Source organism: Mercenaria mercenaria, chromosome 5 (assembly GCF_021730395.1).
Source record: "Mercenaria mercenaria strain notata chromosome 5, MADL_Memer_1, whole genome shotgun sequence".
Taxonomy (NCBI): domain Eukaryota; kingdom Metazoa; phylum Mollusca; class Bivalvia; order Venerida; family Veneridae; genus Mercenaria; species Mercenaria mercenaria.
In genome coordinates this window covers 92,352,066-92,496,244 of record NC_069365.1, presented here as the reverse complement: position 1 = coordinate 92,496,244, position 144,179 = coordinate 92,352,066, and the positions used below count along the sequence as shown (strand labels likewise).

The following is a 144,179-nucleotide window of genomic DNA, read 5'->3' as shown; positions in this document are numbered from 1 at the left end:
CAATACTAAACTAGAAAGCATCCATCTTAGCTTAACTTTGTATGTATAATATCATTATACGTTATACATAAAGAGATGTAAATCCAAATTTTCGTTTTATTTTGTTCAAGACTTCGTAATAGCTTCTTAGTTTGAGACAGTCATAGACACAGATGATATTATGTTTGTTTTGTTTCTTTTTTAGAGTAAAGCTAAAATACTGATATCCGACCGCAAATGTCTGGTACGTATATCTAACTGTTGGTAATGGCTAGTTTTGATAAATGTATAACAACAGAAACGTTTTTGTTCCGTGATGGCATGTTTTTATCCTCATATCTAGGGTTTTAGAAAGATGAAGGATAATTTACCTATTGTCTACCATCCATCCTTTGTCCACCGGTTATCGTTCTCAAACGACATTTCTTCTACACCAATGGCCAGAATACAGATACAGCAAGAATAGCCTCGTTTCAAGAAGGCAGGCCCTGACAGCGTATCCACAGATGTAAAGACAGACGACATCTACACAAAACATACAGACGAGGTCAACAAATCCAAAGAAAAACCAAAAACAAAATACGGATACAGTGGGCACTTGCCTTGGATTGGTCAATGGCAAAATACCACTGGGAGTTTACAATAGCTAACTGCGCCCAATCCCGCACTCGTAATCCTCACCATGTTCCAAACCTACAGTGTTTATGAAAGTTATTCGCGTCAATTGATACTTTTAGCTTTAGAAACCATGATGTTTCCCATCCAACAACTACCAAACGTGCTAAGAAAGATAAGAGAGTTCTGCCTTATTTTAAAAGAATGGACGTACTTTCACATTAACTTTATACATTTACCGATCATTTTGTATTTACCATGTATAAATTATGTCGAGCTGTTGTATCCAGAGAATTTATCTTCATATACATGTTAGAGAATACAGTTAGGAAATCGTTTGTAATATATTCTCCAGTTTCATTTTTGTTAAATATGGATACGCTTCAAGTTAATTTTTGTTGTTTGCGTAAGTGTACAGCTTAATTAGGACCTGATTTATGTGATATAAAAGTAAATTTTTAAAATGTCGGAAATAAATGTTGGAGTGATATCGAATAACTTTGTTTATTTCAGCCAGTTATGCGAGAAATATTGCAGGACCGGCTGAGATTAGAATTGATAGTATGTATCATTTTGTTCATACCTTCCTTTTCTGTCAGCATTCTATATTTAGTTTGTTGTAATGAATAGTGCAGTTTTCCTCTGATTTTATATGCAGTATAATAAGTATTAGTCTGATTCTATTTATAAATGCCCGTGAAATCAAACATGTTCTTAGATGTTTATCACGAACCACCATATTTAATAAATATTTCTTGTGTCTTTTTTCAGCTTAGGCCACCAGTGACTAAGGTATGTTACAATTTGTCGTTCTACTAACTTGCCAAGTCTTTTTCAAAACTATGTCACTGTTACGCAGTTTAAACACATTGAATCTAATTATTATGCGAAGGTGATTCAATAAATTCAATCACTAAATGGGTTTCCACATGGAGGTTTCATTTATTTGATAACGGATTTTTACACAACATACATGTAAATTATCGAATAAATGCAATGACAATATTTTTGAATCATGCACACTGATATAAAATTAGCTATAATTCAATGCTGTATTAAAACCTTATCAGGACTTACTTCAAAGCCCGGATTTCTGTGCGTATCCATGGTAGTTCTGTAGGGACGTTAAGAACATGTTTTCATTGGGTTATAAAAATTCAAGGGATTCAACGTCGGAAACCACCCAGACGGATTTGTTTTTGGCTGTAGCTACAGAGAAAAACATTGTTGCCTTTAGGGGTATGGTCAAATAAGATGGTCGATAAAACTATTTCCCAAATGCATTTCAGAAGGGACAATCCTTTATATTCTGTTTGATCGTTTAAAATTGAAGAAAGTTTGTGCTAGGTTGGTCCCCCCGCCCCCTATGTTAACACCAGACCGAATGTCCAAGCGTTTAGACACCGACAGAATAAAAACTCTGAAAAATGAAAACAATCGTAGTCGTAAGAAAATTTCTAAGTGCTCACTTGGATCGAAGCTTGAGTTTGTTATTTTGAGCACCAGAGACAAATAACTAACAATAACTAAGTAAAATTCAGGCATGGCCAATCATTGCATAAGGAATGAACAAGTACCAAGAAGGTTTTGTTTGCTATTTATTTTTTATTTTAGTGGGTCCGTTGCAAAAATTCCTTGCAAAGGGGAAACCCCATCACAAGCATGCTCTAAAAACGAAGTAAATACAGCTTTCAAAAATCTATCCAAATACACGACCAAGTAAAGGTTTTAAAGGCAAAATGTCCCTGCATGACAATGCATCAATCCGCAAAAGTCAGACTGTGCAGAAGTATTTTTCAGGTTCAGCTCCCACCTTTTTTTCTAATTTTCTTGCTAAAGAAAGTGCTAGCACATAAACACTATGTAACCAGAAGAGCTTTTTGTTCTGAAACCTTTCAGGTCTCAACAGTAAATCAAGCGGAGACTTTAGAATTTATGTCATGGATAGTAAAACTTCAAAATAGCGTTTCTATGTACGGAGAATACCTTGAAGGGACGACAAGAAAATTGTCTTCATCTCACGAAGACCTGTGGCAGAAATTGTCGATTTACCCGCGTATCAACTTTTTTTTAAATGTATTGTTCAATATAACAGAAATTTGATGACTGCATATTTTATAGTTGTAGTAAAAGCTTTCAATACAATTTAATAAACAAAACGTTTGTGGACAAAGATGCCTACGGACTTATGTCTCGTTTGTGTTTCACGGAGTGTACTGATTGATATATTGCCAATCACGGTCACCTTCTTTTGCCCTTTTTAATGGTCATGCTTTCCAATTTCTGACCATCCAGAAAGTCAGATCCTTTATACATTATAATGGATTATAACTTGTACCCAGTCATCAAAATATAGACTGTTAATCTGTTTCCACCTGGTCTTGAACTGACCGCCATGTAATTATCTTTCATAGATCGAAATGAAAATATTTTAATTAAAGTATTATCTATGTATTTACTTATGTATTATTTCAGGAAAGGGCGGCTAGAAGCAGTTCTGTAAGTATATCACTTTGATAATTTGAGTTTTATACCAAGCTGGTACCGTTTAAGTATTTTTCTGTGGGAACATTATTTCTGCTATGTTTGCGAATTGCCACTGTAGAACAGACATTAATTCCGCAGCACACAATTCAATGTTCACAACACAAAACATCCAAATAAGTACAAACAATAGTATATTTTAACGGTATCGAAAATGCAGAGACGAATATATGGTTACATTTTAAACATATGTAACAATTTACTGCCGTTTACTGGAAGTCTAAAAGGTAAGGGATGTTTTGTTCTCCTTTTTTATTAGCTCAGCTGTCACATAGTGACAAGGTGAGCTTTTGTGATCGCCCTTCGTCCGTCGTCCGTCGCCAGTCCGTGCATGCGTGCGTCCGTCCGTCCGTTAACAATTTCTTGTCTGCAGGATAGTGGTTTCATTTTATGATTTTATTTTAACCAAACTTGCACACAACTTGTATCACTATAAGATCTCGGTTCCTTTCTTGAACCGGCCAGATCCCATAATGGGTTGCAGAGTTATGGCCACTGAAAGGGCCAAAATTAGCTATTTTGACATTGTCTGCACAATAGCAGCTTCATTTATTAATTGATTTTAAACAAACTTGCACACAATTTGTATAACAATTAGATCTCAGTTCTTTTCTTGAACTGGCTAGATTCCATTATGGGTTCCAGAGTGATGGCCCCTGAAAGGGCCAGAATTAGCTATTTTGACCTTGCACAATAGTGGTTTTATTTATGATTTGAATTTAATCAAACTTGCACAAAACTTGTGTCACTATAAGATCTCGGTTCCTTTATTGAACAGGATCCCATTATGGGTTGCAGAGTTATGGCCCCTGAAAGGGTCAAAATTTGCTATTTTGACCTTGTCTGCACAATAGCAACTTCATTTATGAGTTGATTTTAATTAAACTTGCACATAACTTGTATCCCTACAAGATAGTGGTTCCTTTTTTGGACCAGCCAGATCTCATCATGGGTCCTGTAGTTATCGCCCCTGATAGGGGTTGGGGCTTGTTTTCCCTATATAGCTATATAGAAAACTTTGAAATTCTTCTTCTCTAAAGCTACTGGTCCGTTTTCAAAATAATTTTACACAAATGATCCTTCTACCAAATTCCTTGAGATAATTTTGATTCCTCAAAAAACATTGCGGCCCACAGGAGACGCTCATTATCCCTACATGGCCATATAGAAAACTTTAAAATTAATTTTTCTTGTATGAAACTACTGGCCTGATTTGAGAATAATTTTATTCAAAGTTACTTTAAGAAAATTTCAACTATATTTTCTCATAATTCTTTTGATTGATCTTTATTATAATCTGTGACCTTGAAGACGCCCTTAAGTGCAATGAAAACAGGAGAGCAATATAGGGCCATCATGGCCCTCTTGTTAAGTTACAAGTCAAAAAGACATTTATTTCATTTCAAAATCTAAATAGCGGTATCCATTTAACTGTAACACAATGTATGGCGATTCTACAAACATGTACCATTATTGTTAATAAAATGGTTTGCTGTTACTAAAGTGTTACAACACATGAGTGAATTGATATTTAAACCGCATTCGTAGAACTCTAACCGTCATAAATCATATAAACTGAAATGCTAGTACACAGAACGTTTTCATCACTTACCGAATTCCTGGACATGACAGGATCATTTAATTGTACTATTACGTTAGAATTCCGCTTAAGCATGAGGAGTGTAGCACACTTTATTTTTCCTTTCACGGACAGACGCGATCATACCGAGTCTGCTATCTTATATATTTTATTTCTCTTGTTTGTGTTTTATGCATTCAGGGAGGGGACCTTCTCATAGATTTTACTCTAACAAGTTCAGCAGTCTGTAAGTCTGTAAAATGTACATGTATCCCTTGTATCCCTGTAGTTGGCTTAAGTGTTGTCATATATTCTTGTCCTCTGTGATCATGGAATCCATCCATTTGTACTACATAAGTATAATATAATTCAGCTTAAGCTGGTACTAGATGCTTTGAGTCTGTTGCACATTTCATTACTAGTACCTCTCGTGAACAGACCCTGTCAAACAGTGTCTGTTATAATTTTGCCCGACTGCTTTCTATGCTTTCATGGAAGTGTGGCTTTCCCTAAAGCTGTCAAAAAATCAACCTTGTTTGCTTCACTATCTCTAACACCCTCACCCATTTCTTGTACTTCAAAGCACTTTATTTTTGTCAATAAGTAAGAATATATAAACTATACAAACTATAAGTAAGCACTGATTTTCTGTTGCCATCATTTTTGTTATGCGTGTATAACTTCAAGTATATGAAACAGCAAGTGATAACTGATAACGGATTATAAAGATAGTACTAACATAAAACTTAATGGTTGTCGAATATTGATATTCAATGCAAATATTTTCATGATATTTTCGCTACGATTCTCTTTTGAGGTCATTTTCTCAATGTGAGAATAATTTCATACAAGTATACGCAACAGCGAATAATAACTGACAACAGATTGTAAAACTGAGTACTAACTAGAACGTCAGTTCCGAATTCCAGGACATGACAGGATCATTTAATTGTACTACTATATTCAGTGCAAATATGTTCATACTTCCACTACAATTTTCCATTGACGTCGTTTTCTTAATGCGTGTATAATTTTATATAAGGATATGGAACAACAAATGATAACTGATAACGAATTATATAAGTATTCTGACTTGATATATGTGTTAAGCACGTTTCCTAGAATTTGTCTGTAACGGAAAATTTTATTTTTATTTTTTTCCACATATCTACTTCAATACATACCCTATCAATTTCAATGATCACCAGTATAATGACACCGTGTCCGTTTTTAAGGTATAGACATAATAAATGCAAATTCAATTTGAAATTGATGTTCAAATATGAGAACGAACAACTGACGCAGACAGCAAATTGAATTTCTTAATTTTTGTCTTCTGTACATATAGTATTACATAACCGATACAAATAATTATGTTAATTTCAACATTTACATGATTTTCAAAAAAATTATTTTCGAGAAATTCGTCGTTTTATATACTAAAATGTAACAAAAATGTACATTTTTTAATCATAACCTTTCAGCGGACACAATTTCTTTTCATTTTTACTGTATAAATAGCTTACATCAAAACAGAACGAAAACATAAAAATCACGAGCAACCATGCTTTTGTGAGTTATTTAGTTAAAGCACTTGCATTTAGACATTTTTTTAAACAAAAATAACTCGTTTCTGGACATCAATTTTATCCCTTTGCTTATTTCTGATAGCCTTTATTGTTAGATAGACACATTATTAACAATATAGTTATAGAATATCACTTTAACATGCATGCATCTTACATAAACCGTATACTGCATTTTCATTACTTTCCTGTCTTTTTACCTGCAAACGGGTTTTTCATTACATTCGCCCTTCCATTAGATGAAAAAGTCCGATTAAAGCAATCGTCCTACTCGAATTGCGCAAAAATAGGAAAAGTAGGATATATTTACTTCGGATTTCTTTCGATTTAACCACGGAATCACATTTCCGACCGAATTACTAGCAATATTCTTAATAACTCGAAAATCACCTATGTTAGCCATAGCGCTTATAGTGCTTCACTAATATAACACACTAAAGTGTATCATTACATCAAGTGAACTTACAAAATTTTGAAATTGTTCTTTTACGAAACTTTTTGTAAAGTTATAAAATCAATGTTTATAGCCCTTATATACAGGACGTACACATTTAGTATACATGGGTATTGAAAGCTTTTGTACTAGATTTTCAGCATACAGGCACAACGAATATGTTATTTGAAAATAAATACGTTTAACTTGTTTATATTTTGTCTTACACTGTCGAGGACAATCTAAATTAATCTTAACAGTTTTCAATTTCAGGACCAGTCGCTTATAGATAAGGTTCGGGTAAGTACAATGCTTCTTATTCATTTATTTTTTCAAGGTAATTGATTTATATCCTGACAGAGTCAGCCTAAGTTCATTTTAAAACAAATTTTCTGCTCCCTGCACTTGCAATACATGTAGTATCAGTAGCATTATCTCCTCCCATCAGACTGCTTGTAGCTTGAATTAGGTCCAGAAAGTCCTGATACTTGTTTTACATAAAAGTAATTATTGTTGAAAAAGTAGTTGAACTTTATCGAGAATTAACACAAGGCAATACATACTGGTGTATATAGGGTAGCCATAAGCATAGTTACCTATTACGTCCAAAGGCCTGGACATTTTCATGATATTCACAGGTATAATTTATTTAATTCGTAATTTTAAAAGCGGGGAGATAAACTTTCCAAATATATAGAACTGTACTACCATTCAAAACTTTTCGAGGTAGCATGCCCCCGCACCCCCTTATTTGTCCCCGAACATCCATTTTTTTGTAGCTCAATTATCCTTTAAGGTATTAGGCCTATAATAGAGTATCTCCTTTTTGAAGAGTATTCAATTTCTACCACAAACCTACTTTGACTGCAATTTTCAGAGGGGGCGTAGGTTCAAGCCCCACTGGGACCAAAATTTTTTTTCCTTATTTTTTCTTTTTTTCTAGTAAGTTTTTACTTCTTTCAAGACTTGTTATTGATTTATTGTACAAAAACGGAAAATATTCATTTGATAAGCGATTTCTTGCTGTTCAAAGTGAATTTACCTCTGAAATAGAAGGGGTAGAGTTAGATATCTTTAAAACTACTGAGTTACGTGCGGTAAAAGTTCTTTATTTTGCCTTCATTCTTTAGATTACATATTGTGGAAGAAATGTAGGTCGATTTTAATTCTGCCCCACAGTTTGTTTTGAATGAAGTGAGCAAAATTCAAAACAGACCGGCAGAATTCGACCTTAATTTTTCAATGTTGGAAATAGAATTCTGTCTCATTAAATCTGTTTACTTGAGGCACCCTAGAAAAAAATGATACTGACACTTTTTTTTTTAGTTTTATAATTGTTTACCAATAGTTTGATGATTCTTTCATAAAAAATAATGGTATAATGAATTCTCTGCAAACGTTTTGGATAAAGGCCGCCACTTTGAAATTTGTCTCTACTTGAGCTTGAGGAAATACCATAATTTACACACAATTTATAAAAAACGGCACGGTAAAAGTTTTTAAAAATTTGCAACAAAGTGCGAAGCACGGTCAAGTGTAAGAATATACCAAGCAAATGCCATTTTTTAAACATTACTATTAGGGGCCGAATACCTTAAGTATTTTAATGACATATTTGAAAATATTTCCCTTTAGGAATATATTATAGTAGTCAAAATAAGGAACTATAATTTGGGTCAAATTGCTTCTTATTTGCAAATTTATTCAAAGAGATTTGCATTTGAGCTATATTATCTACTAGAGAAACTTTTTCAATAAAGAATGTAAACATATTTTTATCGTGCTTATTTGTTTTTGAATAACGTATTTTGAAAAACAAGAGGTTATTTTATGTTTCATTTGAAAAATAATTCTGTCCTTCAGGTACTGAAAAAAATCTGACAGTTATATAAAGCAAAAAAAAAAAAAAAAAAAAAAAAAATGCGCAAAGAAAAATCCCAGCCCCTCTCCCGCTACAAGTTCAGGTTAAATAAATAAATTTTGTGACCTCAGTGTCGTCCTTTTTTTAAACCTTCATAATTAAATCAAACTTTAAACGGTGACAAATCTGGTACTTTAGCTGAAGAAATAGTTCATGAGCCATACATGGTAAGAAGGATATTCATTTATTTCAAAATCGACACAGCTTTGTTTGAAATTCTATATAAAGATTTACCTACCTGAGAACAATTCTGCATTCTGTCACGTAACATTAATGAAAACCGGTTTGTCATAAGATGAACAGTAAACAGTACCTGAAATTTAAAGTTTTATCTGATAAAATTACTTATCAAAAGATACATTACATTTTACTATTTTAGTTTTTGAGGCAAAGAAACGCAAACCTCAATGAGTTTATTTTTGTTTGCATTTCACTGCTGTTGCATTGTATTAATAACACTTTTTAACTCGACAATCCAAAGAATAGGTAAAGCTATTTGACTCATTAGCGCTGGCGTCCCGATTTGTTCAATTTTTTTGGTATGTAAGCCGGTGACTAAGAAACCGAACTTGACTTCAACTTTACACACTTATTCAATGTGATTAAGTGACCTGTACTGCACAGGTTTTATAATTCTGTTTTGCTTTTTTTACAAAATTATGTCCCTTTTCAACTTGTCAAGTTTTTGTATGTAAGCTGGAATCTCAGTTTCCAATAACGGAAATGGATTGAAACTTTACATACTTGTTCACTGTCATGATCTAACATGCTATGCACAGATTCCATAACTATACTTGACAGTTTTACAAACTTATGCTCCTTTTTCGACCTGGCAGTTTTTGGGTTAGTTTTTGTATGTAAGCTGGTATCTCAGTACCCATTTATGGGAATAGATTGAAACTTCACACGCTTGTCTACTGTCATGAGCTGATATGCATTGTATAGGTTCAGTAACTCTGTTTTGCCTTTTCTTACAAAACTATGCCCCTTTTCCGACCTTTATTTCATTCAACTGACAAAGCCGTTGAATAGTCATGCGTTGTTGTCCTCCGACAGCTCTTGTTAATTCTGCTTACCGCTTAGAATCTGAGTTAAAACAATAACGTAACATAATAGCGTTAATGGGGGAAACTGAATAAAATCAAATGAAATAACGAAATGAAATAATTAAATTGTTCGCGCATTGGCGTTGATGCCTGAACTAAAAATGTAGATGAAAGTGCACTTGATTTCTGTTTTTCAGGAAGCTAAGAAAAGACAGCGACAAAAAGTATGTATTTACTTCACACTTTTCTGTTAATCATGTAAAGTCAATTCATTCGGAGAGAAAGAACTTATTCTGTTCTTATCCATGATTTTATATGTTTGTTTACTGTAAGTCTTCATAAAAATAGGTTATTATATACACCTAATAGAAACAGTTTTGTAAAGGACATTATTGATAATTTTTTAAATAATCTTACCGTACCATCAAAATTAAAACTTCTTTTACGTCTATATTTTGTATGATTAAATGATTTGAATTATCAAAACTCGTTACTGTATTTATGTATATAGTAAACAACTTATTACACGGACTACTTCTTACAGTGTTGGATACCGTGTTCCTAGCATTCATAAGAAGTATAATGTTAATGCCAGAGATGGAGAAAAGCATTATGCCGTCCTTAAATTGTCATCGTTAAATTAGAGAAAGTTGTATGTGCACCAGAAAAAAGTAAATTCGTTTAAATTAATTGACATTTACATTATTTCGACCTAATGTGATCGTTTAAGAATGTGTATGAATGTTTTTCTTTCCAGACATCGAACAAAAAGAATGTGGAATCAACTGGAACGAATAGTGACACAGGTATGATAATTATATCCACAACAAAAGCGTAGGCGCTATATCAAGTCACTTTGAATCACCTGTGATCATACTATAACTTTTCCAATGCCTAAAGGGACTGGCCTCCAGATCGTTCGACAAATTTTTTTAGATATCTGGAAATAAAAGCTATATTTCTTAAAGGGAATGCAATGTTGTTCTTATGTTAATTCCTTCTGCTAAAATTTCTTGAACCACTTTAAGAAGTGAAAGAATTTTCAAAATTTGCTTAAAATTAGAAGTGTACTGTATTTACTGTATTTACTTATTTCAATAGAACAGTTTGTAACTTTTCAAGCTATAATGAGATGAAATTAATATATTTGAAAGGTTATTTGTTAAATAAAGAATTCAGCAGTGTGTAAATGACGTCATAAACACACTAAAATGGCTGCCTCTATGATCAGCCATTTTCCTAAATTTTAAACTGCTGTATCTTTTTCAACAATTATCCGATTTCAAAAGTTCTTTCAGCGTTATGAAAGGCTTGAGAGAGGCTTTCATATACAATTAATTTATTTTCAGGGCTTCTTTGCCCTTTAAGAAGGCTTTAAAACTTAATTACTGACAAACTGTATGTTATGGAAACACATGAGAATTTTCTGTTTTTACTACTTTTTACGATGAAAATAGAAAAGCGTTTGTAACACTATACGTCAGGTAAACTGTCTGGATTATAAATATCTATATTTTTGTAGTCATAATTCACAAATTCCTCTATAGCGCTAGTGGTTACGACGACGAGAAATGTCTTTATTGCCGCGACGGTCAGACGCAGTCATCTTTTTTTCTTCATTTGGAATTTTAAAAATATTTTAGAAACAAAAACTCATATTCTAATGTTTATAATATGACCAAACTTTAAATTAAAAGAAAGATTTTTTTGCCAAATCTTGAGGTCAGTGCGTTTAAGAGAATTTAATTAAATTGATACTATGAAAGATTCCAAGATGAAATATAGACATCACAAGAACAATAAATTTATCTTGAATTAAAATGAAATTATCTCTTTACACTTGTTTTCAGAATGGTTCTAACTTATTTTAGCATCGATTTTAGATTTTATTCACAACTTGTGTTAACTTTGCTTGATGACGTCTTTTTTACTGTTGACAAGTACTCAGTAAGGGATTCTGAATTTACAAGTGATATACTTAACTTCAGACAACAAAAACGTATTTTCGCGTATTTTCCAATTTTGGGTTTTTCGTGCTTTAAACAATATTTAATTGTCCAGTCAACATTCGAATGTTATAAAATACTACAGTTTGATTCAGGATAATTACCTACTATGGGTTTTGTATGTCGAAAATCAATAAGTAGAGATTATTACATGAGATTATATTAGTCTATTGTTGCAAATTCAGATTCTTTTTTGGTCGGCCATTCTAAGTATAACATTATATCCTTCTCTAAGATGCGTAGAAAGCTATGGAATTGATCGTAAAAACTCACTGCTATATTTGCAAATTAACATTATAATTGTCAAACAACTTGTAATTTACTGTTGAGTAAGCTGTATGTTTCAATAAATGTCGTTTATTTTCTGTTTTAGTACCGAAAGAGACTGGCGATAATCCTTACAGAAGACTTCGATATATAAAAGCTTTGCAGGATGGAAAGGAAACTGATCGTTGTATTCGAATAAATGTTGTTGGGAATTTTGCACAGGGAAAAACAACCTTGGTTAGGAGACTAGTTGGAGAAAGTATAGATGGGGTTGAAGCTACAAATGGAATAGATGTTGATCGTTATCGATGTGAGCAATCTCAAGATGGAAATCTGATATGCATTAAATCTGACGAAAGCGATGTTTCAAATAAAATCCAACGACTGTATTCGACAGCAAGTTCATCAGATTTAACTGACACGGACAATTCTAATGATTTAGTTACTGATGATGCAATGCCTGTTCTTGAAAAAGAAAGTCAAAAATTGCCAACTTACTTTGAAGTTATAAATGAAGACGAACAGGAGTCGGTTATCTTTGACATATGGGACTTTAGTGGTCAGTATGTATTCTATGCAACACATACGATGTTTCATAGTAGAAAGGCGATATATCTTCTTGTCATGAATCTTTCTCTTGACATGGACTGCAGCCTTTTGGGTACCGAGTTCCCGGCAGAGACTGGTGATAGAAATGTGGAATACATCATCCAATTCTGGCTAAATTCCATTCATTCCTTTGTTGGAATGCAAAACGGTTATGATCCGCTGATTATACTTGTCGGAACACACAAAGACAAACTGCACGGAGACGAAAATGCTAAGCAACTTCTCGCAAAGAAATACTTCGAAGACGTAAGAAAACGCTTCGAAAACACAGATGTCATAAAACATATTCATTCAAAGGACTTTGTCGTTGATAACATGTCGTCCACGGATTGTGGTATCGAGTCTCTTCGGATGGAAATTGTTAAATTAGGGAAGGAAAAAGCCATAAATGTCAAAATACCGGCAAAATGGATACCTTTAGAAGACGCTTTGCAGAAGAGAAGAAATGAAAATATAATTTCACTAGAGGATTTAAAGAAAATTGACGCTGGAAACATTCTACCGCTTGGCGATGAGGAGCAAATCAAATTGCTTTTGCAGTACCACCATGCCAAAGGAACTTTGTTCTTCTTCGATGAATATCCAGTCTCGGACTACGTCGTTATCAATCCACAGTATCTTATCGATGCATTCAAATGTATCATAACATCTCAAAGGTTTTGCCGAAATGATCATCCTGAGGCTCGACCTTTATGGAGCTGCCTTGTGAAAGAAGCAAAACTTGAAAATGATTTTATCGACTTTCAGTGGAAGATGAACAAAGACAAAAACTTCATGGCAAATAGGGAAATATTACTGTTCTTTCTGAAGAAACAACACATTATATCAGAAGTCATGAGATTCGATGAGCAATGTCAGGTGACCGAAAGGTTAGGCTGGTACATCGTTCCAAGTTTACTGAAGAACCAAATAACACAAACGAAGATCAACGACATTCTTCGAGGAAAGAAACAGACAATTGTCCGGATTGCTCTGCTTTTCGATAACTCAGCAGTATTACCAACGATATGTCATCGTTTGTTTGCCGCAGCCCTTGGAAATTGGAGTATTGCTTCGTTCCACGACCAGTTTCTATTGTTTGAGGACTACGCAGTATTCAGGCTTGACATGTATGAAACCGGAATCATAATTTTGAATGTTAAAGAAAGAACCATAGAATTGCAAGTTTTAGGTCTTGGTTGCTCACCATCTATGGGAGATAATTTCAGGCGTTTTGCAGAAAAACTTGTTAATCATGAGTTTAGAAAACTAAACACCAGTGAACATGTGGAACCGTACCGTCTACACTACAGATGCAGTCACACAAGCCATGGAGTTGGTTGCAGTCAGCTCGCTGATCTGTCACTAATAGAAGGAAAACAAAGCGTTCCCTGTCCGGATTTGGAGAACCACAAAATAAGTGTGAATGATGCAAAACAGGAATGGTTCTTAGAGGGCAATATTAGTATTAATGAAATACCACAGGTGGTACCATCCGAGAAACAGCTTAGTAAAATCTCCAATTCTATCGGGGAAAACTGGGAAATTCTTGGCTTAGAATTGGGACTCAAAAAGGTTCAAATAGACCATTTGAATGAAGACAATCAGGATGCTATCATGAAAAAATTTGGCATGCTTTTAGAATGGCGAAAACAGAAGGCTGAAAGAGCGACGATAGATGTTCTGGTAAAGGCAATAAAAAGGGTTCCAACAGTCCGAATCGACTGGGATATCATTCGGAATTTTATTGACGAAATCGGACTGGAAGTTTTGTCAACATGTTTATGAGCCATGATAACAATATGTATTAAAGGTAATTTACAAGTTATTTTTATATGTAAATCATATGATATTAGATGATGTTTACTGTAAATAACAAAAGTTAAATGCTTTTGAATATAAATATTCATTTCTTACACAGAAGTAAAACAATAATCTTTTTAATAAAAGATATCTCATTAATTACTATGAATTTCAGGTTAAAGAGGCACGTGGTATGTACGGACCATCTGTGCAAGAATACTGGTAGATTGTATTCTTAATCGCATTTGCTGTAAGACCTGAGATTATTTTTATGCATCGGCGTAGATATTCAGTTCGAAAAAGGAGTAAACTACATACATTTGTAACATACTAGTAAGCTTAAAGTGGCACACATATAAACATAATCACAAACACATGTGCAAAGGACAACGGGAATAAAAATGATCACTGAAACTTGCTGTTACCTTTAAAAAAAATAGAACTTTTTTTGAAAGAAAATTTGAAAACTATTAAAACTATAATGTGTCCGAAAATTTTGCAAAATTTTTCTTGTGTAATATCGTGTTTCATGATTTTCATGTCGTAGTATGATATCTTTCGAGATTTAAAGTTATCTTTCTTTACAATTTATAACTTCACGTGTACATTTATAGTCTTTATTGTGTCTTTATTGTGTCTCCCACCACATGGGAGACATATTGATTTACTCCAATCTGTGTGAGTGTGTTTGTGTCTGTTTGTTTGACTGTCTGTCTGTCTGTCTGTCTGTCTGTCTGTGAGTGTGTCTTTCTGCATTTTTTCAGCGTTGCTTTCCCGGTTTTCCTTGTTGTTTTTTTATTTTCTATTTACCCATAATATCCACCCCTTTCTCTTCCCATACCCGTGTCTATATGTATAATTAATGTGTACTTGTTGTTGGATTTTGAAGCAATCCGTCTGCTATATCTTTAAACCAATTTTTTTTGTTGGATGCCTTCTTTGCGAGCATGACTCTCTTGTTGTCTTTGGTGTGCTCTTTGCTTCCGGGAAATTTATCCTAACGTCTTATTTTTTATAGGACATTTATAAACATTTATTCTATCATGATCCACAGTATCAAACACCCCGTATATGAATCTACAATTAAATAGTCTTGGCTGTTACATTTTACTCTACGATTGTAACACAGGAAATTCCACCTCTACTTCAGTTAAATGCCGTTTAAAAAATACATCAAATATTCTGAGACAAATAAATACTAACTGATATCCATTTGCATGTAAGAGTGAGAAAAGATTTTGCCTTCAACATCAGTGTCCTTTGTATGGCCGTAAATTTTACAACATCTGCAGTGCTGTTAATGCAGACACTAAAATATCAACTACTATGCCACTAATTAATACTTTGTAATCTATTTTCCAATCATGCATACTCAAGTTTTACTTAGTTAAACTTACATTTACTTAATACCTTTCCCAAAATGTCCTTGAGTGTATTTGTGCACTGGGGTGGTAAACTCTTTTAGAAACTGCATAGACTTTGTAAACTTTGAATGAAGTTTTTATATCTGCTGGAAAAAAATCACAATTATTACTACTGTATACTTTAACTAAAAGTACTAAATGTTATTTAATTTTTACAGCTTACGAATGAAGTATCATACTGTAATGTGCGAAATATTTACGTGATTAGAATCGAAATAATAAATATGTTCCAATAATACTATTATAGTTAATAAAACATAAGCAGTCGATAAGATCAAGCATGCTAAACACTTATGCATCTGAAATCCTGCTAATATTTTATTAACTGATAAAATACAGGAGCATATTTATTATTACTAAAGTATGCATTTCAGTTTTGCTTTGTTCAAGTAATTAGTCAATTAATGTATACGAATAATAAATTTTGATAGTGAGTGATATGCTTTTGAGATACTACTGTTAATTTTTAGCTTACCTGAGCACAAAGTGCCTATGGTGAGCTATTGTGTTCACGTTGTGTCTGTCGGTCTGTCGGTTCTCCTCCAAAACCGCTGAATAGAATTTAATGAAACTTGTTATGGATATTCCTTGGATAGTCCTCTATCAAAGTTGTTCAAACGGTTCCGCCTGGTTGCACATGGGAGCCGCAGAGCTAAAAATAGAAAAATCTTCAAACGATATCTCCTTAACCGATGTTCCGATTTTGAATTAATTTCACAAAAAAAAGCCGCCAGGGGGCGTGGTCACTTTTCCTTATATGTATATAGTGGAAACTTTACAAATCTTCTTGTGTGGAACTATTAGTCCGATTTTAAAATAATTTCATACAAATTGTCCTTGTGTGACCTTCTACAGATATTTTTCAAATTTTTCTGATTCGCCAAAAATCATGGCCACCAGAGGGCGTGGCCACTTTTCATCAACGATTTCTTTAAACAACATCTCCTCCAAAACAACTGAATAGATGTTGATGAAACTTTACACAAATTATCTCCGGGTAGCTCTCTTTCAAACTTGTTCAATGGTTCCAGTTCATTGAACATATGGGTCTTTTTCTTTGAATCAACAATGGCTAGAGTCATGATATTTGGCTGTGATATCAGAGTTGTACTGTCTATCGTAATTGTTCAAATAATTACCCTAGTTTCAAAAATGTGTGTGGCATGTATATAATATAGGCAAACATAGAAGAAACCTAAAACTGTACTTGTACCAGTGCATTTTACAAACACACTTGAAGCCTTGTACACAGGTGAGCTTGTTAAATATGTTTCAGCATTAAAACAATTGCCAAAATCCTATTTTCCTCAGGTTTTGATTTTCTGTAGCTAGGGGTAATGTACATGTATTTTATTCATTTTATCTATGTATAATTGTTACAGTAAGCTTGTCCCGTTACATACATTTTGTTTTTCATGTTTACATATGAATTGAATAAAAATGCTAAAATTGAATATTGCTATATAGTGTAATACTACCAATTAGCAATAATCTAATAATATAATATAACCAGTATTATTTTTTTGTGCGTTGACATCTGCAGCGGCCCAAGGACTAGGCGATGATTTCTTTTTACTTTTGTATTTGTTGCTTTTCAGAACGAGGCTGTTATGCAAACATAATTATTGTACATATCGAATAAAACAGTATGACAGCTAACTCAGACAAGTACAACTTTATCACATGTTTGATGTCGCCGGAGTGAAATAAAGTTAATACATAAATTTGGCAATACGCTAGAGTGATAAAGCTTTGACGTTTACGCCGGGGTGCCACGTACTTCCTACCTTTAATTATTTTTTAATCGAATTGTCGAATTGTCTTGGTGTAAAATAGGTAATACGAAAAGCTAACATAAGAAAAAAAAAATCGCATGTGTGCCTTTCCACATTTAATTTACTGAACTCATTACATAAAATTAATAAATACTTTGAAGAGGCTCGCATTTTATTATTTTATTCAATAATAATTTAATATATTCAATATAGATTGACACTAATAAAATATTTTAATTTGTTTTTGTTTTTGTTGGGTTTTACGTCGCACAGACACAATTATAGGTCATATGGCGACTTTCCCGTTTTGATGGTGGAGGTAGACCCCAAGTGCCCCTCCGTGCATTATTTCATCACGGGCGGGCACCTGGGTAGAACCACTGACCTTCGGTTAACCAGCTGGATAGCTTCCTCACATAAAGAATTCAACGCCCTTGGTGAGGCTCGAACCCACTTCGGTGAGGGGGAAGTGATTCGATGTCAGCTGCCTACGAGACCCTGTATAAGATTTTAAGAACATATAACATTTAAGAACATATATTTAAAACAAGATTGAAAGCAGAAATATATCGTGTTATAATGTTGCAATATTTTCTGAATTCAGTGGATCGTACATTAATATTATGACATGAAAGTCATAGTCTCAAAGTGTATATATGTAAGTGACGCGATACGTATTGCAAGAAATATTTTACTTACGCTTAAATACATCCGGTATAGTCGTGTGGGTATGGGTTAATTGCGTAATCTGGAGACATCCGCAGAAGTACTAGTATTCATTCAGCGTTGCGCATGGAACCTTAAATGATACACTAGCGTGTAATTCCATGAAAAACGGCGTATGGTCCCAAGTTAAAAGAATGGTTTTACCCTAAAAGAAAAAAACAGTAGGCAGAACCAAACAAACTGGAATTTAGAAAGGGAATCTAAGGTTATGGAGCCTGCATATCACAGAAACTTCCAAAATACATTAATTAAAAAGCAGGCACCATATCTAATGGGTTCTCATACAATACCCAAAGCTTTGAAAGCGGGAGTATTGGAACCACCCATGCCAAAATATTCAAGCTGAGAAACTAAACAGTATTAATAACACGACATAAAAGTCGTGTTGAACGATCTGAGGAGATCGTAAAAAGGCACATTTGTTTGTATCATTAACCGGGTCATATTGTTTATACTCCCAGTGGTGTGTTCGCCACTAACCGTTCCAAGGCTTCTTTATTTTATGACTCAAAATAAATGACTCAAAACAAACGTGTAACACTAAATTATTTATTTAATTATAGAGATAGGTTTGATCTATGTTCACATTATACAATACTCTATGTACAAGAATGGAATGTTGAGGTCACTCAGATAAACTGACGAGGTGTCCCGCAGAATTGTTCGAAATTCCGTCGACCGGAAGGACACCGGACGCTTCCAAGATAAATATAAATTAATGTGGCAGTATAACATACCTGCCTGACGGCTTCATAATACATTCAGCTTTATACCTTTAAGCAAAGGAACGTAACGTTGATATCGATGCAAAACTTAGATGCTAGGCATATCATAACAGATGCGAAGCCTATGGTTTCCACAACCAAAGCTAGGTACATATTATCTCGGAACTTGGACAATACTACGGCGTTACGTTAGGGCCAGCGTCTGCCCCCTGTGAACGCGAAGTGCGAAGGTTCAACAGTACGATGGCGAAGTGCAACAGTACAATGGTGATAACACGACAGTACGATGGCGAAGCCTGACAGTGCGATGATGACAGTCCGCTGTACATTCGCGCTTCAGCATCGTACTGCCAAGCTTCACAATCGTACTGTCGCGCTTTACCATCGTACTGTTACCATCTTACTGTCAAGCGTGATGGTACGATGTTGACAGGCCTTCGCACTGTCGCGGTTCGCCATCGTAATGTCGCGCTTCACAATCGTAGTGCTACCGTCGTACCGTCGCGCTTCACCATCGTACTGTCGCGCTTTGCCATCACACTGTCACGCTTCACCATCGTACTGTCGCGCTTCACCATCGAAGTGTCACCATCGTACTTTTGCGATTCACCATCAAAATGTCGCGTTTCACCATCGTACTGTCGCGCTTAACCATCATACTGTCGCGCTTCACCATCGTCGTGTCACCATCGTACTGTCATGCTTCGCCATCATACTGCCGCGCTTCAGCATCATACTGTCGTGCTTCACCATCGTTCTGTCGCGCTTCACCACAGTAAGGTCGCGCTTCACCATTATATTGTCGCGGCTCACCATCTTTTCTCTGTTTATATCAGGACCGATTTCAATTAAACTCTGCATTGTATAGTTTTGTCGACACTGTCCAATGAACATATTATTGGGACGCATTTCAGCATGGGTATTATTTAAATGAATATCACCAGACTTGGCGTTATTTCAATGAATAACACCCGGCAGCTGTTATTCAAACAAATATCACCCGGGTGGTATTCAAATGAAATTCTCCCGGTAGAATGTCAATCAAATGCATATCATCTGGCATGGTGGAAATTGAAAAATATCATAACTTTATATTGCTTGAAATTAACTATTCAAAATAGTCTCCGTTGGTCTATGGCTATTTTACATTATTATACCTCGTGTTAAACACCTAATTACAAGTCCCTATATCTCAAAATGTATTAATTTTTAAGTCTCTCACTCCGATTTGCGTTTTCGAATAATCCACGGGTAATCTGCACAGAGGTGTCCTTTGCGCATCGCACTCAATAGATGGTATTTCAACAAATTACATTAATCCGCGTTGTTAGACGCACTTGTTTGCAGAAAAATGTTTTGGTTGCTTATCTGCACAGGTATTACGGGTTGACAATATAAATTAACACCCTCACTGCCATGTGTTATTTATATATTGTTTACTTGAAGGATAATAAAAAATGAATATAAATCAGTAGCGTTTTGTTTAAACGAATATCACCCGACCGAGTGTTATTTATGAACAAATTATCATTGTATTCAAAATTAACCTCTTTGCTAAAAAATAAATGATAATGTATTTACATGTAATTAATTGTTATGTAAGAAAATGTTAAATCAGCTCTTATATTTCAAGGCCTTGAAACGTTAAAAGCTTAAAATAATAGAAAATACTCTTGTTTAAATTGTGCTTATAAAGCTTGATTGATTGGTCCTCTTTACGAACGGTAGGGTAGTGTAAATATAATGATAACGTCCACTCCCCCATTTGAACTGAATCTAACTCAAAGTAAAAATGTACAAGTATCTTTGTAGGGCTCTCACGTTTCCCATCCGCTAATGTAAAACATAAATCTGAGATACCGCCCGTAAATATTTCCAAAACAAGGGACCACATTTACATATTGTTTCAACCCCTTCAAACTCTCAAGAAACTGGATTATCCCATCCGACTTTAATTTTTGTTTTACACAAAATTCTGACACCCTGGTAAACCCTTCCAAAGTTACACAGCTAAAGAATGCACTAAAAGGCAGAGCTTATCAAAATAAAAATTGCCATCAAAACAAAACCGAACTAACTTGCTATCTGACGGTTAAATTGGTATCACCTTATACGTGCTATGGGCATCACAAGTGCAGAGGTGCAATCACCAAAATGCACTGTGTTTTACAATGTTTTCTTTGTATCCTTTCTAAAATAATTCAACAAAGCATTATATTTAGTTTACCATAATTTATATACAATATTGTATGGGGAAAACCGTACAACCGTAAAAAGTTAAAAAACAAGGAAGATTGTACTACAGGGAAAGCCACGTTCCAAAAACGCAGCCATCCCAAAGGCACACACGATCAACACACACAGACACACACACGGACAAAACAAACACACACACACACACACGGACAAAACAAACAAATACAGGAACACAGTGGGGCACCGCCTTGGAACGGTCAGTGGCAAAACAACCACTGGGGAGTTTAAACCAGTTTATGGTGCACCTAACCTGACTCTTATCCCCATCATGTACCAAAGTCACAAGACAGTGTAAGTAAAAGTTATCCCCGCCAGGTGAAAACCTAAGACTTGTATTAAGGTTTGTGCACTATTTCGTTAGAGGTTTGGATAATCTTTGGTAAAATTTAGTAAAATTACATGTTCATAATTTGTGTTAGCGGTAGCCCTGTTGCAGTATATTTTTTGTAAAGAAAGATTCCTATAATAAAATCTTTGAGCAAGCTCGATCTTGCAAAAGAATAAGCTTTTAGAGACATATCCATCCAGATGGAAGATAATGACAAATTTCAAAATTGAAACCGACTCTTTTATCATGTATTTTTATTTCTAAATAACAATTGTTGGTGTAATTTAAAGCTTCTATGGACAAACTATGCATGAAATCTCGTTCATAACAGTTAAAATAAAATTTGCGATGAGTGAGACCCAGTTAGTCCCCATCTGGTTATAAATATCTTGTCTCTATGACTTATTGCCATTTAAACCTAAACCAAGCTGGACGAAAGCCTATATTTCCAATACCGTCAATGAACAGGGCCTGCAACATTTTTTATGTCGAATTGGGCGACCTGTGGTATTCCACTTTTCCGTTTTGCACAGATGACGTTGAGGAACAACGAATGTGCGGGACCTGATATGGCATGCAAATGAGAGAATGCAAAAGATTCACTTGTATTTGAGTTTATGAGGATAAAAATTTCTATCAGGTTTCGTGAAAAGCGAGGGCAACAAAGTATACGAAGCTTTATCAAATTAATACCATATCATATCTCCACTCACTTGCTTTAAATATTCGTTGATGTAGTCTTCGCCATAGAACGCGCATAAATGAAAACGAAAGCGTGTCAGCAAAATGTGGTCTTTTTGCTAACACGCCTTTATTCGCCTATTAAAACATCCTCTTGAAAACGACAAAAATAGTAGCCATTTACGATCATTTTAACTAAACTGTTGTTTATTAAGTTTCTAAGTTTGAAGGTTAAGGTCTATGAAGGTCAATGTAATTGTATATAGGTCAGTTTTTAGGTCTTTTCACAAAGATTGTTGAGCGCGAGTTTGAACAGAATCGGTTCATTAATGTCTGCTGTAGGCAATTTCGTTCTTACAAATGCATGAAGGACAATATCATCTATATATAGGTCAGTTTGTAGGTCTTGCCACAAGGTTTGTTGTGTATTATTATGGACATTATCAGGGTTGAAGGACTAAACATGTTGTTTCTTGGTTTTAAGTTTGAAGGTGGATGTCTTATAAGGACCTAGGTCATCTATATATAGGTCAGTTTGTATGTTTTACACAATGATAGTGTATGTATTAACATTAACTGGCTTTTTTGAATGATGGATGTAGGACCAAAAATGCTGTTTAAGAATATTTTATCTTTGAATGTGAAGGCCATATGGGGTCAAGGAATTTAATATGTAAGTCAGTTTGCAGGTCTTGCCACAAAGATAGTTGAGTGCAAGTATTAACAAAATCGAGTCATTTATATGGAATAAAGGCAATCTAGTTCGCACGGTCGAACAAACAAGTGGAAGGACGGTTCAGTCAATTGTGCTCGGGTGCATAAAAGGCACACTACTGTCTACGTCATCAAGTCCCGGGTTGTGCAGAAGTTTCTTGACGATTTCAAAAGCAATATGTCATCTAGACCGTAAACTTCTTTATGGACAATGAACGGACGGACGACGACAGACAAAGGGTGGCCAAAGGTTGGCTTAACATTAGACCATGACTCTTTCCTAACTCCCTCCCTGAAGCAGTAACGAACAATTCGTGCAGTATGACATCATCGTTCTTATCTCATAGGATTACAACCAAGGTAAACAGAATAATCAAACACTATCATAATACTATATTTATTCCGATTAAATACACACAGTCATGTACATGTATTAGGTAATGACATATATTGAAACAAAGATGACATTTCTCAAATCAGTTGCTGTCGTAATATATATGAACCGTTTGCATACTTGAGTCTGCTCTAAATTCTAAAAGAATCCTTCTGTTGAAAAAGAAAAACATGCAAAACTTTATAATTAGTTGTTTTACAAGAACTACTGTACATGTTTCTCATTTTATACAGCAATTTGTCTTAAAATATATTATTTACACGCCAATCTATCTAATACAATTAAATGTATTTACATATAGATAGGATGAATAAACTACTATAATTATGCTTTAAAGTCAAGTGACTATCGTGTGAAACATCACAACATGCATTGTACCGGGCATTTCGTCTTTCATAACGTTAATGTATTCAGTATCGGATATATTAAAACTAGTTAAATCGGAGAAAAACATAACTGCTTATATAATACATGATCGTAATACTGTCAATTCCAGTACGAAATACATGCTTAAAGTATACTTGGAGGCCTCCACACACAGGGAACACACCCAGTATCCCGTACTTATATGGGAACTACATAACCAAGAGTTCAATCTATGAAACTTAATATAAAGGGTGTAAGGAAAGTTCTTTCTAATTGGAAAAAGCCAAAGCTAAGATATTATCCGAAAAATTTGCAGAAAGAGCAATGTTCTCAGTGTATCCTGGCGTTTTCATTGTCAAACCTTCGAAGTTGTATTTAGCTATTTCAAAGCACCAAACGAATTGAAATTTCCAGGTGTTGGAAGAACCAATTTCAGGGTTTGGTACATTGACTTGTTGTTTACAAAAACTTTTCCTGGCTTCATTTTGTAATAAACATATCAATTCGATCAGAAATTTTAATACGTTATTCTACATTGAGTATTGTATGCGCGCTTTTCAATGCAGGGATAGAACACTGCAGCCTTATTCAAGATAAGTGCCATAACATTTTTTTTTACCCTTTTCAACTGAAATATCTATTGATTGATATCAGTTTTGATCAAATTTTCATATTTGAACGAAATGAATGATGATTGCACAGCATCTATGTAAAACAGAAAGAAGCAGATTGTGTAAAAGAAAACGGTATTGAATGCTAAAACAGGCTTGTACACACTCAAATATTACATAGCTAGTCATAGTGCGTCTAAAAAGACTGTTACTACATGGTGTTTAATTGTAAATGCAGCTCTACATACACAGATTTGTTATGTTTAGCTAAATTAGATACGTTTGATGAGGTTTTTCTACTTTAGTGAAATAGTGCCGGCATAATACATCTTTAATGGTACTTGTTGTTATATTGAACTTTGCAAACAATACTTTCTCGAAACAGAAAATAGTCTCCACTCGACAAATATCATAATGCATTATATTAATCTAGTTATATTTGTTTTTTCTCCGTTAATATCTCGACATAGACCTGATGCACAAGATGCTCATGATCAAAATGTTCTCAATAAAATCATATTTGATAATAACTTTTTTACATTGTCTCTGTTTAACCGACATCATTGCATTGCTCTGTCTCAGGTTTGACACTTCTGCTATGAGGGCTAGGAAAGTAAACCTTTTCACAACTACTTTTCAAGTACTGCTTTATTTAATATGATTTTCACAAATGGTCAGATGTGTCCTCGCATTGACCGATTCCAAATTTGTATGAAAGTATCTGCAATTACTACTAAATATAAACAAATAAACAAATTCCTTTCATGAGCTAGCTGGATGTTCTCCGATCTTGGTTTGAAGTATCCTTGTATAGACATAAATCCGTTTAAGTGGCTCCACGTAGCGTATTTAGGGCTTAAAGCTTTTATGACTACTACTACATATGAATTGCTGGATTTTACAGAAGCAAAGGGAAAGTCCTATACACTGCCTGAGTAAGAGACTTTAACACATTTGACCTCTTGTTATCTTTTACTTAATGTTTTCTTTTCTATATGGAATAAAAGTTTCTTTGTCATTTCAAATAGATGCAAGTATACTTCTGACTTTTAGGTTTCTTTGAAATCGTATCAATTTAAAGTTTTTTTTCATTTAAATTTGCGAATGTAGGTCACTGAAACCCGAAAACATTGATTTAGGTTTCACTTTGTTGATATTACATGTAAAGGACTATTTACTTCCGAATATTAAACGTATTTCTATCTTTTTTGTTTGTTTTATTTCTTGCTCTAAAGAAAGTTCTGAAAATAACTATCAGTCACTCTATATATTTGTGTCAAAACTGGTTACGAATTTAGCTTTAGTTTCATATAACCCTATACTGTGAATGCTTTCTTGGACACAACAGTTTCGAGCACTTTTTTGGCATCCTTTACCATCAGAGTAAGTTGACTACTTAATACGTTCTTGATTATCTTATAAGTCCAAATTTTGTATGGAAGTAATAATATCGACAACGGAAATGTTAGTGCTGTCATGTCAGGTTTCTGTAAGACGGTTTGCTTCTGAGCTTCATCAATCAACAAACCAATATCTTTTTCGGAAATTGATTGTATTGATTTCAGTTGTACTAAATTCTTTAAACTTTCCAGGTTCATCAGTGCAATATTTGCAAGTTTTTCCAAAGAGTTTACATCTAAAGACAATTGACGTCTATAAAAGACTAATTCATTTTGCAAAAGGCTGTTAAGAAGTGGTATGTGTAGATCCATGGCAGGTTCATACATGTACCCTAAAGCTGCTAAAATGGCTATTTTGCCTGTGCGCTGTCGTAGGGCGTTTACTTTTTCATTTAATATAGCTGTTGACAATCCAGCTACACCAAATGTAAGTGAAATCCTTTTATGAATATTGGCCTCATCAGCTAAATTCAAGAGTAGATTTGGAAATTCGTATTGTTGAGGATGATGATTTGATACCAGGAACACATTTATATCATCTGTTGTTCCAAGAGATGTGAGAATTCTACTTTTAATTTTCTAAATAATTCATCATCAGTTGCATTAGATTTTACAAACCTTTGTCTCCTTTTAAAATTTGCCATATCAATATCTGTCTTCGTTCTGACGAAATAATGTCTTTTCTTCCGCTTTTTAAGTTCCCCTGCCAGCCAGATATCTAACTCGTGGAATCTTCCTGATGAAACTAACAGGAAAACGTCGTAGCGATAAATCTGGATTTTTTCTAAGTATGACTCAGAAGGGAAATGTTTCGTTCCGCATCCCGGAACATCCCAGTATACGATGTTTTCATTCTCTGGATGTGGGTAGTGTCTGCATACTAATGTTGTTTCATTTTCTCCCACTTCTGCAGCCATGCTATCTACTTCTGTTATATTTCTAAGAGCATTGATCAGACTCGATTCCTTTCCCGCTTTGACCTATGATAGCTATATTAACTGGTTGGCGTCGCCATCCTTCCAGACTGTCTTTCAGTAGTGATTCAAGACCATTCTGACCGTACTTTGATATATGTTCCTTTATAGATTCTTCTGCAATATAATATATTTTGGTTGTCAGCATGTACAAACATGTAGCCGAGTGCAGCTGTACCTATACTATCGGCACACAGTTTTACAAAAAGTACATTACTTCGAATCGGGAGATTGTATAATGTAGTATGTTCTTAGTAACTGAAAAGGGTATGTAACGTCACCGTCTTTTATCTGATTCATAACGAGACTTTATCAGTGGAAAGTAGATTCTTGTATGAAATCCAGGAACTGAGACGTCGTATTTAAATCATATGAATGATTTTTTAATATATTAAGTAAAAAATGAAAGAACAAAAGCACAATGTTAGAAACATTTGTGTAAAACTTGGCTCAGTGAGAAATTAAATGAAGTATTACCATCATCCCATTTAAACCAAGAGACATCTCCATAATCCTCTTCACTACCTGTGTCATAGCGATTGTAGTAATCATCATCCCGAGAATCACCATTTCCTGATTCTGAAAAATAAGTTTAAATAAACATGTTCAGCTGAAATACTATTATCAAAATATTATATAGACATAAGATTAAGATGTTGAACTTTTCATTACATCTTAGTTAAACCTACGCTTATCACTTAGAAGTATCTTAATACGAAACGCGTTGCAAACTTAAGTTGCCTTCTTTCTTTCACCATATTAGTAAATATAGCTCATGTTCGTAATATTTACAATAACTTACGATTTTCGGTGTCTGTTTCAACATTTTCAGACCCAGATACCACTGTCTGAACCCCTGAAAATGATCGCATAACTTTGTTTTACTATTTCACAGCACAATATCAGTGGTTAATGAAAATGGAAATATCTAGAAAGATGTTCTTTAAACTTGTTTAAATGGAAATTTAAATTTGGGCTTGATTATTTTTAAGTGAGTTTGGTTTTACGGCGAATCGACACAAAATGGTCATATATCGCCAAGAGATTATTTTTAAAACAAATGCGTTCTATCTATGGTCTTAATATTTATTTGTAACTAGTGGTAGTTGAAACCTATCTGCTCAGACACGTGTAGATGTATGTCCGATCTATCAGGTAAATCGTCAAAGCAGTCTTCATCTACTTCTGTGTCATCCTCCGGGAGGGTAAATGTCACGTGACTTTTTTCCTCTAGCTTAAATTTATCCTTACCTGCACAAAATAAGTACTATGTTGGTATGTTCTTTATTGTTTAAAGTTAGTTGTGTTATTTTCTAATTGTAATTGTAATAACGTCTGTTATCACAGTAAACGGGACAATAAAATTAAGTTTTTCAATAGGTATTGACTTGGTTGGTTTAAGTATAATATTTCAGTTATCCACATATAAAGAAAATTAACCAAACTGTACTTTATCCAAAAATGTTTAATACTGTAATGTCATATTGACGGAAACGATTTACAAAGACCTTTTGTCAGTAGCTATGTATGTAGGTAAGTCATTAGTATTATTGAAAAATAATTAAACTGTAATTTCACGTTTCTTGCATTAAAGTAACATATATGTAATTTAGATTTGGTTAGGTAATTTGCGTCAGTTGTCTGTTGTTTTAGTTTGTTTAAAGTACTTCCATTGTGTAGAAAAAAGACTATCCAGTACAAAAGAATATACATGTACATACATTTCTTTAAGAATTCAGCATATGTTTTGTTGTAGACAAGAACCTTCCGCGTTCCATATGTCACTTTAAAGCCTTTAGGGTGACCTCCTTCAGCCATGGCTCTTATTCCACTCGTTCATTACTTTTACTTCTGCCTTCATTTACTGCAAGATAATAAGAACCATTAAAGAGAATAACATTTGTGCAATTTGACATTGCTTTACGAACTCTTGAGTATCTCTGTGAGTTATCTCTTAAAATAGACTAAAATAGACACTAACCGCTTAAAGAGATTCGTTGCCAGAGGGACGTGTTACCAAACAAGCAAAAACGCACAATGATTCTCCCCATAAATAGTCCAGTTGATCATCAGTATTTACTGGATCAATTCCATTTTCATTTTCATAAATAGATAGATTAAGATCTATTTTTGGATTCTTTGTAAAAAGAAATCAAAACCATTTCCTTTCTCTACTATTTCATAATTAGTGTATTTCACGGATGCACGCAAAGCAACAGCAAACAGCTAGAGTCATATATGGCAAAATATGCTCACAACAAACAGAAACTGTTGTGGAAAGATACAAGAAATGGGTTGCTTCAAAACTCTAACAGCAAGTACATTTTAATTATATGCAAGAAAAATCAAAGCATTGAGATGTTTAGTGGCTGCGGGTTTTGCTCTAGATTTATTTTCATTTCAAATGCCAATCTATAAATATACATGTATAAGAAACAAATACTAATGTGCCTCATATCTAAGATAAACTCTGCCTGACCTTACATGAACTTAACTTAACTGACAGCTGGAAGTCAGTGATGTAACCATAGGCTGGAATACCTTATCATTGACAGATCTTATATAATCTAAATGGCCAGTGTGAATGGATAGAGGATGAATAATAACTGCTTGATCATTGATAATTCATCCGCATTGTTCATGAATGGGACTATTTTGTGTAGCACATGAACATCCTTTGGATGTGATTTGGAATCAGATAAAGATGCTACATGATTGTCAGAAATACACTTAACTTTAGTAGCGGGATAAACCCGCAACCAAAAAATGAGGATGGAGTTAAGAAAAGGGCGGGGCACCGGGGAAAGGATGAATATCAAAAATCACAGTCTCTATATACCAAGAAAACAGTTTGGTGCCTGTAACCTTCACTTTTGCACATGTCGCATTGCCTTGTAATAGTGAATACTTATGCGGGGCAACTGAATTATAAATCCGTGCATAAAAGTTACAGACGAGACAAAAACACTGAAAATGTTTATCTACAAGTGTGACTTTAACCTTGAGCTGGAGGTCTGGGATTTATGTTGATTGTTTATGCTCAGTTACTTGAATCTGCATTCTTATGGACCATCCAAAAAGACCTATTTTCTGATTATGTTAAACAAGTGATTTTCCCTTGATAGATGGTGGAATTATGGACAGGACATTATACTGATGCAGTAAACAATTGAGATATGCGTATGGGTCTTGCAGGTGACACGTCCCTTTATTACGAGGAACGTTTTGAGGGTTGAACGCAATACTGCCGTAACTCCCATTAAATAAAAAAGAAGTGAAGGCGCTCAACCTCGAATTGTGCTGAATAATTTCAAAATCATTAATGAATTGCTGAGTGTGACATTGACCTTGCAGTAATAGTAATATTAGAGGTCTGGATATTGCGTCATTAATTACAAAATCCCTTGATGAATGACAGAGTTATGGACCGGACATAACTAACACACACTGTTGACACCAAGTGTCATCTTAACCTTGAAGTTAGGGGTTATTTCTTGTGCGAGGCGCTAGGTCTTATTAAGGTATTGGACCCGTAATAGAGTACCTCCTTTTTGAAGAGTATTCAATTCCTACCATAAACCTACTTTGACTGCAATTTTCAGGGGGCATAGGTTCAAGCCCCACTGGGACCAAATTTTTTTTCCATATTTTCCTTTTTTTCTAGTAAGTTTTTACTTCTTTCAAGACTCATTATGGATGTATTGTACAAAAGTGGAAATTTTTCATTTTATAAGCGATTTCTTGCTGTTCAAAGCGGATTTACCTCTGAATCAGGAGGGGTAGAGTTAGACGTCTTTAAAAATTCTGAGTTACGTGCGGTAAAAGTTCTCTATTTTGCCTGCATTCTTTAGATTACATATTGTGAAAGAAATGCAGGTAGGTTTTACTTCTGCCCCAAGGTTATTTTTGAATGAAGTGAGCAAAATTCAAAACAGACCCACATGATTCTACCTTAATTTTTCAATGTTGGAGTTAGAATTCTGTCTCATTAAATCTGTTTACTTGAGACACCCTAGAAAAAAAAATTATATTTACAGTTTTATTTTGTGTATTATAATTGTTTAGCAATAGTTTGATATTTCTTCTATCAAAATTAATGCTGTAATGAATTCTCTGCAAACGTTTTAGATAGTGGCCATCACATTGAAATTTGTCTCTACTTTAGCTTGAGCAAATACGATAAATTATACAAAATTTACAAAAAACGGCACGGTAAAAGTTGTTTAAAATTTGCAACACGGTGCGAAACATTGTCAACTTTAAGAATATACCAAGCAAATGCCATTTTTAAAACATTACTATTAGGGGTCCAATACCTTAAAGGGAACATTTGTGCCAAGTTATTTTAAAATCCCTTCATGGATGTCAGAGCTATGGATCGAGAACGTGAAATAAAATGTTTCGTTCTTTCACGTTCTATATTTCGTATGTCGAGTTGTTTATTTCCTTTTGTCGCGTTGGTTGGCGCACGCGCCAAAACAGCTAACAAAACTTTTAAAATTGACGATAATGATGTTGTGAAAGATCATGTAGATCAAAGTATCAACTTGATGATAATCAGTTGAAGCTTCCTACTGATTATTGGATCCTAACATTTCACAAAACCCATATAAAGCTCGATTCATTATGTATAACAAAACGTTTCAATTTAATAGAAGACTGCGTGATGAGGTATTGCTCTAAGGTAAATGAGAAGAACTCTGGTGTTTTTTTTGTTTTTTTTTTTGTTTTTGTTTCTTCTTTTTTTGTATTGTTATGTATGTATAGTAAATGCCTTTTATAATGATAATATAGTTTGAAAAGACAAAATGCATATGAAACGTAAATATACCTTTCTTTTAACACTTAATTAACACCGACAGCTTATGTATGGCTTTGATTATGACAGGAGTTCAAGGCCGGGGGATAGGGGTATAAATCAGATCAAAGCAGTTAAATATATGCTTCTACCTAATTATCTATGTTGGCTATATGTAACTCCTATACATGTTGAATTGTACTGCTTTAATCAACCATTGTAAAATATATTTTGTTTAAGTCACGTTCTGTATTTATTACTACAATCAATTTTAACAATAAAGATATTAAAATTTTCTTTTTATTTCAAAGGGAGATAGTTCTGCATGTTCTGACGATGGTTTTTCACATGTAGAAAACGTTTTACAATTTCTGCAATTAAAATTAAATGAAACTGCTCTGAAATGTTTATTAAGTTCGTTTCGATCATATGGTCAAACATGTGTAGCTCCGAGTACACTCTCTGAGATATTTGTCAATGATTAAAAGAGACAAACATTGCAAGCGTCAATATATTTCCGACTATCTTTAAACAACGTTATAAACATGTTAAAATGTATCTAAAGGAAGATGCTTTGGAAGCAGCAAACCAAAATAATAGCAGATATAATTTGACTGCGTCTGTTCATGAGAGGTAACATTGTGACAACTCTCACGCCACTATCCAACTCCAGCACCGGTATTCTATCACCGGACCTTAATATATATTGATAAGTAGTCATGCGCCCGAGATAAGATGTTGATCGCACGAGATAAGATGTTGATCGCTCAAGATAAGATGTTGATCGCTCAAGATAAGATGTCGTGCGCATGAGATAAGATGTTAATCGCTCAAGATAAGATGTTGATCGCTCAAGATAAGATGTCGTGCACACGAGATAAGATGTTGATCGCTCAAGGTAAGATGTTGATCGCTCGAGATAAGATGTCGTGCGCACGAGATAAGATGTTGATCGCCGAGATAAGATGTCGTGCGCACGAGATAAGATGTTGATCGCCCAAGATAAGATGTCGTGCGCCCGAGATAAGATGTTGATCGCTCAAGATAAGATCTTAATCGCTCGAGATAAGATGTTGATCGCTCAAAATAAGATGTTGATCGCTTAAGATAAGCTGTCGTGCGCACGAGATAAGATGTTGATCGCTCGAGATAAGATGTTGATCGCACGAGATAAGATGTTGATCGCTGGAGGTAAGATGTTGGTCGCTCAAGATAAGATGTCGTGCGCACGAGATAAGATGTTGATCGCTCAAGGTAAGATGTTGATCGCTCGAGATAAGATGTCGTGCGCAAGAGATAAGATGTTGATCGGTCGAGATAAGATGTCGTGCGCACGAGATAAGATGTTGATCGCCCAAGATAACATGTCGTGCGCACGAGATAAGATGTTGGTCGCTCAAGATAAGATGTTGATCGCACGAGCTAAGATGTTGATCGCTCAAGATAAGATGTTGATCGCTCAAGATAAGATGTCGTGCGCACGAGATAAGATGTTGATCGCTCAAGATAAGATGTCGTGCGAACGAGATAAGATGTTGATCGCTCGAGATAAGATGTCGTGCGCACGAGATAAGATGTTGGTCGCTCAAGGTAAGACGTCGTGCGCGCGAGATATGATGTTCATCACTCAAGATAAGATGTTGATCGCTCAAGATAAGATGTCGTGCGCACGAGATAAGATGTTGATCGCTCAAGGTAAGATGTTGATCGCTCGAGATAAGATGTCGTGCGCAAGAGATAAGATGTTGATCGCTCGAGATAAGATGTCGTGCGCACGAGATAAGATGTTGATCGCTCGAGATAAGATGTCGTGCGCACGAGATAAGATGTTGGTCGCTCAAGGTAAGATGTTGATCGCTCGAGATAAGATGTTCATCACTCAAGATAAGATGTTGATCGCTCGAGATAAGATGTCGTGCGCACGAGATAAGATGTTGATCGCTCAAGATTAGATGTCGTGCGCACGAGATAATATGTTGATCGCTTAAAATTAGATGTCGTGAGCACGAGATAAGATGTTGATCGCTCAAGATAAGATGTTAATCGCACGAGATGATTTAATTAAAAAAAAAAATACATGTCCTAAACATACCACCGTATTTTGCTATTTGGATGATTTAAGCTTTATTCTTGGATATCTGGATAAATAGATTTCGGTCTGTTTGTCAGACTGATTAAAATTATCAACATAGAGCGAAATCATAGACTTTTTTTGTATCGAATGATATTTATTTTAGCTCGACAAATCGAAAAACCTGTGAATAATTGTTCTCGTTAGCGTCGATATTGCCGACTCTTTCAGTTTAAGTTTGATTTGTTGTGAGGAAACAATTCATGCTAAGAGTCCTGAAATGGTAAAGTGACTGCTGAAAAATACCCCCATTCGACACTTTCGTTTAAAGTAATAATTAATCTGCACCTTCTTCTTTTATTTTTGTGCTCTTAAAGATATCCAACTACACCCAAGCCCTACAACATTTTCTAGTAAATAAAAATCTGTCTAATCTGCATTATTTTCCATTGTTTTCTGAAATGTTAATTTTATTTCTGCAAAACTAATAAAAAGTTAAAAAGGGCAAATTATTATTTTTTTTCTATATGGGAAAAAATATTTAAGTGCAAATAAATAAAAAGTTTAGCATAGCGTCCGATTGGAAATGCCCCTGCCTTTAGTACAATGCAAATTCTGTTTCCATAGCTAAAGCTGTTTGTGTGTCATGGAAGTCTTTGTCTGTACAATAGGCCGCGTTCGATCCTAGGTTTATGTATTCTTAACGGTCTAACATGTGGTCCCGTACACTCAGATGCCCTCAGTTTTGTAGCCACATACAGCGGATATTCTATAGGGTTACATTCTCTCCAGATCGAATTTTTATACACTAAGATATGTTTTTCATTCCAGTTGTAACTTCAACAAACATACTTTTATTTGACCTATTATATTTGATAAATGGTTTATACACTGACAAAAGGCTAAACGCTCTGATACTTTATTGAAAAGATAATGTAACTGTGACAGAGAACAATGGAATTGTTTAATTTTATTAGTTTTTTTAGCAGTTAAATTTGCCATAACTGTATAAATAGAATATCATTGGAGTATTACGCAGTTTTGTGCAATTATAGATGTTATTTTCAAATGAATGTAGATAGTGGATAAGATACCGTGGTCATGTGGTTACTGGTTTGCACTAAGGCAGTAGATCTGTAATGTCAATCGGACATTTCCGTTTGATTTCTGTCCTATTTCGGAACTTCCTGGTTGGTTTGTTTGAGCTACATTACTGTCCAAAGAATATTAAAGTAGGATACGGAGATTACATATTCGCACTGAAACTGCCGGACACCATTACGGGTCCAATTCTATATTTCATTTCATGAATTCTTCTGATTTTACTCGTGCAATACTATAAGATTCTTTGACTGGTTCTAGGTGCAGATGTGAATTTACGGTCTCGAGGGTAACTGTTAAGCCGGTAACGAGGCTCCAGGCTCCAGCCGAGTTACCGCCTAAACAGTTACCCGAGAGCCGGATATTCCTATCTGCACCTATAACCAGTGACAGAATCTTTTTCTTGCGTACCGATATCAAGAAATGATAATAATAAAAAAAATAAAATCAATCGAACGGCTGTGTTTTTAGAACTATTTCTTATAGCAGCTTATTTAAACAAAGCGCGGGAAAGGAACTTCTGTAAACAGGAAAGACGTTATGACGTTTCAAGACAAATAACGATGTTTAGTTCCGGTTTTGTTTTATCAGTTGAAGCGTAACGTTATGAATTTTTGATAAAATAACGTGTTTTGAATCGAGAAATGTACTATCAGGAACAAAGACGAACTGTCAAGCTATCGGATTTTTCTTTCGTTTTTTGAAATGAAATATAAATAACTACATAAACCTTCTACATATATGTAGTTCTTGATACGTCATTTAAAGCACGAGAGTCATCTTACAACACAAAGATGATTTTTTCAGCATCGATAAAAATACCGGAAATCCCCGTCTGGTATGCAAGAAAAGCATTTTCTGTTTCACTTCATTAAACATATTTTCTATTGTTCCACGGTTTTCCGGAATTATTTTTAGTATTCTTGGTAAGTGATTTTGTACAATTTCAAGAAACAAATGCATTTAAATAGTAATGACGACAACAACCCGCCTGTGATAAATTTTATGCGGTATATGTACATGTGATCGGTGGGAAGTGAGCAGTTAGCAGCAGTTACAGCAGTTAACTGCTAGGACTGCTGGCAGTTACAGCAGTTTACTGCTACAACTGCTGGCAGTTGCCGCAGTTAAATGCTACAACTGTCAGCAGTTGCACCAGTTAATAGAAAAATACAATTCTCCATAAAAGGGAGATTAATAACAAAGAATGTCTCGTAATTACATCCCCATAAAATTATCGGTTCAGTAAAACGAAAGTAGGGAATTCCAATTGGTAAAGAGACATTGAAAAGCTTTAAAGATTTTAATAGCTTCGAATGTGTCCCGAGCACTAGATTTATATATCAGGCGTATATACATTTTACATGCATTTATATTCAAGTAGTTATTTATCATTAAAATAGAGCAAAGGAAATGTAAAAAGAAGAAACAAAATATATGACAAAGAACCAAATGAGTGGGGGGTGGGTCAAAGTCAGGGCTGAACGTAAAATGTCGAGTTTCGGTGTCGGGGTCCGGTCCCGCAACAGTAGAAGAAACTGGGGTGACACCGGGTGGCCGTTGTAGAGATGGAGGACGCCCACCACGCCCAGTTTATGTATGTAATTTTTTTTATTAAGATTTGTATTTGAATGGAATCTGCTGGAATGATCTCCACTTATTAGTAACCGCTATTTATTGAATAAATTATAATCACTTTCCGGCATTTATTACCGAAAGTGCAATGAAATAAAGAGGTATCTGACTAAATTATAATTGTTCATGCATATAGGTAACTTGAACATGCAGAATGAAATTGAGACATTGAAATCTTGCCAAATGAGGTAAAGATGAGCCAATCTGAATTGATATTGTAGAAAATGACAATTGCAATGGTTCTGAAACATCCAATGAAACTCTAAAATAGCACCTTTTCACTCTTTAAGAGTAATTACTGTAACTGTTTCTGTTTTTATTTCGTCAAAAATGCTTATGTACAACATAAAGATAGCGCAGATATAGCCTTCACATGGTAGATTATAATTTATATATTCCTATGTAGTAGTGAAAGTAATACATGTAATTTGTTTACAGGTCAATGTTAACAATAAAAAACTGCATTTAAATATAAATCTCTTTTTAAAATGAAACTGGTCAGAAATTATGTCGCTGTGGCTTTTTTTGTAAGATCAAGTGAAAACGTACACTTCTTTAATTAAATAGGAATAACTACAATGTAGATTTCATGGGGAAAAGTATTCTAAAATACAAGCAAATTACAAGGAATATGTAATGCAGTAGAATTGTGTCTATTTTGGATATTTATAATATTATTATGTTCTTTAAAGTGGAAAAATGCGCATTTTTCAAGTAAACATTCAGCTGAAATAGATGTGTGTGTAAAAAGGGTGGAGAAAATTACAGCTTTTAACCCAATAGACCAAACTCTTCCTGTTACCAGTACGAAATAATAAGTTTTCAAGTATGACTTTTCTTATTTTGACTTGGGCAGTCTTTTTAAGAAAAGTCAAACTGCACGCGGGAGTTGCTTCCCTTTAACTACAGAAATCTCTACCAATAGGTAAGGTAGATCACTGCGCAGAAGATTGAGGAAAAGAACTATTATTTTATAAGTCAGATTTCTGTATTTCTAAAGCATCAACCTCAAATACTTATGCGGCATTATCGTTTATTGAACACATTTAAATGCACAGCAATCAAACATTGCTTTCATAAAACAGTCACCAAAAACACACTATGTGCAGTAAGATGCGCATAATGCCACTTGAATCGGAATAGCACATTTACATTGAAACATCACGAAACGTTTTCTATAAAACAAGTACGAAAGACTTATACTTTTTCAAAGACTAGCTTATTAAGTTTAATACATTGTTTATGTAGGACTATGCTCAGTGAATTGAAAAAAAAAATATTGTACCGGTAGATGATTTATCAAAATGCACGTTTCTAATCTTCCATATGTATAATGCCATTAACAGTTTTGAGGCTTCAAAGTATTTTGTAAATTTATATAAAGCAGGTTCCTCATGCATGACAGATATTTCTTTTTCCCTATTTCTTGATATTTCTTCTCTCATTCTCCCAATTTGTGTCTGGAAATATGATTACACGTTTTGTATTATTCATATAACTGTGTTACAATTTCTATGTATAATTATTATGTAGAATTATGCTCAGAAAATTGAAAAAAAAAGAAACATTGTTGTTGCATTATTGTCTGGACACATATTTTCCAGAAGAGTACTCCATCCTTAACTTCTATTAGCAATTGTGAGGTTTCAATGTATTTTGCAAATTAATCTAAGGCAGGCTCTTCATGCATGATGCATATTTTCCTATCTCCCTAACACTTGATACTTCTATTTCTCTGATTCTGGAAATCTGATTGTACATTCTGTATGATCCATCAAATAGTTTAGTTTTTTTGCTTTTTTTGTTGACCAATGCTTCGAACACTTGCGGCCTTTTAGATGAGCATCTGAAATGAAATGAGAAAAATTAGTGATTTTTACACTTAGTATAAATCCTGCATGTTTCATTTGTTCATAACAACTACACATTTTAGAATACAAAATCTAAAATGTTATATCTTAGAATTATAACAATACCAGTCTGACAGATATATTATTAAGAAAATGTCATGACTATTATGAAGTGGTAAAACAATACCCTATACAAGTAATGAGGACTAAAACCTATGAATTTTAACAGATGATATATATTTGTCTATAACTATGTCTTCATACACCTTCATTTTCAACTAACACTATGCACATGATCACTTCATGCTGATGACTATTTCTTTTGAATTGTTTGAAACTGTGAGTAGGCCTACACAATGTACAAGTGTATTTGTGATATTTTGAAGATAAAGGATATAACTCAAGAAAAGTAACCTGAAATTGAAGTCTGGCAATATGTGCATGCCTACTTCATGTTGATAATTTCATTTCAACTTACATTTCCATTGTGACACAGTATGAAAACTGTAGAAGGAGAGGAGTACATTAAATAACTGTTATATTTAAAAGGGGGACATAACATCCCTGAAATAGATAAAGGCCCTGACATTTATGGTAAATATGTATAACAAGTTACAAGGGTATTGGATAGAAAGTGGGGAGGAGCTGAGTACATACTGTAGTATGTATTTAATTCAAAGTCCATAAGTTTAGAAATGGGTCACCAGATGTAAAATGCACTACAGTATGTGTATGTCTGCTGCCTGGCCATGAAGTATACCATGATCCATTTGAATCTGATAGAATTTGCAGAAGGAGTTTTAATACACAAGGTATCAAGGTAGCTGTGATATTATAATTTAAAAATAAACAAATGGTATATTAATAGAAGGAACAAATAATCAAATTTAATAGCCCTGTCCACTTCATGCTGATGCTGTGTACCAAGTTTATATATGAACTAATAATTAGTATATAATTGAATGAATTTAATAAAAGCAGCAACTATCCTGTACGTTTTTGATGTCTACTGTTCATGGTCCAGCCAAAGCTCCATAAGGCTGCATTGAGGGTATTTATTCACTATATCATACTTCAACTGCAATAAAAGACCAACATGCACATTTATATATACATAAATTTTACTTTCACAATTAAATTTGCTTTCTCTTTAAAATTCAATTGCTGACACTATATATTAAAACAATTTTGAGAAATATATAAATCTAAAATCAGTTATTATAGTTAGTTTAATAAATGCTTTAGTAAATGTCATATTTGTTTTCAAAACACTGACACCTACCTGTATAAAAATGCAGTCTTCTTCTTGGTAATTATAACATTCATTGTCCCATTGTTTATTTGGATCAATGTACTTCTTCATCTGAAATAAGTACAGTATAACAAAACTATGAGTATAATGAAATTAACATTATATGGAATCTTGACAATTGTTAACTTATGTAAACTGAAACTACTCATGGAGCTTCACTTCTTTAATTAGGCCTACAGCACTGTTGATGTACAAACTTTAATGTAGTTGTACAATTCATGCATGCCATATGAAAAATAATTATTAGAAATTAACATTATATGGAATCTTGACAAGTGTGAATTTATGTATTTTGAAACTACTCATGTAGCTTCACTTCTTAAATTAGGCCTACAGCACAGTTGCATGAGGTACAAACTTTAATGTAGTTGTACAATTCATGCATGCATATTAGAAATTAACACTATATGGAATCTAGAGTAAGACAAGTGTGAATTCATGTATTTTGAAACTACTCATGTAGATCTAGCTTCACTTTTTTAATTAGGCCTACAGCACTGATGTAGTTGAACAATTCATGCATGCCATGAAAAATAATTATTACTTTACTAAATCTACTTATTAATCTATGTTATTGTCAGTCAACTTGTATCGATATGTTAATATTTAAGTCATGACCATGCTTCATTCAGACCCTTGAACTTTTTTTAGCTATGTAGAGGTATCCTTTCGTTTGCTTACTTACAGACATAGTTTCTTTTTCATACAAGAATATTGTAGACTCTATGAATTTTGACATTTGCCTTTCTGTACTGTTGGTAAATGTGCGAGCCGAACACAGGTTCCACAACAGTTTACAAATTAGATCTACAATATTTCCATGGTGCAGGTAAACTTCTGAAACAAACACAAGACGTCATAGCTAACCGTATGATTCAGGCTCACGTCCCGTCATACATGTATTAATTTATGCAAAGGGTTTCTGGTCGTCTTCTTTCTAAGTTTCAAATTATGTCAATTTGAATGCAACAAGTGCATAAACGTTTTATTTGCTATGACAATGACCCATTCTGATCGATTTACTATCTATGAGTATAAAAAATGGGTCAATGCGTTAATTCTGCATCTAATGATTTATCTTTACAAACTCTGGTGACAGTAGGCTGCATGCATATATATACCGGTATGCTATGTTCTCCACCCGTGTAAATGACTGGGCAAATCGTTTCCAGGTCTTGAAATACAGACGACTGATTATCACCCTTGTTTTGTACTCGTTGCAAAATAATTAATATATAAATTTACCTTATCGTCGTTCCTGCAAGAGCAAATCGACCTGTCAAAATATGTAAACACATGGGAGGCCTTTTGACAGCACAGTCATGTAAGCATCCGAAGGAAATAGTCCAAATTTATTCCAGTTACTTCCATATGCGATACTATCGTGAACTATATTTATATGCATAATGTATCGCATGTACATTTAAAGGCGTATGCTAGATAAAATGTCACGAGGCAGAAACCGCATGACGCACCGATTACGACACCGTTTCCGGTAAAATTTATTTTCAACGCTTGGTCAAAACTAGTCGAAATGATAGTATGTACGTTTTAGGACGGCATGATAACTTTTGACTATCACGGTCCCGTTACGTCCATGCTTATTCTGAGTATTTCTGTAAGGAAATCCGCAATCAAAACGTACGCAAGATAAAATTTTCACGAGGCAGAAATCGCATGGCTCACCGTTTCCGGTAAAGTTGCATGGTTTTGGATATTCGGACAATCGCTGTGTTTATTTTTAATGCGTGATCAAAACAAATCCAAATAATAGGTTGTATGTTTCGGGACAGCGTAATAACGTTTGACTGTCACAGCCCCGTCACGTCCGAGCTTATTGCGCGTATTTATGTAAGGACAACTCCGATGAAGTTTGTTGGCAACGTTTTCTGGTACATGTACATATGAATTGTCAGAATAATTTGTATATTTAAATATATTGATAACGTAACACATAAGCACAGATAGTGCTTGACTCCCTTTTCATGTTGCCATTGCTATAATTTTTGTTGAATTGCTGTTATTAATAGAATTTGGGTCATTTATGGTTGATTTGGGTTCATTATATGGATAGCTGGGTCCCTGCTTCGCACATTATGTCATATACAAAAGTTAAAAGGGAACCAGATAGTCAATAGAGCAGGTACTCGTTGTAAGACGTTGTGTTTAAATTTGGACCAATCAGAAACAAGTTCTAAAAATAGCACGTCTGCTGGGGTATAAATAGGTGGATAAATGATAGAGAGCTCATTCGGTATCCAGCAGTTGAAGAAGACACATCGAGGATTCAACTAATAATTTATCCCAGTACCTTGAGAAGGAGACTATTGCAGTTACCCTGTCAGGGCGGATAAATTATTAAAAAGAAGACTTTGGAAGTTCTTAGACTAAAGAAGAGTAGCAGAATTTCGATAAGGTTTCGAGCTATAGGGCAAGCGCATAGGGGTTTAACTTTAAAGGTAATTGAATGCTATAGACGATAGCATATATAGGCTGAGCATCGGGAAGCTGAGACAGAGACCCGGAGTTTGGTAATCTACTGAGATAGTAGGAGGGTTCCAGCTTATAGACGATTCAGCATTATTGGCGAAGTACAGCCAAGGCATCGGGGATATACCTATATGGTAGTTGAATGCTATATATGATAGCATATAGGCGCTGAGCATCCAGGAATCGGGGCATTCATATAGAGTTGAGAGGACAGAGGCCGAGCATCTATGCGATAGGACTCGTATGTTGTTGATTCAAAGACATTGTCTGACGGGAACTTCAACAAAAAGACCAGTCAAGTATAGAGTCTCCAGCCTATAGGAGTTTGAGCTAATTGAAAATTGTTAGTTTGAAACATTTAGTGATTTGCCTGATCCCTGAAATTGTGTAGCTCATAATTAAAATCATTTACGAATCATTGGTACACGAATCATTTAGGCAAAGTAGCCAGAGGAAAATTCTGTATCTGAGATATTTGGTCTCACCAGCTTTACGTTTTAACAAAGGACATTCTACATCGTTTGTCAGCTAGTCTAAGACATAGTCACCTTAGCGATTGGACCCAAACCATTGTTCAAGATACTAAAGGCGTAGGCACTTCCCTGGGTCATATAACCAGTATCCTGACATGAATGTATTTGTAAAGATAACAGGTCTGATAATGAATTTATGTTGACATTAAAGCATACAATTGTCTCGCTGATATTTTTGAACGTAAGTTTTGTGTTTTTGTTTCTGTCATTTCAGTGTCATCGGCTGAAACCGGTGTCGAGGTAGATATCTCCTCGCACTTTTTCACATATTTTCCAAGATTTTAGTCTCTAATTTAAAATTATGAGTTACATTTGACCCATTTGACGTTTCTTTATGAATATTTATTTGTAATCGTTTGGAGTCTGACCAGTATTTATGACTACTTTGGATTTATAATGTTTTTTTTTTATTTCTCTGCATGAAGATCACAAACCAGTATCATAAAGGGGCAATAATTCAAACTGAAAATGTGAAAAATCTAATTCGGTGACCACCCTTTTTCTTTTTATATTTCAAAAGTAAACATTATATTCTGCTATTCTTGCAAGTTTAATCAAATTCCTTTATGTAGATTTGGAAATATTAACTGCTAAAGGAAATATACAATATTTCATAATTATGATGCTTTTTTGACTTAGAAAACAACAACAACACACAAGTGTCATGCAACTATTTCTTGAATTTCATTAAAATTTCTTTTTGTTTTGAAGGGAAATAATCATGTCTTATGAGATTTGACTAGCAGTTTTACTTCATGAATCAATTATTTGATTCTTTGATCTTATATGCTATGGCAGACACGCTCTAGATTTCAACATACACTTGTACCATGGTCATGCATTATAATCTGAAATAAGCATTATAAAATGAAAACGAAGTCGGTGACCCCCATATTTCTTTTTATTTTTAAGTTACTTATAGAATGAACTAACAATATATGAAATATGAACAAAATCTGTTATTGGGAAAAAAATGGTGAAATTCTAGCATACGCCTTTAAGCATAAATTGAATGTTTGTGAATCCTGTCCTTAAACTGTTTTCATGTTAAGCGCCGAAAATTATGTAATCCATAAGGCTATGTGCTCAACCTGATCACATTTCTACGCACAAACACATTTTTGTGTGAAAAAAATATGCTGAAATTTACATTTAATTCTGTCAATTACTTTGTGACTGCAACCGTTTCTAAAAATAAAATTGACACATCTGACTTTTATGTGCATTGGCCTTGTAATGATATTATGGATTTTTATCATAACTACACATGTTTATTTCAAATCAATAGTGAAATGATGATGTCTGTATGAAAAAAAAAGAGAAAATAAAAATCATCTAAAATGATCGACTCTAACAGGCCTTTTCATCAAATTTATTTTAAAAATGATTGCTCACAGGAGGTAGATCTTTCATCTAGGTAGGTTTTGGTCACAATTTTAAACAGAATACTGCTTGCATGTAGTAGCTGTCGATCCTAAAAATATTTATTTCTGTCTTTTGTCCGGATTTTCAGGTAAAAGTTAGTATTTATTTTTCAAGATATATACTGCAAAAGAGAGCTTAATCAATTTCAATAGGCGTTTCATTAATCAAATTGTGAAATTCTTCAGTAAAAACTCACAAAATGGTAGTAAAGAAAAGCACTAAAATGTCGATATTTAGAATGTACCTTAAGACAAGTGAACTGTGGACACATAGAACGATCGATATTTTAAGGGGGGGGGGGACATTTCAACATTTAAAATTATGTGCAGACGATAATTCTTTTCCATAATAGCGATAAGGTCTGTCTTATCATCCCCTGTCGAAGGCAAAATGGATATTGTTTTTTTCGTTATCCATCCAAATGTTTGTTCGTCCGTACGTCCTTCCGCAATTGTAAATGCTTATGATTAAAAAAAAACGTTTAGATATAAAAAATAATAAGAAGAGGCTATTCGGAGAATCAGTCCCCTTGATCCAGTATAAACAGAGTTTCCTCCTTGATTTGTTTGAAAATAAATGCTTAAAAAAAGGATTTCAGCTAGAATAACCAAACTAACATAAATATATATAAATATTAATTAGCATATGAACTTTGCTTACACGTAATATTATCCTCCTTGACCCAGGCAAAGATTATATTTCCCCCTTCATTTGCTTGCAATAAAAATGAAATTGCTTATGATTCAAAAAGTATTTCAGCTAGAACAACCAAACTCACATAATTATTAATTAGCATATGACCATTGCTCACACATAGTATTATCTCTTTTTAGCTAGTGAAAGCAGATATTTTCCCCTTAATTTGAAAAAAAAAAATGAAAATGCTTATAATTCAAGAATTACCAAACATCAAATAATTATTAATTAGCACTTGATCTTTGCTCACACATAGAATTACCTCCACCCAAATTTTTGACAGTATCTAAGTAACCTATTCATGGATCTTCATGAAACTTAACACAATTATAGATCACTATTGCACACAATTTTGTCAGGATTTCTTAGTTTTTGCCCATTGATTATTTTACGTTCAATAAAGTTCGACATAAAAAAGTAACTTGATGAAACTTAACACAAATGTAGATCACTATAGGGCGGTGATGCATGTGTACCTTTCATTAGAATATCTTAAGTCACTGCAGAGTTATTGCAAAAATTTCCTTGACTTGTACAAATAATAGGAAACGGCAAACCGTTGCACGGTCCTTTTGTACATAACTTGTGTGTATTTGGAAACAAAATATCTTTCAAAATATACCTATTCATTCACAAAAAAAATAAAAATAACGAGGGATATAAATTAAGTTATGCCACAATTTTGCGGTGGGGTTATAGATTTGATTTTGTCTGTCCGTCCGTCTGTCTGTCTGTCAGAGAACATGTTTATACATATAACCAAAGTTTGTGGTCAAACATCATTATGCTTTACAACATTACAAGTCATGAATCTGAGACAAAGTTGTGAGATCGCTCAGTGCATCGCCCGTCCGTTGTCGTCCGACGTAAACAACTTTGCTTTGAACACTCCAAAGATAACAATTATGGCCCAATCTTTGTCTTAACAAAATGACGGACGACATAGATAATAGGTTTGAAGTGTGTGTGTGTGTGTGTGTGTGTGCGTGTGTGTGTGTGTGTGTGTGTTCGGGTTTAACGTCTTTTTTCAACAATTTTTCGGTCATATAAACGACGGTGTCTACTTGTAGCAGTGAGCACAATACCCAGTTTTATAGTGCTGCCTCACTGGAATATCACGCCGTAGACACGTGGCATGATACCCCACCCAGTCACATTATACTGACACCAGGCTGACCAGTCCTAGCACTATCCTCTTAATGCTGAGCGCCAAGCGAGGAAGCTACTAGTACCATTTTTTACGTCTTTGGTATGACGCGGCCGGGGATCGAACCCACGACCTCCCGCACTCGAAGCGGACGCTCTACCACTAGGCTACCGAGGTGGTTGACGAATGTGTTAAGTATATTTTCTATGATATATCATATCATAGAAAACACCACTTCTGCATTTATATTAAAAATAAATGGCCTGCCTTAGTTTCATGTAGAAAATATGGTATCTAGTGTGTCTTAGATTTGATTTTACTGTCCTACCCTTTACCGTTAGATGACCAAGATTCAGTCTTGACCAAGAATTGATGCAGGCAAATATAAATCAAGTAAACAATTAGTCTTTGGGGTGTTTACAAGGCTTTTCTGTTATTTTGCTTAATGACCCAGTTTTTCAACCCGTTTCAAAGTTAACCTACATTTGATAAAGGCAAATATTCTGACAAAGTTTCATAAGACCAAGCATAAAATATTGCACCTAGAGTGTTATGAATGTTTTATTGTCTATGATACAGCTCTTGATCCCGTTTTTAATCTTCCAAAATGAATCTATATATTTTAAAGTGAAATACTCTAACTGGGTTTTATAAAGATCAAAAGTAAATCATGACCTCTAGTGTGTTAACGATGTTTTCCTATGACTTCACCTAATAATAATTTTGAACCCTAGATAATCTAGTTTAAAACGTTTCAAACTTGATGTAAATTTTAAAGATATACTGTTTAAGTCTTATATAGATCCAGTATTAAAAAGGAGTCTTGATTGTTAACAAGTTTTTTTTTATGATTTGACCTAGTCACATAATGACCGGTATCAAACTCTGTCGAAATGTTCTAAACACAACATTCTGACTAAGTTTCATTAAGACTGGACTTAAATTGCAACCTCTAAGTTAACAGTGAAATTGTGAACGACAGACGACGTCGGACGACACTGTCCTACACAATGTCTCTCTTTGAGCACTTCGTGCTAAGATATATTGCTTAATGTTGAATAACATTACTACACAATTTCAAGACGCTCTTTCAATAACTTTTGCGATGGTCGTTTAATACTTTTTGTGATATTTGTATTAAAAATTTTCTCTGACAGACAGGCGAAGCCAAATCTACATCCCCTACTGCATAGTAGTGGCAAAATAAGCCGGGCATATCACCTTTCGCGCATTTTTCCTACCGCACACAATATACTGATGTTGAGATGGCACCCTTGAAAAATCGATCGTCTTAGATGTTCACACTCCACTTCGTCTTAATAGACATTTGCGAATTATTCCGATACCGAATCCGAGATTGTAATCCGATGTTTATGCTGTATTTCAAGGGATAATCTCAAAACATTTATGTGTATCTGAAATATTCGCAAAGTATTGGTCTATTTAATTCAATGTTTTATTTTCTAAAACCACATTAGGCCTAACAAAAAATTGTTTGTTTCCGGTAACATGCTAAAAATACGGTAGTTAGGTCGGTATTTTTTATATCTTTTTATTCTGTTGGACCTTTCGGAAATTATTTTTGTGTCAAAAATGAATACAAATAAGGGTGTTATGCCTTTAGAGCATGAGTAAGTTGATTTCTAACATCACTGATCATGTTTAAAGCATACAAGCAGTTTTGCAAGATTTTGTTAAAAAGTTGGGAAAAAAAATCTCCAAGGTCATAAAACATTTAGAGTCGGGCCAAAAATTTAGGGTATGTCGGGATACCGGAAACACACAATTTTTCTATGCCTCATAATGTTTGGTCATTACTGTTTTATACGACAATGAAATTTAGTTAACACTACTCTGTTAAGTATTAAGAGAAAGCCACACAAGACTGAGATTCTGTTTCAGACGCTATAACCTATTATCCGAGAAAACACAAAGGCGGACAGTAGACATCTTCCTTCCTATTTCTAACAGCATGCCGTACGTTATCCAGTGAGTTCCTTGTAAAGCTTGAACTAAGGGCTGTATATTATCCTTATACCTTAATTGTTTCCTGCGACAAATGAGAGATGATTCTTCTGTAAATCTTACGGATTTCTTACGTCATTAAATAATTAAGATTTAATTTTCTTAAAAGGTTCAGTGAAGAATTTTGCATAAAACGAAAACATGTCATAGTTAATTTTCTACTGTCTTTCACAGATAATCCTGAGCATATAAAGTTCACCCATCATGCCGTACTTGTGTGTGTGTGTGTGTTCGGGTTTAACGTCTTTTCAACAATTTTTCAGTCATATAAACGGCGGTGTCTACTTGTAGCAGTGAGCACAATGTCCAACTTTATAGTGCTGCCTCACTGGAATATCACGCCGTAGACACGTGACATGATACCCCACTCAGTCACATTATACTGACACCGGGCTGACCAGTCCTAGCACTATCCTCTTAATGCTGAGCGCCAAGCGTGGAAGCTACTAGTACCATTTTTACGTCTTTGGTATGACGCGGCCGAGGATCGAACCCACGACCTCCCGCACTCGAAGCGGACGCTTTACCACTAGGCTACCGAGGCGGTTTATCTATGATCATGAGATGTCCGTCGTACGTCCGTCATCAGGCCCCCATACCTATTGTTATGAGCATCTTCTCCTTACCAATAGAGTCAGTTTTATCCAGACATAACAGGAACATTTCTTGTAGATGCTCTTTTCGATAATGAAAATATTGGGTCATCCATGCAGAGTTCTGGTTGCGATAGCAAACGAAATTAAGAATTCTTCTCCTTACTGACTCCTTTTTCAACATTGTTTCACAGAAATCTTACCTTCAACAAAAATTCATTAAGTCCTGATCGCAAGTTACTTGTATAGAATGGTCGAATCTTTCCGATTTTTTTAGGCTGTTGTACATAAATTTTTATTGGGTGGCCGTCAGATCATTTGCTGTGGCCGTGATTGGCAAAGAAAGATTCTATATAGTCTATAACTATAACGGAACTTTTGAGAATCTCCTTTTTCAAGACTGCTTAGCTGATTAAAATATGATTCCACGAAAGTTTATTTGATGAGCCTCTGCCAGACTCATTCAGATCATTTGGTACATTAAAGAATGTGACTTCCGGGGAGCGGAGCAGAGTTTCCTCATACAGCAAGAGCCTAAAATTTTGAGTTCTGCTTTGTCATAAGCAGAACGGCATAAATATTCTACTTTGTATCTACCGTCAGGTTTTCAAAGATTTGACAGAAATAATTCTCTTCCAAATGTTTACTTGTTTGGACTATGGAAACTGTAGAGCTGCGGCAATTTTCATGAGTATATATCTTTATGCAAGTACGTAAGTTCGAAAGTATTCAGACAATATTTTATTATTTAATATATAATTTTAAAAGGTATGAACAAGAGTACTAAAGCTTGTCATACATTTTCCTGCTAGGTACCATACAAGATAAGAAATTAAGAGAACATATATGCGGTATTGGAAAATGATTCAGCCAAATTAAGGTTTGCATTTGACTATTTTCATGCATCCTGTACTTCAGATCTCCTGATGTCTATCTATTGTTTCAAACATGTTAGTACAGTAAACAGTCATTATAAGTAATGAGCTCGGCAGATCATACTGAAAACATTTAACAGATCGAACCATTCTTTCATCAGAATATTGCTAACTGTAATGGACGATATGTTCTTTTCGATCAATTACGTCAAACATGAATATTTTGGTATGAATGAATTCATCACGTTAAACTACACCTACAGAGACAGCAAAATTATCAATGGAATTTGTATCCTTTACTTTATGTAAAGTCAAATTTCTTCATTGCAATGGAATTTGTCTGTTTATATGGTAGATGGGTCTAACCAAAATCAGCAACATGTTTGTGACCGTGGCAGTTAACGTGTATTTACCATGTATTATGAAATAAATATTGTGACAGCTTGAGTTCCATATGTATTGAACAACACTTTTAAGAATAGATATATACCTATATAACATATATAGATATCATATCTGTGAGCTACGGAACGATTAACTTAAAAAGTAAAAAGTTCGCATTTATTTGGACGACAGCTTGGTAAATGTGGTCAGTTTAGCAAAATATGTAGTCAATCGACAAAAACAGCTCAACGTAAAATGTTAGCTAAGAACCATTATTACCATTTGAACCACTAAATGTTTTGAGAAAGTCCCTAAAATATACCCGATGTCAGATTCGGATTCGGCATCGGATTAATTCGCAAATGTCTATTTCGCAAATGTCTAGTCCGAGCTCACGGCTAATGTCGTGACTCCCTTGCAAAATCCAATATTTGACGGGACATAACCATACAAATTGAATTTTTTCTAAAGATTTTGAGCTATGATTCTACTGAGTAAACTTTTGTTCATTTTAAAAATAATTGTAAAATATTTACTTTTTGCAAGATATTAGCCAGTTTTGAGTGATAGGTTAAATATTTAGTGGTTGGTATAAAGGTCTTACAGACGACAAGATTACCTTATCACCTATCAAAATGTTATTCAAGTCTTATACACTCATGCCGTGATTTTGCTCACAACAGTTTCAAGGCGATGCCTAAGTACTCATTTGAATCAGGTCTATCTATGCATTTTTGTGTGTATACATCCATACATACCCTGTGGTAAGGTTTTTTGTTTGATATGACTGCGTTCTTAGAACGTGTCTTTTCCTAAAACGTATTTTCCCTTTTTATAATTTTCATTTCTCAAGCGTTATAGTCTAATTTCCCATTATAAACACAAGTTTGAGAGATACGGCAAAGACAAGCAATCGTAAACACCATTAATTATAAGTGGAAATTCAAACGCACCATCCTTGTACTAATTAGCTGTTTGATGGGGTGCAAGAATATATAATGTTACCTGATGATTTATAAGTCCTCATTAAAAATCTTTGCTCCAAGATAATTATTCATTTGCTTGTTTCATTATATACTGATTTCTGTTATAAAATTGAAAATTATTTCATGACTGTTTACACATATCTTATTGTAAAGGGGGGGGGGGGGGGGGGCAAATGTCAAATTTAAATATGGACAACAAAGCTCGACTACTGGAGTGCTTAATCAATAAAGAAAGCTAAGGATTTTAGAAGTGACATAAATCATTTCGCTTTATCTTATATTTAGGCCTCTTAAAGTGCTGTATAAGATACCTGCTATCATATAAAACTTAACCAAACATTGCTAAGTCGAAAAGGGGCTTACTTTTTTGAAAGAGCGAAGCGGAATCATGGAATCTATGTACAACATTCTGATCATCATAGTAAACAACTGGAAGTGGTCAGTTAAATAAACATACATGCTTGCATACAAAGGCTTAACAAAAATTGGTAGGGTTTAAGAGACACCATTGCCTCGTGACAAAGCCAAAATCAGAGTTATGAAGCTTGTTTATTGCATATTAGATCAGGAAACAGGTGTGTGAAGTTGTAATCTATTCCAGCCAGTCGTTACTGAAATACCTGCTTACATTAAAAACACGTAACAAAAATTGCCAAATCCAAAAAGGGGCATAACTTTGCGAAAAAGCAAACGAGAGAAATGGAACATGTGCGTTACATGCCAGATCATCACAGTGAACAATTGTGTTTAAACAAAATATTGTTATATCAGGAAGCTGAAAACAATGAAAGGATGTGTTCAATAGTCCTGCGTATCAATTTGTATAGGCCGTTCGCTTTTAAATTTGTAGTGGAGACGATAACATATAGCGCATAGATTATAGACAAAAGATGTTTCCTTTCGTGAAGAAAGCATAAAACTTTGTATATTACTATTTTGAAGTATGCTGAGTCCACAAAAGGAGGTGACACGCAGTTTGCACGCCTACTTCAATTAGCTTAAATTGCATTATGTATTTCATATAATAGTCTGCATTCCTGATCCGTACAAATTTCATTCCCACATCGATTTGACAATACTTATACTGTACAGTTTTAAGTTTTAATATTTTATTTGAGTCTCATCCGTTTAATTTTATACATATATACAAACAATAAAAATCATACATATCATCAGTAAATGGCCATTCTAAATAGAATTACAAGAGACTATCTAAAAAAACAAGAGTGCTTGACTCTGAATTAGAGCTTCGCCAGTAAAAACATACCAAGTTAAAAAGGGACAGAACTCTAATCAGAGTTATGGGAATTGTGTCTCCTGGTGTAGACCTTGATTGTAAATAACCATTTAGAGTCTCAAGTCACAAGCTTTAATAGTAACAGAGACATTTGACTTTTAACAAAAAAATTCTAAGTTAAAAGGGGACATAATTCTGTCAAAAACCAAAACAGAGTTATGGTGTTTCCTCTGGTGTAGACTTTGATGGTAAGTAAGTATTTTAAGTTTCAAGCCAAAAGCTTTGATAGTAACAGAGATATTTGACTTTATCAAAATATTTAACCAAAAATACTAAGTTAAAAAGGGGCATAATTCTGTCAAAATCCAAATCAGAGTTATGGGAATTGTGTCTCCTGGTGTAGACTTTGATTGTAAACAACTATTTTGAGTTTCAAGTACAAAGCTTTAATAAAAAACTAAGTTAAAAAGGGGCATAATTCTGTCAAAATTCAAATCAGAGTTATGGGGATTGTTTCTCCAGGGATGGTAAATAAGTATTTTAAGTTTCAAGTCAATAGCTTGATAGTAACAGAGATATTTTACTTGACTTTATCAAAAACTTTAACCAAAATTTCTAAGTTAAAAAGAGGCATAATTCCGTCAAAATTTAAAGCAGAGTTATGGGGATTGTTTCTCCTGGTGCAGACATTGATAGTAAATAACTATTTTTAGTTTCAAATCAATAGCTTTGATAGTAAGAGAGATATTTGACTTTATAAAAAAAAAACACTTTAAATTTGAAAGTTTAACCAACGGCGACGCCGACGTGCAATAGCTCTACCTTTTCTTCGAAAAGTCGAGCTAAAAAGTACATTACGCTATTAAAATCACAGTAAAACTAGTAGTACATGTACTGATAACTAGTTAGATTTCCCTATCAATATAATTATTAGGCAAATATATTTACATTCAAAGGAGAAACTAAACAAGGGGTTATTTTGTGTTTTTCTTGTATTGCAACATCTAATTTAAATCCTTGTAAAACAATAATGAAAACATAATTTTATATGTTTTTCAAGAAAATAAATGACTTAGCTAAGGCATGCCATCATCATAATGCTTTCTTTGTAACAAAAGAAAATGGAATGTGTATTTAATGTATTATTTTATTTATATATTATATACCATATCTAATGATACTAATCTATTAAAATTTGATTCAGATTTCAAGTTTTAGAATTAGTATATATTCCGCATTCTTGAAAAGAGCATTGATATCGTGTGATGGATTGACTTTTGTACGGTTAAAACCAAAATCCTTCCTATTGATCTTACAACACCTTTACCACTTGTTTGCCTCTCCCACTGAACCCCTCCGCAGAGCATTGTTACTGCGGTCAGAGTTTCATATAATTCTCTGCATCTCTGAATACGCGACGGAGCTCATTCAATACGTGTAAAATGACTTATTGCAAACCGTCCTAGTTATAACAATAGCTGATATGTGCTCTTTGTCAAATATAGTGTAAGGAATACCGCCCAGTATCGCAATTATTAGGCCTAGAATAATTGCTTGTTTAGGGTAACGCCCCAAGAATCAGTTGGAATAATGGGTAGGCTTTCTTCTATTTTTATATAACACCAGAAAATCATTTTTACAAATGTCAGAAACTTAAATTGTTGTTGTTATATATTTTGTACGTTCTAGAGATTGTATTGTTAACTTAAATATCCATTTGCTTTTATCCCCCTTTAAATCTCCCATTTCGTGAACTTACAAAGTTGAAAGAAACTCTAAGGTAGGGTTTATTTTTTCGCTAGTTAGGATCAGGTTACCCTAAACAAACAACTTTTAATTTTTGGCGTAACAACCCTTTCAATATTTAACTCAATCTTTGATAGGTTTGCCAGTATTTCACTTTCTAGCACAAAATCTTCAAAATGTTATGTCTTAAGTACACAGCAAATTTACTTTATACACTTATATCTGCCTGTGTATGTATTCTTGTTGTTACATTGACGTGTTTTCTTCAACTGATAGCCGCTGTATAAAGTGTATAACATAGCTGAAGCCAAGTGCAAGTTCTCTTTTCCATTTCCATTTGACAGGATTAGCAATGTTAATGTTTGCTATAAATGTCTATCTTCAAATACAACCTGCTTGATACAATGTTTTTTGCTATATACATGAGCATCTCTTAGTGGATTGTTTTCAATATTTCTAATAGCTTAAGATAATATATTCTCTGGCTTCATTTTGATATTTAGCTGCATTACAGAACAATCCTTCCATTTGTCATGTCCTCTGTTCAAACATTTAAACGAGGCGCAACCGTAAGTAAGCAAAGATATCTATATCTGCAAAAGTGTTGAGACGGTATCACAACCAGATAATACATAATGAATATTTGATTAGGTGATGTATAGGCGTTTGCGTTCTTTGATGTGTCTTTTCCTGTTGGACGCGTGTCCTTGTTTTCAGCCAAAAAGAAACCTTACTACTGAATAAGTCACTAGAACTGTTTGGAATGGCTAAATGAAGCTACTAAACGTAACAATCAGCAAATTGTTTAATATAGAAAACACCAGTGTGTCTCAATGTCTGTTGCGCGTAACATTTGTCCTATGTGGTTTTGTTTTAAAGCACCTGCGGCAAACGAATTCATATCATGTAAAGCTTTCTCGTGGCACTGCATATAAAGTGCTGGATGTATCGTAGGGTATTATGTTCTTTCATGCATTATTTGTGTTTGCAAACATTAACATGAGGCATTGCTTCATCGAATATCAGTTAGTGCAGCACATGTTGTAACAGACTTTACACTTTTTGTAACAATGCATTGTCTTATTATAAACAAAGGCATCAAGCTGTAAGTCAGTTAATTGAGCAAGACAAAATTCTAGTTGCTCAAGGAAATAGACAGATTGAAACAGCTAAACTACCTGATGTTCACGTTTCTAATATGCCCACAGAACTATTTATTAATGAGGTCATGTTTGAGGAGAGACATTAAGGCATGAACATACTAAATAGTAGACTCTTCCATCCGTTAAATACTACATATCAACATCTGTAGGGCTAGACATATCAGTGTAACAGACTAACTAAATAGCTGACCTGCTTTATTCTATATAAAATTGACAACTTTCAAATGGCTGCAGCACATAGCAGAATCTGTTTTAAATGTCTGTGACATACACTTGAAGAATATTGTCAGCGCTGACAAAAATCAAAAGAAAAATGGATGTCATGTTTTTCAGTCAAACACACAAACTGCAAAATCAGCTAAAAATGAAACCCCAAATTGTAGTGGTGGCGTATGATCTTAGTTTCCAAGATAATTCTGTCATGCTATCATTTTATTATGAAAAATGCTTCCTAAATGTCAAGAATATATCTGTTATGTGACTTCAGCAAAAATGTAAAGAAAAAAGCGAAATAGCTTGACAGAGGACCAAACGAGTACTCTGTGAATTCGCGATTTTGCGACTACCATTTTTTTTCGCACCAGTTTCCTATTTAGTGTCTGTATACCTTAATTGTGACCCTGTCGTACACTTCATATAACCGATTAAATGCCAGTGCAATAACACAGTCATCTATAGGGAATGTAAATTTGTCAAACAAATGTTACAAGAGGAATATTGGAAACCCTATTAACAGTTCTTTAATATATCTATTGAAAGGGTGCAAATATCAGTTTTCTTTTATTTAAATTTATGGATCTTTGAATGAGTCATTTGATTTAAAACGATGATTATTCCGTAAACTGTTATGTAACAGACAAAAGTTTAAGGAGTTAATTTTGATGTTCCCTTTCTATTGCCCTAATAATTACATGTTTATATAATATTTACTTCAAATTAAACCAAATACAGCGTTATTATTTCTAAATGGATGTTAGAATGAAACAAGTACAGGAACAGGAATGAAAATTGAATATTCAAAAATCGTGATGCAGACTATTCATTTACATGTGGGTACATGTAAGCATGTTATATGTGATATCTCGACTTCAAAATGTGGATATGTTTACCTTTTGATATCTTATATATGATAAACATTAATTCAGTTTATGTATTTATGTTAAGTTCAGTGATATGATATTTAAACGATTTTAAGCACCTCATATCATCTTCCCCGAGCCATGTATATTGAATGTGTATAAAATGTAATTGAATAAATTTTGTGTCAAGGGTAATAATAGGTTAGGATCATTATTTAACCTTTTGGAAGTTGTTCTAGATATATTTGATTGAAATAAATAAAACATATTTTCCCTTTGGGACCTCTTTCTTGGATTTATTCAAGCCAACAAATCTTATTCTGATTCAGCATAATTTATAATAGTTAAATACAAACGTTCATGCTTTCTTCGTAGGAAACATCTTTAAAATTCAACATACAGTAAATATCTGATTACGTCCCTTTTTAGTATGTATCTGGAGAAATAGGAGTATTTTGGGGTAAACTTTGTATATTTGTCAATACCAAATGGTTGTCAATGTCAGTGATATGTTATCCATGTTTAGCTCATATAAAACATTACTATATAGATAAATTTCAACACTTTTTTCATAGCATTACAGTTACAATTTTACAAACTGATTTAAAAGGAGGTTTCGTGGCTCCTCCTCTTGTAGGATTTTGTGATATCTTAAAGTAATTCCATGCAGTAATTGGTGCGTTCTTCACAAAAGGGAACAGCTTTGTCATTTTTGTTCCATATTTTATTCGCTGCGACAAACAAACATTTAATAGAAGCTCGTAGTTTTTTTTCATTTACCGATCGCTTTTCCTAAAGCTCATCTGACAAATGAGGTAGACAAATGAACTTAAACAGAATTTGTTTTAAATAAAATCATCCAAGAGACAGAAGACTGGCTTGTGACTGAATCTATTAAACGAATGACTATGATAATCTGAACTAGTTCAGCACTAAAATATACATATTCAAAAGTCGTTTTGACCTACCTATTAGCACAATAATGCTTCATTTTATAATGTTTTATTTTGTAAATGATTCAGGAAATAAATCCTTGTTAAACGTTACACATTTTCACGCATCAGGAATAAAAAAAATGTTGAAATGTTAATTCTGGAATCGTTTATGCGCAAGTTGTTTCTTTTAGCTTATATATTTAGTTTTGTAACGTTTATTTTGCTTCTGTATCTAGATGGTATTCTTGATGACATGTTGATTCAAAGAAGAATCCAAGCCACAACATTTTATGCCATCCATATACATGGCCATAAAATCAGCAAAACTTACGTGGTGTATTTGGTTTTTTATTTTGGTTTCTTAGGGGGGTGTTGTTGTTGTTTTATTGTTGTTGTTGTTTTTTGTTGTTGTTGTTTTTCCTCTTTTTTTTGCTCGGGAGAGACGATATTGGGCAGATCGAATCACACGGCTACCGGTGTAGTCACCATACACTGATCGTTCAATGCCGATCATTTGTAGATTAATATCTACGTTGTTGAAAAATCGATAAGTCCGGCTGTTGAAAAGTGCATTGCGAGTGTATTTGAAGGTTTATGTGCATGTTTTAAAACTTATGCTCAGGGAAATTGGTCACACGAAGATACGGTTACGGATGAGCCTCGAATACGGATTTCTGAGCTAAGTGTAAAGGATTTCAGAAAACAAAAGTAGGTTTGCATTTCACATCATAGGTATGTATTGAAAAGTATGTTTATCAATTTTATATTTCTGATGAAATAACCGAATATTTTTATGGGTAACCAGAATAAAAAAAAAAACGTCAGTGAAAGTCTGACATGTATATAGCGCTTTGTGAACAAAAATAATTTTGAACTATAAGATGTTTTCATTTAAAAACAAATCATTATCTATTTAAAAAACACTTACCGAATCTGTTTAATGATATCCGACTTAATAAACTATTGTACGGTGGCTGTAAACTTGTATTCTTTAATTATAATTTTGGTTATTATAATACACCCGAAACTGATGTCTAAACAAACATCATCTAAAAGTACGAGATTATGTTTGATAAAGCATTTTAAATTGTTTGTATTATCCACTGTAAATAGCCTAATCAGTCAGAATAGGGGCAAAGTCCAACCTACTTTTGCATTTCAGTTTTTATGTACTCGAAATGACATTTATTATAAAATTGATAAAAATCCTTGTTATAATCTTAATCTTAGTCACGTGTGGCGGTACAAGTGCAGTCATGATGGCGCGTCATTAAAAATAGTTATCTAAAAGTGTACATTTTTTCTTTTTCAAAAAGCCAAATTGTCACTGTTTTACAGTAATTATAGAGAAAGAGTTAAAATGTCCTAAGACTGGTGTAATATCGGGAAATGTCAAAAAGCTTTGATTTAGAAAGGTTTAATATTGACGACGCCGTCATCAACTTACAGTAGCATGTGCGAATCAAACAAGCTGCCTACTCCTCCCCCTAAAGTAGGGCAGGCTCATGATTTATGTGAATAAAGTTCCTTGTATTTGTCGACTTGTTTTGCTTGCAGGAAAAACTGTTACTTTTAGGGTGGGACATGACAAAATATTAATTTACAAAATCGATCTGCCAAGTCTATCGAGTGATCATGTTAAATGAGTACATGTCCATCTCCAAGACATGAGATAGATGTTTTACCTTCGTAACACGACAGGAAGGTAGAAATTGTGTAAGATAAACGATTGCTTGAATCGATTTTCCTCGCTCCCCAGGGATGTCCGGGTCTAAAATCTTACCTGAGGTTTTGAAAGTCAGTCAGTCAAAACGAAAACTGCAAATTCATCAATTTAGGTCAAAGAGCTACAATTGACTTAGTACTGATAAGACAATATCACCTTTCAGATTATTTAGTATTCAATTATAGAAACAATTAAGAATTTTTAAAACTCTTTTTAACTTCTAGCAGATATACATGTAATCAATTTGGTCAGGTTCGAGTCATTTTTTGTCCGAACAGGTGTTGTATTCAAGCGGTCTTAACATAAAATTTAGCCTGGTGACCCATACATTTTTAGCCATTTTCATGCTCACAATACAATTGTTCATACACAAGAAAAAAAGGAAAAAATTATATGAAACAGTTTTTTCAAAATTTAAAAATATATTCTTCACTATGGGTATTTTTCATTGAAAAAGTTCACAAAAGTGAATAGGAAACAAGATTTATTTTTCATTTGTACCCATTATTGTAAGGATATAGTATTACAAATATGACTATGATATCTAATAAGTATATAATAAAATCTGTAAAAAGAATCAACCTTATTGTGCTGTCTTGATGTATATTTTGGTTGGTATTTATAAAAAAGCGGAAAATGTTGAAAATGTTGAAAAATCGCTGGCAGTTTCAGCAACAGTGGGTGTGTTCAAAACAATTTTTCACCGAAACAAGCCTGGTGATCCATTGTTTTTATTTGTTCATTGTTTTCAGTACAAAATTTCCTATCATATATGTGAATTTGAAAAAAATCTATGAAAGGAAAAAAACTATAGGAATTCTCTTTAAAAGAAACTTGAATTTTCTTAGTTAATTAGCAAGATGGTGTTTTATGGTCAGAATTATTTTCCTTTTTATTGAGCTTGTCACTGCAAACCAGATATCAGGGTAAGTGTGCTTTTATTCACATTTTGAACTGTAAAATTTTTTGTTGTTGTTTTTTTCACTTTGTACATGGAAGATTTTATGAATATTTCTTTGTGTAAAATTTCATGAGTAACTAGAGGCAATATTGTAAAATCCCTTTTTTGTATATAACATACAAGTATTATGTAATGTATTTCAACAATGATGTAAAATAGTATTTTATGTCTGATAAATGAATGTAAGGTTCCTGTTATTAGGTTGAATGGTTGGAGGAGAGATACTCGTAGCTCTTGGTAGTTGGTGCCTTCAACACGGCTTTGTAGCACAGTTGAGATCTTTGACTGGAGTGCAGAGCTGGTATAGGAATGTGTACAGTAACTGAAACATTGTACAGTGGTTGGATGTTTCCGTCATAAGTATTAATGTCGGTGTTTGGACTACTTATATGGTCGGTGTATTTCAATAATACTGAACAGTTTTCTACTACAAGAAACATTGACCAAATCTGTTGGTCGGAGTTAAACTAACTTTAGTGTTGATAACATTGAGGACCATGAATTGGTCGGAGATTCTAGAGACATTCAGTTCTTAAGGCGGAAATGTTAGGTGGAAGTGTTGTTGGTTGGTCTCGATTTGATTCCAGGATTACAGAACTTTTCATTATTTAACAGAATATCTTTGTTTTATATGCATAATATACTTCATATTTAATTTGATTATTAAAAGATTGATCAAAAGTTAACTTAATTTGTTAGGTGGTTATTGCAGTAGTAGAGCTACCCACTCTGGCTAATCCTGACATGTGACAGTGATATCCACCTGTTCTTAAGACCATCCTAACAACAATCCTTAAAATACTTCCAGGCTTTCATAAAAAAAATTATTTCCAAAACGTGCAGATATACAGTGATTACAATGACATATATATTCACGAATAAATCCTATCTTGTTATTATTCTTGTCTCCACTTATCAGAACGAGATTCCAGTAGGGGGAACGACCCCTAATGTCAAATTATGTAAACCATTTCAGTTTTGGATTACCAAAACTACTAAATATCCTCCATTTAAGTGTATCTTTTGTAGACCATATAAATCTGACCATACATACATCAATGATACAGACAGGATTCGTAGTTCATGAGCTTATAAGAAATGACACTCTGGTTTCCTTTTCAGAAATAATATGCTTAGAATTTATATTATTTGAGAAGCTTTTTACTGTATACCTCCATTTCATATTTATTTGTTCTTGGCATTTCTGTTTTACATATTTTCCACAATTTAATAAGCATTATTCGTATTGCTCTTTTCCTGAACAATGCCATCATTATTTGACATTCGATCTGTAAATGAATCAGCACTCTTTCGCCCGCAATAATGACGATGCTTCATGACGTCAACTGCGACCTTTACATATTTATCATAGACAAGTCGAGTTGGAAATGCGGTCCGTAGGTTTTAACTGGGTTTTTCGAAGATTTGACCAAGTTTAAGGTTTCAGGTACACATGTTGACCTAGACCTTTACCTAAATTTTATAGAGACAGATATTTTTACAAAAATATATAATGATAAAGTAGAAAATGTGGTGTCTAGCCTGTTAAAAAGATTTTCCTATAATTTGTCCTATTGACCCAGTCATTGACTCCAGGTGACAAGTTTCAAAATTTTCTTAGATTTTACTAAGTGAAATGTTCTGACTCAGTTTCATCGATATTGTTAAAATGTAAAAAAAAATTAACAGTAAAATTGGACACCGAACGACAACAAACGATGTACATGATCACCTTGAGCACAGAAGTAAATAGACAAAATCATAGATACAGAAATCTTACACGGAAAAGGAACAAAGCCGTGAACCACATTCATAAAGTCGGTAGAAATACCACAAATTAGTCAATAAATCGTTTATCATTGTTAAAAATGGTATATAGAAATAAATCTGGTAAGACCTTATGAACACTGAATTATTTTTCAATTAACTAAGGACGTATTTTGTCACCGGTGTTTCTTTATGAACTAAGTCAGTGGTAATATTATTGCTGTTTTATGGTCAGAAACTGACAACATATCGTTCTAAAATGCTGAAGGAATGGAACGAAATGTATTTTGACCTTATGCTTTGGTAGGATTTTGTCAAATGTCGCAAATCTGAGATTATTTATGTCATCGAAAACTCACTATTTTTTTTTATGGTGAGACGTATCTGCCATCTCGTGCGCCAACAGCAGTATGTACAGATGTATGCATTATAGAAATGCACAAAAATACATAGACAAGATGAAACAAACACACAATTGTAGACGAGGTAGACGTTCTACGTCTTATCGGGCTTATATCCAAAAGCTAAGATTTTCCAGAGCTTGAAGTCATGTTGAAGACTTTTAATCCTCGTAATATTGCTATTACCTGAAAACTTCTTTAGCAGGGTTACCACCATCATAAACATCGTAAAGCTCGAAAAACATACACGTACACAGACAAAGCGAAGAGGAAAGAGAATTTGCTCTCATATAGAAAATAAAAATTTGTGTGATGTAGCTTTTTTCTTTGAAACTACTCGTGTTTTGCAGTTGACTGTATGATTACATGTAAATATAACTGGAAGATAATTTGACTTTTTAACCAACAGACAATATGAGGTAACATCACTTACGACACAACTGTTCATTGTATGTGTTAGGTTCTCATTTTCTGGAGAGTATAAGACATATCCTTTAATATATCGTTAAGTTCTTTAGAAACCCTCACCACATTTTTACAACAATGCCCCCAAAAGATAAAAGGTCATACCGGTACTATATTATCCAATTATTCCTTTACAATGTAAATTACGAACTTAATTAAATTTATTTCTATTTTTACAGCCATGTAACCACGTGATTCTAAAATGTCTAACTGCTATTGCATACTATCTCAGAGATGAAAATAATGCTGTTTTTTGTAGCTTATTTACACAAAATTAGTTAATTTTCTGAATAGACTATATCGATAACAATTAATCATTATCATTTTACTAGGTGATTTTCTTCTTTGCGATTTCGTTCAGACCGCATACTCATTTGTTCAGGATCGCAGGTTGCGATTTAACAATGAAATATATTAATCTGCATTTGTCATACTGCTATCATTATTCCTGTCTCCTTTGCGCATTACGTTATCTGGGTCATAAGACAAGGTTATTGTCAGATTCAGATGTTTTGAGGAGTTAATTACATATATTAACATAAATGAAGTAAGTTGTGAAAGACTATTAATTCTGAAGCGAAAACATAGTATGATCATGAAATTTAAAACAAAAGCTTTTGTTTATTTAGCAAGTGATGAATTTTGTTCACAAAAAAAACAGGCGCTCTTTCCAAGCTATAAAAATTCTTTGTCGTGTTGAGCGAACTGTGGCTTTTCCACTTTTTTATTTTATATCATTAAACCTGTAAGAGGATCCTTTGAAAGCATATGTAGTCTGTTCCTGGGAGACAATGTAATTTGAAGCATCCTGGTGCCCTTTGCAACGGCTGATGCGAAGCTCTGTTGTGTAGTGACACTGAATCAACTCTATGACCTGAAAGGACCAGAAATAATAAAATCACAGAATCCAAGAACGCAACCACGCAAAATAATAGTGGTCTCTATTTTTATCATGACACATATCTTCAGTAGGATGCATGGCTCGGTTAAGTTAAAGCATAGCAAAAGTCTATATAAATATATAATGATCATCTTTTAAAATTTTGGTTGCAATATAGGGATAACGCATGTTTTTTCGTGCTATAACATCTGCAGAATCCCGAGGGATTGGTTGGTACCCGAGCCCGTTAGGGCGAGGGTACCAACGATTCCCGAGGGATTCTGAAGATGTTATAACACGAAAAGAACATGCGCTAACGCTATTCTAACATAAAACGCGTAAAATCCAGGCAAATGAATCAACGTCATTAAATTTTATGAAATGCGCGGTAAAGTCTACGTTGTTTTTTCACGTTGACGTCATGTCCTTTTTAATTATCCGTTTTGGGGCCGTAATACGTTTATGCTTTGCCACGGAATATGCATATATAAAAAGGTGTTATAACAGCACGTGAGCGCGAGAATCTATCTGTTAACACACGTTTTCTCTCCTGTTAAAACACCCCCAAAAAGTGACAATAACAGCAGTTTTATGCTAGAATGTCTGTTTTAAATATTGGCCATCAGTGTGTGGAAACCCAGTCATACCTTTTTGTTCTTGTTTACTTTAAGGAGGTAGGTTACCTTGTTACCAGGGTAAATTCAAATTTGTTGAACCGCAGCAATTTTTTGTATTTAGTGTAATTTAATGTTTTATCTGCTACAATCTCTAGTTCGTTTATCTCTGTACCGTCAAGTACAATTTGCATCCAAGTTTGAAGTACATGACCCTCCAAAGGTATTTTATATTGAAAGAAGACGGAAAATACGGATATTTAATACTTTTCAGTGTATTTCAGTTTCATTGTTATCCGTAGAAGTCTGCATAATTAATGCTTTTACTAGTATGCGCGTTAGCTTTCTATTTTAAGCTTAAAATGTATATGTCGCGGGGCTCGTGTTTCCATGGTAACGCATTTTCTCTCATTTTTAAACAATTATGTATGAAAACGTTTATTTCGACGGCTTCTGTTAACGACCAACATGGAATATTTGGGTAATATTATTAGCAAAATACCAAGCACTTTACATTGTACCCTGTTTTTCTTAAAGTTTAAAGTAACCATGACAACAGGGATGTTTAAAATAACTTATATCTTGCTTTTTTAGCGTAATTTCTTATGAAAAATATTAGATAAAATTATCTTTCTTGTTAATGTAGCTTTTAAAACATCTTATTTCTAACGTTAGTAATAATTTCGTGCTATTTGCATTTATTTAAACAAATTTCAGAGCTTAAAATACTTACAGCAGTACCCATCGTCTGACATTTTGTAAGGAAAAATCGTTCTGCCTGCTGCTATTAGTCTCATGGATATTATTAAAATGAAAATAAAAAGCTGAAGCTGTGTTACTTAAATAGACCAGAGTCAACGCTTTTGAATTCTACATTTAGATATATAGGTCACGGGCTTCGTTTCCATAGTAAAATCAATTTTATTCAAGAAACCACAATTTTCTACTGAATTTGAACAATTCTAGAGCTTAGTTTAGTATATAAGGAACAAAATATCAAAGAAAACTGAAAAATAGGTATTACAAATCACTGCCCGATTTTTACTTGAAAATGGCCGTAATAAGTAACCTTTCATCCAATTATATTCCCAATAACATCAGTAACCATCATCCATTTTCTTACATTCCGCATAACATTTCAATATAACTACATAAAAGAAGCAAAATATTGATGATCATTATTCAGAGTGAAAGACTCATAAATAATATTTCAGCAAATAATGGCTGTTTACAAATTGTTCAAATAAAGAAAGTGCACAGAATTACGTACTTTCAAAATAAAAGCTATTAATTTTGCGCGGTAACTGACACTCAACGTCATGACGTCAATGACGTCATTTCAAGGCAACAATGCTTTTCTGTGGCAATTTATTCATTATTTCTGCATTATTAAACCATGGCGCATCAGATCGGAGACAGATTCATGATTACTTTTCAAAAGAATGGATATACAACACATTTAGTTTGTCGTAAACGTCGTCGTAAATCGTCACGTTAGCTTCCGGTTGGACATGCGCACATACAAATATCAAGGTAACCTACCTCCCTAATATGCCAAAATTATCTTCCATTTAGCAATACCAGATATCATATTTTGGTCACATTTTATAGACATGTAGTTAATCTTCCTTTGAAAATGTTCTGCTGAAAAAATCACTACCTCCGTAAAGTGGTCTCCTATCCTGTCTTAACTAGCCAATTTGTTTTTATTTTCCTTCACTTGCTGTCTAGCACGGGTTTCACGGAAAACATCAACTGACATATTTTATGTCTCTGTAAGAAAACACTCCCAACAGTTGATACATATTTGTCAGCCGCATCCCAGAAATAAAAAGTTGCAAGTGAAAAAGACTACTAGAGTAAACTATAAAAAACTTTATCCGTATTGAGGCGACATAACTAAACTTTTTAGATACTTTCAATACTGATTCTCGTATTCTTATCAAGTTAAAATTATTTTAGAAACTGTATTGTACTCTTTATTTATACTACATTTATTGGTGAAATGATTTATTGATGTGCATATATATATCTAATGAGAGTAGATAGTAGGAGACTAGTAGTGTTTCTATATTACTGCCAGAGTCATTTGGCTCCATTCTTGCTGCTGCTGTTGTTGTTGTTGTTGTTGTTGATGTTGTTGTTGTTGTTGTTGTTGTTGTTAAGAAGAGTAATAATGAAAAGAAGAAGTTTGCAGCTGTTTATAACGTTCTTTTTATCAATCTAAAATTGAATATAAATGTTATTTAATAAGCTTCGTACTTTTTTTAAACATTGAATGTGAATTCTTTTCAACAAACATGTTTGCAGATACAAACGCAATTACTGTAAATACAATCTACATGGAGATCCTTTTTAAGCATAGAATGCAATCATGCAAGATAACAGAAGACTTTGTTTGACTAAGTCTGTTCATGGGAGGTAATGGATAGTGCAACACTCCCTCCCCTCTGGCAACAGCTCAAGTGGAATTTGATTACATAGATATAGTGGATGGACTTCATGATTCCAAAGTACCAGAAAATATAACAATACCTAATCAAAGTACAGGGTAACATTTTACAGTGAACGGCCGCCACATGGCACTTTAGGATTTACTGTTTCTATGGTTGATAAGATCAACATGAAGATCCTTTGAAAATATACCATGCAACCAAGCAGAAAATAGAAGACTCGGTTTGAATGAGTCTGCTCATGAGAGGTAATGAAATGTGCAACACCCATAACGGCCACTAACACTGGCTTAAGCGGAACTCTATTGCATAAATATTGAATGTCGTTTCTAGTCACCATATGCGGGATGTTTTGATTAAATGGAGACATATATGTTAAAATGTTGTTGCGTTCACCGGTGGCCTCGGATTTATTGTAATTTACTCATTGATAAATAGTCATCAATTGGTAAACTATCTATTGAATTCAATTCAGTTCAAATCAAATCTTTTACTGGGTCGTAAAACATTATATATAACTTACACAATAAAAATGCAAGTATGCAATAGTTAAAATGCTTTGATTAAATTTTCATAAAAATCTAAGAATAGATATGGTAATTAATACATGAAAGATTAAGTATATTTCATCGCTTATGAAAAAAAAAGATATGATCTTAATATTTGGGATACGGTGCTGGTAAAGTGACATGCAAGTTTTATTCATTTCGTACAAACGAAATAACTTTCGTTAAAACGAAATAACATTTTAAAAACGAAATCTTATATCGTTAAAACGAAATGTATTTCGAAAAACACAAAATCTTATTTCATGAAAACGAAATGAATTTCGTAAAAATGAATAAAAAGTTTCCAAATGTTTTGGGTATAGAAGTGGTTTCCAGTGGAGGAAGTAAAAGTGTCATAGTATTCGGACGAAATGAACTTCGTCACAATAGTTTGCACAGAAAACGATTTAAAACATTTTATGAGTTAAGTTGCTTTACTTATTGAACGACATGATCACTGGAGCAAAGCGAGTCGACAAATACTCACAAAGAGCTTTATGACTTCCATGAAATTCATATAAATCTTGAGCCTTTTTTTGGCTTTTTTGACATTTTCTCTTTCTCTATAATAACTGTTAAACAGTCCCAATTTTGCTTTTTTGAAAAAAATAATGTATACTTTAGATAAGTATTTTAAAGACGCGCCATAATGACTGTACTTGTACCGCGTCACGTGACTTACATTTGGGAAACCCCAGATTTTAGCCAGGAGACATGTTTATTTGAAAACAGGTAATTATTTTATTTAAACTGCAAGATAATAGTTTGTAGTTTTGATTTTAATGTTTTATTTAAAAAATGTCAAGATTATCAAGATTAAGATTATAGCAAAGATGTTTAACAATCTTATGATAAATTTCATTTTGATTACATAAAAATCGAAACGAAAACGTAGATTGGACTTTGTCCCCATAGCTTCTGATAAGACTGTTTACAATGGATAATGCAAACACAAATAAAATACTTTATTGAAAAGAATCTTGTACTTAAATATGAATGTTTTAACAAATATAAGTCGAGGATGAACTGTTTTCGTTAAATGTTAGAAATGTGCATTTCAATAATAAAAATAAAAATAAAAATACAAGTTTATGTCCACCATACAATAGTTGCTTACGTCGGATATCATTTAAAAACAGATTCAGTAAGTGGTTTATAAAAAGATCTTGTGTGTTTAAAATGATAACATCTGATCAATGGTTCAAACTTATTTTTGTTCACACAGCGCTGAATACATGTTAGACTTTCACAAGAGGTATTTTCAAATTCTGGTTACCCATCAAAAATTATGGTTGGGAAGAAAAATAAAATTGATAAACATACTTTTTAATCATCATGCGAAATGCCAATCTACTTTCGTTTTTATAAAAAAAAATCGTTCTGAAATTCGTGATACTTTGCTCAGAAATTCTTACCGCGGCTCGTCCGTAACCGTATCTTCAAGTGACCAACATCCCTGAGCATAAGTTTTAAAACATCCACCTAAACCTTCAAATATATCTGCAGCTGGAATTGGTGTCGACCTTTACAACAGCTGGACGTATCGATTTATCAACACCGTAGATAGGAGATAGAAGCTTAATTTTTAGATTCTCATCTCCGCCCGCCCCTATCTGACACATCCACCTCGAAATTTTATATCCGTCAAAATCCGGATATCCAAACTTTTATGTCCGCATACACATTCAAAAACATTGTCCAATTCTCCAGTTTAAAGAAAAACTGTTTGGAGTATTTTGATGATGCAAAGACAGTTTAACAGCATTTGACAGTATCTGACATTAAAGTTTATACCATGACATTACCGCTTATTGAAATAAATTAAGAGAAGTGCTCATGAAAAAATCGGTCGTTTGATACCGCGAGCATACTTTCAGGCAACCTAATTTTGATTACAAAAACTTTTTTTTTAGGAAAAGGTTAAGCCAATATATGTTTTTATCGTAATTTGATTGTGATTTAATTTTATTGATTACAATATAATACCTGTTGTCTGGATTTCAGTATTTCAACACGGACATTTACCTCTATCGGGAAGCCCAACAAGTTATTTTTACGTGCAAAGCAGGCGACACTACCACGCTTTTTGTTTCATAGATTTGGAAATAGGACTATAATAATCATGTTACGTTTGCAAGTGCATTTAATTAACAGACATTTGAAGTTGTTTTTGTTTTTTTCAAGTGCCAGACTACTAGATTCTACGCATTTTGTATTATGTATAAGGTCGATGATCAACAGCATCATTGTCGGTTCAACAGGCTTTTAACACGTGCTCAGAGGTAGGAACTACAGTTTGATTGTATTCTTTACAGCACTTGGATGTACTTTTACATAACTACTTCTTTAATTTGCAAATACATTGAACAGACACATATTTATTTGTCTCATATTTCGTACAGGATACAATCAGCAATCAGAAAAAAAGATTTACTATCACATTGTAGGTAAAGTTTATGACATGAAATTAATATATTCTAATTTGTCAAACTGATCCCATGTCTCTTGTGTTTCCAAATAAAAGGAATAAAATAATAGAAAATGCAACCGCCCCATACTTTTCCCAGAATTCGGATGGGAGTCTAAACATTTATTTTCTCTAATCCACAAACGACCTTATATACTCCTCATAAAAGAAACGAAGGTTTGTAAACATGGGCGGTTCCAAACTGAAGGGGAAAAAGCATTTTATGGAAATATTTCGATGGCATAATACAATACATATCCGTAGCCTTGACCAACCTATAAATCGGGTCAGTCTATTTTATAAGTACAACAACACTGTCAACCAAATTAAACGAGGAGTACAGTGTATGGTAACTACATCGGTCCGGTAGCCGTGTGTTCGGATCTGTCCAATATGGCCTCTCCCGAGCAAAAAGACAAACACATCGCGTTAGTTTTGCTGAAATGTTGTGGCTTGGATTTTTACAGCGAACAGACAAAAAGGTCATATACCATCAAGAATAATATATAGGGACAGAAGCAAACTAAACGTTACAGAACTAAATATCAAAGCTAAAAGGAAAACCTGTGCATAAACGGTTCAAGAATTAACATTGTAACAAATTATTTATATCTTGAAGTTTTATATTTGCTGATAGAAAGGTCAAAACGACTATTGAATCAATGAGTGTAGGTATAGTTAGTGCCTAACTGGTTTAGATTATTTGTCATTCGAAACCATAGGCTCGATCACAAGACAGTCTTCCGTCTTTGGGTTGATATTTCTCATGAAGTTCATTTGTCTACCTCATTTGTAAGTTGAATTTAGGAATAGCGATCAGAAAAAGAATAGATACTAGGTTTCTATCAAAACGTTTGTTTGTCGTCTCCATTACAAATTTAAAGCGAACAGCCTATAAAAATAAACTGTTCGCAATGATGATTACATGGGGCTATTGAACGTAAACATTTAAAACCGTGGACAAATTAAAATTTTAAAAGCCTCAAAAACGTCTTATCACGTCAGTTCTACTCATTAACATAACCGGTTTTGAGATGACAGAGGAATATTGTCGTCTGAATCTTCATCAGACTCACTTTCACTGCAGTTGGAAACTTCTTTGCCGCTGGTGTCACTGTCCATTGAAAACGTGTATTTATCGATGCCTTGGAAGTGAATAAGTTGCATGTACGTATAAGAAAGCGTATAAAACGCTCAGTACACCTGGTTAGATTGATAACGCATTGCGGTGTTTATCACGTATTGTGTAAGTTATTCATATCCATTGGACGATTTAATTCACGGGTGAATTTGTTTGTTAGGCCAGACAAAACTTTTTAATGGGTAATCATCTGTTAGCATCGGACAATTTTCATATTGTAGCAAAACAGGTATGTCAGAAGTATTAGTATTTACTGACGTAAAAAGCAATAAAGTGGCATGCGTATCTGCAGTGTTTTGTACATAAAAATACGCCGGTTTTAAAATCGTTACCGAATGTACTCGAAAGTTCGCTGGACTCAAAAATAAGCTGGTCTCGATAATAAGCCACCAAATCCTTACGAAAATTTAAAATAAGCCGCAGCTTATTTTCGGGATTTCAGGGTATATGTTTAAGCAAAGTCATTTATGTCACTACTAAATTCCTAAGCTTTCTTTAGTGACAAAGCACTCCAGTAGTCGAGCTTTGTTGTCTCCTTTTAGATTTGATGTTTGACCCTTTACAATAAGATATATTTATCAAAAGTAGTGAAATGATTTATAGAATAACAGAAATAAGTATGTTATGAAACAAGCAATTGAATGATTATCTCGGAGCAAAGGATTTTAATGAGAGGCCTTATCATCAAGTAACATTATATCGTCCGTTAAAAACCAGAGGGTGGTATCTAGCAAATTTTCTGAAATTTGGGTTTTCGTATTTTCTGTTTTTTACATCGAAAATACGTATTGTGTGAAAATTTGAGCTCTAGATCTTTATTCGTTTTCGAGTTATTGATCAGAGATCAAATGTCGTATCTCAAAATATCGATCTTTTCTTCAGCCAGAACCAAGCATACATAGATACTATGATTTTTTTCAACTTATGTGGCAAACTATCATGCCAGATTGTATCATTCACCCATACAAGGGTTTGGTTTTCATTAACATATGGGTATATGAAACATACATTTAAACCAGAACATATCATTTGGTAGTAGTATCCTATGGCATTCATCAGAATGAATTATAATTATTTTCTCAATATGCCACAACCTAGCATCTGGAAATGCGAAATGTTTACTAGTCAAATATTGTCATATTTTATCTGCCAGACTGTGGTACATACGGCTAGTTGTTTTTGGTTTTGGGAGATTAAGGACAGTATCTGCAATTTTCAAATGCCAGATTGTCTCAGTTATCAATGATACATTTTAACAGCTCTCTTTTGAACTCTTAAAGGGCTAATTGGTGTTGATAACATGGTATATCAGATTTCAGGAGTGTATGTTTTGTTTTCAAGAATGACATTTTTAGTCATTTTGTGATTAATAAGGGAACACAATTATTCCGAGTTGTCAGATTCAAGCAAAAAACGTTACAAAAAGGAAAAACTGGTGAAGAAATCATGGAATGAAACTGTTCAGAAATTAACTTCAAAGAAAATGCCACACACAACCAGAAAACAGCGCAAGGCAGTATCAAGCATTCATGCTCATTCTGATAGAGAGGCAGATGTAGAGCGCTTGAAGACATTGAGCTATAATGAAGAAATAATGAGACAAACGTTAATAGCAGCAAACGAAGGGCGTTTAGACCGATTCTTAAATGATGAAGGACTTAAACGGGATAAGGTTCCTGCCGATGGGAACTGTTTTTTCCAAGCAGCATGCTATTCAGACCTTATATCAGAATCACATTCTCAACTAAGAAACTCAATGTGTACCCACTTAGAAGAAAATGCAGTGGAATATATGGGGTTCTTAATAGACAAGTATGGTCCCGAAAAAGAGGAGGAATTTGTTGCTGAATATCTCTCTGAAATAGAAAATATTAAGAATGATGGATATTGGTCAAGCAAAGTAGCAGATCTCTTACCATTGGTACTGGCAAACTATGCTAACTGTTCAGTTACGATACACACTAGCAAACCAGATCAACAAAAGATTATTGTTGAACCAACTTTAAAGGCAAATGACGATCATAATGAAATAAATTAGCATATATTTCAATCCCAGACATTCTAAAACATTATGATGCCTGCATAAGTCTTGCTCATGGTGACTCTGAACAGTTTGTAGCCACACCATTACCAAGTGCAAGTACTGACATACCTGATTCTAGCGTTAGCAGTGTGTCTGTGCATCAAACCCCGAAAAAGGCTGCAAAATTTGTATCCCCAATGAAAAAGAAACTGTTCAGAAAGAGAAAATTGACACCGGAGAACTGGAAGAAAAATGTTAGGAAAAGACTTAGACTCAGTGGTGAAGAATATATATCCAGTTCTGGTAAGAAAATATCAAGAAAGTTAGTTCAAGAATGTGACTGCACAAAATGCAAATACAAATGTAATGACAAAGTTTCATTTGAGAAAAGGTGTGCCATCAGGGACTTCTATTATGGGCTTGCTTCTTATGAAAGGCAAAAGGATTTTATCTGTTCAAATGTACATGAGAAAAACACAAAAACATATTTAGACGATGATGAGAACAAAGTTGAGAAGAAAAAGCAAGTAATGAGGATATATTCTATGGAAGTAAATAATCACAGAGTTCGTGTGTGCAAAAAGTTCTTCTTGAAAACATTAAGCATAAGTGAAGCAACTGTAGCACATGCTCTTACAAAAAAAGATGTCTGGACATTTTCAAGGAAGGGACGAACGTGGAAGACATAGAGCTCCGAATAAAACTTGTGAATCAAAACTGCAAGAGATCAGAAATCACATAGAATCATTTCCAACCATGGAAAGTCATTATGTTAGAAAGTCTACCAACAGGCAGTTTCTTGCACCAAACTTAAATATCAAGAAAATGTATGAAGAATATGTTTCAAAATGTAAAGAAAATCAGTCAGAAGCCGCGAATTAGCCAATATATAGAAAAGTTTTTAATAACGAATACAACCTGTCATTTCATGTTCCAAAAAAAGACCAGTGTACTTTGTGTAACAAGTATGAAAATGCAAAAACAGATGGAACATTGGATGAAAAACTAGAAGAAGAGTACAAACTGCATCAAGAAAGAAAGAAAGTGGCTAGGGAACAAAAACAGAAAGATAACCATATTGCAAGACAGGATAGCAAAGTTAAAACTTGCACATTTGATTTACAGTCAGTCTTGTATACACCATGTTCCCTTGTCAGCTTGATGTACTATATGAGAAAACTTTGTTGTTATAATCTCTCCATCTATAGTGCAGGTGACAAAAAAGCAACATGTTACCTATGGTCAGAAACAGATGGAAAAGGATCAAATGAGATATCAACATGTTTGAATCTGTACCTTTCGAGTTTGGAGTCACCAGTAGAGCATGTAATACCATACTCAGATGCATGTGCAGGGCAAAATAAAAATCAGATAGTTGCAACCTGCCTCCTTAATTCTGTCACAACAATACCAGGATTGAAAATCACTGACCACAAGTTTTTGGAGAGTGGACATACGCATATGGAATGTGACTCCATGCACTCGACAATTGAATTTGCTAAGTCCAAGACAAAAATCTTTGTTCCAAGTCAATGGGAAACAGTTATATCAATGGCCAGGAGGAAAAGCCCTTACAATGTTGTAAGTTTAAAATTCTATGACTTCAAAGATTTCAAATCAGCAAGAACAAAAGCAAATTCTAAGACTGAAAGTGGCAAAAAGCCAAGATGGAAACAAATGAAATGGATGCGTTTTATAAAGTCTGAGACAGAGATGTGCTATTTCAAGTACAATTTTGATGAAGCTGAAAAATTCGAGAAAGTAAAGCTTCTTGGAAGGAAGCGTCCAAATGAGACCATTCAACCTTTATATAAAGGGAAGCTCCCAATATCAAGTGCAAAGAAAAAGGACTTAATGTCTTTGTGCAAGCAAAGTGTAATTCCTATGGAATTCCATGATACTACAAAGGATTATCTGCTAGCCAGGGTGTTAAGGAACGTCTGCCTGAACCAGATAGACAGGAAACGGATGATGATATGGATTAAGAACAGTATATGCTTATACTATGACTGGAACCAAGTACAATATACTTTCACAAGTACCTTTATACACTAAGGTACTTCACATTACTTCATGTCAGTGCAGTCTTAAAATATTTACAAAACAGCAATAGCTCTTGTGTTGTAGATAATTACCTTGTTCTATTAACGGCTACAAACTCTTTTTATAACAGAAATATTTTATAGCAGAAGTATTTTTGTGGGTGCAGAGCCATCCGTGTTTTAATGAACTATGAAAAGGAAGCATGTATTACTTTTGAGATGTATATGTTACAGTTTTTCTACATGGTTACATTTTTAATAACGGGCGATAGCAACAAGTATGATAAAAGATATTTTTGTGTAATGACTACGATTTGCAAGAAGTATGATATAATATAAATTTATAATGACTACTGACTGCATAATGTACGAATGCAATAGTGTCTTTTAAATGACTACTTACTGGGTGAATAATAAGGTATTCAATGGATGCCATTTATTATGTAAATCATATTACTTACCATTTATTATGTAACTCATATTACTTTTTGACGAGACCTACATGTTTATTATTACTAGTAATGGCACCAAGTATGATAAAAGATATTTCTGTGTAATGACTACAGAGTGCAAGAAGTATGATATAAATGAAATTTATAATGACTACTGACTGCATCATGTACTAATGCGATAATATCTTTTAGTTTTACTACTTACTGGGTGAATACCATAAGATTTTCAGTATATACCATAGGCGTACACTACTCGTGTATGTTACTTTATGTTAGATTTAAGTTCTGTGACACGTAATAAAATGTAAAAATGCATATTTACCTAATATGATGATTTCAAGTATAATGGTCTGAAATCAATCGAGAAATATTTACAGATCTGTTTGAAGGATCAAAATAAAGTATCATCAAAGTCTTTTTTTTCAAGTTACTATGTTTTAGATCAAACTTTTTTGAATCAAAATAAATATGTATTACAACCAAAACACCGCACGCCAAGTTACTCTGTTCTGTCCGATAATCTGTGATTTTTTAAAACAAACTGCATTGCCATATCAGTGTATACACAAATACTATTATATAGCACAATGGAAATGCGTGTTATGTCATCTTTTTATTAAAACCAAACTATGGCTTTGGTATATGCAATAGACTGGCCCGCAGTTTGCAAACAATATTCGCAAAAAATGTAAAGCTATAGTATGTTATGGCCATATACTAGGTTCTGGCATATTATTCTTTATCACATTTTCAGAAATCATGAATGCCAAAAACACGCATCTTTAGCTGAAATGTTTTGGCTGGAGAGGCGCAGAAAGAAAGTTATATCTGCTTAAAGCCAAAACATATTGTCTGAAAATGAGGTGTTTTGCCTGTAAGAAAATGGTGATAAAACTCCAAAGTTATAATGCCAAAACAAAATTGTCCAAATTTGTCCTAAGTTTAAGAGCAAATGAGTAGAAACATTTCCTAATTTCTAAAGAATGTGATTTGTCACCAAAGTACTAGAAATGATACAAAAAAAAACATTTTTATACATTTGAGGAAGTTTTTTCAAGTTCCTGAAAAATTTCAAAAAAGTCAGATACCAGGGTCTGGTTTTCAACAGACGATATATTTTTCGTCCTTTCAAACGATAAAGTACAAGGCTGGTGCATTTGAATTTCCACTGATAATTAATGGTGTTTGTCATTACTTTTCTAGGTCATTCATCACACACTTGTGTTTAAAATGGAAAAATACCTGTAAGGAAAAGACACGTTCTAAAACGCAGTCCCATCAAATTGAAAACCTTACAACGGGGTATGTATGGATGTGTACACACATAAATGAATAGATAAACCTTAACGTATACATAATGAAAAAGAAGCAAATAAGCAGTTAGGCATCGCCATGGAACTGTCATTAGCAAAATCACGACATGAGAGTATAAGATATGAAGTAAATACTGAAAGATAATGATCGAAGTAAACATGTCCTCTGTAAGCCCCTTATATCAACCACTAAATATTTAACCTATCGCTTAACGTATTTCAGACGGACGTAAAGCTATCCTCTGAAAATATGTCATTCAAAGGGGATGTGTCTTTGGGCAAGTGCTAATACCATTTAGATCGAAATGCCGGTGTTACTTCTATTGGCATTACCTGTGTTATTAGTGAGTTTGGGAACAGAATTTTAAAAAGACGTATGACATATCTTCAACAACTTACATGATTTTCCACTGATTTTTGTTTTGAGCAGCCATATTGGACAGATTCAAACACGTGGCTACCGTTGTAGTTACTAAACTAATGGCTTTTATATTCCAATGAGTCTGTGTACTGATCCATATAGGCTGTAAACCACTTATTCCATCTGTTCTTTATTTAAAATAAAACTTGCTTACTTAATGACATGAATTCGTCGTTTTCTAGAATATCACATTGTCTGTAGCTTGTGTTGCTCTATAGAACTGTATTATACTATATAAGAACAAAGAGATGTTATTTTTTTAAAAGAAAGATACGCTTTCATCTCAGTGTTGTTATATTTTCTGGTCCTTCGGGATCATTGATTTCAACTCATTTAGATTTGAAGATTGAATACTGCTTAAGCCGGTGCTAGGGGGCGTGGGCAGTGTTGCATTTTCTATTACTGCACACAAACAGGCTCAATCAATCCGAGTCTGTAATTTTCACTGTTTGCTTTGTTTTCGGTGCTTCCGAGGAATCTACTTTCCAGATTTTATTTACTTCGCAACAGCGGGTGTTAAGTGCTGTGTGGCGGTCGTAAAAAGTCGCCCCGACTTCATTTCAGTGTTGTTATAATTTCTGGTCCTTCGGGATCATTGATTTCAACTCATTTAGATTTGAAGATTGAATACTGCTTAAGCCGGTGCTAGGGGGCGTGGGCAGTGTTGCATTTTCCATTACCGCTCATGAACAGACTCAATCAAATCGAGTCTGCAATGTTCACTGTTTGCCTTGTTGTCGGTGCTTCCGAGGGATCTACTTTCCAGATTTTATTTACTTCACAACAGCGGGTGTTAAGTGCTGTGTGGCGGCCGTAAAAAGTCGCCCCGACTTCATTTCAGTGTTGTTATATTTTCTGGTCCTTCGGGATCATTGATTTCAACTCATTTAGATTTGAAGATTGAATACTGCTTAAGCCGGTGCTAGGGGGCGTAGGCAGTGTTGCATTTTCCAATACTGCTCATGAACAGACTCAATCAAACCGAGTCTGCAATTTTCACTGTTTGCCTTGTTTTCGGTGCTTCCGAGGGATCTTCTTTCCAGATTTTATTTTCTGACTCACAACCTTCTGAATTTATACCTCTTTACGTCTTCCAGTATCTCTTTCTTAGACATTCAGTTCTTACGCCTCCATTTTTATCTAGCATGCGATAGGACACGGTAGAGTCAAAGATACTACGGCGCTATTTGAAAAGAACACGTGGAAAGAACGAAAGTTTTGGCAAATATATTATTTGGTTGTGATCAACGTATTTGCGCGTCATATTTTTACGTCTAAAACCAGCAACAACAATAATATATTTAACGGACAGTAAGAAATTAGTTTTATTTCACAAGATAAGAAAAACATATACGAAGATATTTTACTTGTAAATTTCTTTCGTGTTCATCTCAAAATTCGAAATGACAATTTCGACATATTTTTCCTCATCTCAAATCGACCGGATAATGTCCCTTTGTGGAAGATAACATGTACATATATCGCATAAAACTTATCACAGGCGGGTTCTGGTCGTCGAACATTTTACATTTTGATTTGAAGTCGTTTTGCTATCCATATGCATTTGTTTCCTGTACCAAAATCACTAACCAAGGATACTAAAACTACTTCCGGAAAACCGTAGATCTACAGAAAATGGCGTAGATGTGGATTTTGCCAAGTACGCCTATTGAAGTAGAAGTTGAAGATATGTTTAATACAGTGAAAAAGAAAATGTTTATGCATTACATATCATCAATATTTCTCAATGTTTCATCAGAAACAGCTGAAGATATTTCAAATACTATTTAAAAATGTGTTAAATTGTTGGATGTCAGTCTTATTTTTTTTTTGTAGCAAGTTTAAAAGTAAAATGTTATCATATTAAATTGTTCTCTGTGATTAGTACTTTATTACATATTTTGAAGGCTGGTGGTTTATAAACAATAAACTTAACAGATTAATGGAAACTAGGGAAACCAGTGTTCTATTTAAAACAGAGCATAGGTATATGCAGAGTTGTACGCCTTCTGTATTTGTTTGTTTTGTCCTTTTGTGTTTCATTTTTGTGTTGTGTGCGAGAGTTGTTCGTGTGTGTCTTTGGGGAGGCTGCGTGTTTTGAACGTGGCTTTCCCTGTTGGATATTCTTCCTTGTTTTGTTTTTTTCGTCGCTGTGTTTTGAAAAATGGACATTCGCAATGTAATTATCTGTTTTCAATGTTTTGACTTTAAAAATGTTCATATTCTTTTTTAGACGATGGATGAAGAACGGATATGGGAACAGAAACACTTCAAAAATAAATTGGTAAGTATCAATATAACAAAATATATCAAGAAAGGCTCTCGTGCAAAAAGAAAGAAAAAGAAAGACTCGTGCTCTGAAGTAATTAAGTATACAGTCATACCTGTCTACAACGACACTCCTTGGGAGAGACTAATAATGGCCTTTGTTGGCATTATAGATTTATTTCTCGTTAAACCTCGCATTCAGAAAATAAATTTGTAGCATTTAAAACATTTTGTTTCATCTTTCAAGCGCGGCACCTATGTCACATTCCATTTAAAAGATATAAATAGGCCTTCGAAAGGTATCAATAATATAATCTTAAATATATTTACAATGTATGTTGCATTCCAAAAATCAAGAAATGATCTGTTCAGGGTAAAAACACGAAAACTCTACAAATAACGTATTTGTCGTGTTTTGTGTCGGCTGGGCAAAGTCGGGACAACATGACAGCACGATAAATAAAGAACATCAACACGACATATTCATACACACATGAAAACTCAACAGATAAATTTGTCATGTCGGCGCCCACTACACGTTGAGTTTTCTCGTAGACTGGATCGTGTTTTCACTCAACCAACACGGAAACACAAAACAAGAAAACTCGATAAATAAGGTGTTTATCGAGTTTTCGTGTTTTCGCCTCGCCAACACGCCAACACGTCATGACAGAAATCAGCCATCGAAGATTACAGTTACTGGTTTTTTTTTTTTGTTTATTTCAATATTTGTTCAAAACTTGTGCAGTACCTAACCAGCTGTTCATATATAAAGTGAATATAGAATTATGCATTGTTGAACCGTAAATTTCACAGAAACGATTTTTCACACGTGATATGAATTCGTGCGAATATTTCACAAGTTCGCAAGATTCTGTCACAAATTCTTCACACGTGTGGAATTTACGCATCAACAATGCATGTCACTTATACTATGTTTAAACAATCAACATTATAATCAAGGATCTAAAACAAATAACCATTGAAATTATACATATCATTAACATTTCGGTATGATAGCGGATGAAGTGTACTCAAATTGAATATATAATAAATTGTATAGCAAGTCTGTTTATAAATGATTACACGTTCTAATGTTAGTGGATATAAAGAGAAATAACCTTCCCAGTGCCCAGATACCCACTATATTCATACCGGAATTCGCAGCAATGGAGCATACAAAATAAGGTCACTTATTCAAATCTGTTTCATATAAAAACGTCATTTCAGATCTTATTTGCGTATCTATACAGAGTACAATTTTATTCCTACACCCACTTTTGATGAGTGTATAAGAAATACTATATCTCATTTCGTGAGTTGATGTTGGATAAAATCATTGTTTAGAGTTCAGGTATGAAGGAATGTTATCATGAAGACGCATCCCGGGTGATATAATGATCTTATTTGCGTATCTATACAGAGCACAATTTTATTCCTACACCCACTTTTGATGAGTGTTTAAGAAATACTATATCTCATTTCGTGAGTTGACGTTGGATAGAATCATTGTAGTTCAGGTATGAAGGAATTTTATCACGAAGGCGCATCTGAACGACAAACAATGGTTTTATTCGAGAGAAAGTTACAAAATGAGATATATTATTTCGATTCTAACACGTTACCACGGATTTTTAAGTACATCCTTGACAGCATCTATCAAATATTTGCATGTTTTCTGTTTGGCCGTCATGCCGTTGAAGCTATGACGTGTAATAGTCATAACGTTAGAAAATGTATTTTTTAAGAAATGATATACAAATGTCTCATTCAGTGATTTGTCGCTGAATAAATCATTGTTTGGAGTTCAGATGCGAAGGAATTATATCACGAGGGCGCAGCCCGAGTGATATAATAATACGCATCTGAACGACAAACAATAATTTTATTCAAGAGCAAATCAATAAATGAGATATATTATTTCGTTTCTAACACGTTACCAAGGACTTTAAAGTACATCCTTGACGGCATACATTAAATATTTGCCCGTTTTCAATCGGTTTCTTTTTCAGTGCGTCGCTATGCCGTTTGACGCTATTACGTAATCATTGTGACGTCAGAACAGTGAATCGTATAATAATTCACTGTTTTCAGCCTTCTTTGTTTAATAAGAAAATGAAACGAATCGTGTTAGAATGTAAAATAACACACAATTTTTAGCACCAACAAAGCAAGGCAAATACGACTGGTGTAGATTATTTTGACACGATACATAGCAGTTTTAACACGTTTGCAGCCAGATATGTCAATATAATAGAACGCAAAGGTCGATGAATGATTTGCCTCACGTGAAAATGTTGACCAAGGCACACTGAACTGCCTGAAATTACCTCGTGCTGAATGCGGATACCAGTTACATTCTCTGAAACCAGCAAGACAATTAATTGCAAAGTGGCGCGAGTTATAGTTTCAAGCATGCTTGATACTTATTTAACCGTTGACTGTATTAAGACAAAATATTACTCCGAAGATGAAAACAAAATATATAAGTGCAAAACTAATGACACTTGTTATATTCTGCCTAAACGGCTCATTGACGTTTTAAAAACTACAGCATCGTCACGACAGTTGCCACAAAGTCTGAATTATCTTACCTTATCAAAGGTTTCAATTTCTGTCGTCGAAATAACGTTCTACCGCAATATAAATCATGAAATTTACTCTCGTTTATAAATACATAAACAATTAACGATGACTCGCATCTTCGATTGAAGAACATTTCTTTACAACAGAAACAATAATTTACGGATAAAGTGGACTTTTTTTCTGGTTCGGGCATGTTACAGTTAGAGAAGTTGCACAGTATAAAAATATTTCGCCTACCTACATTTTGTCCAAAGCAGTACCATATATAAGCTAATTTAGGAAAGACATTTTCTACGGGCAAATTACTTAAAGCGGCAAATTATTTATAAAAACCCGCGAAAATAAACTTGACAAAATCAGGTCCATCCAAAGGGATTTGAAATATTGAAAAAAGAGCAGTAGTAATACAATGTATGTTCTATATAAAATTTAAGAGCGACAAAGTTACTTTGTGAAAATGTAAAGTAATGTGTTTGAAAACAAATCGATCAAAGTTATATTTCTGTATGTTGGAAAAAAAATGTAATTAGTCAGAAATGTTTCATTTAATCTTACCTGCACATTGTAAAGTCTTTAATCATTATCTTTTGTCATAAATTTGATGCTTATATGATATGATCTATGAACACTACACGTTGGCAACTGTCTCATCGTATCTTGTTTTATAAATTGCCTTCAAATACCCTATTGTTTATTTTAGATAATGTTGAACCTCCAGTCAAAAGAGACATGGACTGTGGAAGACTGGGTATGTATCCATTGAAAAGTCGTTAATATGATAACCACCCACATGCGTGGTGAGAACTGTTTCCCAGGGTCGACATTAGGACAGAATTGTAACTCTTAAACATAGAGAGTAGTCGTGGAAACTGTGTAGCAATGTCTTTTCTGTATCATGCAATAAGACGTTGATGTAAAGTAGACGGAAATAATGTGTAATGTATTCCTTATTCGTACTAATTTAGGTAATCATTTTATTTATTTATTGTTATTGATTTTCCTCGAATGAAGTTTGCAAACAACTCATATATTGAGATGTATATTATGAGACATGCTTTCCATAAGTCAACAAATATTATTGTGAAATAGTAAACTACTATAACCACTAAACATATCGAATGCTGTATTGCTTATTTCAGGTGAAAGTAGATAGACTTTTGAGATCGACTAAAGGAGACTTATTGCAGGTACTAAACTAACTAGATTGTGTTCATCTTACAGAGAAGTAAATGCAAATCACACAGACTAGGATTCTTTCAACCATATTAAATGATGTATTTCAGACAAAATAATTAAAATCATGTTATTATGTAGATGAATGTTTTCGGTTAAAATATATCATGGTTTTGACAAAAACTGTGATTGGTCTCAAATGTTATATTTGATCTAATAGATGCATTGTAAAGTTTTTAAGCCCTATTAACCGTAGTCTATTGTCATAAATATTATGCTTATATACAACAAATACTTTAACCACTACACTTTATAACTAGTTAAAAAATTATTGTTTAATATTTCATTTAGATAATTAAGGTTTTTGACTGTACCAGTGGGACAGTAATGCATGATACCATTTACCATTTTAATATTACTGAAAATGCTCTTACACACTCTGTCGTGAAGCAACTTACCAGTTTGTTCTTGTTTGTTTTTGTTTTTTTTTTTTTGTTTTTTTTTTTAATTTTAAATTTTATCCATATATATAGTTTGTCAAGAATGACTGCTTAATTTGTCAATGATATGTTACAGTATCTACATGCATACGAATGCCGGAAATGCTAGAATTAAATTTGTTAAATAGTTTACGCTTTTTGTATACCGCCTATAGACGAGGAATGATGTGAGCGAGAGTTAAAAGCTGTTTACCCTTATTATGCTGATTACGATTGATTCTGCCTTTCTGACCAGTGCAGATCTTGATTAGCCTGTACATCCGTGCAGCCTGAACACGATCTGCACTGTTTGCCATTCAGTCAGTATCTTTTTGGTATGCACCCATTTCAACAGTTAGTGGTACTGTTCAAATTGAAAGATGGACAAGTTCATTGTAGAAATTTAGCAGGGTAAGGGTTAAATAAGAACCATCTCAAAAAGTTTCGCGGAAATTGTTTAAATGTGTACACATACAACACTTATTCATCAGTTTATATAGAATTTCTTATTTATTATATTGAAAATCTTTGGTTTCTATCGTACGACAAATTTGTGTTTTAGATATTTCGCACAATTTAGAAGATTATAATGAAACAGTCTTATTTTCTAAGTACTAATGTGATCTTCCAAAACATTGAATACAATACAGGACCCATAACATTTCCAAAAATTTTACCTAAAGAGTTAAACGTGGAGCGAGTGGATGTTAAAGTATATATTTATGGTTACACTTGCAATTCAGTCATCGTTCTTTCCGCATTTATAACGGTTCAATGCCCCACTTGAGGGAAGGAAAAAAACAAGGAAGAATATCCAACAGGGAAAGCCACGTTAATACTATATAATAGAATACTATTTTTTCTTTATAAAACTTTTGTAAACAGGTTACCATTTACAAGTGCATTGTTTATTTCAGACATATATTTGGCATCGTTTCCGTAAACGATTTGAAAAAGAGGTAAAAGTAAGTATTATATTACTTATTATCAGATTCCCTTTACTACTAGACGTGTTTAGAAATTAACAAATCAGATTTTAAATCTCTGTGGAAGAAAAGTGTCTCATCGTCTAGTAATATAGGTTTGAAAGTTGATGGGGATATATGTTTTGTCTTTTTAATTGTTGCAGAAAAGTTTAATTCTTTTTATACTACTGTGGCATCAACATGTGTTGAAAATCTGACAGAATGTTCTTTCAAATTTGGTAAATATGTGTAAAAAAAAAGTTTATGCTGCCAAAGGCATTTTTCCAAATAGTTTTTCATTTAGTATTGTCTCCGAAAATATAACTCTTAAGCATTTAAATAAACGCAGAGGTAATATAAGGCTACTGGACTAGATGATATTCCCTGTAGGTTAGTAGGTTAATTAAGGATAGTGCTACCCTTATAGCCTGTCCCTTGACCCACATTGTAAATATGTCCATGTTTCAGGGCATAGTCTCTATAATGAAATCTGCAAGATTTATTCCTCATTACAAGAAAAATTACAAAACATCCACAGACACCTGTCTTATCCATTTGTCGGATTGCATAAAATTTCATATGGATCAAGGAAACATGGTAGGCATTGTGTTACTGGATTTAAAAAAGGCCTGTTAATGAAAGTGAACGCCATTGGTCAATGTTCTGATGCAATAAGTTGGTTTCAGTCTTACCTTTCTGATAGACAGGAATTAGTAGATGTATCTGGTGTTTATTCAAGTCAGGCTTCAGTTACATGTTGGGTTTTCCGAGGGTCCAGTCAAGGGCCCCTTTTATTCTTAGTTTATGTAAATTAGGCATAAAAAATTGCTTGTTTCCGGTATCAAAATTTTTGGCCCGACCAAAAATGTTTTTATGGCCTTGGGGAATATTTTTTCAACTTTTAATCAAAAAGTTGCAAAACTGGAAAAAAATATTCTCCAAGGCCATAAAAGCATTTAGGGTCGGGCCAAAAATTTAGGGCAGGTCGGGATACCGGAAACAAACAATATTTTACGCCTTATATATGATATTTCTGGTATTTCAGTTGACTAAATACTGAAAGAACAACCTTCAAATTACATTGTGCTCTAAACAAGCTTATTTGGTTTGTCTTTGGTCTTGACTGTATGTCTCATGTTGGTCCCGTGCAGTTTAGGTCCTTGAGCTAGTTACTAGTTTAGAAAGGTTGAATAGTTTACTCTATCTCATGAAAATAAGATTAAAACGAGTAAAGCCCCTGAGTACCTGGATGATACTTTTGTATCTTTTACCTCCATATACAAGGTCTACCTAGTCAGGATTCCAATAATAGTTATCTATACACTGATAGTTGGCGTTTCTCATTCCCCAAGGTTGGAACCTTTTGCAAAAAGACATATGCCTTCAATGGTATTGGTTGTGGAACCTCATTCCCTAGGATCTGAGATATATTACTTGTCCCTCAAAACCAAACACACCGTCGAAATCCAAATAATGGCCAGTTGGTTCTCCTTCATCCTTATTTCCTTTTTATCTAGTCATTTTTATGGTGTGCATGGTATAATTTTGTGATTTTCATACTTACCTCTAGGTGTTAAATACTTACTACTGTGATAGTAATATGCGACATCAAATACAGTGAGCCATCAAATGATTGCTACTATGACATTGTATCCTGATGTATAATATTACATCTTTTAATACCTTCAACTAGATTTGTAATAGTGTGATTTAAAGTGCTTTCAAAGACTCTTTTGCCTATTTTAGTTGTTGACGAAAAACTTACTGTCTAAAGAAGCATGGACTGAAACAGACTTGGTATGTACCCATTAATTAAGAGCGCTAATAAAGGAAGGTATTAGTACCATTTTTATGAAGTCTTTCGCATGATCTGGCCGTGGGTCGAACTCCAACCATCAGCATGCGAGTCACAGCTAGGATCGGGTTAGAATTTAGCTCATTTTATGCATACAAACGCTGATGTCAAATTGTAATTCATTTTATAGTCCTAAACTTGTTATTAATTACTTTTGTTCTACATAAAAGGCCAAAACGCTTCTTTACATTTTGACCAGCACTAATTACTAAAGTATGGATGATGAATCAGCTATCACCTAGATTCAAGCCTATTCAGTACATAATATAATGGCTTGAAGCAAATGAAACTGTTACTGGATAGCATGTTAAGTAATTTTGTTCAATATTTGTTTTGAGATGTAAATGTGTATTTTGAGTATATATTTATGTCTTGCTTGTTTTCTTTTTTCTAGAGGAAAGTTAACAGCATAATGTTTCATATATTAGTCAAGGTTAGTCTTTCAAGTTACTAATAATACTTTATACTCTCGCACATTGTGAAGATGTTGTGTTATATTTGTTAAATCATTGCTGTATTTGTGATCGTAAGGTAAGGAATAAATTGCCTGAAGTAATCTATCATAAATAACGTTCGTGTAAGTATCACATATGACCGTTATATTATCATTAAAATTAAAGACATACTTCTTACGTTAATTAGAATCTGTTTCAAGGTTTCCTCCATTCTGAATGCAGATTAAACTATCGAAATTTGAACATCTATCAAACAAAAAATTTGTGTCAATATCACACATCATCAATAATTCTTCGAGTTAACAACGACGTTACTATATGGTAACTACAACGGTAGCCGTGTGTTTGGATTGTTCCAATATGGCCGCTCAAAGCAAAACACAACGGAACATCATGTACGTTCTTAAAGATATTTACTAAGTATTGCTAAATTTCGTTACCAAACTCTGTTCAGTAACCAGTAATGTCCAAATTAGTAAACATGGGACTGACATGGCGATCGGAATCGTATTTAGCATAAAAAAATATCTTGTAAACTCATGGATACTGTTCAGTATCGCGTCAGATGTTCCAAAATTTCATTTTATTATCTATAAAATCGAACTTTTTGGAGTAAATGGGTGTAAATATACTTTATGATAATATCTAGTATAAGTAAGCATAAACTGTGATATGTACAATGTATCTTAAATTCAAAAGGACACAAAACGTATGGTGTCGTAAAACGGTTTGGATAACAAGTGTACACCGGTTTGGATGACTTAATCTATTTGGATGTTTGCGGTTTCGACTAGCACATTTAACTGCTAATTTTAAAATAATGTTTGTTTCTAAAAACAAAGAAAAATATCAAACAGGGAATGCCACGCACCAAAAGCGCAGCCTCCTCAAAACGAACCCCCCAGCACGCAAACGCGTGCACCACACACACACACACACACACACACACACACAGTCACATTTTACAATGGTACATGTTCAAATATGTCTCCCGGCAAACCAACCATGGCCTTCAACCGTTTATTTCATATCATATTAAATGTATATGCTTATAAAATAGGGAATTATAATTCAAAGAATATACACTCATATGTTGATCAATATGAATGCTAATTTCTCTAGTGTATTTAGTCAAACTGATGTAACAAAGTTTTTTTGAAATGAGTATACACATTTCGTTGCTGATGACTAGACAAAAATATGTTTAAATTGAGCAAGCGATTAATGCATGCTGAAGAGTGTTTCAATTTGCTTCACATTGATACACACCTATTAAGTTATATTTGCTTTAGTACTAGCCCAAAATGAACATCCTCCTGAAGGGCATAGCTTCATGATAGCTGCCGAGAATACGTTTATCGATAGGTCTAATATATAGTGTTTGCTATACAGCTTTAAAACCTTATCACCTCTCAGTGTGTGCTAACAGGTATATACCCCAGTGGTGGTTATGCTAATCGCATTTCCAAGGCGACGCTCAAATATGTGTTTGTGTCTTTCTTCTACATAACATATACGCTATAGTATGTATATTTTGAGTATAGTTCAGTAATATATACATCGATGCATACACTGATGTAGGCTTTCGTGTTGTTTTTTTTTTCCTGTTGGGTATGTTTCCCTTTTAATAATTTTTCTCAAGCGTAGCAATGAAAACACCTTTGGGAGAAGAATAGTCACGAAAAGCAATGGTCAGCACTATTGATCTTTGTACGAAATGCAAACACACATGCCTAGTGCTACGGTAGATAGGCCGCAAGTGCAAGAATACATTAAATTGTTAATTATGCATGATGCAGTGCTAATTAATAGGGCCCGATAAAAAGCTTTGTTTCCTATCAGATCATTTTAAACGGAAATGTTCCACTTGCTTGGTTACTAATATACTGGCTTCTGTTCTAATTTCACGACTGTTTATATACATTTCGATGAAAAAGCTCAAATATTAAGTTTGAATAGGGGCAATAAAGATCGACTATTCAAATGCCATGCCACTAAAGATATAAACAAGTACCAAAAGGCAAAGCATTTTGGTAAGACGTGTGTTTTAGTCATAGGTATTTCCTCACTTCTGACGCTATATAAGATACCTGCTTGCATAGATGAACTTAACCATAACTTGCTAAGTCGAGTAAAAGTAGCCACATAATTTCTTTGAAAGAACAGAAAAATCTTGGCGCCTGTGCACTGCATGTCGGATAATCGGAGTGAACAAGTGTTTGTAGTTTCATTTCATTCTTAAAATTGATACATGCATGTGAGGTACTTGCTTACTTACCAAAGCTTCAACAGTATTTGCTAGCTCAAGGAAGCGGCATAACTCTGCAATTAATTTTAACCTATCTAACAGGATATCTAGTGATTCATTTTGAAAATGTTCTCGGAAATGAATTCGTTATTATACGTAAAAAGTCTTTATGCACAGGTAACAAAAAAAAAATACGGTAGGTACAATATAAATTCAAATCGTTTATACAAAGGTTTTCCTTTTAGTTTAGATATTTAGTTTTATGACCTTCAATTTATTTCTTTCCCTAGATTTTATGCAATCTATACAAAAGGTTACCTCTGATATCCCAGAATTAAATGAAGGAAATTGATCTGGATGTTTCTATCAACCTTGATACCAATTTCGTGCAGGAATTCGAATTAAGGTACTGTCCAAACCGGTGCAAATACTAAATTCAAACAGTTAACTGTTTTTTCAATTACTCGTATCCAAACAGTTAATTGATATATGTGATTGACTTTCGATGGTATACTTTCGTAAAAATACCATGCTTTCCGTCTAGAGACAGAATGCAGGATATGTAAAAGTTTTTCTTCTTTCTTCTTAACTGATTCATCTGATGATACAATTACAAGAGTTTTGATAGCATCATTTAAAAGTTTCGTTTTCGCTTCTTGATTCCCATAAACTGCACGTTTTTTTTTTGGAATGATGTTATCTTTTTACAACGAATAACTTGAAGCTTAGAATGAAAATTGAAACCGTAATAAATCTTTATGTAAAAATATGTGTTTAATCGTAGAAAATGTCATTATCTACGTGATGTTTTTGACATTTTTGCTCTGGTGAGGCCATAATGGACAGATCCAAACACATGGCTACCGGTGTAGTTACCATACAGTGAACGTGAACTTAACTTCTCACATAAGTTAGCCAACGTTTAGGTAACTCGAAATTCTGACTGGGTAATGTATTTTACTCCTTCCCTTGCGAATTCAAGTCTTCAGTAATTACACTTTATTCCAGCATAATATTCCGCAAGGTTTCTTCGAAAGATACAGGAAGGAAGAGAAAAAAGTGAGTATGTATTTAAAGCTGACTTATTTTTTCTGAATAGAGAGTAAGCTCTCCTTAATCAGTTCTAGGTAAATTTTGCTGGAAACAGAAGCGATATCAGTAATAGTGTAATACTGAAAACTAACAAAGGATTCAGTCGGAACCGGAACTTGAATCTGGATCACTAGGATTGTGGTTTAACATGCTAAATCTTATCGATCGGCAACGAAACTTAACTTAGATTTCTCAATTTGGTAAAATATTGGTTTCTCTACATTACGAATGTTCGAAGATTTTTTTGCTGCAAATAATAGGCGGCTCATTTCCATGTGATGTTTAATCACTATCTGCAAAATGACTGGAAACTCCGTTTTTGTTTAACAATTTGCGTCAAAAAATTCTTTCATATAGAGAGGATATGATAGAGAGATCGGCACATAGGGTAAGAAGCTACATAAATGGTTTTAATTATTTCAGTAGTATTTAAGCTTATACAGCAACAATTATCTAAATGTTTCTGTAGGTCGTTATCTATTTATGTCTTATTCACCTTCGGAAAATTATAAGAGAGAGGACGCATTTCTTTGCATTTGAGCATTTTTTGTTCTGTGGTCAAATTTGAAAATGTAATCAGTAGACTGACTATATTTTTTGCCATCCGTGGGAAACTACAGTAAATGCATTCTCGGTGAATGTAAATTGCTACACGGGGTTGATGATATTTACATACATTTAAGGAATGTTCCGGTTAAATTGTAATTTTTGAAAAATTTGAATAACCAGCTTACTAACCTTGCATTCCGTCAACATCACTGTAAATGTTTAAACAATGCACAGTTAGGATGTTGGAATCGGTGTTTGGTGTCATGAAAGACTATGGCAGCGGTGTTCAACGACATGAAATTTTGGAGTGGCAAAGATGTTCAGCGAAACGTTAAATGGATGCAATTCTTAGTTTTACTCTATAAAAAGCGTCAAAACGGTTTCGTTTGAAATTTCTTTCTGTTTCATCTCCCAAAGAAATTGTTACGTGACTGGGTTTGATAAATAACCGACACAATAAATCCTTTTAGACCTTTAGACTAGTATTAAAGTGATACATGTATATTGTTTGTATTTTAGTCATCGTTTACTTTATAGACACGTTATTATTTACACCCCCTCCCCCCGCCACCCACCCACCCACACACACACACACATCCACATACGTACCGAAACATTTTAGTCCGTTTTCAGTACATGGTCATACAAGAAACAAATTACAAACAATGGTATCAATTATTCTCAATGGAGATGTAGCAAAAAGTAAGTCCTAATGTTAAGCAACCTTTGTTTCTCAAACAATAAAGTCATACAAATGACCATAAAACCTGTATCATATTTAAAATTCGATCACTAACCCTTACCCTGCTAAATTTCTATAATGAACTTATCCATCTTTCAATTTTGGCAGTACCATTAACTGTTAAAAGGGGTGCTTACTAAAAAGATACTGACTGAATGGCGAACAGTGCAGATCATGATCAGACTACACGGATGTGCAGGCTGATCATGATCTACACTGGTCGCAAAGGCAGAATCAGTTGTGTTCAGCATGATAAGGGCTAATATTAACTTCTTTCTGTAAAAAAACTTGCAGTTGAAATTACTTGGCACAAATTTTCGCCATGAAAAGGCGACGTGCCATAGACATAACCGAGATCCCTAGGTTTAAGGGTCAAGGTTAAACTAAGAGATCAAAGTTTAACAGGGTCTGTTTTATGTCCGGTCCATAACTCTGTCATTTATCAAAGGATTTACAAATCTTCCTCGTAATGAGACGAGTGTCATGCACAACAAAACCAAGACCCTTGCTGCAAGTTCAAAATAACACATAGAGATCCCCGGTTTAGAACATAAGTTTCATGTCCACTCCATATCTCTAACATTCATTAAAAGATTTCAAAATCTCATGTCACAAATGTTTCCCATAATGAGATCATATGCATGATCCATTCCCCTGTCTCAAAGGTCAATGTCACAAAAAATCGCCATAACAAATTGATTAGTCACATGTAAGACCGAAACCTCTAGCTCAAGGTCAGTGTCATACCTACAGGTAATAGATAATAGGTCAGTGTTTGGGGAGTCAAGAACTTTACTTTGATATTCAAATTACTTGGCAAAAACAGTCACCATAACAAATTTATTCGTCACATGTAACACCCAGACCTCAAGCTCAAGGTCAAGTTCACGCCTGGAGATAAAATATTCTATTCTATGCATGGATGTATAACTAAATAACTTTACATAAAGTAAAAAGTATATATCTGGAGTTAGTTCTTCGCTTTATCTATTATCATAAATGTTCACCACAGAAGAAAAGATGGCATGTGTAAAGGTCAAGGTTATTTTCACCCAAGTAAATGTACTTGAAATGACTCCCCTTTTTATGAGTAAGTGGAATACAATAGTGTCTTTCATCAGTTTTCAAATAATTTAAAAATAAATGCAAACTGAGGCAGAAGATATAATAATTTTATTGTATATAATTTTTATAGGTAAATACAGCATTATCATGATTGTAATACATTAGGTTGATATGAACTCAATTGCCTGTAATTTAAAAAAGCAAGTATCATGAATACCATATAAATGTCATGCATTTCATTTGTTTATAAATCCATTTAATATGATGATATATTTCATTACATTTTTATTCCTATTTATTTATCATTTTCTTTTTTCTTACCAATCTAAAAATGAAATTACATTTGTACTTAAATTCGTTAAAATACAGACATTTACGTGGAAATAAATTATAGAATTCCAGACATTTTCAAACTACACGCCTCTTGATATGTAGATATAATTTATAAACACTTTTAGTATGTTGCCCCCTTTATCTGATGTTGAATTGGAATGTTTTGTGAAAAATGTCCCAAGGTGGAGGCGTAGTTAACTCTTGTACAATTTCTTATTAATATTTGTACTGTTCTTCGTGGAAAGTGGTACAACATTGCAAACATTGGTCCGTACATTCAGTAAGTGTACGGTGATAAAACCTAGATGTGGTTTTATGTACGCTGTAACATACTTACTCCTTAATATATATTGTGGTTGAATATTTATTTAAAACAACTGGATATATCCGCAATTAACCTTTTACTATTTCAACAACGTATATAAATTTATTACTAATTTTAAAGGCTCTACGTTAACCATGAATAATCGTTTATATGTTGTTTATACTTAACAGTATTTTTAGCTGACAACAAATTTCATATACAACTTACTTTCGATTTATCTTTGATTGATCCCATTTACAAACGATAATAGAAACTCATGCTCTAGCCCCGGATTGAGCAAAACGTAATATTTACACCTGTCATAAGTATGAAAATACAATTTAGAGGCACCCGCAAATGTGTTCATCCGGCTATGTATTATAGTAAGAAAAGTAAAATAAATTATCTCGTGTAGATTTATTGCATTTGAGACTGGCAAAATTCAAAACGACTAAAGTTATTTCTATAAAATGAGCTTAATTTTTCGTACGCACTGATATTTTGTTCATTTATAAAAGCGATCTTTTTCATGTTTGATCTTCTAAAACTTCCGTTTTCAGGCTAACACTTTTTAAAAAGGCTGTTTGATTGCCTGTTTGATTGTCTGTATGAACAGTACAGGTAGAAAAAATCTATGGCGCGTATTATAAGACTGGTACAGTTAAACTTTGTTTACTAGATTTCGGATTATTCGCTTACTACTCTTGGCCCGAACTCAGCTCTATATAATGTGTATTTCACGTTGGCGTGTCCTACTGAAAACTTGAACATATGTTGCTTGTCCCGTCGAGCTCTAGCGAACATAGTTTGACTGTAATAACTGTTGACAGATCTAAAGAAGATTCCTTCAGAAGCATAGAACTCAAGGACGTAAAATAGCAAACTCAGTTTGATCAAGTCTGTTTGTGAGATAGTATGAAATGTGCAAATTCTCTCAAGCATTATCTAAAATGGTCTATACTGTCAATTAAAAATCTATTCCAGTGGTTTACGCATGTGCTGTAGTAATTTCAGGAATGTGTGGGCGTTTAGAAATACCATCTAAGTACAAAAATTAAGCGATATCAAAGTTCAAATGTAGATATTAGATAACCCCTTACTGTTATGATGTTTTTATTTTCATTCCATTAGCATGAAAATGGCATTCTTCATATTTTTGAATCAGCTAAAATATCTTTGCACATTAACGTTAGGCTATTATAAGGACTGGTAACCGCTCTTCAAGTGTTTTCAATATTTACAATTTTGTAACTACCGGTATTTGTTTATTTTGGTTCTATAAATGTCATAAATTCAAAAAGGCTTAATAATTGTCAGTGAATTTGAAAGTATATCGAATATTATTTGTATTATTTTATGACTGTGAATATAGGGGTAAGCATGTTTATTTTCCTGTACAACGCCTTTAAATTTCCGAGTATTTGCTTGGTGATAGAACCGGGTAGAGCAAACGTACCAATGTATCACGAAGGAATCTGATGTTATAAAATGAAACAAATGTGAGCTAATGCAATTTTTGCCTTAAACGTGTAAAATTAGATACATTGTTAATTAAGTTCAGTGCGGAATGCTAGAATGAACTAATCTTATATAAAAATAACGTCTTACCCTTGTATAAAAAAATGAATAAACCCCATAATAGTCCCACTTCACAAGCTATAGACGTCTTAGCCTGACATATTCAATCGACAGTATTTGTTTATCATAAATCCATCGTTTTGAATATTTTAAATCTCCTCTTCATACTCTTTTCATCAAATCAGGAAGTTTTTACACATCTTAGTTACTATCGAACCACCATAATTTATCATTTTGATTAGCTGAACCATCACCTGTCAGTAATTATGAATATTTCACTGCATGTGCCTTAATGTTACTATTATAAAATATTCTAAAGCAAACTTTCTGATGTTTTTATATCTTTATTTTTACATCTTAATTTGTAAAACATCCGAAAGACTAATGTGTCAGTTCCAAGATGCTAGCTTTCTTTTCACAACATAATCAAAGACATCCTGTCTGAAACCAGGTGTCAGATGTGTAAATTGTTACGATCTGATCCGTCTTCAACTTTTGTTTTGAACAGAAAGTGAGAGTGTGGAATCAAAGCCAAATATTATAAGATTCGAAAAAGAAATAGCGTGCTGAATTTTCAGAATAAAATAATGCAAATATCGCATTAAGAGCTTCGGTGATAGTTCTTGAAATGTTCTACTTAATTACAAATACAAAAAATATGATGATAAATGTCTGACTGATAGTAAAGATGGAAAGAAATTACATCAAATCAAAGACATGGTGTATGGAGTAACAAGTTGAATTCATACAGATCTGTTCTGTTTTGTTTATTACCGTACATGTACTGTGACCAATATTTCAGTTATTTCTCTAAAATGGTCCTATTTAACCATCAACGCGTGGACAAATTAACATAAATATATATCATATAATGAATTATCACCAGTATTGAAATCATTTCTTAAGGAGCTGGAGAAGCATTCCATATATGTAAATGTTACTTTCAGCAGTATTTCAGTCATGTAATGGCGGTCAATTAACCTAATTAGTGTTTCTGGAGTCTCTACAAGTACTAGCCTTTTCCCCGCAAGTAACTGCCAACTTCTCCATATGATTCAGAAGTGGAGGACGAAATTACTCCTGACAATGTCTATTATCAAATCATCATGGAGGACATACACCTCTCCCGGGGATCGAACTCACGAACCCGCGAACCCGCGATCCTTAGATCTGCGCTATTCTTATTGACCTAAAATACTTGGTTGTGTACATGACAGTAAAGTGATTTTAATTGTTTATGTAATGCGTACATTCATTGAGCCATGACAGTTCAAATAAGGAAACCTAAAATTAAAACGTCACAGAATAGATGCAACTTGGTGCTGGTCTCTGTGTGGCAAGTACTGCCATCTGCAGTATTAATTGTCATGAATTGGTGTCATTAATGACGTCACAAACCTGATATAAAATCAACATGTTCATATTGTTCCATTTCAACTAAACATAGTTGAACATTCAGAACATGATACTTTGAATTTCTGCTATGATTAATTTAGTAAATAATATAAGGGTTACCTTATTGTTACCCTTACGGCTAAATAAATATAATTCAGGCTATGATCGTTTTTATGTTTTATTATAAAAAAGTAATCATTTAACATTGTGTCGAACATTCACTAAAATCTGTCAAAATTTGGCGATAAAAGAAAAAAATAACATGTGTGGAGTTAAAAAAGTCGTTGAGTATATTATTAATAAACGCACCATTTTGCTTCCTTTAGTACCTTAGAAGTCATTTTCAAAAATTCATTTTTTGACCTTGACATGTCTGTGACCTTATAATTACCTTATAATAACCCTTGGATACGACAATACCGAAAAAATTTTGCAGTTGATCCACATATTATATAGGTTAGCAAACATGTCAATTATAACACACTTTGCCATCGTATGCCACTTTTCCCAGATATATATTATTCTATATAATATAATATATATAATATATATTTTTAATATTATCATCAGTTTTATTTAGAAAATACTAAAGGGCGTTAAAAAACAATATTTAGACCAATTTAGATGTTTATAGTGCACAGTGGTACAGTTTATTTGTAAATGCACTCATTTGACCTTTGATCCCATTATACTGTAATGAGGAACCCTAGAAGGCGACAGCCCCTTTTAAATTTCGTGTTTGATCCTAAGGAACACTTTTATAATAATATCCGAGCATTAACAAAAAATGCCATCAGAAGTCACATTTTCCTTATATATTGGCAGACTATAATGTTTACATGTTCGTTATAACCGACGCTAAATAAAGATTATCTTATCTTAATAAAAAATCTCTGAAAAATAACATTAGGAAAAAGAACGATATAATTTTTCACTTCCGGCAAACGTCCGTTCGATTGGGATTTTCTTCTAAGCTTTTTTAAAGGTCCTCGTAAGCTATTCTCTTGGGCGCAAACGAACGGGGCAGTTGACAAATAAGCCTGTCATGTGAGATTATCGCAAAACTGGTAACATGTTAATTTGGTAGCTTTCACCCGGGCCAAGTTCAGTGCACAATTATTGCAGTGGTAGCTTTTGAACATTTTAAATGAAATTCAGTAACTAGGAATTGCTTGGGCCTACAGTCGGATTGGCGGAGGTTGATCATAACCTGAAGATGACTTATTGATTGCGTGGTCATTAGGTCATGGTCACAGTGACTGTAACCCCTAATAGGTCACAGTGACCCACAACAGGGAAACTATTTTTAGCCTATAGCACAACCTATCATATAACCAGAGACATATGTCCCAGAGACATAGATAACGTCTCTGATATATCTTAGCACTGGACCTCTCCTAGGTTTCTTTTTTAAAAGAAGCCTTCTTGTTTTTCACTGCAGTGAAACATCTTTTCTATATTTTCACTAGTATTCCGGAACTACTTTGGTATTCTTGGGCAATTACATAGGTCGATTTACCATTCGAAGGGGGAAAATGTATATGAATAGTGAGGCACACTAGATCTATTTCAAGTCAAAATATAGAACTTACAATGATCGCAGCTCACCCGTACACTCTAACCGGTATTTGTACGAGTATACGGCATTTAAACCTACGAAAAAACATATTTCATACCACTCGATGAAAATAAAACCATACTCGATGAAAATAAAACCATATCCATGGTTTTTATTTTCATCTCGAGGTAAGAAAAAAACAACATATTTTATACCACTCGATGAAAATAAAACCATATTCATGCAAAAAACTTGAATATCCTCTATTTAGTAACGGTTATCAATTTCCTTGATAAAATGAAACGGTTAAAGTGTCAAATAACGGGATGTCGTTTTTTTTTATCCCCAGCCAAAGGCGAAGGTGATATTAGAAATGCTCTCCGTCCGTCCGTGCGTGCGTGCGTCCGTCTGTGCGTCCGTGTGTCCGCAACGATCTTTGTCCGGAGCATAACTCCAAAATTACTGGAGGGATTTTCTTCAAACTTCATACACTGATAGAACACATTGGGAGGAAGTGCAGTGTGCAAGAACAATAACTCTACCCTGCCTTTTTTTGAGTTATTCCCCTTTATCTTATTTTCTTAAAAAAAATTGTCCGGAGCATAACTCCAAAAGTACTGGAGGGATTTTCTTCAAACTTCATACACTGATAGAACACATTGGGAGAAAGTGCAATGTGCAAGAACAATAACTCTACCTTGCCTATTTTTTGAGTTATTCCCCTTTATCATATTTTCTTAAAAAAAATTGTCCGGAGCATATCTTCTTCATGCGTGGAGGAATTTTGATATATCTTGGCACAAATGTTCACCACCACGAGGCGGAGTGTCATGCATAAGAACCAGGTCCCTAGGTCTAAGGTCAGAATCACCCTTAGAGGTCAAAGGATACAAGAATGAAAACCTTGTCCGGAGCATTTCTTCTTCATGCATAGAGGGATTTTGATATAACTTGGCGCAAATGTTCACCACCACGAGACGGAGTGTCACGCGCAAGATCCAGGTCCCTAGGTCTAAGGTCAAGGTCACACTTAGAGGCAAAAGGTCAGATACAAGAATGACTTTGTCCGAAGCATTTCTTCTTCATTCATGGAGGGATTTTGATGTAACTTGGCACAATTATACACCATCATGAGACGAAGTGTCATGCGCAGTTCCCTTCTTTAGAATTACTTCCCTTTGTTGTTACTTTAAATAGCCTTTATTGTAACTTTTTCATTACTAATCGTAGGGAAAAATCGAGACCACTTTTCTGTAGTACAACATGCATGCTACATCCAATTTTGAGGTGTATTTTGACCAATCTCTACCTGGTAAAGATTTTTGTGTGGACTTACAATTTTTTTTTTAACTTCCCTTAGTTGTTACTATAAATAACTTATATTGTAACATTTTTATAATTGACTGTAGGGAAAAAACAAGACCACTTTTCTGTGGTACAACATAGATGTTACTTTCCAATTTTAGGTGTATTTTAAGGTGTCTCTACCTGGTAAAGAGTTTTTTTGTGGACTAAGAAAAACAAAAGACTTACAATGATTACTAAACAACCACAAAATTAAAATTCCATTTGTAAATACATCTGCTAGAGTAAAGAAATGTGCTGTGACGGGCGTATATTGTGACATTCTGGCACTCTTGTTCCCTGTTAGCTTTCCATTCCTTCTTTTTACAGCAGCCATATAGAAAAACATCATAGCTATACTGTTCACGAAAATTAATAAAATTTAACAGTAAACCACCTCACCACTGACGTATTCTTTCTTCCACATCTTTAAAACCCCTGATGCGGACAACAACTAAACGGTTCTTCAAAGCTTTCCCCAAAATTAATACTAACTTGCCAAGAACTTTAGCCTTCAATTATAATATGCCCGGCCGGGGGATTAGCCATGTCTAACATGGCTCTTGTTTAAGGGGTAAGCAAGAGAATTTGATTTCTACGCGTGTCACTGAACATTGTTGCCACTCCAAACTTATATGTCTTTGGACGGACACAGTCGCCACATTTTTACATATCGTTAAAAATCTTTGCCAAAAGTTTATGTCCTGTGAACTTTATCTAACTTTTAAATAAATGGGTTGCATCAGGAAGATTTGCAGAGAATTTGAAGGAGTGAGACGTCGAAAATTCGTCATTTCAAAGTTTCTCAAATTACGTATTGTACTTAACATTCGTTCAAGACATGAAAAAATGTACCCATATGGGAACTTTCAGTCAACAATAAAACTTCCTTTAAAACGAATCTTTCATTTTCAACGATAATCCAGACGAATGACCAATTTAATTCGGCCAAAAACATGAATCGCTAAATAAGCAGGAACATTACCAATGTGCCATTTCGCCAGAAGTATCCGGTTATCTGGTAACATCAAGCATAAAATTCCTCTTAGAATCTGATCTTTAAGATCTGAATTTTAGGCTATCAAAACTGTGTTGTCCCTGAGTCCCCTGGATATACACAGCATTATATATATATATATATAACACAATATAGTTAAAACAACTTGAAACAGCTCAGATATTATGTTATCTATCGTTTGACTTTCTTCAGCAGGGTACAACGGTGACGGAAATAACGTTCTTTCGAAATGATATGTTCACTCTTTTCTATAATTATAGAAACAATGTACTAACTTGTAGCTGGAATTGTTTTCAATGATTTGGGGACCAAACCTTTTTCAGTATGTTCACAACGGAATATTTTCCTAGCAACTCCTGAGTCAGACTGTTTTTTATTAAATCCGCATGAAGTTTAACCAAAACAACCATCCAATCACATGTTCAAATACAATAGTATGTATGTAGTAAGACGCCAAACACTTCCATAAGTCACTGACATAAAAAAAGTCATAGCTTACTATACGCTGCTTAGGCATCACACTCGCGACCTCTTATTTTGTACTTAACTTTTATTTGAACGTTTACACGACTGCACATTATGTCTTATCTTAGAATTTTGTAATTTATCCCGGCATTTAATTGATATCATTTTCTGTTCCTGAGTGTTAGAATTGGAATGTTAAATTATGTGTTTTTTCTTTATTATAGCTTTTGATGGAAAGGCTCATTTCGAAAGACAAGTGGACTTCAACAGACTGGGTAGGGGTACACGATATAGAGATTGGACCTAATTTTTTCAAACAGAGAAATTAAATAAATCATAAAACTTGGTTGATAAGTCCATCGAGTAACAAAAAATAATTTTACAAATGTGAATTTATTGAATGTTTTGTTTATACCAATAACTGAATTTAAGCCATTCATTTTATAGTTGTGTTTACAAAGAATGACAACTCTTGTCTCATACAAGTTTACTTCCTTTGCAGTTTTACAATAGAGTGGAAAATGAAAATGGATTTAGACAAAATATCGTAATTTTTTCACAAAATTTTAAGAAATATCTTAATGTGCATTATTTATCCTTGTTAAACTACTTCAGATTTCTTATTTCAGCTTATTTACGGTTAAAACTAAACTGTTACAATCCGATAAAAAAAATGAACAATGACTGAGTTTATCATCGTGAAGATGCTACAGTTCTGCTTGTATCAAAATATCACATTTATACAAATAGGTGGTGTAGTTCATGACAGGTATGATTAGCAAAAGTGTAGTTATATTGATATATTTTTTTAACCTATGCCTACACGATAGAAGACGTTTTTACTAAACAATATCTTCCCAAATGAATTATAGAAGCTTAACGAGACTTCATGTGAAACTCACTGAGAGCATTTGTTATGCTCGAACACCGCACATCCAGTCTCTTTACCAGGGTTGTTTGAAATTCATTGTAAATTGTGGTTTGTAACTATAAAAACTGATCGAAACGCGCAATTTGACATACCATGTGTAAGGTACTCCCAATGGCTAGATGGTTATAAATATATACTTTATCTATGGGTCCGTTTCCGGCATCAACCAGATCCCGTCGAAGCACCTGCAATTTACAGTTTAATTGAGAGGTTTTGAAATCTGACTTTTAATCCAAACATTGAATGTTCTTATTCTAAGGTAGATCTTATGTAATAAACATATTGACAATTAAAAGGTAATGTGAATTAAACCTGAAGCTTTACTCAATTATTACAAAATCAATATACCTTGAAATAATAATCGGCATTTACGGTGCACTCATCTCTGACGTTGTGTTCAAATATCATCCATCGTCTGTTCATGCAGTAGATAAACATCCCCGTGCTATGCTGAACTCCTGCATTCTTCAATGGCGGAATATTACAAGTACATGATTCAACCTTTGTCTCGGGATCATAATGGTGGACCCAGGTTTCATCTAAAGTTACAATCCTGTCGACAACAATGTCTCCTTCCGTATCGTAACGGCGTAAGAACGCATCCGAACACTTAACACGCCTTTGCTTCTCCTCTACCTTTAACAGCTCGGTACCCATCGGGCACTTACTTTGGACATAACAAAGCCTCCAGTTAGAACTGTGTGAACAGTTGAACACGAAACATCAAGTTTATCAGCAATAGATCTGACTGTTGACCGTCTATCTTCTTTTATGATCTCTTGAACTTTATTTCGAACTAACGACGTGACAGTTGGTGGTCTTCCTTCTCTCGGATCGTTTCCCAAAAAGGTTCTTCCCTTCCTAAATCGTCCATGCCACTTGTATACAAACGATTGACTGCATTTGTACGAAGCATTTGACTTTTCCATCAGCTGTAGAGTTTGTTTCGGCATCTTGATTTACAACACAGAATTTCACTATTGCCCGCATTTCAATGTCATTCTTGCAGACGTCATTTTGCGCATAAGTGTTCTTGACAACAAGGTAAAAAATAATCACGCAGCGGCCGTGGAAATAGCTACAATAACAATATTTTACGGTAATAACGCCATAACGTTCCGCTAACGTATTGCGCTATGGCGCTAAATTTGGATAGTCAGAAAGACAATTTTTGATATCAAGTTTCAATGTGTTATGGATAACTTTTTCACCCCCGGCGATAGAGTATAAGCGGGTACCCATGGTTAATATTAATTTAGAGAATATTTCAAATACTGCCGTATATGATACTACGTTTCATGCATCTTATTCACAGTAAGTAGCACTATGTTCATGCCAACTTTGACAATATTTGGTAAAGAGTTTAGAGCAAAATTCCACGAATATATTGAAGAACCCTCGTAGAAGGATTTTATCCTTTTACATTTTAAAAGTTGTTTTTTTTAAACTGGTTGCTATCTCTCCTGGTCGTTGCGATGATGACTGAATGCATTTAAATATTTAAAAGGTTTAATATATAATAATAATAATAATAATAATAATAATAATTAAGAACACGCCAAGGGATAAATTGAATGAATTTATCAATTGCTATTGAAATATTGTTTTTCTGAAAAATGCCAAACAACCAACTACCTACAAGTAACCAATTGGTTATTTGCAAAACTTAACTGGCAACTGACTCTCCTAAATGTTTTGAAACTGATCTTTAGATTTTGATGTCTAAGAGCAGATCAGGCGTTTAGCTGAATGATTTATTTTTTAAACTGAAAAATATAATTTAAGTAGCAATCAAGGATTAAACTGTATGAGTTTATCATTTCGCGACTGAAAAAAAAATTATTTTCTATCGTAAAAAGGTCAAAGTCCCAACCGCCTACCAGTAGGCATTTGGTTTTGTTGCCTGCGAATTGCCAACTGGCTCTCCTGATACATTTACAGCATTTGATATTACTTTTTAAGGGCAAATACAGCATTTAATTGGAAGAATTGATCGCTTTGGAAGAGTTACTTTTTTTCTTCAGAATTGAAATTTCCAACAACCATCCAGTAACCTGCTAGTTATTCGCGTGAATTGGCGAAAGGCTGTCCCAGTCGTTGTGGAGACGACATATTTAAACATTTAAAATGAATATCAATATCTGAAATAAAACGATTAATTACCTGATCGAGGTATATCATCATCGAAATTTGAAAACTGGTAACTGCGATGTTCATTGCAAGTACATGTGAAACGATTTTGAAAGTGAAGTAGTTATATTTAACATGGTTGCACTTTTGTTTAATTGAATTAGTCGGTAAAGTATATTTTCTAAAAACTTTTATTGAATACCGGACTAGTAGGCGGCTGGATATTCATGCTAATTGGCAACTCGTTGACCTGACATCATATAGTTACATTTAAAGCGCTGGATATGAATATCTGAATATCAGTATCTACTAGTAAATCAAACGTTAAATGGAATAATTTGATCCCTCTGAATACCACCTATCTTCCAGTAAGCAGTGCAAAATGAAAACTGATAAAGCCATACTTCCAGGTTGATATAGTTTGCTAAACTGAGTTTTAATTTAAGTTTACAAAGTAATCGAACTTGGCAATACATTTTGAATAACCAACTGGCAATTAGTATATAGTTGGTTATTCGAATGTTCAACTACACAGCTCTTACTTTATTTACTTTACTGTATTGTCTATATGGTAGAAAAGATTCTACAAGTTAGGTTCCCGACTCGGACATGTTTTGATTTCTTGGTTTAGCATATTTTTAAATAAGTTAAAAGAAAAACTCGTGTTGTAATGATCATGACATATCCAAACTTCAATTTCGAAGGAAACACGGTTTAAGTCAAAATCTGAAATCCAGTCTTTTTAAAACGTTGTTTACTTTCTTAAGGTATTAGATCACTAATAGAGAACCTCCTTTTTGAAGAGTATTCAATTCCTACCATAAACCTACTTTTACTGCAATTCTTGGGGGTGCTTAGGTTCAAGCCCTACTGGGACCAATTTTTTTTTTCCTTATTTTCCTTTTTTTCTAATAAGTTTTTACTTCTTTCAAGACTTATTACTGATTTCTTGTACAAAAATGGAAAAAAATGAATCTTATAAGCGATGTCTTGGTGTTTAAAGTGAATTTACTACTTAAACAGAAGGGGTAGAGTTACACATCTTTAAAAATATTGAGTTACACGCGGTGAAAGTTCTCTATTTTGCTTTCACTCTTAGATTATATATTGTGGAAGAAATTTAGGCAGGTTTTACGTCTGCCCTAAGGTTATTTTTAGATGGAGTAAGCAAAATTCAAAAAAGAAACACAGCATTCGACCTTATTTTTTCAATGTTGAAGTATGAATTCTGTCTCATTAAATCCTTTTACTTGAAGCACCATAGAAAAAATGATATTGACATTTTTATTTTGTGTTTTATAATTGTTTACCAATAGTTTGAAGTTTCTTTTATTAAAATTAATGGAAAAATGAGTTCTCTGCAAACGTTTTGGATAGTGGCTAGCACTTTGAAATTTGTCTCTACTTGAGCTTGAGGAGATACCATAAGTTATACAAAATTTATAAAAAAAACGGCATTATAAAAGTTGTTTAAAAATTGCAAAATAGTGCAAAACACGGTTACCTTTCAGAATAAGCAAAGGCTATTTTGTAAACATTACTATTAGTGACCTAATACCTTAATTCCTTTTTGAGAACTTTTTTCTAGAACAGCAAACTTGAAACTTTTGGACTGAGTTAAGAAAGTGGCACCATATACTTATTCTAATACTTTTCAAACTGTACAAAGTTTATTTTGAGTGCTATTTTTTCTGCAATTCTAAAATTAGTTTTGAAAGAACACCCAACTTTATCAAAACATTTAAAATTATAGAAACTGTAAAATATAAGTAATATTCTTACTTTATATGATTATCAAAAGTTTTAAGATGTAGAATAATGATTAACGCAACTGAATAATCCATAGGTAATTCTTTTTTATATATATACATCTAGGGTAATGGCCCTATTGTGTTAACACATAATTGTGTAGTGCTGCTGTTACTTAGTTTGTTTTGATAAAAAAAGTCAATATTTTTGCCTCTTTCGTATATTTTAGTTTGAGATTAGCAAGAGAAGGCAATTTTTAAAAATGGCTTTAGATGGGAAGCTTCCAGAAGTGGGCTTGGTATGTATATATTAAGTATATAGAGTAGAATTGTCCTCTTGACGGTTGCAAATCACATTGAACAACACCCATTTTTCAAATATTTTCTTTCAAATGTTTCATTTTAAACGACAAAACGTTAAGGGTAAGAAATATAATATTACATTGTTATATTAAACATATATGGACACATAATTTGATACAGATGTATCAGATTTATGTCTTCAGTCGGAAACAAAGGAACATTATATTCCAATAAAGGGGTTTAAAAACTATCAGGAAAATTCAGAATTTAACATTTTTTATATATCTTTATATTGTCCCCTCTATATACAGACAATGCTTATATGATAGAAAACTAAGACATTTCGTGTTATTCTAGGAAAGGTATTCAAACGAAGTAAAAGTCTCGTAAATTGAAACAAGGGTAATTAGTTATTGTTACAATATTGCACTGCTATGTAGCCTGTGATTTTTGACAGTTATGTTTGCTAGGATGCAATGGTTTAGTAAATATACAATAAATGCGGTGCTTCCATATTGCTTGAGTGTGTTGCAAAGCATCGAATAGATGTTCATATAATTCTTTAATTTTGCTATTTTATATATGTTTGTGCGAACATGTTGTGCGTTGATCAGATGTGACTTTTGTAACCTTTGCTTTACGGATTTAAAGCGTAGATTGAGTAGTAGAAAATATATATCCATTGAGTTTAAACGTGGTTTTACATGTTTTTGGCCATTAATCTCGTATTTGATCACAGATAACAATTTTACAGCTCGAACTAGAGTTTACAAAGACAAAGAGTCTGCTAAGGATTGAGGAAGATCATGTTGAAAATATTCAACTACAGTATTGACAATGTTTTATAAAATTTTATCTAACGATATCAAAACTGCTGCGTATCCTTACCATGCATTTACAACGAAGTTAAAGGAGGTACGAGGTCAAGAAACTCCATAATGCATAAATTTATTATGCATTAGTACATTAGTACAATTCAGTTTATTTACTGTATGTAAATGCAACATACTGTACAAATGTATGTCGACCGGATTATTTACCTAATATATTTTGTCCAATTACTTGCGTAGTCTTCTTAGATTATTTTTTAGAAATTTCAACAGGTACAGTAATTCCCGAAATTAAACGCAAAATATTCTTCATGGTAGTACATAAAATTATAGAACGTCCTTAGTTGTTTTCCTTATGTGTACATGTTTGTTTTAAGTCTCATGTGAATTGCTTTGTGTTGACATTTCTATTAAATTGGCGTTAAAATGGAAAGTATTTTAAGTAAATTGTAATTTTTCATTTCAGAACGATACTATACAACGATTCCGTAAACGATATGAAATAGAAAAAAAGGTAAATATTATTTGCTTCAGAAGGTTTCAGTTTAGGCTGGTCGTTTTAACGTTGTGTGTAGAACTAATTCCAACGCAAAGGTTTTAATGTAGAATAAGTAGTATGTAAGGAATGGAAACTTAGAAAAAAGTCCTCAAAAATATCTTGGCACATTTTTGAGATATTGCATCTGGAATTCTGAAGTAACGTCTAATACGTACTGTGTTCATTACTGTGGACCATATGCTGCATTTATGTTTTCTTTGAATATCAGGGGGAAAAAAGATATTATAAGACTTCTAGCAAGTGCTGGTAGGCTACATTTAGTGTTTTACCATCTCTGTCAAGAAGTGTCGTGGTGTCAAAATCAGAATATAGGTGTCCAAACTTATACATACATATTTCTCAAACAAACTCGTTTGCATTGCAGTTAAAAGGATTTGAACACCAAACATGTGTATCTCAAAGTCAGAAACAATAGAAAATATTTATAGGGGTTTCGTACAATATAAATGTATTCACAGTGTGACTGAAGATGGGTAGGTACTTGATATCATCAATATTTGCTCGAAATCCATAAACAGTTACGACTAAAGTTGCTTCTTTAATCGGGAAGTGTGTGACCAATCGGAACACTTCTAGGAGGCTGCTTCAATGCCAGATATCAGTGGTGTTTTAACAGCGTAAAGTGTTTCAGACGCCCGCGATTTGCTTTCGCGTAAATAGGCACAAATATTACCCGGTGGAAATCGCTAGATTGTTAATTGAAACACAACTGAGATGTGATAATCGCGATGATTTTGTAAGACCGGATCTACTATAGATAATGTCTACGGCGATACGCGATGAAAAATCTCAACGGATCGCGGTGAATTACCGGCATTCACTGCGAAATCCAGGTAAGGTTTTCCAAGGCGCACATTCATGCACTTAACGAATGATTTTACGCACTATTTGCAACCGCGTTTATTGCAAAGTACTTAATGTATCATAATGAAATTTCACTTTTATCAAACTTAAATGTAATAATGTTTATAATAATAATTTTACTTAAATCAGGAAAACTTTAAATGGAATTAAAATAAAGCGGTCCCGTTATTTCAAATCTTGTCTATTTCCTGCAAATTGGTTTGCTACAATTATACCTGGTATATAAAAGTAGTATTTTATTTATTTTCATATAATTATAAAGAACAGTCTGCGACATTAAAATATTTTTAGCTACAATTAACCAAATACACACACTACGAATAGATAAAAGTTATTCAATAGTTATCTAGACTTTTCAAACATTTAATAGTTTCTTACGTATACAAATTTTACGAATATATTATATTTTTTCTCAAAATACAAGGTAAATTTGAATACCAATTAAATTTTTGCAGTGGAAAAATTTATCTCACTTTAAGTAAATAGTGTTTATCCAATTTATAAAATATAAGAAAAACGTGCAATTCATACACGCGAATTATTTTTTTAAAACGTGGTCATATATTTGCAAAAGTTTTCAATTAACACCTTGTCAAATGACACGCGTTATATCTCGTCGCTGTTAAGAGCATACACATAACCGGTCTTATCATACAATGTAACAGATCATTGACAAGCGTGCACACATTACATTTATTTTAATATACTTAAAAGCTGCTATCAGTAATATCAATTAAACATAAATTTATTACCTCGTATTTTTTCTGTACTTTTCAGACAATAATAAAGACCTGAATAAAAATTATTATTTGAATATTATGACTACTCATATCATAGTCATGCCAGTGTCCTTGGATTGAATATAATGATAAGTAATTATTTTGGGCACAGCTAGCTGCGTAACAAAATGTGTGTTTTAAAAAATACCATTTAGACCTGCTGAATAAATCCATCAGCCATATTTAACCATATAAATATTTGACTAAAACGACAATTTAACGCCTACATGTACCTTACAAATTCTAGTGTATTGAAAGGAATACCTAGCACATGAAGAAATTTCTGATTTTTCTTTCGTATATTCCGGGTTAATAGTACAACTATTGAGTCATGCGATTTTCTAGCATATCTAGAACGGAAAATACAACACATAAAGGATTTAGACAGCTTAAAAGCAACAGTTAAATTTATTTAATTTCGGTATTGAGAAGAACTAAGTACGAACGAAATTGAGACACAAGCGCTCTCCCAAAAGATCATTATCGCTGATAGCCGGTTCCTGATATAATGGCGAAATAACATGTCCTTTTTTAATGATTAGCAATTTTTTACAGCATTCCATCCTTTCAAACGTAAATACTGAATCACATCTTGTAAATTATGTGGGAGCGCCAAAATTTAAACAGTAGTGGCAATCGTGGAAATATCACCTAATTTTTTTAGAGTTTAGCTTGGATTTCTTTTGAGGACTGTTTTTTTCCTGTATTGTATACAAAACAAAAGATAGAAAATCATTAATAAAACTTCATGTGGGAATTAGTTTAAAGTTCTGACATTTTTTCTTTTAATATACCGGTAACCGGCCCTAGTTCTTGGGCAACGGCCATAACATTTTACTAAAACATTGTTGAATCAAGCCTGCAATATTTTCATTCTGTCGTGTTGGTCCATTTTCTGTTTTCTATATAATATTCTGAAAGGACGACAATTTTTTTCTGTTTAATTGCAGTCATAAATCATTATGATCTCAGTTCTGACCCTGAGTTCGATTTATAAATCAATGCCTGAAATAAATCTGTCCCAACATTTTAACTTTATGATTGTCGAAGGGTGCCTGGTAAAACCCTTTTAAGGTCCATAATACTTATGTTTAAAATGTGGCAGTCACAATTTCTGTTATGAACATAAAATATATTAATGTCTTGTTGAAGCCTATTTCTAATTGTTGTTTTCTCAGATATTTGTCAACGGTTTGAATATTAATAAACACAATAGAAGGTTTTATCGAATCCATTGTTTCTGATTACCTCCCTTTATACCTCTGACAGTAAAAGTTCATGTGCAGTATTAAAAGTAGCATTTTTCTAAGCATGTGATTATGCATAACATCGATTTGGACAGTTTAACATAAAATTTAAAACCCTAAGGAACTTTAATATTTCGTTCAGAACACGAGTACAAAATTTTCACGTATGTTTCTTTTTCAGAGCAATGAAGATGCATTCGAAGTATGTATAGCCATTTGATTTTAACAGCAGTTATATATCTTTTATTACACAGACTCCAAAATGTGGTTGATATGCTCATCGTGTTGTACTAATTGCGGCAACGAGTGTCTTAGCCTGTCCGCATTTAAAATGTAATATGTACCTTTCTCAAATTTTGCACCCTTTCTGTCCCTTTTTGGATTCTGATGAATAGATATTAAAATAGTTTCCTTCAAGTAAAGGAAAATGATTGTAAACAATGCATTAAGTTCTCATAAGAAAAATGCATTGTGCAAATAATTATAGAATACGATAATGTCACCCAAATTTACGATTTACAAAATGTACACTGTTAAAGGTGGATAATCAGAATTTGGCCATTTAACGGATTTGTTCGAAACTTTAGCATCTGATCATTTACACTCATTTATGTTCACTTAACACTTAATACAAATTAGATTTTCACTGGAGGTATTTTTAAAATTTCATTTTCCTATCCTGGTTGCCCAACCAAGATAGAGTTATTTTATCATAAGTATAAATTTGATAAACATACTTTGCCTAAGGAAATGTATAAATATTAGACATATTGTAATATATTTGTAAAATATTTGCATTAAAAATTATGTATTTAGATGGAATTCATTAGAAACGCAAGTTTGAAAAATTATTATTACCTCCCTTTGCCTATCTTGGTTGCGCAACCAAGATAGATTGGAAATAAATGAATTCAGAAGCTACACACAGCTTTTAAACTTGCATTTTGGTTCAGATTGTTCAATAGTTGATATGTCTATCAAATGCAAATGTAAAACTAGACATTGTATCGAGATAAAAAGAAATACCCAGCTTTTTTATATACTTTCATATTAAAGGGGAGTAATTACAAAATTTTATAAAAATATTGAAAACTACATTTCAAATAGGTATCTAACTCTATGTAATCGGTCTTTTTGTTCCTTAAATAATTCTCTACCAGAATATACAAAAAGTAAAAAATTTCATTAAATGTTGTTTAAATGTGATTGACCACCTTTAAAGATTTTTAAAATTTTCGATTTAAACACTGTTAAAATTTTTTTTTAATTTACCGATTAAACTGATAGAGATTTTAAACAGAGTATTGTGTATTTCTTCTTGATTTTGTTTCTGAAATGATCTTAATTCTAAAGAGATACGATTTAACCTTACATAAGCAAGAAATGCTATTGAGGAAAAGCTTAAGTCTCTATACAATATTTCAGAATATTGGTCCCTTTCCTTGATATTCCTAAATTAGTGTTTATAACTTTAAACACCTGAACTTCAGTCTCCGTATAATGAATTATTGTACAAACTATGCTTTACTGTCTCCTGCACTGTAATAGTACATCAGTCGTTAACTTATTGTAGAATTTCTTTGACCCTTGGAGAAAAAGTGTGATAAAGGAAAACATTACTAGGGAATTATCTTTGGTAAGTATCAGTTACCTTATATTATTATCATTATTATCATTATAATTATTCCACATTTATATAGCGCTCTTTGTATATAGTATGTCACAAATGCCGTACTGCGACAAGCAAAACGATACAAATAATTACAATTCTAAAGATTGCAATGTTAATTTTATGATATAGGTCTCTAAAATAAGAAACTAAACTAAAGTATTGTTTTAAGATACATGCATAATCCATTAAATAAAGAAGGCAAAGCATTTAACAAAGAAATGTGAGTTTTAAAACTGAACACTTTATCGGCATCCCTAAGTTTTATTTGGAGAGTGTGACATAGTCTGGGAGTAGCGTACGCTCCGGTCGCCATACCTTACGTCACGGTTCGAGCCTCTGATATAACTAACAGTCCAGTGGCTTTTGATCTTAGCATTAAGCATGTCCCTAGAGAATGATCATTTACAGTCTTGAGTGTGTGAGTAACGGTTCCGTACTATACCCTATATTTTCACACGTAACTCTTCAATACAGAGAAATTATAATTATAACGATGGTTTCTCATAATTCAACTTAAAACAATTTTAAAGTATTTTCATAACTGCAGAAAATTTCAATACCCGGTAAAAACACTCCCTCGCACTTTAACATTGTTTCCGTTCCAAAGTAATATACATGTTTAACATGCTGTTCAATTTTCATGTCAAACAACTCTTTCTTTCTATGATTTGGTGTTGTTTGAGTTTTGATTCTCAAGGCCTAATTCTCAACTTTAATAAATAGTCGAATGCAATAAATGAGGGTAACTTGTTGCAGCGTTATTAAAATATAGAAAGACATTTGACGTTGTAGACCTGGATATTCTTTGGTTGTAATTAAAAATTTAACAGATAAAATGAAAATAATACAAATGAACAACTACTTCCACCTAAACCAAAGTTTACTTTAAAAAAAAATAAGACATCTGAAAAAATATTTCCAAGTATGTTTTATTTCAAGCAGACAAGGCGCCCAACAATACTATAATCATTTTACGTCTACATTATATTAATCTTTTACAAAACGAATTAAATAGTACTAAAGCATATAGGATGAGTCCTTCTATTGGAAACATCTGATTACTGGTTACATCACTGAAGTTTCTAATTTGAAAGTTCGTATAAATGACCGGCAAGTTAAACTTCTAAACATGTATTGGATTCCTAAATCACATGATCAACCATATGGAGCTCGTTTCATCGCTAATTCAAGACCTTGTTTCTGAATTTATTAACATCATGCTTTAAAAGACCTTGTTAAAAGATATTACGATAAAGTAGAAGAAAACTCTGGTAAACAATTAGTTTGGTCAGTAAATAAATCTGGCGAAATCCATTGACAATCAGTTTTTTAATTTGTGTACCGCTTAACCTCATAATTCAATAAATGACAAACTAATTGCCCTAATTCAACAGACTTTTGCCAGGTAGAATGCTACGTTTGGTCATCTTTCCATTTACATCTCCCTTTTTATAACAATATTACGCATACAAAACAAGAGGGATGATTTTAGTATTGTAATTTCCTCACAATGTGATGAAGGGGGGAGGGGTATCCAAGGCAACTTCTTATGGGATATATATTTCTTGGTTTATTTGGGTTATTCATGTTGAGGATTTCAATGGACGTTATCAATATGTTACTAATAAGCTTCAGCAAGGCTACTGTAATCATTAATTACGCAAATACTTTGCTAATTTTTACTGTCTTAATTCAGATTTGGTACTAAAATTCAACAGTAATTTAAAGACACTTGCGAGAAGTTATATCAAACCCCGATTTTTATGGTAATGTGGTTTAAAAACTTCGTAAGATTTTAGGCCATGGCAATTTTGCAGCATTTATGATTTACATTACATGCCTTCTGTTGCTTTTGCGCGTGTTATGGATTCACCTGGGAAGGATGGGTTTTATTTACAAAGTCTTGTGACCTTGGGTGAGGTTAGGTGCGCCATTAACCGGTTTAAGCTCTCCAGTGGTGTTTTTTTCCACTGACCGTTCCAAGATGGTGCAATATTGTGTTCCTGTATTCGTTCTTTGTGCGTGCGTGCGTGCGTGCGTGCGTGCGTGCGTTGGTCTTATGCACAGACGTATGTTGGGTTACAGATTTGGGAGGCTGCGTTTATCGAACGTGGCTTTCCTGTTGGATAGTTCTCCTTGTTTTTGTTTGTTTGTTTGTTTGTTTTTGTTTTTTGTTTTGTTTTTTTTTGGGGGGGGGGCAGCGGGGGTGGGGGGGGGTGGTTATTTCATTTTTTTAATAAATGTACTGGACCAAAAATCGGAAAATTGGACGGTTTATTTTGTACCTTAATAATCGTCATACAAGTAAATAGTAAAGTCTCTCAAGTAATAAAAAGGTTTTTGTGTTGTATGCTTCAAGGGTCAATTTTAGGACCTCTTCCGGTTCACATTTTTATTAATGACCTATACCTTACAGCTGGAAATATGATGGGATCTACTAAACTCTACGCCTATGACACAATGTTTTATGATATTTAAAATAACAATGAAATTAATGGGCAATGTAGAGTATATAATTCATTGAATCTAAACATTGATTCGCATATCAGTTGTTTATGATGCTTGAGGACACTTATATCACTATTCTTACTATTTCAGAAAAACCTGAAGCCTGAAAGAGGTGTGAGTAAACTGACCTTGTTACAGTGTTTTGATATTAAATGTCTGTAAATTGTATTTTCTTATAAACGCAATGACTAATGGTTACTCAAATTGCAACATTCATTACTTTTCAAAATCTGTGATACGGCTCCCTGGAAACAGTGTATGCAATGCAATAAAACTTTAGGATAAAATGGTATAATTAGTTTCAGTATTAGCGCGTTAAAGTTTTATCAACTACGATCTTTTAAATTCTACGCAAAACAAACATAGCTATATTTTATAAATTATATAAAAGTTAGAAGGGTAAATGCGTATTTGATAAAAGGATTTTGCATCGACAAATATGCAGTGCCTTCACAGAATTATATTGCACTTACGTCGCGCGATATATTGGCTCGTGCAAATCTCTCGATACACAATTTTTAAATCATAAATAATACGTCAGTTTAAGTCTGACATTGGTCTTTAATACGAGACTTAAAGTCAATGCGCTAGTCTGATACGGAACAGCACATTTTTAAAATAAAAGCATACATGGTCTCAAGCAAAATATTTCCAAGTCAGTTTACAACTTTTACGCGTATCACACCGACCACCCCTTCATTCATTTGTCCAAATGTAGACGATTATAAAGGAGTAATTTGTTTATCTTGTTCAATATCGATGGTTGCATTAGTCTTCCACATGTAAGCAAGAACATGTTTAGGGAGAATAAGGTTTCTTCATATCTTAAGGTATCCGATCCACAAATAAGCAAGTTCTATATAACAGTGCTATTAAATTATATCAAATGTTGGTGCCTGGTAAGCTCATATAATTTTGGTATCATTTGGAAGTGTATTGAAACGAAAAAGAAAAAATATATTACAGGACAAAAATCTGTTACAGAATTTTCATTTTTTTACTTTATTGTCTTCAATGATACTTCAACAGAAATCCAGTTCTAACAGTGTAAAATTTATCATTTTCGCAGTCAAAACCATGACTTTAATGAGTCTTGCATATTATTTATGGTTATCTTTTTTACTAATTCTTGTTCAGCAGACACTAGTCTTCAAAATGATACAAAAAAAAAAAAACATGGGGTCACCAGGCATTAAAATTTTACCTATTTGTGGATCGGATACCTTAAATATGACATCTGTGTTGACCTTTCATTGTGCTATGTAGGAATCATATTATTGTTTCGTATATCTTTATTGCCTATTTATAATATTTTTCATATGTAAGCAAGAACATGTTTAAGGTTTCTTCAATACTTAAATATGACATTTTGTATTTGAATGAAATCGATGAAAACAATTTTCTGTTACAGGATCAGTGGTTCTTGGATAAAGTTAGAGTAAGTGAATTAATTCTTTTTTCGCTTTTTATCAAGCAATTAGTTTAATCATGCAATTATAGAGGGAACTTTTTTGTCTTCTCGTTTTGATGGGTTTTCACTTAAAGTAAGTTAAATTGAAACACGTTCACGTGACACAATGTTTAAAATAACTTAGGTACCCTTTGCAATCATTCTTTTCAAGGTACATGAAGGTACCTGAATAGAATTATAACCTTTTATAATTATACTTAATGGATTCCTCACTTTAAATGAATAGCACTTTTGTGGAGACACAGTGGAGACTGGAAGTTACTCAGACTCGTCAGAGAACTAATCACTCGGGCATGAAAGTCCTAACCCTTATCATGCTGAACACGACTGATTGTGCCTTTACGACCAGTGTAGATCATGATGTGCCTGAACATCTGTGCAGTCTGATCATGATCTGCACTGTTCGCTATCCAGCCAGTATCTTTTTGGTAAGCACCCCTTTTAACAGTTAATGGTACTGTCTAATTGGAAGATGGACAAGTTTATTATAGAAATTTAACATGGTAAGGGTTAATGGACAAAAGTTGGTTATATAAAATATCATTGTCGAAATAAAAGTTATTATCTGTATCTGCGTTTAAGATCCTGTAGCAAAATTATGTGGTAAACATACCCTTTATTTAAATGACAATTTAAATGATTCATATTACAGGAAGCTCAAGAAAGACAAAGAAAGGATGTAAGTATATTTACTTTTTCCACGTTATAAATATCAACATATCTGAACTAAACATATTTGTAGGGTATAAACTTTGTTTAAATTCCTCATATTTCTAGATTCGTGAATTGAGACGTAAATTTAGGAAAAGACATTTTCTCTTTCCGTCGTCAACATAATAACCTTGTGGAATTCTATGGATTTTAACTTATTTTAAGAAGTCGTCTGTTTTTCAATTAATTAAGCTAATTCACATTTTCCCCGGGGCAGTTTTAGACCTAAATATTAATAGTTTTCTTTTTAAATCCCTGATCAGTTAAAGGCTTTAGTCTCGTTATATTTTCTGGTAATTTGGGATCATTCAATAACTTTGGAATAGAGTTCCGCTTAAGCCGGTGCTAGGGGCGTAAGGGGTAGCTTGCATTTCCACTACCGTCCATGAACAGGCTCAATCAAATCGAGCCTGCAACATTTTCGTTTATGTCGTGTTGGGCGACCTGTGGTTTTCCACATTTTTATTTTATGATGTAACCCAAGTGTTTCTGGATCTTTTCAGACTTCGAACGGAAGCAATAATCCCATCAGTGCAAAAACAGACGGAATGGTTAAAGGTAGCAAGATATTTCAGCTCAGGATTTCTTACCGTTCAAATACTTAATTCATCGCATATAAGTGTTTCTAATGAAGTTTAACGTTTTCGGCTGCTAGTCTAGGTTTTGAACGAAATTTCCATGTTATTCAATATATTACTTGTAAAATGATTTGAACCAGACATCCATACATTAATTAAAATTCAAAATGTCCTTAACTTACTTTACATTGAAATATTTTTCATGTGTTTATTAGTTCCGGATGAGATTGACGATGATCCTTACACTAGACGTCTCTATACAAAAGCTCTACAAGACGGGAAAGAAACTGACCATTGTATTCGGATAAATGTTGTTGGCAATTTTGCACAAGGAAAAACATCACTTATAAGACGACTCGTTGGGCAAAGTATTGATGGAGTTGAAACAACAAATGGAATAGACATTGATCGGTACATATGCAAAGAGTCACATGATGGCAATATACATTGTGTAAAATCTAACAACGATGATGATACAAGCGCTCTTCGTCGGCTTTTTATGATAGCCAGCTCAATAGAACCTGACGAGGTGGAAAATATCGGTCAAAGCTCAGAAATTGATGAAACTATACATGAAAATAAAGTAGAAAGTGCTGAATTAGTACAGTCGCCAATTGACTTCAAAATCAACGACGAGTTTCTGTCGTTTTTGTACCTGATAAAAACTGAAACAAGAGAAGAAGTTGTCCAAACAGAGAAAGAATTACCTGTAACGTTTGACATATGGGACTTTGGTGGTCAGTATATATTTTATGCAACACATACAATGTTTCATAGCAGAAATGCGATATATCTTCTTGTGATGGATCTTACGCTTGGCATGGAACACATTATTTTGGACGAGGATTTTCCTGCAGAGACTGGTGACAGAAATATGGAATACTTTATCAAATTCTGGATGAATTCCATCCATTCATTCGTTGGCACACAGAATGGTCCCGAACCACACATTATTCTTGTTGGAACACACAAAGATAAGATACCTGGAGATGGAAATACCAAACAGAATTGTATTGAAAAATATTTTGAGGATGTAAGAATGCTCTTTGACAATACGGAGGTAATTAAGCATATACATTCAAAAGACTTTGCTGTTGATAATACTTCATCAGAAGATAATGGCATCGAGTTGTTAGGAAAGGAGATTATAAAGTTAGGCACGGAAAAGGCAAAAGAAGTCAAAATACCTGCAAAATGGATACATCTAGAAGAGTCTCTGCAAAAGAGAAAGAGCGAGAATATAATTTCATTTCATGAAGTAAAGAAAATTGACGCTGAAAACATTTTTCCGCTGGATGACGAAGAACAAATCAAGTTGTTCCTGAAATACCACCATTCAAAGGGCACATTGTTCTATTTTGATGAAGAACCAGTCTCAGAATACGTCGTGATCAATCCGCAATACCTTATCAATGCATTTAAGTGCATTATAACATCAGAAAGGTTTTGTAAAAAAGATCCAAATATTCGTCCATTATGGAGCCGGCTAGTGAAGGAAGCAAGACTTGAAAATGACCTGATCGACTTTCAGTGGAGAAGGAATGACGACCAACATTTCATGGCAAATAGGACTGTACTACTTTCCCTGCTGAAGAAACATCATATCATATCAGAGGTTACGTCTTTCGATGAGCAATGTCAGAAGACTGAAGGTCTTGGTTGGTACATAGTTCCTAGCTTACTGAAGAACAGAATAACAAAAACGAAGATCGATGATTTTCTCCAGGGAAAAAGACAAACTATTATACGGATTGCCCTGCTGTTTGAGAATTCAGCTATACTGCCAACAGTCTGTCATCGACTGTTTGCTGCAGCTCTTGGCAAATGGTGTGTTGCTTCCTTCCACAACCAAATATTATTGTTTGAGGACTTTGCTGTCTTCAGGCTTGACATGTATCAAGTAGGAATAATCAAAATGAATTTGAGAGACAGAGTTATAGAACTTCAAGTTTTAGGTATTGGATGTTCCGCATATTTGGGTGACAGTTTCCGACGATTTATGGAAGCAATTGTAAATCATGAGTTTAGAAAATTTAACACAAGCGAACAACACCAACCGTACAGATTGAGCTACAGATGCAATCACAAAAGCCATGGAATCGATGGAAGTGAACTCGTTGAACTGTCACTCGTAAGAGGCAAACACAACGTTCCCTGTCCGAATTTGGAGAATCATACTATACCTATAGCAGAGGCAAAGTCAGAATGGTTCCTGGAAGACAAAATAAGGATGAATGACATTCCAAATAGAATACCTTCTGAAAAACAGCTTAGTAAATTTTCTAGATCGGTTGGGGAGAATTGGGAGATACTTGGTATTGAATTGGGATTGAGCAAGGTAGCAATAGACCTTTTAAATGAGGACAATCAAACGGCTGTCATGAAAAGATTCGAAATGCTAATGGAATGGCGAAAACAACAAGCTGATAGAGCAACTATTGATGTTTTGGTGGAAGCAGTAAAGAAAACCCCACAAGTTCGAATTGACTGGGACATCATTCGAAATATAATTGATGAAATGAAAGAGCAATGAGTAAGTGTGATCAGTATGCTCAATTCCGATTCTTTGATATGGGTATTAAAAGTAGAACTACTGGCATGCAGATATATAATTTTGAAAGTGCAGTATTTCAATATACCAAAAACTATAATTAGTATGAAATTGGTTTTCAGTATGGATTGCATTAAATGTAAATTGCAATGCAACCTTTCTCTTTAATGTCAAATAAATGTTTGCATGAATATCGTTGCAGGCACGATTATAATGACGAGGATGTACCGCGCAGACAACAGAGCGCAGCAAATGCCTGAAATAAAATCAGAACTGCAACAGGAAAAGTGTATTGAAACGTTTACTTGTTATCTCTGAGATACATTTCAAAGACGAAGACGACGACGACGGCGATAGTTTTATACTACAAGACTGTCATGAAAGAAATGAAATATCACATACTAAAAAACTAACTTTAGGATGATCGTGCATACATAAAAGTTATAAACAGTTGAAGATTTTAAGCAGTATCGATGCTCAGCTAGATAGATTCTATTTGGAAATATAACATTCTTCGATAGAATATATCATTACTGTCTCAATCAATGTAAATATGAAATAAAGTGTTGTGTAATATATCCATGTAAATATCTGTATTCAGATTAATAGATCACTTTTTGAAAAAAAAAATGTTTAATCTAGTTTAAAAGGATACACAGATAATTGTGTAGAAAATTAAAATCCTTTAAATCATTGTGGAAACGACATTTTTCACATTTTATTTAAATGCTTAGTTAAAATATATAACGATATCTTATTTTGATGATATGGGTGTATATTTACTATGCTTTTGATAACCTGACTTGGTTAGGATAATGCCTAAAATTGCTTGAAGATGTAACTGTCCGCTTTTCATTTTTGATGTTTCTCATTTTTGCCATGGTCAAAGTATGAAAATTAGATTTTAATGGTCAAATTCTTGATTCTTGATTTGACGATTTGTCATATGATTTTGCGACTTCACATATAGTCATATGGCGACTACCACAGCATGAGATAACTCGAGAAAACGGCTTAAATTTATTAAATAAATAAGTAAACTAGCACAAATGCATTGGCTTTTTTAAAAAAAAGATCTCAAACAACACCTAAATATTTAAATATACGATATCAAATAAGTAATTTACATATTTTCTGAACAGAGATTTAGACGACTTTTGTATTTGTAATTGTGTTGGTTTATTGTATTTTCATGTAAAAGCAGCATTTTACAATCATGATAGTTCATGTTTTCTTTTATTTCATAAATGGATGTTAACAATGGTATATAGAAATAAATTTGGTTAGACCTTATGAACACGGAATTATTTATTTTTCAATTAATTATGGACGTATTTTGTCACAGGTGTTTCTTTATGAACTAAGTCAGTGGTAATATTATTGCTATCTGAATTTAACAGGTTTATGGTAAGAAACTGACAACATGTCGTTCTAAAATGCTGAAGGAATGGAGCGAAGTATATTTTGACCTTATGCTTTGGTAGGATTATGTCAAATGGCGCAATCTGTGATTACTTATGTCATCGAAAACACACTGCTTTTATGGTGACACGTTTCTGCCATGTTGTGCTGTCATGTTTGCGCCCACAGCTATGGTGGCTGATTTCTGCCATTTCGTGTTTTCGTGTCGGTGGGGCGAAAACACGACAACACGAAAACTCGACAGATACCTAATTTGTCGAGATTTTGTGTTTTCGTGTTGTCGTGTTTTCGCCCCGCCGACACGAAAACACGAAAACTCGACAAATAAAAGGCGCCGACACGACAAATTTATACCCGCCAACACGAAAACTCGACAGATAAATCTGTCGTGTCGGCACCCTTTAAACGTCGAGTTTTCGCATAAAATTTGTCGTGTTTTCATGTTTTCGCCCCGCCGACACGACAACACGAAAACACGAAAACTCGACAAATTAGGTATTTGTCGAGTTTTCGTGTCGTCGTGTTTTCGCCCCGACGACACGACAACACGAAATGGCAGAAATCAGCCACCATAGACATCTGACATATTATTGACTGAGAATGTACTGTTTTATAATCTCAAATCTCCTAATGCAGCTTTTAGGAATATAAATAAATTTCGAAGTGGCGGTTCGTTCGAATAGAAAGAGAAATGCTTCTAAACCCCTTTACTATGGTGGCTGATTTCTGCCATTTCGTGTTGTCGTGTCGGCGGGGCGAAAACACGACAACACGAAAACACGACAAATACCTAATTTGTCGAGTGTTCGTGTTTTCGTGTTGTCATGTCGGCGGGGCGAAAACACGACAAATTTTACGCGAAAACTCGACGTTTAAAGGGCGCCGAGACGACAGATTTATCTGTCGAGTTTTCGTGTTGGCGGGTATAAATTTGTCGTGTCGGCGCCCTTTATTTGTCGTGTTTTCGCCCCGCCGACACGAAAACTCGACAAATTAGGTATCTGTCGAGTTTTCGTGTTTTCGTGTTGTCGTGTTTTCGCCCCGCCGACACGACAACACGAAAACACGAAAACTCGACAAATTAGGTATTTGTCGAGTTTTCGTGTCGTCGTGTTTTCGCCCCGACGACACGACAACACGAAATGGCAGAAATCAGCCACCATAGACATCTGACATATTATTGACTGAGAATGTACTGTTTTATAATCTCAAATCTCCTAATGCAGCTTTTAGGAATATAAATAAATTTCGAAGTGGCGGTTCGTTCGAATAGAAAGAGAAATGCTTCTAAACCCCTTTACTATGGTGGCTGATTTCTGCCATTTCGTGTTGTCGTGTCGGCGGGGCGAAAACACGACAACACGAAAACACGACAAATACCTAATTTGTCGAGTGTTCGTGTTTTCGTGTTGTCATGTCGGCGGGGCGAAAACACGACAAATTTTACGCGAAAACTCGACGTTTAAAGGGCGCCGAGACGACAGATTTATCTGTCGAGTTTTCGTGTTGGCGGGTATAAATTTGTCGTGTCGGCGCCCTTTATTTGTCGTGTTTTCGCCCCGCCGACACGAAAACTCGACAAATTAGGTATCTGTCGAGTTTTCGTGTTTTCGTGTTGTCGTGTTTTCGCCCCGCCGACACGAAATGGCTGAAATCAGCCACCATACAAAGAATTTTTTTACAGATTTTATTCGTATTGCATAGCATGCTTCAGTCACTTGTTTGCACTGTCTTGTAATAATGGAACTAGTTTACATTCCGCAGTGATGGTTTCACCCCTGCCCTGATGCGCTCCTTCGTAATGTGTGTTACTTTTGTTCAACTATCATTGCATTGTTGTGTTAATGTGTACACGTGCTCAGCCGGTGTGTACATGTATATGATTTCATGTACCCTTTTTCAATGCGGAGTAGTGTATTGGCGGCTGCGATTCTGTCCTTACTAAAATACACAGTATTCGATAGGTAACTGAACTAAGAAAAATATTGAAATAGAATACAGTTTTCCAACTTGTGCTAACGGTAACCTTTGATAAGCGGTTACATGTAATAACGACGACTTTCAATGCCCCCAGCCCCACCCAAACAAAAGTCCGTCTTAAAATCACTGCATTATGCGGTTAGCGGTCAATATTACGGAAACCAAAATACCTTTTTTGTTTTTTGTTGTTTTGATTGTTTCTGTATTATGCGAGTATGGCTTGGAGATAACCAAATGTTTTGTACTGAAATGAAAGAAAACACAAATCTCTGTTATGGTCAGCAGCAGACCCAGTTTTTATTACCGTAACATTGCTTTTGTAACTTGTGTATCCCTTTGAAATATATAAATACCCAACTCAATTTAGTCAAGTTTCTTTTGCATGTATGCGAATAGAAAGTACCTTTAGAAAAATGTTGTTAGAATGGATATGTATTTTTAGTTATTATTATCAATATAATAACTTGTTCGTTTTCTTCATAACGCTTAATGCACACATTTTGATATCACACAATTTATCACATATAGATCAGTTATAACATATTTAAATGCATTACTTGCCTTGTCGGACAGTAGTTGTCTCAGAGGATTTTATATTTGCACGTGTTTGCCTCTTGAACCAGCTCGACATATATGTGATATCTAATACTCAGTACATAATAATTAAACCTCTTACAGACCGCAAAATTAATTGATTGAATTTCTTAATTAATTCCGATGCGAGTATCCTAAAAGCTGATTTAATTTAATTTACAGATGCTTTCATCTCTCCAATTCTTTTATTTCGTACAAAATTACAGAAAGATGGAGAAAGCACTTTTAGTAGTCGCTGTATTAATCTTGCTGAAATCCGCTTTCCTCTACAGAAATGAAGTGCCAAGTATCAAATGGCTGAATATAATTGAATTAATTTGATTTCTACGTCCAAATTCAAGAATAATATATCTATAGCCGCACCAAACAATTAATATAGCAGAGGTTTGGAAAGTCAACAATGAGACAAAGCCTCTATAATTTGTGATAAGTGTCTATAAAAATGCCATTAGCACGACTTGTTGTTATAGTTATAAATAAGGCGGAATCTTGTTAAAACTATATTTTGTTTGTATTTATTTTCTCTTGGCTGTGAAAGCTAGTCCGTCCTCTAAAAGCATTACTGAATTTAAATCTATTTTTCTTAGTAAATGTTGATAGTGATATTACCTTGTAATTATAATGCATGTATTTCTTTTCTCATCACTTAATGAAATTTTCTCCTTCTTCATTTTTTTCTGTTGTATGAGTGGTTATGAATAAAATGCAGATTAGGTAATTGCATAGAGGTTTAGCAGGACCTATGACCTTTTATATTGTCGATATATATCTTGTCATAGCCGCTTCTGTCTTTGATATTGAATACGCATTTTACAGATGACTGCATGATTGTGGCTGGAAGATAATCACATACCTTATGTCTAAAAGCAAGAATTAGTGATATTTCTGACGCCACAATATGTTATTATATATAACATGTTTCTGAGTTTCTAAAAATAGACCAAACGTGGTCAGAAACGCACAATGTTGCTGTTGCAATACAGAAAGTAAACGTAAAACTACCTACACCTGTTTTAGGATAAATTTAAAACTAACAAATATATTTTGAAATTTGACAATGTTTCCTATTACCACCCAAAGAGTTCTTTGAATTACCTGTACTGTGACTGAAATTGTCTTACATTTGAATAGAAATTAAGGAGAAACGCGTGTCACAGAAACAGTAAGCATGTATTCCATATGACGTCATTATAAACATCTAATAGGAGAGATCGTGTTTGTATACAAATCCGTTGTATTTTTGTGCATGTAAGACCCATTGCATTTTTGTTTCGGCAAAATTACACCAAATATGCCCTAACATTGCATTTTTGTCTAAATTTTTCTAATTAAACAAAATTATGTCAACATAAATAATATGTAAAGCAGGCACTTCCATCATAGAAAGTGATACCTGGTTTCTTTGTCAAAAAGAATTTGCGTGTAATAAATTTTAAATGTCTTGTATTCCATTTATTCCATTAAAATTTGTAAATCGAGACGGTTTTGATCATCATCTCTTTTATTTGGTATGTAGATTGGTAAGATCAATTATTCTATCAATTGGACATAGATATAGGCTATGACAGCATCCACAAGCAAGAAACAAAATTAGAATTTAACCAGGGTTCCTTTGCGTTAGCACCTGGTATAATTTAAACAATTTTGGTAGAGGACCACAAGGCAATGCAACATACCAAATATCAAAAGCCTAGGCCTTGCAGTTTCAGGCAAGAAGATTTTTAAAGATTTGTTTCCTATATAAGTCTATGTAAAACGTGGGACCCCCTGGGTAGGGCCTCTTTTCATCTCAGGGACATAATTTGAACAATCTTGGTAGAGGACTACTAGGCAATGCAATATAGCAAATATCAAAAGCCTAGGTCTTGTGGTTTCAGACAAGAAGATTTTTAATGTTTTTTCCTATAGAAGTCTATGCAAAACTTGGGACCCCCGGGGCGGGGCCTCTTTTCACCCCAGGGTAATAATTTGAACAATCTTGGTAGAGGATAACAAGGCAATGATACATGTAAAACTTGGGACCCCCGGGGCGGGGCCTCTTTTCACCTCAGGGGCATAATTTGAACAATCTTCATAGAGGACCATTAGGTAATGTCACATGCCAAATATAAAAGCTCCATGCCTTGCGGTTTTGGACAAAAAGATTTTTAAAGTTTTTCCTTTCGGTTGCCATGGCAACCAGAGTTCTGTGTGGAATTCAATTCTTTGCACAACGTTTGAAGGGAACTATCCAAAGAACATCCAGGCCAAGTTTCATCAACGTCAATTAAATGCTTTAGGAGCAGATGTTGTTTAAGGTAATGTCACGTTTTAAATTTCCGGTGAATAACAAAAAACCAAAGAATATTCAGTTCTTTCCAAAAACCGTTATACTATGATTCAACCAAATAGTTTCCTTTGCCTACAAGATTTCCACTGAGGCAGCAAATCGAAAACAAATATGGTAATAACAGTGCATCTAGAAATTTAGGAGACTTCTTTATCAGTTATTATGTGGGCGTAATACATTTTCAAGTATAGTCAGGCTTTTGAAAATCAATGTTACATAATACTGTCCCGGCAAAAGTCTTATTAAAACTTACGTATACAAGAATATTTATGTTTATTTTATCTTTTTAAATTTGTGATAGGATTACCTATTCTAATGTCGTGATTGAAAGTTTCACTTCGCCATGCGACAGTTAGCGCTGCTTAAGGACACACGGTGCTACAATTATTATACAAATATATTGTTATGCACATAACAATAAAACAATGTTAGTATACCTCGGCGATATATGACCATTTTGTGTCGATTCGCCGTAAAACCCGACTCACTCACATGTTAGTATAAACCATAACCTACTACTAAGCTTTATTATGCATTTGAATCAGTATTAAGTATCTAATGGCCAATTGCATGTCTATTTCACTACAGAGATAATCTAAAATTACTGCAGTAAATAGATAACTTAACAAATAGTACACATTATAGACAACTTACAGGACGTGGAAAAAATTACATATAGTCGCAATATATTTCACTACCTTGTGATAATAAAGACCTTACAGGATATGAATGCTGCCTTTTATGTTTACCTTTCCTTAAAATAATGAAGTCGCATTTACAGATGCAAGATAATTTGATTACCTATTTTTCAGACAAGAATAATGGCCAAAAGATAATAGGTAAGGGTAGATTTCTCGGAAGCACAGAGCACCACCAACACAGCCTCAGAGCCACGCAATTGCAAAGTAGGCCCACAACAAAAAGAAGCTGTAACGGAATAATATAGTCTTAATGACTCGTATTGGGACGGACTGGTTTGATATTTGTCCCCTGTCCTGGTTCGTTGTTCCACTTAAGGAGGTAGGTTACCTTCATATTTGTATGTGCGCATGTCCAACCGGAAGCTAACGTGACGATTTACGACGACGTTTACGACAAACTAAATGTGTTTGCATATGAATGTTTCTCATTGCAGAGTTGGTGCAGCCGTTCTGCGCCTGCGCGGAATTATTATCCATCGGAGCGCACAGCAAAATTACTCATTTTTTTGCATGTCCGCACGCATTTAGAGTATCAAATGCATAATTTACTGACTAGAGGTTAGGGTTAGTATCACCATGGTTACAAAATATATACATTTAAGATATTTTCTTTCAAATTTAGTTAATCCGGTATATACCGGGGTCTGTAATATATCACAGGTGCACCAACTCTGTATTTAGTCACAGCCTTTGCATATTCATTCTTCTGAAAACAAATCATGAACCTGTCTTCGATCTGATTCTTTATGGTTTAATAATGCAGAAATAATGAATAAATTGCCGCAGAAACGCTTCAAAACAATGTTGCCTTAAAATGACGTCATTGACGTCATGACGTTACGTGTCAGTTACCGCGCAAAATTAATAGCTTTTACCTTGAAAGTACGTAATTCTGTGCATTTTCTTTATTTTAACTATTTTCAAATAACCATTATTTGCTGAAATATTTTTTATGAGTCTTTTGCTCTGAATAATAAGCAATATTTTGCTTCTTTTATGTAGTTATATTGAAATGTTATGCGGAATGTAAGAAAATGGATGATGAGAAGCAATGTTATTTGGAATATAGTTGGGTGAAAGGTTACTTGTTACGGCCATTTTCAAATAGAAAATCTAGCAGTTTGATTTGTTATACCTATTTTTCAGGTTCCGTTGATAATTTCTTACTTATGTACTAAAACTAAGATCTAAAATTGTTCAAATTTCAGTAGAAAATTGTGGTTTCTTGAATTGAACTGATGTTACCATGGAAACGAAGCCCGTTACCTATGTATCTAAATGTAAAATTTAAAAGCGTTGACACTGGTCTATTTAAGAAACACAGCTTCGGCTTTTTATTTTCATTTCAACAATATCCATGAGAATAATAGCAGCATGCTGAACGATTTTTCCATGAAAATATCCAGACGAGGGGTACTGCTGTAAGTATTCTAAGCTGTGAAATTTGTTTGAATAAATGCAAATAACACGAAAATATAACTTACGTTAGAAATAATATGTTTTAAAGCTACATCAACTAGAAAGATAATCTTATTCAATACTTTTAATAAGAAATTACGACAAAAAGCAAGATATAAGCTATTTTAAACATCTCTGTTGCCATGGTTACTTTAAACTTTAAGAAAAATAGGGTACCATGTAAAGTGCTTGGTATTTTGCTAATAATATTCCCCAAATATTCCATGTTGGTCATTAACAGAATGGCACTGAAGCCGTCGAAAACCCCTATTTTTATACATACTTGTTCAAAAATTAGAGAAAATGCGTTACCATGGAAACACGAGCCCCGCGACATATACATTTTAAGCTTATATTAGAAAGCTAACATGCATATTAGTAAAATTATCAATTATGCAGACTTCTACGGATATCAATGAAATTAAAATACACTGAAAAGTGTTAAATATCCGTATTTTCTTTCTTCTTTCAATATGAAATACGTTTGGAGGGTCATGTTCTTCAAACCTGGATAAAAAATGAACTTGAAGGGACAGAGACAAACTAAATTGAGATTGTAGCAGTTAAAACTTCATATTACACGAAATACAAAAGAATGCTGCGGTTCAACTAATTTGAATTTACCCTTGTAACAAGGTAACCTACCTCCTTAATGGTGTTTTGGTGCTCTGGCTTCTGCAAAGTAATTGAGTACATATGTTTACGGTCCAATGGGTTTTGATTTATATGTCCTTGCATGAGCATATTCTGTGTTACGATGTGTTCCTATGGTTACTGTTTCATGTGTTGCGGATTCATCTGGCGGGGAGCAATTTTATTTACACTGTCTTGTCATATAGGAACATAGTAGGGCTTAAAGAGTGAGGTTTGGTGCCAGTAAACTAGTTTTAACTCCCAAGCGGCGTATATGCCACTGACCGTTCCAAGGCGGTGCCCTACTGTGTTCCTTTTTCATGTATATTTTTTAGTTTGTTTGTTACTTCTTTGGTATTAATGCGTTCTTTTGTGTTACTGTGTACATGTGTTCAGTTGTTGTGCGCGTGTATACAGTTGCACATTCTTGCATAAAAACTACTTTTTTCACTGGATCCGCCCATGTATTAACGGGAGAAAAATCGTGTGCAAACAAGGCAATTCACGTGCTGTTAATACCCGATTTTTATTTTTGAAATGCTTTCCCAGGGACGTATATGTAATTCTGCGCAGATTGACATCTGGTATCTGCGTCTTTTTTCTTTCATAAAAACCTCTTCTTGAAGCATTAAAGATGCAATCTAAACCATAGAATGTTTTACTGTAGCAGTAACTAACGCCAAATGCGCTGCCCCCAACATTGTTCGTACTCGTTTCTTCCCTGGTTTACTCCCCTTTGAGAACGTCAATTCAGATTTTGTAGACAACCGTGAATGTTAAAGAATCGCGTGTTTACCTGTGCGATTCTTTGTTTTTAGGTACCATATTTATGATTTTGGTAAGTATTAGTCAGTATGTTTTTATCTAATTTCTCGAAGAATTTATATAAACAGCCTGGAAACTTGACACTACGTTCGTACTCATCCGTACTCCAACTGCGTTTCCGTACTCAATATCACTCGAATGTAAAGATATTATTCTTGAAATTGTGATCGAGTCCACCAAATTGTGAAATGATATGAACAGGTATTGGTAATTTTATGTTTGTAATAATGAGAGATAAAAAAAAATCGCTTAAAAACCTTCAGGATGTGCTTTTGATAGTGTTGTTTATTTCCGGGCCCTGGATACGGATATTTAAAACATGTTTACCGTTTCCAAGAACAACTGCAATGGTAAATAAAAAATGTACCGGAATCGTCAAGTCATCACATATGAAAACAATACATAAATCGTCGTGAAATATATTTTTATGCAAGAATAGCGACAATACACGTTTGTTTTGTGTATTAACGTCTGCAGAAGCCCGCGGGATTGTTTGTGCCCGAGACCGAAGGTCGAGGTCACAAACATATCCCAAACATATCCAAAAACGTGTATTATCCCTACATACAGCTATTTCTATGTGGAGTGCTGTATGTGCGGCTGCATTCTTTGAATGTGGCTCTTCCTGTTTGAAGATTTTTGTCCTTGGTTTTTTATCAGAAGATTCCTTGTCGTGTTGTACAAAGAGCACGTTCATAATAAAGATGAATTTAGAATCCTTGAAATCATTTCCCACACCAAAAACCAATTCATTCGTGAATCGACACTGAATACAGCAATGACGGAGTACTGGGCACAGACACTTGGAGATTAGGCACACATCCTCTCTCCGCCCCTGCCAATGTTCAGTCCATATTTAAGCCTTTTAAAAACACTGACCACTTGTTCTCATAATTAAATCGTTTTCAATTGCATTGCTAGTAAATGCTAATGTTTAACATATTTTCAATTTGCAACAAAATACAGCGGCGCGCGTATATTTCTACTGTTTTCATTTAATGCTAGGAAAGATTAATTATCTTCTCCTTTATACATCTCTTTACCTACATTTTTTCCACTATTGAATTGTTGATTTATATGATTATTACTTGTAGTTTAAAATGCGTCTAAGGCACGACAGTATGCTCCACGTGAGTTGTTCTCACTTTTTTATGAGTAATAAGCATGTACTCTAGTGTGATATTGCGCTCTTTGGTAAATGGTTTCACACTGAATCCTTCGTACATTTGTACTTTCATATGATATTAGGCCATTCCATTATTGGATCATTAATGCTTTTTCAGGCCGTGAGCTTATTTGATTTTTTTCGCATTTAATGAAAGCAAAGCTGCTGATACTAGGTTATTCTTATATTTGTTTATTTCATTTGCAGTTTCTATCAGAGAGATATTTACAGCTCTTAACCCTTCAAGCATTTAAATATAGAAATAATCGTAGAAGACGAAAATGCTACACTAAATTTTGGAATATAAATGCCTTCAGTGTTTTCTCTATTATTAAATACTTCTGGCAAAAAATGATTGCGGCATTTTCTAATGTCACAGCAAAAATATGTAGCCAGGGAGGGACTTCTTACAAATTACTTCTAATTTCGTACTTATCACTGCGATGTTTGCTTATGTCAATATTTTTCCAGTTTGACAAAAGAATTGAGAAATTCCTCAAATGTTAGAGTCATGGTTAGATTTGATTGATGCTTGCTATAGGGCAAAGATGCAAGCAGACGATAAATTGTATGATCAACACCAGACACTGTTGACCAATGGCGACTTTTACTGCTAAATGTACTGTTCAATTACATATGTGCACAAGAAAACAAACGACAATCACACCTTCATTCTGTCTACAAATGTAGAAACCCACCAATTCATATCCCCGTGAAATAGCTGTTTTGATCAAATCCATAAAACAATCACACGCCCACAAAATTAAGTTGTTTCACAGTTGTTGTTTTTTTTGTGTTTTTTTATAGGTGGGAACACCCAAGCAACATTGCACAAACACTTTTGTACAGTAAATAAACTCCAAGTTTCTAAATGACCACAAGTTATCTTTATATTTTAAATGCATTTCTATCCTTTACATATTATAAAATAATACCCTGTTTCAGTCTAAATTAAAATGTTAAATAAATACCAATCTTGCACTTCGTTGCACACAAGCACACAGTTCCAAGCAAGCGCTGTATGATCTTCACTGGCTACCAATCAAAGCCAGAATCACATTCAAAATGCTCACCTACATGTATAATTGTTCAGTTGGAAACTCTCCAGAATATCTTTCTGAACTTCTCATAAAACAAACACAGACAAGGAACTTGCGTTCTTCAAATTCCGTTACTGGGTGTTTCGTTGTTCCTTTCAACAAGCGCAAAACGTTCAGCGACAGAAGTTTTGGTACTGTTGGACCTAAACTCTGGAATGAATTGCCACTCGAAATAAGGAACTCAGACACAATAGATTTTTTCAAAAAGAAGTTGAAAACTCATTATTTTGGAAATTACTTTGCACTCTTTTAGACACTGTGACTGTGATTTTTAAGAGATTGAAGTAACACGAACTGGATGATTTTATTGTGTAAATACAATAGGGTTATTATAACAGTAGCTTGATCTGGGATGCAGTATTCGGCTCGAGTGGATTTTGCCAGATCGGATCTCACGAGGCGCGCAAGCGCCGAGTGTGATCCGACCTTGCAAAATCCACGAGAGCCGAATACAAAGTCCCAGATCCAGCTAATGTTATAATGACCCTTTTATTATATACCTTTACCTTTTTGATTCTTGTTTTGTTCTTGAACGAAATCTTCAATGTTTATCGATATTAAATGGAACTTAGTGAAGTTTTCATGTGCGCTATTTATAGAACTGTGTCAGGTCATGCATATTAATGAAAATAGTCCGGCAGCAGACAATACGGAAGGTACAATACGGAATTTAAAAGGTACAATACGGAATTTTTGTCTGTCTGTTCTTTTTTAATTGTGAAATACAAGCCGATTTTTTACAGAATTTATATAGGTATATAATAAATTCGAATATGAACTACTTTACAACAAATACGAAAATACGGTTGTTTGTAATAACTTCTGGACATGTCGCAGTAACCCACTTATTCTTATTTAATAACAAACAGCTATCTTACTCAATCTTAATACGCTAATATTCTATTAATCTTATCTGATGCCTGATCTTTTGTTTAATGCTTACTAAATAGTTTATTTACAATGATATGTATGCTCATTTATGTCATATGTCATTTAAAATGTCATAATTTTTGTCCTTTTTTTATGTATTTGTAAAACGCCATTGAATATGTTTACGTAAAAATAGTGTCAAATAAAACAATTTCAGTTTCAAGCTAAAAACTGAGTATTATGTTTCCTTACTTGAAACATTAAACTTAATTGAATTACGCCTCAATTCCTGTCAGATAATCTATTATAACCGAGTGTGTATGAAATTTTATTTCATTTACTGATGTTCTAGGACAGACATTTATGTTTCATTAGTAACAAATTATTTATTTATTTGATTAAAGTAAATACGAGACAGAAATTGTAAATGACGGGAGATTTTCAAGAAAGAAAAAAATCATACTTTTGTATGTCTGTTCATAAATGCAGCAAATACAGTTTAAATAAAACTTGATTTCTGCTAACTCAAAATAATAAATACATGCGATGACATTTTAGAGCCGTAATTACCAAATTCAATGAGAAAACTCGTCATCTTTGGTACAAACGTTCAGTAAGGTTTTGCTACTTTGCAAATATCTTAAAAGTTACCGAAAGTACTTTTTAATACAATTGAAAATGGAAGAACAGCTTCAAACTGGTTTTTGATTTATTTCCAACTAGTTTCGGCTTTCAATGCCTTCATCAGGGGTATAATGTTTACAATCAATAACGTTTACGAAAGTACTTTTTGAAATTAAGCGTACCGTTTGATCAATTTCTTGTTAATTCTTTAAAATATCGAAGCACGGGGAAATATTAATTGGTTTGGAGCTATATATTGTTTTTTGTTAATGAAGTTTAATGTAATATCCACCGATTGGTAATACTACCTTTGCAGTTTAATGTGATGTTTCCATGTTATCATGCTGCGTTCTAAAGTAAGGAATTTTATCTTTATGAAGGAAAATATATTAATGTCGAAGCAGATCAGTGCCCTTAAGCTTCACAAACTGCTTTCCTTGGAGTCAACCTACTATTCCGACGGCTGAGAAGTAAAGCTACAGCCCTGCTGGATGAGTTAATTTGAAATATATTGATTTTCATTAAATCCTCAAAATGGCTACACTTTTTGAAAATCTTTATTAATTTGGACATTTTATATAACATGAGTCAGTATGTCTCCATCCAAATAAGGGAAGTTTACAGTTCTAAATTAAAAATCTTCTGTCTAATCAAAAATTGTGTATCGATAACTCAACAACTCGACTCAACTCAACAATTTTATTTTGTAATTAAAGGCCACCGGCCCACAATTCATAAACATACAAGTAGTAAGACATGTGGTTGTGTGCCCAGCATTTCAGAGAAAGACAACTCTTTTAGGTAATGCTTTTTTGGATACTATTATTATGTATTGAACCACATCCCTTAGAGATTTTTTATCGTTATTACGATGCACTGGTTTTATTTTTAGTTTCTGTTTATGCCGCGTTCTTGGGTGCATACATCCTGTCGTTAAGAGGTTTAGTCAGAACATTTTCCCTGTCCTCTGAGAGAGCAATTAATAACAGTCGTGAAATAAGAAGCTATTGTGGTAATTGTGCATCGACTATTTCCTGAACAGAGATTTAGGCGAATCCAGTTTCAGTTATTCTATGGGTGTACATTTTTTTAGTACATTAAGTTTGCACGGTCTTTTTCTAATATCACATGAAATAATACAATTGCTTATAGACATAAAATACGTGAAAAGATTTCGCTTAAATAAAGTTTACGAAAATATTTTTCAGTTGAATAGGGATAAAATACGCTCTTGTAAAGTTATTTATATACCAAGTTATTATGCTGTGTCATGCCCATACGCCATTTTCTTCTCAAAAAGTAAATACAGCTTTTACATTCAGTTTTAGAACTCATTTCGCAGACCTTGAAAACCAATTTTGATTTTATATCATTTAAAATGAGGTTATTCCTGAGTTAAGTCTATAACAAGCTCGCCTCTATGTTAAACTACATGTACTAATCATTCAGGGCAACATGACAGTTTAGCAGATATGCATAAACACGTTTATTTGGATGAACGCATCTATCATTCCTAGTGAGAACTATTTAATACCAAAGTAATGAAAAGCATCATATCAACGAAAGTGATCTTACCTTCATATAAATATATAATACATACAAAAATGGTAAAATAATTTTATTGCTCTAATTGGAATAAAACATAATGGGATAAAATCAATTTATTGCGTTTGTTCGATATAGTGATATGTTAATAAAAACGTAAACCTTTCTTTGATAAGTATTTGGTTCACTATTGTAAATAATGCATGCGTTTATATCGAACTGCTCAGCTGACACGTTTCCCTGAATGATTAGTAGATCACGCCGTAGGAACATGTTTGGGGATAATTGGGTTTTACAAAAACAACATTGAAAACATTGATTGACACACAAAATCCTTCCTTGAAACATTTTGCATCAAATATCCAAATAAAGTAGTAAATGGAACTCAGAACACTTTTTGACAGTTGTATTTCTTTTACATCAATTTATAAAAATATTTAGTATCAAATTCAAAAATATATCGATCTGTGGGTAAACAAAATTGTTTGAACTTTTGTGACAAGTTCTATGAAACCAAAAGGTATACATTGTTCTACCACATATATTTCGCACGAATGATTTGTCTTTATAACAGTTGTTCATTTTCATCCTCTTGTATGACAAGTTTCGTGTTTCCATTCAGTTCTTCATCTGTGGAATAAGATGGATTTGCTACACCATCGGATATCGCACTGGTTTCCCCCTTTAACAGACACTTTTTAGCCTGATCACCGCTGTTTGGAGAACTTGAACATGATGACGAGTCATTCTTAGGACTAGGTGGATTACTACAAGTAATTCCAACAACAAGTCCGTCCTCATGCTTGCTCATGCGTATGCGTATATTGTCTGGATTAACATTCATCTTTTCATTTGAATTTGGGTCTGAATGTCCGTTTTGTGCGGTACGCAACTTACTCACAGGAACAGGTGCGGGTTTTCTAAGACTGTTCTCTCTATAAAACATTTTAGGTCGTGGTATTCTGGTCAAGGTGAAATCAGAAAGTTTCAGGTTAACGTGGGGAACGTCCGTTAAATGAAATGTAGTCGTGCGTTTTCTAACGTAACACTCGCGACACATTAATATAATCATCATTAACACTAGCACGGCAAAAAGAAAAGAGGCAATACTTATTATAACTACATCGACGACTTCAAGGCCAGTTTTAGCGACTTCTAAGTCGTTTATATCACTAGAAATAATTTCGAGAACTTCAAAGTGTGTTGCAGTAAAGTTAAGCACATGCATACCTTCAATTATAGGAACAAAGAAATTGGAAGAAGCGATTTTACTTTTGAAAGCTTCAAATATTTGAGACATATTGACCCCAGACGATTCATTAAATATCTCTATCCGTAAATAGACGCGTAATGGTTCACATAACATCTGTTCTGCATCCAAATTGTATGATTGCAATTTGGTCATAGATTTGATTATGTCCATGAAAGCTTTCCAAAACTCCATTTGTAAAACGTCACTTTCTCTAATTATTTCACAGTCTCCCTCAAAAGTAAACATTATCCTATATATTTTATGTTCCTTCTCGGAAACTGACAACGTAAAGTTTCCTGTAGAAGTTGGAATGTTTGTAGTAACATGTTTCTCTGTTGAAAACACCTCGTCTGTTGTTGTTGTTGTCGTCGTCATTGTCGTCGTTGCCGCAACTGATACGCTCCTAGTTACTGTTTGACTTGAAATTACGGAAGCAGGAGAGTAGTAATGATCTGAAGTTTGAATCTGAATATTGGGCATATATGTTTCTGTTGCTGTTAGCCAAGGAAGAGGTGTTGAAGTGATGCGCGTACGGCTTTCTAAAACTGGTGAAGATTTTGAACTCGAGCTATGCATAAGAGTTCCTGTTTCTAAACTGACACTTGGAAATAACGAAATGTCTGAATATAGTTCAGATGGCAAAGAAACAATAGTTGCAGAAGCTGTATAACCTTTGGTTGATATATCTAGCATGTCACTGACTCTTACTGTGTTTTCTGTTCTGGAGAAAACCGATGCCTGTGTTGGTGAAAGTGTTATTGACGTGTTTGCTCCTGCTGAACGGGATGCTATTGATGCTGAAATAGTATCTGCAAGTTCAGAAGTAACATTTCCATGAGACATTACATCAGAGGAACTCTCACTTGCCACTGTAGAAGGTTGTAAAGCGCCGCCTGATGTAGATGAAGATGAGATATTTGCTAATGCGTAAACAGATTCTGTAAAGTAGTTCGTTCGAAACGAAGTCGACGCTGTATTAAAAACTGAACTACTTTCATTATCGGTAGCAATATCAACTGACGAAATGATGGATATCGAAGGTGTATCGAAAGGATATGTAGTTAATACATCCGATGAGTCTTTTGAACTAACATTTTGGTATAAAGTGTGCGAACTAAGTATTTTTATTGTAGGCGTTGGTGACTCTAACGAACCAGAGATTAAAGTAGTTTCCCTGGTCGCAGTGAAACCGGGCACAAATGTTTTGGTAACTGTCATTTCAGATAAACTTTCACGCATTGAGTCATTCATCGGAGGAACGGTAGCATCGGCCACCACTGAGAAGCGTTCTGTAAAGTTAACAGATTGACTTTTTGTACGTTCTACTGAAATGCTCGTGTATTCTGACGCATCTGTACGAGACGAAGAGACCGTAATTCTACTTGACAACGTATTAAGACTATAATTCGTGGAATACGATTCAGGCCAGGATGTTGTAGCCTTAATGCTAGCTGATGTGGTGTTAGGAAGAGATTCTTTGTATGTTGAAGTTTGCACCGTTTGTGTTGTATTAGCAGTAATAGCTAAAATAGAAATTGATTCCGACTCCAGAATAGATTTCGACGCTGACAAAACAGATCTCTCTGAATCTGTTTTCGATGTTACCGCTGTTGAAGCTGACTCATGTAAAGTTGGTGATACCGACGGAGATGACATAGTATCTACTGAAGTCGATTCCAAAGAAGGTGTAGCTGTTATTGATGTCTTTGAATCTGGCGCTGATGTGTAAGAACTTGATACTGATGTAGAGGATTCAGCAATATTTACTGACGTTGAGAAGTTTTGGGCTTTCGCTGAAATATGCATAAGACAAAAATCAGTATTATTCTTAAAACTTTATTCACCTAGAGTGAAAAGTTAACGTCAACGACATTTGTGTTTTTCATTATTTTTTCCTCAAAACGTTTTTGTTATTTAATCTTTCAAAAATGTGTTTTCATTAGTTTTAAGACATTGGCAAAATAACAAACATCAGCCTAGTTCAGTATATAATCTTTTTTTTTTCAATACGGGTTTTATATTGCTGCCGAAGGCTGTGAAGACGTCAATAGAAAAGTGTTTTTTCCAGATTTAATGAACAGGTTTCTATTTGAGTTTTAACAAACACATTTCTATTTGACCTTTAATCTTTATCCACGTAGTATAAGTACCAGCTATGATACTGTGTAATTAAGAAATGAAATGATTTCATTTTTGGTGTTCATGCGAAATGAACCACAGAATAGGATCGGCAAATCCATGAATCGTGCTATTTACATTATATTTCCTTTCCATCTGTAAACAAGATAATATTATACATTGCGCATGTTTTATGGCATTTAACATTAAAATCAGCTTCCCTGCCATTCTTATCACCAGACGAAACAACTGCGACGTCATCTAAGGAACATTCTCCCTGACTATACGCGGACGTTGTCAAAACAGTGGTCGGTTATCACTAAGCAGCGACGACGTAACTTTCGAGCCTTTCCTTTTCCTGTTCATACGAAATGAACGTCATAATTTTCCATGGAAAAGAATAGGATGAATGTAAATATTCAAACTTAACATAGCCTTCAACCCGGAGCTAGTTTATTTCAAGGATCATCATTAGAATGACAATAGTGCGAGATCTTTACAAATACATGTATTTCATTTCGTTATTCCCAACAGAAATGTCCCATGCTTAATCCCAACAGTTTATAGAACATTGTAAACAAAGTGCAGAGTGACAAGAACAGACATGTCTCTGTAAGAAATTGTAACAGTATTTTTGCCTGTATATATTTAATAAATAGAAGGCCACTGACATCGTAACTGTGTTTACTTTTGAGGCTATTAAAACGGAATGTATTTCGGAAAGTAAATTTCAAACTGAAATATCAACTTACTACAAATAGCCGCCACAGCAAGGCTGAACACAATCAATGTTTGGATCTTCATTTTGAGTTCTGAAAACAAAAAAGACAAGCATTTTAATCAGTTAAATATAAAAATATAAGCATAAAATAAAAACCTTGTATAAAAAGATGTGATTAATGTTATCATATCAGTCTCTAAGCAAATACGTATTTGAACTTCTTTCACTGAAAAAAACAACATGTGTGCAACAAATTATTAACTTCATGGGTTCAATGTAAACAAAATATCTGTAACTTCTCAATCTTGCCTGTCCAAAATAGATTGTTCACAGCTGCATAGCACCAACAGTTAAAACTAAGTTCTTAAACTCACTGTAAGTTTCATTTGAAACTTTGTGACTTTATATATACAGGTACATTCTCTTTAGAATACAATCACTAGATTCTGCAAGTAGGCCTATGTCTGTGGACGCACTTAGCAACTTCTATACATTTATCTAAGGGCATTATGAACTAGATATTATTAATTATTTTCGGAGTATTTCCAAGTGCGTATCGAATAAATGACGAGGTCATGCAATCTGTCAAGCAATCTGACTCCAAACTGAAATATTTATTTGATGAATAATTGGCTAACAATGAGTCATTCTGGAGTTGTATGTAAAATGATAATGATATGCTCTTTATATATGAAAAAAATGGACATTTCTCATATATTAAGCATGTATCAACATCGAACTGACTGAAATTTAACTTAAGTTGGCGAATATATGTATTCGAGCCTGCATCAACACGGCGGTGTAATGAAGTATTTCGACCCCCATAGAATAACGACCCCCCCCCCCGGTCATTATTCTATAGAAAATGTGACTCCTTTCCTGTAAAATATTGACTCCCCTTATAAAAAACTGACTCCCTTTGAAAACTCTATAGAATAACGACCCCCGGTCATTATTCTATAGAAAAACTGACCCCTCCAAGTAAAATACTGACTCCCTAAAGATGACTCCTTTCGAATCTCATAGAATAACGACCCCGGTTATTATTCTATAGAAAAAGTGAGGCTCCTTCTATGTAAAATACTCACTGCCGAAATTACTACATTCGAACTCTCATACAATACCGATTCCCGGACATTATTCTATTTAAAAAAGTTACTCTTTCCGTGTAAAACACCGGCTCCTAAAAAGACTTTCGACGATAATATCTATTAAAAAGTGATCCCCACCAAACCTAAGGGACATCTACAACTCTAATACCCTCTATTGCCAATAGTTAACATTTTGATTGTACTACTACTACTGGTGCCGCTACTTCTATTGCTATTTACATGTACTTCTTCTACTACTACTACTACTACTACTTCTACTACTACTACTACAACTGTTACTACTGATACTACTATACCTGCTTCCACTAATACGCCTTGTCTTCTCCTGCTGCTGTTGTTGCTGTCACTTATTCCTCTGCTGCTGCTGCTGCTGCTGCTACTGCAACTGCCACTACCACTGCCACTACTACTACTACTACTACTACTACTTTCTATTGTTGCCGCTACCGTACTTTACTGCCACTGCTAAGTATTGCAAATTCTATTAATACTAAGTTCTATGCTAGCAGTTTCTTGTGCAGTTTTCTTCTGAAGAATTACTTCATACCGAAGTTTGCAGGGATTATTGATACTGGTGTGTTTTGTGAACGTATTTTGAATTGTTATTTTCCTGAAAAAAATGTATACACCAAGATACAGCGTCTAGAAATAGAATCCCTTTTCCCGTTGCGGAATGCTCTGATTTCTGTGTCAAGTGATGGTATCTGGGGCTAATGGTCAAACGGAAGGACGGACGGAAGAACAAGGGCAAATCTATATGCCCCCCTCCCCCGAGTGGGAGCATAAAATGTAGCAATTAGGCCTTAGATACATGAGTTATCACTAAATTTGACCAAATAACTGGGGGTCGTTTTTTTATGGGGGTCAATATTCTTCGTGAGGTTCAGTTTACTTCATGTGGGGGAGTCATAGTACTATGATCTGGAGGTCATAATACTATGACCGGGGGTTCACTTTTTCTATAGAATAATGACCGGGGGGTCATTATTCTATGGGGGTCGAAATACTTCATTACAGCGGCAGAGTCTAGCATACGCAAATACACCTGATAAACTTTGTCTTCAAACGACGATATCAAGTGATATTGATTATTAGCAACAAAAAGGGAGAATTTTCATGAATGCCTAAATGCAAATGAATATGATTATTTTAAGGTATAGCTCTGCACGTTTGATTAACCGGACGTCAATAATCCCGAAAACCGCAATTAAAATCACAAACTGGAAAATCGTTTGCGGTGCAAACAGCAAAACTATTTCCATTTTGCAATTCGAATTGCTAACTGCAAACTGCAGAGTATCTTAACGCCTATAAAATACACTTTTAAACTGTTATAGATTAAAACAAAAGTTTTATATGTTTTCAAGACGGTACAATTAAAATGCGTTCGCCAGTACTGTTCTTATCAGCCTATTAAATTGTTGAGATATAGGTCATATATAACATATTTTTCTCACTGTGTTATTTTCCTTTCTCATGCAAAGGCTGTCTCAAGAAAGCTGAACATCTTGAGAAATGAGTCTGTTCATTTACTCAATACATCAAAATAATCTTATGTAGAACTTAAATAAATGATCTATAATAAGTATTCTGGGGGAAAAGCTGTTAAGATACATGTTTGTAATTTGCAGAACCTCTAAAGACATATATTGAATTCTCCTTTACTATTAGTTCTGATTCATTCTTCTTTAAAAACGTACAAAACGCTGAAAAAGTAAGACAGAACGCTTTTCAGTTTCCTTTTTTATCTTCCTAATATCCGCTTTTGTCTACAATAGTGGACATTTAATAGATGACTAAACATGGTTAAAAGATAATTTGATGTGTACGTCCTTAAGATATAATTGGCGATTTATTTACTGCCGCAACAGAAGATTCAATGTGACAGATGTCGTAAGAAAAAGGCTGGAAGACGATTCTATCTTTATAAGAGCGCTATTTGGCAACATAAAGTACGATGGGAACGATTTATACCTGCAGGAAGTGTAGTACTATATGTTTTCCTTTGGAGATCCAAAGAAAAACCACACTATGTCTTCACTTATGTTTTCCCACCAATCCCCTCCCTAAAGCCCTCATCCCTCCTCACCCTCCCCTCACAACTCCGCCTCTTCTCCCTGTCCTGAGCAGAGGAAATTAGTCCATTCCATTACTGAAAACCTCAAGCAGGATAACTGAATTAATGTTTGTCTCTCAGTTACAGCTAAGAACGCTTTTACAGCGCCATTTTTAAATTTCATTTCTTCTACTAGACTACTATTAAGCAAAATACGGTGTTTTTTGTTTTTTGTTGTTTTTTCTTTCAAAACATTTTAAACTTCTTTCTCAACGAAGAAGCCTTTTACTTATGACTGCATATAACTGGAAAATATTGTATCAGCGTCAAAAGACAACAAATAGAATGTACAAATTTTCCCCAAAAATGGCATAATAGCTGTAAGTCTCACTGAAAAGGGAGTAGATTCCCTTTCAGTATGTATTGATGATTTACCAAACTGCACACGCTATTATGGAAAAATATCTTATGTTAATAAAATAATATTTAAAATACGAGTATCCGAAATTTTAAATGTAACTGCTTTTATAAATAAAGCTAAAATTTCATAATAAACATAAAGTATGTAAAAGGAGCTAGACCAATTGTAAAATATTTATATGGTGTTTGGGTGTATTCCTACTAAAACTTTCCCATATGCCTCAAGTACAGAAACAGAATCCATATTTTCCTAAAGATATATAAAATAGCAATTTTCAGTGACAATTTTCCTTATTACAAATAACAATTCATTTTTTAGGGAACAATAAATTCTTTTCAGCTGTCATATATTTGTTGATTTTTTGTTGTTGTTGTTTTTCCCCCAAAATGAAGGCAATTTCAGACAAAATGTCCAATCCGAACCTCAAACTAATCCCAACATAAAGTTTTATAGCTAGTTAAGTATACAATACAGGAAAAATGTCCTCAAAAGAAGTTCTAGCCAAACTTTGAAAATTAGGTGATGTTTAATTTCACAAAATATTGCATATTTATCAACAATAAAATCAATATGAAGAAAAATATTAGTAACATGTCTATATTCACATGCATGCGTTGCATGATAAACAGTTCAAGAAGCATAAATACTTGTCGTAACTGTTTATAAATTTCGGGCAAATATTGATATTATCAAGTACCCCATCCATCTGCAGAAACATTGTGAATACATTTTTGTTTCACGAATCCCCTATGAATGCTTTTTCTTGTTTCTGACTTTGAGATACACATGAATGGTGTAAAAACCTTTAAAGGGAAAGGCAACGTTGTTTTGTGTTAATTTAGTCACCTAGGTTCTTAAAACATTTAAAGAAGTGAAAAAATTTTCAAAATCAGACTAAAAATGAAAAAGTTATAAGCATTCAAATATTTGGTCAAATTGGCGGACATTTTGTTTCCATGGCAACAAAATACAAAATGGCAGATTTATTAAATTTTTAGATACACATCTGAACTGTATTTGCTCATTTCAGTAAAATAATTTCTCCACTTTTTCCAGCTATAATGAAAGCAATTATGATGTTTTACACTTTACACTCAAAAACATATAAAAAATAATTTATTTATAAAGGTTCGATCCCCAGGCGGGGCGTATGTTCACGATTTGATAAAAGACATTGTGTCTGAAATCATTCGTCCTCCACCTCTGATAATTCATGTGGGGAAGTTGGCAGTTACTTGTGGAGAACAGGTTAGTACTGGTACAGAATCCAGGAACACTGTTTAGGTTAACTGCACGCCGTTACATGACTGAAATACTGTTGAAAAACAGCGTTAAACCCAAAACAAAACAAAAAAAAATATTTATAAAGGTTATTTGCTAAATAAAGAATTTAGCAGTGTGTAAATGACGTTATAAACACACTCAAACGGCTGCCTCCATGATCAACCATTTTCTTAAATTTTAATCTGCCATATCTTTTTAAATAGTGGTCCGATTTTAAAAATTCTTTCAGCGTTATAAGAGGCTTGACGATTGCTTTCATGTAAAATTAACTTATTGTCAGGCCTTCCTTACCCTTTTTAAAATATGTAAGTATAAGAAATTCTGTTCTGAATTTTAACACCTATGTTCTGAATGTTGATACCCTAACGCTTTATGACAAAGATGGTAAAATACTACAGGTAGGCTACCAGTAGGTTAAAATATCTTTTTTACTGATACTCAAAGAATACATTTATTATGTAGTTTACCAGTAGAAGAACAATACAGCATATGGTCCACAGCAACGTCCACAATAAGTATAAGATGCAGACGTTATTTCAGAATTCCAGATGCAAGATCTCAAAAATGTGCTTTGATATTTTGAGGACTCTTTTCTACGTTTCATTTCCTTACGTACAACTTATTCCACACCAAAAAGTTTATGTTGGAATTAGTTCAGCCAAAAAATTTGAAATGACCAGCCTAATAGTAAAGATTCTGTCCTGAAGGGACTGCATCTTGTTATATACAGCTATAGAGACATAGCAGCTCTTGTTGTTTTTTTTTGTTGTTGTTGTTGTTTTTTTCTTCTTTTTTTTTTTTTTTTTTTTTTTTTTTTCAGACAATCAGGTCAATTATGATTATAATTTCATACCAGATTTTATAATAGATATACAATTTATCAACCAAAATGTCCGCTTTTACAGAAACCTTAAATAAAGTAGTACATTTGTAATTGCGTTCAGGTGATATTTTAGTTATTGTCTCTATTACTATCATATAGAAAACAATACATTTACCTTTTTATTTCTCTCTTTTAATATCCTCTATATTATTTTCGTCTTTTTATCTACAGCACAATCAATTTGCAATTGCAGTCAATATATGAAATTATTACAAATCCTTGGTGACTTTTCTCGT

The 144,179-nt window shown here is 33.9% G+C and overlaps 5 protein-coding genes across 17 annotated transcripts in view; 2 read left to right on the top strand and 3 right to left on the bottom strand.

Moving 5' to 3' along the window:
* The window catches only part of LOC123557944 (uncharacterized), a 47,541-nt gene extending 31,312 nt beyond the window's left edge, over window positions 1-16,229 (top strand). For all 5 annotated transcript variants that reach the window (XM_045349772.2, XM_045349767.2, XM_045349769.2 and 2 more), the window contains 9 exons: window positions 185-223; window positions 1,108-1,155; window positions 1,366-1,386; window positions 3,070-3,093; window positions 7,010-7,036; window positions 9,901-9,927; window positions 10,461-10,509; window positions 12,083-14,377; window positions 14,543-16,229. In XM_045349772.2, the coding sequence (XP_045205707.2) occupies window positions 185-223; window positions 1,108-1,155; window positions 1,366-1,386; window positions 3,070-3,093; window positions 7,010-7,036; window positions 9,901-9,927; window positions 10,461-10,509; window positions 12,083-14,352 (2,505 nt within the window). In that variant the 3' untranslated portion in view covers window positions 14,353-14,377; window positions 14,543-16,229. The remainder of the gene's footprint in view (window positions 1-184; window positions 224-1,107; window positions 1,156-1,365; window positions 1,387-3,069; window positions 3,094-7,009; window positions 7,037-9,900; window positions 9,928-10,460; window positions 10,510-12,082; window positions 14,378-14,542) is intronic.
* A 7,174-nt stretch (window positions 16,230-23,403) lies between these two features.
* On the bottom strand, window positions 23,404-57,881 carry LOC123557943 (uncharacterized). Its single transcript, XM_045349765.2, has 6 exons — window positions 57,751-57,881; window positions 28,463-28,605; window positions 27,855-27,992; window positions 27,544-27,597; window positions 27,219-27,320; window positions 23,404-26,858 (listed from the first exon to the last, which is right to left on the bottom strand). Exons 2-6 carry the CDS (start codon window positions 28,557-28,559, stop codon window positions 26,707-26,709), a joined length of 543 nt encoding a protein of 180 aa, XP_045205700.1. The 5' UTR covers window positions 28,560-28,605; window positions 57,751-57,881; the 3' UTR covers window positions 23,404-26,706.
* LOC123558652 (interferon-inducible GTPase 1-like) lies at window positions 25,684-26,684 on the bottom strand. The gene is made up of 2 exons (XM_053544771.1): window positions 26,436-26,684; window positions 25,684-26,346 (listed from the first exon to the last, which is right to left on the bottom strand). Exons 1-2 carry the CDS (start codon window positions 26,682-26,684, stop codon window positions 25,684-25,686), a joined length of 912 nt encoding a protein of 303 aa, XP_053400746.1.
* A 9,437-nt stretch (window positions 57,882-67,318) lies between the features above and the next one.
* Window positions 67,319-120,187, top strand: LOC123557942 (uncharacterized). Of its 5 annotated transcripts, none has more exons than XM_053544333.1 (20): window positions 67,321-67,369; window positions 68,822-68,919; window positions 78,730-78,780; window positions 82,051-82,098; window positions 82,490-82,537; window positions 83,920-83,967; window positions 85,714-85,764; window positions 86,217-86,255; window positions 89,534-89,584; window positions 100,193-100,243; window positions 105,008-105,076; window positions 106,377-106,424; window positions 109,541-109,561; window positions 110,933-110,995; window positions 113,630-113,653; window positions 114,951-114,977; window positions 115,663-115,689; window positions 116,225-116,279; window positions 116,515-118,832; window positions 119,053-120,184. In XM_053544333.1, exons 3-19 carry the CDS (start codon window positions 78,733-78,735, stop codon window positions 118,830-118,832), a joined length of 3,036 nt encoding a protein of 1,011 aa, XP_053400308.1. In that variant the 5' UTR covers window positions 67,321-67,369; window positions 68,822-68,919; window positions 78,730-78,732; the 3' UTR covers window positions 119,053-120,184. The 5 variants fall into 5 exon arrangements, with proteins under 5 accessions (XP_053400309.1, XP_053400308.1, XP_053400307.1 ...); XM_053544332.1 differs by lacking the exon at window positions 67,321-67,369 and adding an exon at window positions 67,590-67,781; XM_053544334.1 differs by lacking the exon at window positions 68,822-68,919 and having other exon boundaries at window positions 67,319-67,369.
* Window positions 120,188-134,487: 14,300 nt separating this feature from the next.
* Window positions 134,488-144,179, bottom strand: part of LOC123557941 (serine-rich adhesin for platelets-like) — an 18,353-nt gene continuing 8,661 nt past the window's right edge. For 4 of the 5 annotated variants that reach the window (XM_053544329.1, XM_045349760.2, XM_045349758.2 and 1 more), the window contains 2 exons: window positions 138,219-138,278; window positions 134,488-137,141 (listed from right to left, as the gene is read on the bottom strand). In XM_053544329.1, coding sequence (XP_053400304.1) covers window positions 134,662-137,141; window positions 138,219-138,270 — 2,532 coding nt within the window. In that variant the 5' untranslated portion in view covers window positions 138,271-138,278 and the 3' untranslated portion in view covers window positions 134,488-134,661. Of the gene's footprint in view, window positions 137,142-138,218; window positions 138,279-144,058 lie in introns of all 5 variants that reach the window. The other variant, XM_045349757.2, reaches the window with a different exon arrangement.

Excerpts from the sequence above, each read along its gene's own strand:
- LOC123558652 (XM_053544771.1), bottom strand. The coding sequence starts at position 26,684 with ATGGCTGCAGAAGTGGGAGAAAATGAAACAACATTAGTATGCAGACAC. Across the intron at positions 26,347-26,435 it reads GGAAGAAAAGACATTATTTC|AAAATTAAAAGTAGAATTCT; the intron begins GTCAGAACGAAG and ends TGAATTATTTAG.
- LOC123557943 (XM_045349765.2), bottom strand. The coding sequence starts at position 28,559 with ATGGCTGAAGGAGGTCACCCTAAAGGCTTTAAAGTGACATATGGAACG. Across the intron at positions 27,321-27,543 it reads TGAAACAGACACCGAAAATC|AATCAGGAAATGGTGATTCT; the intron begins GTAAGTTATTGT and ends CTTATTTTTCAG. Across the intron at positions 26,859-27,218 it reads TTGGTTTAAATGGGATGATG|AAGAATCTATAAAGGAACAT; the intron begins GTAATACTTCAT and ends ATTATATTGCAG.
- LOC123557942 (XM_053544331.1), top strand. The coding sequence starts at position 67,677 with ATGTTAGAAATGTGCATTTCAATAATAAAAATAAAAATAAAAATACAA. Across the intron at positions 105,077-106,376 it reads AGCTTCCAGAAGTGGGCTTG|AACGATACTATACAACGATT; the intron begins GTATGTATATAT and ends TTTTCATTTCAG. Across the intron at positions 110,996-113,629 it reads TTACTAGGGAATTATCTTTG|AAAAACCTGAAGCCTGAAAG; the intron begins GTAAGTATCAGT and ends TTACTATTTCAG.